The following is a 143,888-nucleotide window of genomic DNA, read 5'->3' as shown; positions in this document are numbered from 1 at the left end:
CACTGCTGGCTCCTCTTCAGCTTCCTGGCAATCCAGACTCCCAGGTCCCTCTCTGTCTGGCTGCTCTCCAACCACTCTCTGCCCAGCCTGGAGCTCCCCATGGGGTTGTTGTGGCCAAAGTGCAGGACCCGGCACTTGGAATGTTGAACCTCATCCCCTTGGGATCATCCCAACTCTCCAGTCTGTCCAGGTCCCTCTGCAGAGCCCTCCTGCCTTCCAGCTGATCCACACTTCTCCCCAGCTTAGTGTCATCTGTGAATTTGCTGATGATGGACTCAATCCCCTCATCTAAATCATCAATGAAGATATTGAACAGCACTGGGCCCAACACTGATCCCTGGGGGACACCACAGCCGCCATTTTGATGCAGCCCCGTTCAGCACCACTCTCTGGGCCCGGCCCTCCAGCCAGTTCCTAACCCAGCACAGAGTGCCCCTGTCCAAGCTGGGGGCTGACAGCTTTCTCAGGAGGATGCTGTGGGAGATGGTGTCAAAGGCTTTGCTGAAGTCCAGGTAGACCACATCCACAGCCTTCCCCTCATCCACCAGTCAGGTCACCTGATCATAAAAGGAGATCAGGTTGGTCAGACAGGACCTGCCCTTCCTAAACCCATGCTGGCTGGGTCTGATCCCCTGTCCATCCTGCAGGTGCTGTGTGATTGCACTGAGAATGATCTGTTCCATAACCCTGCCAGGCACTGAGGTCAGGCTGATGGGCCTGGAGTTTCCTGGGTCCTCTTTCCGGCCCTTCTTGTGGATTGGCGTGACATTGGCCAACTTCCAGTCATCAGGGATGTCCCCAGTGAGCCAGGAATTCCTCTGCCTTTTCCATGGATCTTCTTATCTTTTTATCAAATATTCCAAGAGGATGATTCTCTGTCTTGGTCTCTGTCAGGATGTTTCCCTGTCTTGGTCACCATGGGCCATAAAAAAAAAAAAAAAAAAAAAAAAGGAAATACAAATTATTGTATTCAATCTGCCTTATTCAGAGAGTATTTTGTCTGGTTTTGACTGCTCCTTCCAGTTACCATCTAAATACAGGTAATTAAAGAAAGATGAGTGGAAAAACCATACTGATGGTGACAGGTTCTGCATGAACAATTGGGTTTTGAGGAGAAATATTGATTTCATCTACAGCTCTACTGGCCAGGGATGAGGGGGGTGTTTGCAACCACATGAAATTTAGTTAACAAGGTTGTTTTGCTAAGGATGAAATGCTTGCCAGAAATTTATCCAATAGATCCATAACAATTTTCTGGTCCACATCCCTCTAGTCACTCCTTATTACAGAGAGTGAAGGAACTGAAATGTTTGAGTTTTCAAGGCTATATAAATATAAAGATCCAGTGAGAAATGATTTAACCACGTGAATCTGAAGAGAGACAGAAAAATAATAATAGAAAGCAATAATGGAGATGTATGTAAGCTGAATAACACAAAGACTGAAAGAAATTTACTCAGTGAGGAACCCAAACTTGCATTATTTTGGTGTCTTACTCAGCTCTTGAATTCTGCAGTTCTGCTAAAATTTCACACTCTGCTTGGTTAAGGAAAGCCAGGGATAGCATGAAGAATATCCATCCTTCTTCTATTACTGTTCAGGTTCTTGCTGAAGTGGAGATAACAGCTTTTTTTCTCTGAATCCATGAGTCTGGGTAGTGAAGTGGTGTCATGAGAAAGGGCAAATTTCAAGTTAGGTTGGATTTATCTGTCTGAATCAGGAGATTGCTGATGATCCTTATGGCTATTGGCTCTTCTTACAGAATTTAGCTATCTGGTTTAGCAGTTTGATGACAAATTACAGCTGACAATCTGGTTGGCTTTTCCAAGTCACCAAAGGAAAACTGAATGCCACAATATCAGATTTTATTTTTTTTTTTAAATACATATGCTCATTCTGTTTACATTTACATGATGGGGAACTTTGCATCTTTTACTACAGCTTTGAAACATCAGTGTCCCATCAATTCTGTTCCAGAGCATCACAGATTTGGGATTATGAGAACTATGTATAAATATGGCCAAAAGTTGGTCTTTTGGGATGCCAGAGGAATAATGGCTGAGAAGAGTGAAATTTGGAGGAAAACATGATCCAGGGAGTACTGATGTGTATTCCATCAGAAAAAAGCCCACAAATTATCCAAGTATCCTCAGATATTTGGAAAGACAAAGGCTGAGGAGCTGTCTCTAAGATGTAAAACACTCTTGAAGTGCAAGTAGGAACATTGCAAAGAATCAGGAACCTTGTCATTTTTGTTGGGAAGCTGCAAGGCTTTAGTAAGTACTGGGGATGTTGCTGTTTGTACCTTCAAGCAAAGGCAGAAAAAATAACAGTGCTGTAGAATGCCAGATGGATCATCCAAATTCTGAGTATCCTCCAGGAAAAAAAAACACCTCTTTGTGTCCCAAGTAACCTCTGCATTTCTGATGGGGTGTCTTTGTCAAGCCAAGTTTGAGAGCAAGTTTTATCTCAAAGCAATAATGGTGAAAAGAAAAAAAAAAAGAGTAAATCAATAAATAATACTTTGACTGAGGAAAAAAACAAACAAAGCAACATATTTGGAACCCAAAAAATAAAAAAAAAAAAGCTGAGGTTTGAAGGAGATTCCAGGTATGTATCAGCCAGAGGGACAAAGGGAAGCAGATCTCCAGACAGCTTGTAGATGGATGTGTTTGCCAAAGAGAATTTAGTGCTGGGCAGAGAGCTGAAAGAACCCAGTAAAACTCACCAGGGAGCTACTGGTGCTGTGTTGGAGGAGTTTAAGAGGGGACAGCAGACATCAAAGGGCACACTGAGAGGGAGCTGGGGCCTTTTCAGGCCTCAGAGCTGAATGAAGTCATCAAATCCTAGAGTCATAGAATTGGCTGGGTTGGAAGGGACCTCAGAGATCATCAAGTCCAACCCTTGATCCACTCCCGCTGCAGTTCCCAGCCCATGGCACTCAGTGCCACATCCAGGCTCTTTGGAAAGATCTCCAGACACAGAGAATCCACTACTTCCCTGGGCAGCCCATTCCAATGCCTGATCACCCTCTCCAGAAAGAAATTCTTTCTCATCTCCAACCTAAACCTCCCCTGGCACAACTTGAGACCTTTTGTGCCCTCTTGTCTTGCTGAGAGTTGCCTGGGGAAAGAGCCCAACCCCCCCCTGGCTCCAACCTCCTTTCAGGGAGTTGGAGAGAGTGATGAGGTCTCCCCTGAGCCTCCTCTTCTCCAGCCTCAACACCCCCAGCTCCCTCAGCCCTTCCTCACAGCACTTGTGCTGGATCCCTTCACAGCCTCCTTGCTCTTCTCTGGACCTGCTCCAGCACCTCAATCTCCTTCCTGAACTTCCTGAGGGGCCCAGAACTGGACACAGGACTCAAGCTGTGGCCTCACCAGAGCTGAGCACAGGGGCAAAAGTCAAACTCAGATGGCTTCTTCATCCAATGCTAAGAGGACAGAGAGAAGCCAGGCTGGTGAAGGGACTCGAGCACAGACCCTATGAGGAGGAGTTCCCATGGGCTGGGAACTGCAGCGGGAGTGGATCAAGGGTTGGACTCGATGATCTCTGAGGTCCCTTCCAACCCAGCCAATTCTAGGATTCTATGATTCTAAGCCTTAAGCCTGTCAGCAAGAACAGAGCAATGGATAAACCTCTTTAATTTAGTTTATTTAATCAGATGGGGGGAAAAAAATGATCCACTAAAGCTCCCCTCCCCTGGAACTTTCACTCTCCCATCTGTCTGGGTTATTACTACAGACTTGTCTGAAGTCTGAGTGGTGTTAACAAAGCTTCCCTGCTCATCTGAACTACAGGAAGGTGCAGAAAGTCATGGAGTTAATTCACTGTTAAACACTGCCCAGATAATGGCAACAAAAGGTGGTGAGAAATCCAAGAGGATTCCCCACCAGCATTTCTTTCAAGGCTACAACTGCAGGCCATGGAATCTAAATAAAAGATAATTTTTTTGCTCTTGTCCCACCAGAAAATGAAATTATTGCTGCAAAGATGGGAGGGAGGGGGTGTAAATCACAAAGGTGAAGCACATCACATCTCTTTTCAGCTCTGATCTGCTATTTTCCTAAGCAGAGCTTGCCAGAAGAAAACAGAACTTCTCAAAGGACCATAAAAAAGGAAGATTTTGGGGATTATTTTTGGAAAATAGAACTTCTGAAAGGACCATTAAAAAAGGAAGATTTTGAGATATTTTTTTTTTTTGAAACAGAACTTCTCAAAGGACCATTAAAAAAAGGAGATTTGGGGATTTTTTTGGGGAAACAGAACTTCTGAAAGGACTGTTAAGAAAGGAAGATTTGGGATTTTTTTTTATGAAACAGAAATTCTCAAAGAACCCCTAAAAAGGAAGATTTTGGGGGAGATTTTTTTGGAAAACATAACTTCTCAAAGGACCCCTTAAAAAGGAAGATTGGGGGGAGGGGGTTTGGAAAATGGAACTTCTCAAAGGACAGTAAAAAAAGGAAGATTTTTGGGATTTTTTTTTTGGAAACAGAACTTCTGAAAGGACCCCTAAAAAAGGAAGATTTGGGGGGGATTTTTTTTGGAAAATGGAACTTCTCAAAGGACCATTAAAAAAAGAAGATTTGGGGATACTGTGTGCTCAAATGATGGGTAAAATCCACCAGTACTCTAGATCTTGGTTAATGCATGAGAAAGGCAGAAAGCAGCCACAAAGCATCACTCAGTGACAGTAATATAATAGTGTGCTCCCCCAGGACTGCTGCATGCAGAGGACTGAGTGGCCTGCATGGCTTTTTGGGATGCAATGCTGGGAAGGTTTTGTTTTGGGGTTTTTTTTGGTTTTTTTTTTTCAGACAAAGAAAATCTGGGAGCCCCAGAACTCATGCAAAGAAAATGCCATTATCAATATAACTTCCCAGTGTTTGGACAACCCTGGGAGCTTTCAGCAGGCTTCTTTCAGAGATTACAAGAATTCCCATGCCATCTGTTTGTCCCTAAAAGTGCAACAACTGATGCTATTATCAACCCTTCTCTGCCAAAAGGGATGAAATTGACTCCAGCCAGCTTCCCCCCCATGCAAGGATTGCTTTTTCCAGCCTGAACTGCATGCAAACCATTAAGCAGGAATTTGGAGATGGTTCCTGCAACGTGAAGCCACTCTGCTGGATCCAACAAGTTAGGGCTGGACAAGTGATGCCAAGGGGAATTTGGACATTTAGTGAAGGGCTGAATCATCATCATCACCCAAAACTGGCTTGAAGCTTACGAGTTCCAGATGTCTGGGGTCCATTCCTGCCAAATTGGTGAATGCTCATGCATTAGTAATGGGGTCACATGCACAAAGATTTGCAAGTTCCCTGCAGTATCAACCCAGGGCCTGATGGGGGAAAGGAGCAAGAGTTTTAAAGAGCACTGCAAGGAAAGAAGGAAAAATGAAAAAGAGATTAATGGTGTTATCTGAGACATCACCTTTGGAAAGTGTAGTGTCATACAAGAGCTGTGAAATAAATATTTGGCAGAAAATGTGCTTATTGAGGGTATGTTTACACTTACCAGTTCCCTACTTGTGTTCTGAGTCTTTTTTTGTGTGTTTTTACCAGTTCCCTACTTGTGTTCTGAGCCTTTTTTTTTTTTACCCATAAACTAGGTAACCAGATAAAGTGAGGATCATCATCCAAAACATCCTTAGTAGCACAGAACTACACCACTCAGAAAGTTATCCCACCCAAAGTCTGCAAGAAGCTCCCTAAGAATTCTGAGCAGAGGAACCATCAGCACAAGCCTGGACAAGGCACTCCCTTGGATCTCCTCGAGTGGCTTCTTTTGGGAGGGGATCCAGCTGCTAAAATTGGCCAAACTGACCTTAGGAAATGGGAAAAGAGACTTCAGAGGAAAGAATAAGGTAGGGCTGACAGAACAAAGTGGTCCTGATCCCCACTTCCATCCATTTTCTGCTGTGACTTTGAATAGTGAACTATATTTTTTTTTCTGAAGAAAATGTGCACTTAATACTTCAGAGAACTGAGATTCCAAAATGAATAGTAAGAAAAGTGCAATATCTCAGCGTGGTGGAGCATGAAAGTATTATCACCTTTTATTCTGTTTCAGCAGCTCTTCAGAGTTTAAAATCCCTCAGGCTTTGTTGAGAGAAGACCCCTCATTATTTTGATAAGGTACATTTCTTGGTCAGCTTCTAGAGATCATGACATGAGAGAGGATAGGAGTCCCATTGGGATCTTGGTGTGAGCATGTAAGTATAAAGATAGTGGATTTCCAGGGGTCCATGGTTTATAGCTCTGTAGTTTCATAGTCCCAGATTGCTTGCAGCCTAAGAATACAGGACTTTGAATGTTCTCAGAGAATCAGGCCTGAAGTAGCTGTGGGATTCAGGAGTTCTCATATACTTCTACATATTTGGCTTTTTTTTTTCCCTTTCCCCATCCTTCATAGAACTAATGACCCCCATTTTCTGGAGGAGGGAGGTGTCATGGACAGATTTTATCTTTCCCTGCAATATGCTGAGTCCCCATTCATGGAGATACTGTGTACATGTGGCACTTGGGGACATGGTTTAGTAGTGGACTTGGCAGTGTTAGAGTTGTGGTTGGACTCAATGATCTTAAAGGTCTTTTCCAACCAAATTGATTCTATGATTCTATGATCCTTGGGGGTACCACTGCTGCCTCCTGACATGAGGAATTCTGTAGCCATGCACTGAACCAGCCTGGGTGTCCTGGTTTGGGCCAGGATAAAGGTGGTTTTCTGTTTCTGTACTTTTGCTTTTAGCTAAGTCCCTTGTAAGTAGTTGCATTTGCTGAAATTAACAGCAAGTTTCTCATGCAGTGTGTGTGCTTTTAGGACTGATAACACTTGATGTTTATAGTTACTGCTAGAGACTGGTGTGCAGAGCCAAGGACACAGAGGCCCCACCTGAACCCTCCTTTAGGGAGGAACGGACAAGATAGATGCCAGAATTGACCAAACAGAGGATTCCATCCCATATACGTCACACTCAGTATAAATTTGAGGCATCACGTGGGCCCGAGCCAGATCTTTTCCTGCTTCCCTTCCTTCGCCCGGCATCCTGGAAGGATCCTGTCTGTTCATCTGCCTGTGGTCCTGATCCGTGCCAGCCCATATCTGTGTGTTCCTGCCTCCAGCTCCAACTGCTGCTGACCCCAGGATTCCAGCCTGGACTTTCCCAGGGCTGCCCTGCAGCCTCGGTGGTGACATGAGAGTTATTGGGGGAAAGGGGGGAGGAATGTGGTTTCCATTTTCCTGTATATTTGTATATATTTAGTAATTTTTCCCTATTTACCATTACTGTTTCATTAAAGTTGTGTAGTTTAGTTTCCAACCCATCAGTCTCTCTTCCTTATTCTCTCTCCTTTCTCTATCAAGGAGAGAGAGAGATTAATAGAGAGCGTCTGTTATTCGGTTTAATTGCCGGGCCAGTGTTAAACCATGACACTGGGGAAAAGGGGTCCAGCTACACCCCCTCCATCCCTTTCCCCCACACTGAAATAAGCTGAAAAGCCTATTTCCAGCTGGATCTGCCCCAATTCACCATTAGGCTGAGGGGTAAAAGGAAGAGAAGGGGGTGAGAACACACAGTGAGGACCAGGGGAAGTGGATCCACTGCTTACACCAACCCTGACAACTCCTGCAGGATCCCAGTCTGTGTCTGGCTCCAACCCTGGGATCTTCCAAAGAGTTTCCCATCTCAGCTTTTATATTCCTGCCACTGCAGCCTCAAGTTGGTCAAACCACTGCAAGGGAAGAGTTTCTTGGGAAAGAGAGTTTCTTTTTTTAAAAAAAAAACCCTCAACTCCATCCTTTCCTCAGGTGTGAAAAGGGCTGAAGGACTAAATAAATGAAGGCTCCTCCTGCTCATTTAGATCCCTCACCCCAAAATCTCTCAGTGCCCTTGAGATGTACAAGTTCCCCATTACCAAACCCCAGAACTCCAAACCAGAGGAGATCCTACTGGGAAACAGACTAAAAAAAAAGGAAAAAGCAGAATAAACTTGGAAAACCCAAATCAACCAATTAATCAAGCTTAATCAGGGACAGTTTCACCCTCGTGGCTGATTAATGAACCTCCAGCCTCCTCTCCCAAGCTCGGGGAGAGATATTCATCCCCCATTCCCCTCTTTTCCCCATGCCACACATGGGTTGTCCTTCAGGTCTGATGGTTTGCAAAAACCTCTGCAGGTCTCTCCCCTCCAGCAGCCTCCACACAGCCCTAAATCCCCTCCCTAAACCAGTGGTGTCACCATGGGAGAGCTTTAAAGCTTTAGGCCAGGATTTTAAAATAAATTTAAGGTTTTTTTATTATTATTATCAACCAGCCCCCATCCCCAGGATGCTTAGGTTTTTACATTGCTCTGAAAAACAACTTTAAACACTGATCTCCCCCCTTTTCATTTGGTTGATTTTTGGCTAAATTTATTGCTTTCCATGCAGTTGTTATTGAAGTGATTGGGCTTTTGATGAGAAAATATTTTAATCTTAACATGGTAAACATTTAATTAAAAAACTTACCATCATCTGCCATCTTTTATTTAGCACCTTGTCGTGTGTTTTAATATGGAAAAGCATAAAGAAACTTGTCTGGCTGAAATTCTTATTTTACTGAATCACTGAAATAAATCTGATAATTAACAATAATTTAATTACACAATAATCTCACTTTTTTTGTGTGAAAGTGATGGTCAGGCCCAAACTTGTACATTCAGCACCAAACCTCTGGCATCTCCCTGCTCATTTGTTTTGCCTGAATTCAAAGTATCTTTGAGACAAAGGTGTTTTTACCTGTGAAACCAACTCAGACCAGTGCAGGTGCTGGTGTTGCCCACCCTGAGATCATTTCCATCTGAGTCCAACCCATCACTGCTGCTGCTAGGGATGGTTTTGGTGCTGATCCTCATTTTACCTGATTACAAAGTTTGTGGGTAAAAAAAAAAAAACAAAAAAAAAACCCCATTAATACAAAGCACTCCTGGAGCTGGGAGAGTCAGACCCTCTCCCTCCTAGCTGAAAATAACACCAGAAACACCAAGAAATTCCTACCCAGAGGGGGGGAAAGCAGAGGTCTGTCTGGGTGGGAAGCAGGTAAGGCATCTCCCTCCTTTTCCCTGGCAGATCCTCCCCTGGACAGCCCCCCAAAAGCTTTTCTGGATGTGCCATATGTCTAATTGCTTGAAAGGTAATATTCAAAGGCCCCAGTGCTCCTCCTGAGGGGGCTGAGGGGCTGCAGCTGGCAGGGTGTTAAATCAGTGAACAGTTGGGGCCATTGCTCTGCTGCACCACTGCTGCTGCTCTGCCCGGGTTTGGCTCATTGAGCTCCCCTCTCAATGCAGAAAGCATCTCTTTTGTGCACCTCAAAGCATGCTCACAGCCCCTGAAAGAGAGAGACAGGCCCCAAACTACTGGGGCAGATCGGATGACAGGATTACTTGCTTGTTGTTCCTCTTTTCTTTCTTTTCCTCCTTTTTTTTTTTTTTTTTTTTAAGGACTTCTATTGGGCTACAGGAAGGAATTACGTGAAGGGGGAGGCTGTGTTACACAGTGACAGCTGGAAAACTGGGGATTGCAGGCTAGTAACAGAGCTGGGTTCCTTCTGTGCCTGCTGGAGACCTACCTAAGGCATCTTTTAATTAATTTGTGCACAGAGCCATCTCCAGAACTCAGGCAGCACAGAGCAAATCCTCATCCTGCTGAGGATAGGGGCTGCCTGCTCCCCCCAGGGACTGTGGCCAGGATGGTGGGGTGGGTTTTGTTGTTTGGTTTTGTTTTCACAAAATCCCTGCTTTGTAAACCTGAGAGCACAAGCAAATATTTCTCATTGTTTGCAGGATTCATCCAGGTTCAGGGAATACATTAAAACTGGGATGAAGCAGAACACTGGATGCCCAGCAGCCCAGCCACAGGTGAGATCAGGTTCTTGGCTGGTAAAAATCAGAATTTCTCTAATGGAATTAATGAATGCTGCCCAGCTGCACTTCTCTGACTAATTTTGATTGAATATCCACCTGGCAATTTATATCCACACCTCTACTTTTTGCAAGCATCAGCCAAGGCTGTGTGCACACACCTTGGAAGTCTCTAGATGTGCTTCCAATAAAACAAGCACAGGACCTGAGCCCTCAACTTAATATAAGGACAGTAACCATCACTCAGCATCACCTGGAACTGCAACATCACCCTGGGTTGTTACACACTCCTAAAAAATGCTGTGTCCTCCTAGAAAGGCTCAGGAATTACAAGTAAAGTGCATGCATATTCCTCATATCACCTTGGTAGTAGCATCATTAAGGGTTGGACTCTATGATCTCTGAGGTCCCTTCCAACCCAGCCAATTCTATGATTCTATGATCTTAAGAGTTCTGAAAGGCTTTAATTTACCACTCCCAACCCTTCAAATACCACCCAGTAAAGCCATCCTGTGATCCACCTTCTCAGCCAGATCTAGAAATCAGAGCAAGCATTCAATCTGAGTCCAAAACCTGCACAAAACATCCTGGCCTGTGCAAAAAACCCACAATATTTTCAGTGAGGAGCTGCAAACCCTGCTGGAGGCTGGGCAGATGGTGGCTGATGCTCCCAGTTTTCTTTCCTGTTCTTTTGACTGAGGGGAAAATCAAATTGTCCAATTTTCAAGTGTTAAATTCTGCATTGTTTTGATTCAGAACACACAGTAGTCCAGGCCTGTAAAAGCAGCAAAAAAAAAACAACCCCTCAGGCTTTCTGACATTCTTGGAGAAAGATTGGCCTCATTCTCACCTACCTACTGGCACCTTTTCACCATTCTGGCAACACAAGAGGATGCCAAAATGGATTTAAAACCAGCCTGGCACCAAACAAGTTGCTGCAAGAGAGGGGATAATAAACTTAAAGAGTTCTGGGGCTCCATTGTGCTCATTGTGATCCACTGCAGATAAATTCTTTTATCACAAGCAGAATAAAGGCAAGGGCAGAGCCTTGGCTTGCCACCCCATGGATGCCCAGCAGCCTAGGTCATACTTGCCATGGGATGAGCCCCAAATTGTGCTCATTTTACACATCCCTGGGGTGAACAAAACCATCTCCTTGTGCCAGGACCTCCTCAGAGGGCACCCTGTGCAGAAGTTGTAGGTTGTTGTTAACAGCCAGGATGAGGTCAGCATGGATCAGACCTTACCCAGCAGTAATTGGTGTGTAGGGTGAATAAGAAATAGCTTGTCCTCAGCTCTGGGGTTCTAATCTAACCTCCTAGAAAGGTGGCTCAGATATCTGCCAGGGTGGAGTTAAAAAATGGGAAGAGGATTTTTTTTTTTTTTTTGTGCAATTGATAGGAGAGGATTTTAGGAAGATGAAAAGTGAGGGGTTGACTGGCCAGGCTGCAGGTATGATTGACAGGAGACTGTGGTAGAAGACAGAAAGGAAAGAGAGGCTCAAATTTCACTTCTTGCTAGAGGAAAAGATACAGGACAAAAGATTTGGGGATGACAGGAGTGAGGCAAGGATGGATGGCAGGGAGGGGAGAGGAATGGAAGGATGCTGGGAGAATCCTTGGCCCCAAGGCTGGGGATGAGATCCTGGAAGTGCCATCCAGGGACCCAAGGGTCAGTGGGGAAATGACCAAGGAAAACCAACACAGAAAAGGAGAGGCTGAGACATTCCACAGCCTCAGAGTGCTGAGTGCTCCTGAGCATCCCCATTTTCTGCATCCTGAAAGCCAGGGCTGTGTTCAGTTTCACCAACACAGTTCATTGCTCTTTTCTTTTCCCATATAAGCTGGCAGGAGTTCCAGGACACAGTTTACTCACCCCACAGGTCTGGTAGGAAGGTCCTGTTGGCAGCAGGGCTGAGCTCCGGGTCTGTAAGGAAGGGCAAGATGGGGATCCCAGCAGGGCAGGGCTGGGTAAACTGGGCTGCTCATGCCAGCTCTCCCACTTTGCTTTTCCCTCTTTAAAATGGGAATAGCACCTGTCAGCCCCACAGGCTTGTCAAGGAGGATTGATTAACTTGGGTAGACATTTTTAAGAGAGGGGGAAAGCTCACCAGACAGAGCTGCAAACAAGGCTGTGTGGGGGCAAAGGGTTTTCTTATTGCTGCTAGGGCTGAAGGTTGCTTTCACTTCACCAGCTCAGGCCTGTGCTGTAAGGAAACAGTGACATTTGGGTTCAGTTATGTCTGAAAGGTTTGTGGCTGCCAGGCACAACCACAACTCACAGCATTTGCAGAACAAGTGGCTGACAACCAAGGGAAAAGTTGCCCATCTCTTGCTTGCTGCTTGGCTCCAAAATACCCTCCCCGTTGCCTCCAACACCTTCAGGGCTAGAAAAGCCCCACACCATCCACCCCCAAAAAACTTTCTCAGCCCCAGATGTGCTCCCCTAAACCTGGGCTCCCCCCTAAAACCCAGCCAAAGCTCCTCCTTAGCCCTCCCTGCAGCCTTTTGATGTTTGCCCTGAAACTTCTCAACCTGAGTTTTGACTCAAGGGGAAGGGGAAAAGGCAGGGATGGGAGCTGCCATTCCAGAGCACAGATAAAAGTGAAACCTGAGCAGAAAATGTTTGTGGTGCCACTGGCAATCAAGGGCTGGGTTGTCCCAGCAACGGGAACACTTCATCAGCTCAGCTAACAGATGGTCAGTGAGCAACAGGCAGCATATGTTCCAATAAGCACTGACATCAGCACAGATGGAGGGTGGGCAGGAGGCTGGCCCTGAAACATAACCTGACATTTCCTTCTCATTTGGTGCTGCATTGTTATAACTCACAGAGGAAGATTAGCAGGGAGAAGTGAATAGCATTAGGGGATCTGCTCAGGAACCCATTACTAACACTTCAGTGCAGTTTTTAGGGTTTTTACTTAACCAGAGTGCAACATTGTTAACAACGTTCAGGGGTAGAAAAAAGGGAGATGCAGTGGGGTTTAAGGGATGGTTTGGTTTTTTTTTTCGTGGCAGGCAGGTTTTTTTTTTTCCCCCAGAACACTAATTACCAGATTGCCACCTTCTAGGATTCTAGAGCTCCAGTTCCACTGATTTCTACAGTTTTTTCTTTTACTGCTTCCACGCTCCCCTTCAACAGAATGCACCCAAATACCCCACAGATTAAATAAAGCCCCACAAGATAATGTCACAAAGGGGGAAACTTTCCTCAGCCCACAAATTGTGACAAAAGGCAGAAAAACAGCCACAGAAGGACACACACAAAATAAAAATCAAGTATATCATCCCTGCTGGTGAGCATTCCATTAAAAACTGGGAATCAAAGGAGCCTGCAGTCCTTGGAAATCAACAACAGACTGATCTAGGATGTAAGGAATCAGTATGCAACCAGGTTACCTACGAGTTGTGTATTTATAGTCTGGCACTGAGGACAATGGGAAAGGCTGATGGATGGCTCCAAAATGCCTCTTTGTGACACACACAGCAAGATGTCAAGCAGACAGCTCTAAATGATGCAAGCATCCAGCTGTATCACAGGCAGATATTAAAGAAATGCAACACGTGCAGCAGCAACAACCTCCTGTCACCACGTGAGGTACCTCTGGAAGTCTTCTCCTCCTCCTCCAAGGCGTGGGAAAGCTCAGCAGACACCTCCCTCCAATGCTAATGGGCCTCGTGTCTTCATCCATCTCCTGTGGCAGCAGCAGAACAGAGCCTGCCATGAAACCAGTCTGCAGTCCTGGGGGACTGCCAAGCTGTTCTGGGGATGGCAAACTTTTGCATCTCTCTCCCATCTTGTGCCTTTCTTTGGAGAGAATTGAGTTTGATGGGAGATTTACAGTCTGGGCATCACCCCCCTACACCCCATTATTTATTTATTCACTCAGTTTCTTCCCTGAAGCTTTACCCAGACACCAGGCAGACCCACAGCTCATTCATGGAAGGGTCTTCTGCCCTTCCTCAAGCTGTAATTTCTCTGAGAGGTAATTATTATCAGTCCCCCTTTTAGGGAAGAGCAGCAAAAGGAGTCAGCTGCCCATGTTTCTGGTTTTGCACACCTGGGTGTCATGGAATCCTAGAACCATAGAATATTCAGGGTTGGAAGGGACCTTTAAGATCATCTACTTCCAACCCCTCTGCCATGGGCAGGGACACCTCCCAGTAGATCAGATTGCTCAGACCAGCCTTAAAAAATTCCAGGGATGAGGTCTCAGCAGTGCAGTTATTAGGGGGAATATTCCATCCTCTTAGTGGTTCCCCCCCCCCCCCCAATAGATCTTCACAGAGACTCCTAGAAGGCTCTGCTCCAGCAGGTGACACTGGTGGCACAAGACATTGGTCTGTCTTGGCCAAGGTCATGGGGTAATGAAGTGACAGGTCCAGGAATGGGCAGGGGAATTAATCAGGTTTCCTAACTCTGTCCCATATCCTACTGATTAGACAGAATCCTCTTACAGCAGCCCAAATTAGATACTCCTCAGCTCTGAAAACATGTGTTCAACAAGAACTCCCCACCAAAAGATGCATCCTGACCACCAGAGAGACACACACCAACAGTGGGGTGCCCCAAGCATGGGCTCTCCTTGTAAAAACCCCAGGAAAGCCACTGCAGAACACTTTTAACCTGAAAGGACTGAGTAGCTGCAATATTTTTCATTTGTGTCCAACACAAAGATGCCAGACTGCTGAGAGGTTTATGCTCTGGGCTGCTTTGTGCAGTCTGCAAGTCTGAGGTTGTGCTGTCAGCAGCTTCAGTCTCATGTGGGAGATGCTTTTCCAGTCCCAGGGCATCCCAGAATCATAAAATCTGCTGAGCTGGAAGGGAACCATCAGGATCATCAAGTCCAACTCCTGTCTCTGTGTAGGGCACCCCAAGAATTACACCATGTGCCTGAGAGCATCATCCAAATGCTCCTTGATGTTTCTGTCCTTTCCTCCAAGCAGAGCTTGTCCATCCTCAACTGTCTGGTGCAGCCTCACTGTCCCCATCACTCCAAAGGTAATTGGTTCTCTGGCAAACCTTCAGGGAGGTTGAAGCAGCCCAGATCCTCCATGATCAATGTTCTTCTCACATGGAAGCTGAAAATGGTCAAAGAAGACACAAAGTCAGAATGAAAAATTCAAAGCTGGTGTTTTAATGGTGGCAATTACAGAGCCAGCCAGTTGGGGACCTTTGGAATGACATGCAACAAATGGAGCCTGTCAGGATCCTGAAGGATTGGTCTGGTTTTGTTTGGTTTTTTTTTTTTTATAACATGCTTTTTATCAGAACAAATAAAAAATTGTCTTCTATGTCTATTTGCACTGCTTATGTTCCAAAATAGGAGGCAAGTAGGACACTGGGTGTAGTTACTGAACCAGCACTGAGCATGTCATTTCTCCCTGGGTGTTTGAGACTGGGTCTAGACAGAGTAAAACTTTATAAAGTTCTTTTTTTTACAAAAGACTTTTGTAAAACTGGTGGCCTAAGGCTGTTAACATTGCCCAGATCTTCAGAAGATTCCTGCCTCCAGGTACATCCATGGAAAAATCTGGCCAGGGGTACCTGAGCTCTCCCTTCAGTGCTTCCCTCTGCTCTGTGGAGCTGTATGGATAAGGGCTTGGACAGGTGGAGAACCTGAGCAAGAAACAGGAAGGAGATGACTTCCACCTTCACTCCCCAGCTTCCTGATCCTCAGGAAAAGCAGCACATTTGTGTTGATTGCAGTAAAGGTTCTTTCTCTGCCATTCACTGCCTTTGATCCACTGCAGCCACTATTCATCATATAAAGCACCCAGCTGCAAAAAGTTCATCTGTATTTGCTGATGACACTAAGCTGGGTGGGAGACAGACACATCAGATGGAGACCCATCTTCCAGAAGACCTGGAAAAGCTGGAAAAGTGGGCTAGCAAGAGCAGGATGGAGCTGGACAATGACAGGACAAAACCCTCTACCTGGGAAGACACAACTGAAGACCCCATCCCAAGCCAGGATCCCTGCAGCTGAGAAGAACCTCAGGGTCCTGGTGGACAATAAACTGAAGAGAAGTCCTCAGTGCACTGCAGCAGCAGCAAGAAAACCAAATTGGATTCAAGGCTGCAGTGGAGGAGGCAGAATTACTGGTGGAGATAGGAACATGGTCATCCCACTCTATTTAGAGCTCGTCAGGATGCACCTGGAGTACTGACTGTGTCTGGGTCTGGTCCCCATCATTCAAGATGCAGACAGACTGGAGAGGGTCCAAAGGAAGCCACAAAGATGATTAATGGGTTCAAGAAGCTGCTCTGTGAAGAGGGGTGAAGGATTTAAGTCTCTTCTCCCTGGAGAAAGATCAGAGGGGACCTCATCACAGCATTCCAGCCACAGTCAGGGGAGAGGCTGCCTCTTTACACAGGGCCACATGGAGGGGGCAGAGTGGTAGAAGTTGCACCAGGAAAGGTTTCACCTTGATAAAAGAAATAAAATCTTTCCAGTGAGAGCAATCATTCACTGGAACAACCTCCCCAGGGATGTGGCTGAGTCTTCATCACTGGAGATTTTCATGATGTGACTGGATGGGGTGCTAGATAACCTCATCTGGGCTCCCTTTCCCATGAAAGGTTGGGCCAGATGATCTTTGGAGATCTTTTCCAGCTTGGAAGAGTCCTGATTACAAAAGAAAAAAAAAAAAAAAAAAAAGAAAAAAAGCTTTTAGGAAGAGGGTCTAGGTTGATTTTCATAGAATCCTAGAATTGGCTGGGTTGGAAGGGACCTCAGAGATCATCAAGTCCAACCCTTGATCCACTCCCGCTGCAGTTCCCAGCCCATGGCACTCAGTGCCACATCCAGGCTCTTTGGAAAGATCTCCAGACACGGAGAATCCACTACTTCCCTGGGCAGCCCATTCCAATGCCTGATCACCCTCTCCAGAAAGAAATTCTTTCTCATCTCCAACCTAAACCTCCCCTGGCACAACTTGAGACCTTTTGTGCCCTCTTGTCTTGCTGAGAGTTGCCTGGGAAAAGAGCCCAACCCCCCCTGGCTCCAACCTCCTTTCAGGGAGTTGGAGAGAGTGATGAGGTCTCCCCTGAGCCTCCTCTTCTCCAGCCTCAACACCCCCAGCTCCCTCAGCCCTTCCTCACAGCACTTGTGCTGGATCCCTTCACAGCCTCCTTGCTCTTCTCTGGACCTGCTCCAGCACCTCAAGCTCCTTCCTGAACTTCCTGAGGGGCCCAGAACTGGACACAGGACTCAAGCTGTGGCTTCCCCAGAGCTGAGCACAGGGGCAGAATCCCTTCCCTGGACCTGCTGGCCACGCTCTTCCTGACACAGCCCAGGATGCCATTGGCCTTCTTTCCACCTGGGCACACTGCTGGCTCATGGTCACCTTCCTGTCAATCCAGACTCCCAGGTCCCTCTCTGTCTGGCTGCTCTCCAACCACTCTGTGCCCAGCCTGGAGCTCCCCATGGGGTTGTTGTGGCCAAAGTGCAGGACCCGGCACTTGGAATGTTGAACCTCATCCCGTTGGGATCATCCCAACTCTCCAGTCTGTCCAGGTCCCTCTGCAGAGCCCTCCTGCCTTCCAGCTGATCCACACTCCCCCCCAGCTTAGTGTCATCTGTGAATTTGCTGATGATGGACTCAATCCCCTCATCTAAATCATCAGTAAAGATATTGAACAGAACTGGGCCCAACACTGATCCCTGGGGGACAGCAGAGCACAGAGCAAACACTTTCAACCAAAGGGAAGGTCCTGTGTTCCCTCACCTGCTCTCAGCTACCACTTTCTGCCTCTGCTTTGAGCTGGCAGCAGCCTCTGAGAAGCCACAGCAGATGGATCAAGTAACTGATCAAAAACTAGGATGTATTTTTAGGTCCTTAAGCAGGTTAGCTTTCAGCCAAGCCAGCTCCCTGACTTGGTAAACAAGGCATGAGCAAAGCCAAGTCTGCTGAGAAGTCATTTCCACTGGAAATTTTTCAGGCCAGACAGCAGTAATATCAGTTTGACCTCAACTTCTGTGGACATGAAGCCACAGAGATGAGCAGGAATGAAGTGGTAGAACACTGGCTCTTGAATTTTAACCCTTGAAGTCCTAGCAAGACCTGTGGGGAATGTGCTGTTCCTGGAAATAAAACCTCTGATGGGGCAGAGAAACTAAACCAGAGCATTAAAAAAAATAAAAAATAAATCACTTCCTGCACATTTACCTTTGAGACACAAAGAAGAAAGGCAATAAAATCCTGAAGCCATGAGCCAGCAATGTGCCCTTGTGGCCAAGAAGGCCAATGGCATCCTGGGGTGCATTAGAAAGGGTGTGGTTAGTAGGTCAAGAGAGGTTCTCCTCCCCCTCTGTTCTGCATTGGTGAGGCCGCACCTGGAGTATTGTGTCCAGTTCTGGGCCCCTCAGTTCAAGAAGGACAGGGAAGTGCTTGAAAGAGTCCAGCGCAGAGCTACTAAGATGATGAAGGGAGTGGAACATCTCCCTTATGAGGAAAGGCTGAGGGAGCTGGGTCTCTTTAGTTTGGAGAAAAGGAGACTGAGGGGTGACCTCATCAATGTTTTCAAATATGTAAGGGGTGAGTGTCAGGGAGATGGAGTTAGGCTCTTCTCAGTGGTGACCAGTGATAGGACAAGGGGTAATGGGTGTAAATTGGAGCACAGGAGGTTCAAGTTGAATATTCGAGGGAATTTTTTTCCTGTAAGGGTGACAGAGCCCTGGAACAGGCTGCCCAGGGGGGTCGTGGAGTCTCCTTCACTGGAGACATTCAAAACCCGCCTGGACACGTTCCTATGCGAGGTGCTCTAGGTGGCCCTGCTCTGGCAGGGGGGGTTGGACTAGATGATCTTTCGAGGTCCCTTCTAACCCCTAGGATTCTATGATTCTATGATTCTATGAAGAATCCTCAGCAGGAGCAGGTCCTGGAGCTTAAGAAAAAGCACAGCAAAGGGTGTTGTAGCTTAGCTTCATGTCCCCAGCAATTGCAGAGCTTCAGGGGGACTTCTGAAGTGTCAGAACCAGAGAGCTCAGCAACATTTGCCCTGAGGAAGCACAAACAGAGTAGTTTAGAAGAAGCTCATACAATATTCGGGGGATATTTGTGCAGGAGTGGATGTTTTACAAGCAATTGCAGGTGCCTGATCTTCATGCTAGCAACCACTTCTTTTTTTTGTCTGTACTGTAGCCAGGACTTGTGAGCCTGAGAGAGATTGAATGCTTTGTAATGAAGGTATATTGTAACATTTCTCTCCAGGTGGCACTTTGTTAACAACAATTAGATCCTGATTGATCTTTGAAGGGCTAATTCTCATGTGGTTTGCAAGGGTCCTACAAGGAGCAAGTGTTGAGTGGGGGCACTTTAAAAGTATTAGTGAGGAGGAAAAAAAAAACAAAAAAAAAAAGAATAGTGCCATAAGAAATTTGCAATACAATGCCCAAGCCTCCTTTGCAACCCAGAGTAATTTGTTCTTATTCCTGTTATTATCCCCTCGGGCACTAATGGTCACTTTATTAATTAGTTGAAAATTGCATTCTAGGTCAAATGGCAGCTTTTTTCCCTCCCATTGTTGCAAATTGCTGGTGGTATGGCCCAGTAAATGGCAGTGTTACTGAAAAATGGGAAAGATCCTTTGCTTTTCAAGATAAAGCCCGTGGACCAGCTGCACTTTCCATGACATTTCTAAGCAGAGCATTTCCCCAGGCCTGCTTTTAAGCAGTTAGAAATTAAAGAGAACTCACTGTCATTGTTAAGATTTCTAATCATAGGCTGTTACTGTATTTGCTCTCACTCTCCTCACCCTCCCCCTACCCCTTCCCATTTTAATTCGAGCTCAGCCCTTTTTCTAAGGTGAATCTCTGTAGTTCTCTGCCTTTTTTTCTTTTCCAGGAGTGTGTTTAGGTGTCCAGTTTTTCTGCTGCAATATTCTAAGGTGCATCTCTGCAGCTCTCTGCCTTTTTTCCAGGACTGTGTTTAGGTGTCCAGTTTTCTGCTGCAATATTCTAAGGTATCTCTGCAGTTCTCTGCCTCGTTTTTTTTTTCAAGGACTGTGTTTAGGTGTCCAGTTTTCTGCTGCAATATTCTAAGGTATCTCTGCAGTTCTCTGCCTCATTTTTTTCCAGGACTGTGTTTAGGTGTCCAGTTTTTTTAGTGCAATATTCTAAGGTGCATCTCTGCAGTTCTCTGCCTCTTTTTTCTTTTCCAGGAGTGTGTTTAGGTGTCCAGTTTTTCTGCTGCAATATTCTAAGGTGCATCTCTGTAGTTCTCTGCCTTTTTTTCTTTTCCAGGGGTGTGTTTAGGTGTCCAGTTTTCTGCTGCAATATTCTAAGGTATCTCTGCAGTTCCCTGCCTCTTTTTTTCTTTTCCAGGGGTGTGTTTAGGTGTCCAGTTTTTCTGCTGCAATATTCTAAGGTGCATCTCTGCAGCTCTCTGCCTTTTTTCCAGGACTGTGTTTAGGTGTCCAGTTTTCTGCTGCAATATTCTAAGGTGAATCTCTGCAGCTCTTTGCCTCATTTTTTTTTCCAGGACTGTGTTTAGGTGTCCAGTTTTTCTGGTGCTATATTTTAAGGTGCATCTCTGCAGTTCTCTGCCTCATTTTTTTTTTCCAGGACTGTGTTTAGGTGTCCAGTTTTTCTGGTGCTATATTCTAAGGTGCATCTCTGCAGTTCTTTGCCTCTTTTTTTCTTTTCCAGGGGTGTGTTTAGGTGTCCAGTTTTCTGCTGCAATATTCTAAGGTATCTCTGCAGCTCTCTGCCTCTTTTTTTCTTTTCCAGGAGTGTGTTTAGGTGTCCAGTTTTCTGCTGCAATATTCTAAGGTGCATCTCTGCAGCTCTCTGCCTCGTTCTTTCTTCTTTCCAGGGGTGTGTTTAGGTGTCCAGTTTTTCTGGTGCTATATTTTAAGGTGCATCTCTGCAGTTCTGTGCCTCGTTTTTTTTTTTCCAGGACTGTGTTTAGGTGTCCAGTTTTTTTAGTGCAATATTCTAAGGTGCATCTCTGCAGTTCTCTGCCTCGTTTTTTTTTCCAGGAGTGTGTTTAGGTGTCCAGCTTTTGGTGCAATACTTCAGAGACAGCTGCTTTAGCAGAAGAGTTGAGGTACTTACAGTTTCTGAGAAATCAGGTCCTGTCTGGGACATCTGAAGTTAAGACCTGAACATTGCAAAAACCTCTTGAAAACATTTACAGGCTACTGAATGCAGAAACAGAGCAAAACCACAGCCTCAGAAAACAAAATGGGAAATTACAGATCTTGTGTAAGGTTTTTTTTTCATACAGCAAACTCCCACTGAGGACAATGGAAGTTGAGCCTTTAAACCAGAGGGATCAGCCCACCAGAAGTGAACATCAAAGCAGTCTATTTTCCATTAACTGCTTTCTGCAGCCTACTGTGCTGGATGCAATCTGTCATCCAAGTCTGTAGTCCAGCAGTCAGGAAAGCCACCAGAAGTCAGAAGGCCTGGGCTCATTTCCCAGCACAGTCAGCCTAACACAGCTAAAAGGGTGCAATTCATCTGCAGTTGGTTGCACAAGCCATCTAAAATAAAACACAGTCCTTAATTTCTACTTTTCAAGCAATTCTGGCCTCATATCCCCTTCATCTTCTTCTGTAAAGTTACCTTTAAACTCATTTATCTCCCTTTCTGGCCCAGTTTAAAACCAAAAGAAATCAGGGTGGGGGGGAAAAAAAAAGCAAATTAAACCCAACACATCCCTCTGGCCTTTTAGAGGATTAACTCAAGTCACAAGTGGAGTGAGGAAACTTTGTAGATGAGGGCAAAATCCTACAGAATCTCTCACAGAAACTTCCCATGTGCTACCCTGCCATCCCCAGAAGTACAACTGCTTTGGGGTTGAACCTATTTCCCCCTCAAAGGCTCATGCCCAGCACACAAAGGCAAACACATCTTATCCTCCAGCAGCCTGGACTTGTCCTCTAAAACCCTAAAAATACTGCAGGCAGGGATCAGCTGTAGCCTCTACAGAGCATTGCATGGGGTTGTTAACACCCCCTGAATCACTGGAGCACAAGCAAGAGAAAAAAATCCTTTTTTTCTTTTCCTTTTCCTCCCTCAGATCCTTATTTCTAACCCATCTAATTTACCAGTCTCATTACTTTGTGTTCTCTACAGACTGGTGGAGGGGAGTTATGAGAGGTTATGGGTTCTTGCTCAAGCAATAACACAGGACTGTAACCAAGTGCACACTGACAAATTCAGGATTTCTTTCCTGTTCCTAAAAGGTGTTAGGACAGACAAACTGCCTCTTGTTAACACTTAATATTTTCCTTTTTCTTTTTTTATCTTTTCCTCCCTCAGATCCTTATTTCTAACCCATCTTATTTACCAATCTCATTACTTTGTGTTGTCTACAGACTGATGGAGGGGAGTTATCAGAGGTTATGGGGTCTTGCTCAAGCAATAGCACAGGATTGTAACCAAGTGCACACTGACAAATTCAGGATTTCTTTCCTGTTCCCAAAAGGTGTTAGGACAGACAAACTGCCTCTTGTTAACACTTAATATTTTCCTTTTTCTTTTTTTATCTTTTCCTCCCTCAGATCCTTATTTCTAACCCATCTAATTTACCAGTCTCATTACTTTGGGTCCTCTACAGACTGATGGGGGGGAGTTATCAGAGGTTATGGGTTCTTGCTCAAGCAATAGCACAGGATTGTAACCAAGTGCACACTGACAAATTCAGGATTTCTTTCCTGTTCCTAAAAGGTGTTAGGACAGACAAACTGCCTCTTGTTAACACTTAATATTTTCCTTTTTCTTTTTTTTTTTTCCTTTTCCTCCCTCAGATCCTTATTTCTAACCCATCTAATTTACCAATCTCATTACTTTGGGTCCTCTACAGACTGATGGGGGGGAGTTATCAGAGGTTATGGGGGCTTGCTCAAGCAATAACACAGGACTGTAACCAAGAGCACACTGACAAATTCAGGATTTCTTTCCTGTTCCTAAAAGGTGTCAGGACAGACAAACTGCCTCTTGTTAACACTTAATATTTCCCCTTTGATGCTATTTTTAAAGTTGCTTCTCGCAGCACTTTTTGCTGCCAGGAATTAACACAGCAATCAGTAATGCAAAGAAGTAAAAGAATTCCCTTGTCAGAATAAAAAGAGGATAAATTAGAAAGTTATTTATTACTTCTGTTCAGTCACTCCAGGAAATAATTTGAAAGGTGGCCTTTATATAAAGCATAAAACCACAATCCCTCTCTACAGACTTGCCAGACAGTTGCAAAATGACACTAAAATATGCAGAGAGTCATTAAAAAAATAATACCAGTAATTGTATTGCAGCTATGATGGAAGTACATCATACCCTGAGTTCCTGAAGTGTTTTTTAAGCCTAAAACATGTGCACTAGTCACCTTCTTCATCTCCATGCTGCTGTGCATCACCTCTGGAGCTGCTCTCCCTCTTTTGTTTGGAAATGCAACATCACCAGTGGATTTTTTGGAATGTCTCCTCTTTGCTCCTTCGTGGAGTCTGCCCTCTGCACAGGGAAGGTGGAGTGGAACTGAAATAACACTGAAATGAACTGAAATAACTGAAATGAAGGCTTTGTTCAAGAGAGAAGCATTGCAATTTGCCCAAAGCTGCTTAAGGCTCTGAGTCAGCCTTATCACAGAATTTAAATGCTGTGATCTTTCATATGCATCTTGCCTAACAAGAGGCCTTGGCTTTATCACCAGCATGCCTCAAACCTGGATAAACTTTACTCAGATTGAAAACCCTCCAGCAGAAGGTGGATCAGGGCTAAAGGATGAGGTAGGTAATTAAACCAGAGGGCAAAAGATGATTATCAAAAGGAGGCACATTATACATTTACATTCTTGTAGATGAGGTGGTCACAAATGAAAACTGAAGGAAATCCAGAGCCTGCTGGGCCTCTGCTGGTAACAAACCAACCAAACTTTGATTAAAATACAGCTGGATCTGATAAAGCTGACTTCTGAATGCTGACCTGCACTTAAATTCTCCAAATGCCATAAATGACATGCAAGCTCCTCATCACTTTTCTACAAGTCACCACTGCTCAAAGGAGGACTTTGGAAATCACCTGCAGCACATTCAGAAATCACATCTGAGATCAGAGCAATTCTTCCTTTAATTCCCCTTTTAATAAGAGTCCCAGTGCCAGCTGTATGGCTGGCTACCTGATTTTTGAGACAGGGGCACCATTCTACTAAAAAGAATTCAGTCCTCAAGCTCTGTCAGAGGGCTCATATCCAGGAGTGGTTTCTGCACCTTGTACTTGTGTCCTCTGGCACAAAGCAAAGGGCATTACCTCTGAATTACTAACACATTTCATATCAAAATTCATGCCTAGATTAAGTAGATTACCACTGAATATCCCCCCTTTTATCTATGTGGTGACTGATGATAACAGAACATTGAGTAGGTGGCCTAATGGCTAACTGTGGGAGGAGAAGAACAACCTCAAAGATAGAAGCCAAAACAGTGTAATGTTGGATGAATCCCTTTTATCACCTCTCTGCCTTGATTCCCTGCAGAATGTTTGGATTTGCAGTAGTATCAGATTAACAAATCAAACTGTTCCTCTTTGTGGGACTGCTGAGCAGGGCTTGCAAATAAAATCAGTGAGGAGAGGAGAGGCTTCTGCTGATGCTTGTGGATGAAAATTCCAATATTAAATATGGACATCCAGTGCCACACTCCCTGTGGCTGAAATGCTGCAGTCAGAGTGGTTCTGTGCCACCAAATAAACCTCTGCTTCCCTAATTTGAGATGTACAGAGATATGAGAAACAAAACTTGAAATTACTGTAGCTGAAGTCCTGCCTGCACCTGATTTCTAGTGTTAAGGTTTTCACTTGTGCACTGACCCAATCCCTACTCAGGACTTGGTTTTGTTTCCTTACTGAGCAAACAACTATTCCAGACTGTAGGGTTGGGTTCTTTTTAATCAAATTAAAAAAAACAAACCAGCAACCAGATACATTTTCCCAGTTGGCAGAAGTAAAACCAAACACCAGTCCTTAATTTTGCAGTAAAATTACCACAGGTTGGTGAGAGAATGCCCTCCTAGCTGCCTCTTTGTTTTTTACAGACAACTCCACAGCTCCCCACGTGTTGTCTCAGCTACAGAGCCCTCAGAGAACTTCCTACTGCCAATTAAATAATCCAAAGACAATGTAGGATCACCTCAATGCCTGATGTCCTGCCTAGGGTTTCAAAAGCAGGAAAAAACAGAATTGGCTTGGAACCAGGTGGTCTCTAAAGTCCCTTCCACCCCAAACCATTCTATAAGTGTCCTGGTTTGGGCCAGGATAAAGGGGATTTTCTGTCTTGTACTTTTGCTTTTAGCTGAGTCTCTTTAAGTAGTTGCACTTGCTGAAATGAACAGCAAGTTTCTCAGTCAGTGTCTGCTGCTGGGACTGATCCCACTCGATGCCAGAGCCTGGTGTGCAGAGCCAAGGCCACTGCTCAGCTCTGAGAAACATTTTACCCTCCAGAAGGAATAAAGAGGTCCCACCTGCAGCCTCCTTTGGGGAGGAAGGGACAAGAGAGATGCCAGAATTGACCAGAGGATTCCATCCCATACACCTCATACTCAGGATAAATCTGAGGGATCACCAGAGCTTCCAGCCTCCTGCCCTTCCTGCCTTTCCTGTTTCCCTTCCTTCACCCAGCATCCTGGGAGGATTCCATCCCTTCCTCTGCCTGTGCTCCTGATCCATCCCAGCCCATATCTGTGTGTTCCTGCCTCCAGCTCCAACTGCTGCTGACCCCAGGATTCCAGCCTGGACTTTCCCAGGGCTGCCCTGCAGCCTCGGTGGTGACGTGAGAGTTATTGGGGGAAAGGAGGGAGGAATGTGGGATCCATTTTCCTGTATATTTGTATAGATTTAGTAATTTTTCCTATTTATCATTCCTGTTTCATTAAAGCTGTGTAGTTTAGTTTCCAGCCCATCAGTCTCTCTCCCTTATTCTCTCTCCTTTCTTTATCAAGGAGGAGAGAGAGATTAACAGAGAGCGTCTGGTACTCGGTTTAATTGCCAGGCCAGTGTTAAAACCTGACAATAAGGAAATAAGAATGTTTTTCTTGCATTTTTATTTTTCTTCCCAGAGATTTCTTCACTTCAAATCCATGTTTACTTTTCCTCTTGCCCTGTACCCATTCAAAGTAACCCTGTAGTCCACATATTCAGGAAATCCTATTAGCTTGGAATCTTTCAGGTGATATTCTTGTGGATGATTTCCTTCAACAGTCTGGTTTATGGTATTCAGCCCAATTTCAGCCAGGAAAGCAGCACCTCCATGTTTCAACTTCATGCTTCTGATTTCCCTCTATGATTCTCAGTGGAAAAAAAAAAAAAACCAACAAAAACTTTAGGCTTGGAAATAATAATAAGCAGCTTCTGCTTATGGTCTAACATTAGGAGAAAAAAAACCCCAAAACCTCACAGAGAGGCTGAGTTCTTCAGTAGGCAGGGTAATTATTACCAACAATATATAACATCCCACAACTAGCATAGCAAAACTCCCACTCTGGCTGTATTTAACTTTGGGTTTTGAGGCCACCAGAAATCTCATATCAAAGGCTGAAGGGGGAATTACCAACAAATACTGGTACACAGTTACATCACTGTCAAACACACTATTATTCATCATCAGATTCCTGAAACTAGAGAACTTTCCATAAAACTCAGACCACATTATTCCAAAAGGTTTGAGGGTTCTTCTGTGCTGGGGACTCCAGAGCTGGACACTCTACTCCAGGTGGGGTCTTACCAGAGGGGAACATTCACCTTTTTTTCACCTGCTGGTCACACTTTTTTTGATGCAGCCCAGGATCCAGTCAGTTTGTTGGGCTGTGAGGGCACACAGCCACCAGAAAGCCCTTTTCCTCAGGGATGTTCTTTAGGGATGTTCTCAACCCATTCTCCACCCAACTTGTATTTGGGATTTCTGTGACCCAGATGCAGGACCATTGAACCTTCCTGGGGTTGGTACAGGTCCCACCTCCCAAGCTCACCCTGGGTGCCATCACTTCCCTCCAGTCCTTTGCTCTCTCCCACCTGTGCTCTGTCCAGATCTCTTGGGATAATCTCCTCAGCATGGAGTGAAACAGTCTCACCAACACCTGCAAAAGATGTTACAGGGGTGTCAACAGGGAAAAATTTCATCCTGTGTGTGTCAAACAGCTGCCACTTCAAAAAACTGTGACATTCATTCATGTGTCATGGTTTGAGGCAGTAACCAGGGGACAGATGCTCTCTGCCATCCCCCACCACCCTCCCAGGGGAGGATGAAGCAGGGAGGAAGGGAGAGAGACTGAAAGGTTGGGAGAAAACACCAGGAGAGATTCCATGAAGTGGGAATCATGGAATCACTGAATGATTTGGGTTGGAAGGGACCTTTAAGATCATCCAGTTCCAACCCTCTGCATGTGCAGGGACACCTCCCACCTTGGAGCCCAGGTTGCTCCAAGCCCCATCCAGCCTGATCTTAAAAACTTCCAGGGATGGATGGGGCTTCCACCACCTCTCTGGGCAACCTGTGCCAGGGTCTCACCACCCTCATGGGGAAGAACTTCTTCCTCACATCCAACCCCAATCTCCCCTCCTCCAGCTGGAATCCATTCCCCCATGTCCTATCCCTACCTGACAGCCTCAAAAGTCCCTCCCCAGCTTTCCTGTAGCCCCTTCAGCCCCTGGAAGGCCACAATGAGGTCTCCTGGGAGCCTTCTCCTCTCCAGACTGAATAACCCCAACTCTCAGTCTCTCCTCATAGCAGAGGTGCTCCAGCCCTCTGATCATCCTCCTGCCCCTTCTCTGGACACTCTCCAGCACCTCCACCTCTTTCTTGGCACAAGGAATCCAGAACTGGATGCAGAACTCCAGGTGGGGTCTCAGGAGAGCAGAGCAGAGGGGGAGAATCCCTTCCCTCATCCTGCTGCCCATGTTGGGGTCCTCAGGAAGGAGGCAAAACTTCCCCAGCCCTGGGTTCCACTCTCTCCTGCTCTCCTCAACCTTTTTTGGGACGTTTGGGATGTGCAGCTGGCTGTGACAGACACACGAGGGGAGCTCTGAGCCCTCATCTTGTTGTGAGTGTGTGTGGGGTGATCTCCTCATGGAGAGCAGACTCCAGAAGGGACAGGGGTTTGCCCAGGAGCAGGGAAGGACAGAATTGGGTCCAGTTCTGCAGCCCCCAACATCAAGTGGGACACGGAGCTGTTGGAGTGAGTCCCAAGGAGGGCCCTGGAGATGATCAGAGGGCTGGAGCACCTTTCCTATGGAGAGAGCCTGAGAGAGTTGGGGTTGTTCAGCCTGGAAGAGGCTCTGGGAAGAACCTGCCAGGGGTTCCAGGAAAGCCAGGGAGGGACTTTTTACAAGGGCATGGAGTAATGGGACAAGGGGGAATGGCTTCCAACTACAAGAGGGTGGATTTAGGTTAGATGTTAGGAAGAAATTCTTCAGTGTCAGGGTGCTGAGCCCCTGGCCCAGGCTGCCCAAGGAAGCTGTGGCTGCCCCAGCCCTGGCAGGGTCTCAGCCCAGCTTGGATGGGGCTTGGAGCACCCTGGCCTGGGGGAGGTGTCCATGCAGAGGGGTTGGCAATGGAGGAGCTTTGAGGTTCCTTTCAACCCAACCCAGTCAAGGATTCTGTGATTCTGCCCCTCCTGCCAGCACTGCAGCCAATCCACACAACACACCTCGGGCATCCATCCCAGCTTCACCATGGGCACCTACACAGGGAATCTGAGCAAGTCCGTGGCCTCTGGCTGTCAGGAGTGCCAAGGTTGCTGCTGCCACAGAGATGGATGCAGGTGAGCCATCTGCATCATGGGGATCAATAAATAAAGCAATGGCTCTCTGGTGTCTAGGAAATAAAAGGACATAAAATATAGGCCAGCTTTTATAAAGGTCGTGTGTCTGCAATAAGGCTGTCTCCAGAGTGGCTGTGTGGCTGCTGGTAAGCCTTTAGGTTTGGAAAAGAAACAGATTCAAAGTTTTTCTGCCCCACTGCCAGATGAATTGGTGTAGATCAGGACATGGCAGATCTGCCCAGCAGTTCACAGGATTCATTTGCATTGACCACTGCCAGGGACTCTGAGCAAGTCCCGTCCTGTCCTGCCCGCTCCAGCCGGGACAGTCCTATCCCTACCCCACAAAGCCTCCAAAGTCCCTCCCCAGCTTTCTCGTAGCCCCCTCCAGCCCCTGGAAGGGGCCACAGGCAGGACGGGCAATGAGAAATGGCTCCAGAGCCCCAACCCAGGCGGGACCCGCTGCTCCTCACTCACTCCCTCAGCAGCTGCCGCCTTCCCCACCGCAACAGCCCCAGCCCAGGCTCGCAGTGCCGGTCTCCAAGAGCCCCAGAGCCCCCAGTCCGGCCCTACCTGTGGAGCAGCAGAAGGCGATGGCTGATGCGGGGCGTTCCGCTCCGCTGAGGAACCGCGCAGCAGCGGAGCCCTCGCACCCCCCCAGGCCCCGGCCCGGCAGCGCCATAGACACGGCAGCCGGCAGGGGGCGCTCTGGGGAGACCGCGGAGACCGCGCGCCAACGGGCAGGAGCGCGGGGATTGGCCCACCCGGGTCACGTGACACCTTCCTCGCCTTTCCTCCCCTTCCCGGGGGCGCCGAGGGCGCGAAGCAGCAGCAGCTTCATCATCATCGTCGTCGTCGTCATCATCATCATCATCATCATCAGCGTCCCCATCCTCATCATCCTCATCCTCCTCATCACCATCCTCATTATCATCATCATCATCATCATCATCACCATCATCTTCATCCTGCTCCTCCTCCTCCTCCTCCTCATCCTCATCCTCTTTCTCCTCCTCCTCATCACCATCTTCATCATCATCCTCATCATTATCCTATCACCATCCTCCTCTTCTTCCTCCTCATCCTCATCATTCTCACCATCCTCCTCTTCCTCAACCTCATCATCACCATCATCACCGTCCTCATCATCTTCCTTCTCATCATCACCATCGTCCTCATCATCCTCCCCCTCTTCCTCCTCATCCTGCTCCTGCTCCTCCTCCTCCTCCCCCCCAGGACCCCACACGTCCCACAAAAGGACCTGAACCCCTCTTCTGCAGCAGCAGAGCCTGGAGCTGTGCAGGGAAGGTGAAGAGAGGAATTTCATCCCTGACTCAGCCCCTTCCCTCTCAGGGGTTGTGCTCATAGAATCATAGAATCCTAGAACTGGCTGGGTTGGAAGGGAGCTCAGAGATCATCAAGTCCAACCCTTGATCCACTCCTGCTGCAGTTCCCAGCCCATGGCACTCAGTGCCACATCCAGGCTCTTTGGAAATATCTCCAGACACGGAGAATCCACTACTTCCCTGGGCAGCCCATTCCAATGCCTGATCACCCTCTCCAGAAAGAAATTCTTTCTCATCTCCAACCTAAACCTCCCCTGGCACAACTTGAGACCTTTTGTGCCCTCTTGTCTTGCTGAGAGTTGCCTGGGAAAAGAGCCCAACCCCCCCCTGGCTCCAACCTCCTTTCAGGGAGTTGGAGAGAGTGATGAGGTCTCCCCTGAGCCTCCTCTTCTCCAGCCTCAACACCCCCAGCTCCCTCAGCCCTTCCTCACAGCACTTGTGCTGGATCCCTTCACAGCCTCCTTGCTCTTCTCTGGACCTGCTCCAGCACCTCAATCTCCTTCCTGAACTTCCTGAGGGGCCCAGAACTGGACACAGGACTCAAGCTGTGGCCTCCCCAGAGCTGAGCACAGGGGCAGAATCCCTTCCCTGGACCTGCTGGCCATGCTGTTTTCCTCAAGGAGCTGCTCCTCAGGGGATCTTCAGGACATCATCATCCTCATCATCATCACCATCCTCATCCTCATCATCCTCCTCCTCCCCCACCAGCACACACCACATGTCAATTGTTTTCCCCTTCATTTAGAATTTCACCCAAATTCTAAGCAGCCACCTGCACCTGGAAGGGGATGTGGGGCTGGCTGCAACCTGAGGTGTTTCATAAATAACTCAGCATCCATGGAGGAGAATTCCAAGTGTTCCAGAAAAAAAGGACTCTGTTTGACTCAGAATAATGGGACATAAAAGCTGCAGCAGTTACAAAAACAAACAAAATCTTTATAAATTTCTGGAGTGTTCTGTCCAATCTCTTCTCATTCTCTTGGGACTGAGGTACCATGAGAGGAAACCATGACAGAAAATCTACATTTAAAAGTTGTGACATAGTTGCAAACACTTAAAAAATACTCATTTTGGTCCAAGACAGCACTTTCAGAATCACTGAACATAAAGGTTTAACAGAAGAGACATAAAAGCTTTGACAGCAGAACCAGATGAATTCATTCTGGTTTTGCTCCACCACCCTCCTTTTTCAGACATAATTTTTTCATGATCATTTTTCATCACTGAGTCAACAAAGATTCTGTGAAATGCTCCAAATAATGCTATCTGGATCCTAAATAATTATGTCACAACATCCCCTAATTTACTTCTCTAAGCTATAGGCTGGGATAAAAAGGGATACACAATAAAATGGAATTAAAAATGAGGCTGGATATATTTCTGATTAGAGCCTTCCCACCACCCATTCTTGATATATTGATGGAGTTTTCCTCATCTTCAGCATTTCCTAAAAAAATTCTCTTGCTCTCTTATCCATTTTCATCACTTCCCATGAGGAGCAGGGGTCACCTGGGTGACAAAAAAAAAGAAAAACCCTTGTGAGGGGCCAAATAAAGACACAAAAACAGCAACTTGAGGAACAAATCCAGAATTTTCAGCCCCTTGCAGGATGAGATTTCTTTGTGGTTTGGATTAAACCACCAGAATGATGAGTTGTGGGGTCAGGGATCTGAGTTAGGGAATCACAGAAAGGTTGGAAAAGGGAATTCCAAAGGTCCAACCACTCTGTTGTGAGCTGAGACATCTCCAGACAGATCCAACCTGACCTCAGATGTGTCCACATCAGTGTTGGGGACAGTTTTTTTTCCAATTAATGCAATTTTCACACTTCACTATTTAAATTGGGATTTCTGCCTGATGTCTTTTTTTGCCTGAAGACAGGAATTAAGTAGAGCACTTCTGATTTTTCTTTTTTTATTCTTTTTTTAACTGAATGGGCATGCAAAGGGGAGAAGCAAGCTGTTGTAATCCCTAAAATAGTTTCTTAAAAAATACAAGTAGTCACTTGAAGGCTTACCCTGTAGTAACTTGTGGTACCATTTTACCAATATATGATCCTATGTGCTCTTTTATTTTAATTTTTTTAGTAATATTCATATTAGCAGAGGATTTATTTAAAAAATACAAATAATAACTTGAAGGGTTATCCTGTGGTAACTTGTGGTACCAATTTACCAATATATGATCCTAGGGTGCTCTTAAAAATGCATATGCCCTTTTATTTTAATTTTTTTTAGTAATATTCATATTAGCAAATGATTTTCTTAAAAAATACAAGTAATCACTTGAAGGGTTACCCTGTGGTAACTTGTGGTACCGATTTACCAATGTATGATCTTATGTACTCTTTTATTTTAAATTTTTTTTTAGTAATATTAATTTTAGCAAACTATTTTCTTAAAAAATACAAGTAATCACTTGAAGGGTTATCCTGTGGTAACTTGTGGTACCAATTTACCAATATATGATCCTATGTACTCTTTTATTTTAAGTTTTTTAGTAATATTTATATTAGCAGATGACTTTCTTAAAAAATACAAATAATAACTTGAAGGGTTACCCTGTGATAACTTGTGGTACCAGTTTACCAATATATGATCCTATGGTGCTCTTTTATGTAGTGTAACGAGGCAACCAGGTGCCACTAATTGCCAGGGAGTGAGCATGAGCTTGTGTCAAGCCCACCTGTGCCTAATTAGGGTGGGACCCACTGCGCATGAGCAAGACCAGGGGGCCAATAAAAGGTGAGGCCTGAGACACAGGCTCAGCTTGGTCCTGAGCATGCTTTGCAGAGAGATCAGTCACTCTCAGAGCACTGTATTACCTTCATATTGCCACTAGCGCTCATCACCCTCAGGGTGAGGCTCTGGTGGCGCAGCTGGCTAAGCTGCAGTACTGCAATGCCGAGACTCCTCAGAGCCTCACCCTGAGGGTGATGAGCGCTAGTGGTGCAATGAAGGTAATACAGTGTTCCAAGAGTGACTGACCTCTCTGCTGGCTTGCTCAGGACTGAGCTGAGCCTGTGTCTCAGGCCTCACCTTTTATTGGCCCCCTGATCCTGCTCATGCGCAGTGGGGGCCCATCCTAATTAGGCACAGGTGGGCTTGACACAAGCTCATGCTCACTCCCTGGCAATTAGTGGCACCTGGTTGCCTTGTTACACTACACTTTTATTTTAATGTTTTTTAGTAATATTCATATTAGCAGAAGATTTATTTAAAAAATACAAGTAATCACTTGAAGGGTTACCTTGTAGTACCAATTTACTGTTGGTAGTACCAATATGATCTTATGTGCTCTTTTATTTTAAATTTTTTTAGTAATATTCATATTAGCAGATGATTTATTTAAAAAATACAAGTAATCACTTGAAGGGTTACCCTGTGATAACTCGTGGTACCAGTTTACCAATATATGATCCTATGGTGCTCTTTTATGTAGTGTAACGAGGCAACCAGGTGCCACTAATTGACAGGGAGTGAGCATGAGCTTGTGTCAAGCCCACCTGTGCCTAATTAGGGTCGACCCCCACTGCGCATGAGCAGGACCAGGGGGCCAATAAAAGGTGAGTCCTGAGACACAGGCTCAGCTTGGTCCTGAGCACGCTTCGCACAGAGATCAGTCACTCTCAGAGCACTGTATTACCTTCATATTGCCACTAGCGCTCATCACCCTCAGGGTGAGGCTCTGGTGGTGCAGCTGGCTAAGCCCCAGTACTGCAATGCCGAGACTCCTCAGAGCCTCACCCTGAGGGTGATGAGCGCTAGTGGTGCAATGAAGGTAATACAGTGCTCCAATAGTGACTGACCTCTCTGCTGGCTTGCTCAGGACTGAGCTGAGCCTGTGTCTCAGGCCTCACCTTTTATTGGCCCCCTGGTCCTGCTCATGCGCAGTGGGGGCCCATCCTAATTAGGCACAGGTGGGCTTGACACAAGCTCATGCTCACTCCCTGGCAACTAGTGGCACCTGGTTGCCTTGTTACACTACACTTTTATTTTAATTTTTTTTAGTAATATTCATATTAGCAGATGATTTATTTAAAAAATACAAGTAATCACTTGAAGGGTTATCCTGTGGTAACTTGTGGTACCAATTTACCAATATATGATCCTATGTACTCTTTTATTTTAATTTTTTTAGTAATATTTATATTAGCAGATGACTTTCTTAAAAAATACAAATAATAACTTGAAGGGTTATCCTGTGGTAACTTGTGGTACCAGTTTACCAATTTATGATTCTATGTGCTCTTTTATTTTATTTTTTTTAGTAATATGAGCAAATTATTTTCTTAAAAATACAAGTAATATCTTGAAAGGTAACTTGTGGTACCAGTTTACCAATATATTATCCTATGGTGCTCTTAAAAATGCATATGCTCTTTTAGGTTTTTTTTGTAATATTTATATTAGCAGATGATTTTCTTAAAAAATAAAGTAATAACTTGAAGGGTTACCTTGTGGTAACTTGTGGTACCAATTTACCAATATATTATCCTATGGTGCTCTTTTATTTTAATTTTTTTTAGTACTATTCATATTAGCAAATGATTTTCTTAAAAAAATCCAAGTAATCACTTGAAGAGTTACCCTGTGGTAACTTGTGGTACCAATTTATGATCCTAGGGTGCTGTTAAAAATGCACATGCTCTTTTATTTTAAATTTTTTTGTAATATTCATACTAGTAACATTATAAATTAATTTTCTAATTAAATCTATGCACTGAAATTGAGCTACAAAGTGAAATATATTATTTTAAAAGTGATAATTCTAAGATAGGTGTTTAAAATGAAATTATGGGCAGGAAAAATACTTTATTTTTCTAGGTATTACTTATTACAGAAGTAAAGCAAGACAAGGCTCAGATCCTTTCTCTCCTACAGAGGCAGAAAAGTTCCTTAGCTCCCAGTGAGTGGAGGTTTTGGGGTTTTATTTTGGCTCTGTCTTTTGCAGGAGGTTTTTTGTTTCACTGGCAGGGGATGTTTCACAGCAGTGATTTCAGTGTTAATCCCCAGGTGGGACACAGCCCAGAGGTCAGCAGGGATATTCCACACTAACCACGGTGAGCAAACTCCTGGCACCTGCACAGCTACCAGGAAAAGATGCACAAAGCTCTGGTGTTAAAACTCACAGCCAGGAATATCTCATGGAGCTGTAAAAACACCTCAGCTCCTCCAGTGACAAAGGGAGAAAACAATGTGGTGATACTGGGATGCTACTGGGCTTCAGCTGGGCTTCAGAGTTTTATTTTATTTTACTTTATTTTATTTTACTTTATTTTTTAAATTTTATTTATTTTATTTTACTTTATTTTTAAATTTATTTTATTTTTTATTTTATTTTTTATTTTTTATTTTATTTTTATTTTCAAAGTTTATTTTATGTTATTTATTTTACTTTTAACTTTAATTTATTTGATTTTATATTTTATTTTATATTTTACCTTATTTTATTTATTTTATATTTATTTGTTTTATTTTTTATTTTATATTTTTTATTTATTTTATTTTAAAATTTATTTTATTTTATATTTTACCTTATTTTATTTATTTGATATCTATTTCTTATTTTTTATTTATTTTATATTTTATTTTATTTTTTAGATTTTATTTTATTTATTTTAAATTTTAACTTATTTTATATTTTAACTTATTTTATTTTATATTTTAACTTATTTTATTTTATATTTTATCTTATTTGATTTTATTTTACATTTTACCTTATTTTATTTCATTTATTTTATATATATTTATTTATTTTATTCATTTATTTATTTTACTTTTTTAATTTTTATTTTATTTTATTTATTTTATTCCTGTTTTCATAATCCTGATCTCCCAGCAAGCTCACCCCTAACATGACAAGCAGCAATTCCCAGGCTGAATACCCTCAGCTCCACATGATTTCCTCTGCAGGTCCAATTACTCTGTAAAACCAGTAGGGAGAAGCTCTCAAAGAGCAAAATAAATCGACTGCCCCCATCCCACCCCCTCAGTTTTCTGCCAGCCCAGAAAAATGTCTTTACCAAGGAGGAAAATGGGATTTTCTCCTCCGGTCTGGATGTCCTGCTCTGTATTCTCTACCTGGAAGGAGCAGAAGAGAATATATTCAATATATTTAATTATCATTAAAGCAGGAAAACAAGAGCTTACTCAAGTCTGGAAAAAAAAATAAATTAAATTTATTTATATTTATTGAAAAAAGAGCTCAGCTGCCTGCTGCTGCCATGGGGTCACTACAGACACAAACCCAAACTGCCCCCAGGCCCAGAGCTGCTGTGCTGCTGATAAAGCTACTGGAAATAAAGGTGTAAATAAAATGTCCTGGTTTGGGCCAGGATAAAGGTGATTTTCTGTCTTGTACTTCTGCTTTCAGCTCAGTCTCTTGTCAGGAGCTGCACTTGCTGAAATGAACAGCAAGTTTCTCAGTCAGTGTCTGCTGCTGGGACTGATCCCACTCGATGCCAGAGCCTGGTGTGCAGAGCCAAGGCCACTGCTCAGCTCTGAGGAACATTTTACCCTCCAGAAGGAATAAAGAGGTCCCACCTGCAGCCTCCTTTGGGGAGGAAGGGACAAGAGAGATGCCAGAACTGACCAGAGGATTCCATCCCATATACCTCATACTCAGGATAAAGCTGAGGGATCACGAGGGCCAAGCCAGATTTCCTGATTTTCAGCTTCCAGCTCCTGCCTTTCCTGCTTCCCTTCCTTCACCTGTTCCCTATTTCCTTCAGCATCCTGGTGTAGTGAGATGAGGCAACCAGGTGCCACTGATTGCCAGGGAGTGGCATGAGCTTTGTTAAGCCCACCTGTGCCTGATTAAGTCAGGCCCTGACTGCATTTATTGGCCCCCTAATCCTGCTCATGCGCAATTAGGGCCTGACTTAATCAGGCCCAGGTGGGCTTAACACAGCTCATGCCACTCCCTGGCAATCAGTGGCACCTGGTTGCCTCATTTCACTACATCCTGGGAGGATTCCATCCCTTCCTCTGCCTGTGCTCCTGATCCATCCCAGCCCATATCTGTGTGTTCCTGCCTCCAGCTCCAACTCCTGCTGACCCCAGGATTCCAGCCTGGACTTTCCCAGGGCTGCCCTGCAGCCTCGGTGCTGACGTGAGAGTTATTGGGGGAAAAGGGGGAGGAATGTGGGATCCATTTTCCTGTATATTTGTATAGATTTAGTCATTTTTCCTATTTATCATTCCTGTTTCATTAAAGTTGTGTAGTTTAGTTTCCAACCCATCAGTCTCTCTCCATTATTCTCTCTCCTTTCTTTATCAGGAGGAGAGAGAGATTAATAGAGAGCAGCTGGTACTCGGTTTAATTGCCAGGCCAGTGTTAAACCATGACAAAAAATAAGATTTTTACCTCGTGGCTGAGGATTCCTCCACTGGAAATCCCTCCCTGGGTTAGGATAGGGAGGAACAAAAGAACTTCTGTGTGGCTGCTGCGACCTGGGATGAAATTCTCTTTGTGGTGTTCCTGAAAAACAGAATTTCCTGAGCAACTCTGACTTGATGGAAGAGGAAAAACAGAGAGCATGTTCTTCTGCAGGAAACCACATTTCTGAGGTTAATGCCAAAGTATTTATGTGAAATTATGATTTCTTCCAATGTTAAGTCAGCCTAATAAGCATGGCTCTTGCCCTCCTTTCCATCTCTGCAAATGATGATTACAAGCTGGTAATAAATGTACTGAGAAACCAGATTAAAATTTTATAACACAGATCTGGAGAGTGTAAGCATTAAAACTAAGGATACTCTGTTCAAACTGGGATCACAAATCCTAATTAAAATGGTTAAATACATCAAGCTATAGATGCTATTCTATATATATATATAATATATATAATATATCATATATATATAATATATATTTACTATATATATTTTATTTATATTGTTTATATAATTCTATATTCTATATAGAATATATATAAAATATATAAAAATATATATTATCTATTTTTTATGGAATATATAAAAAATATATAGAATATACAGAATATATATATTCTATAGAATATATAAAAATATCTATTATAGCTTATAGAATATTCTATAGAATATATATAAAAATATAATAGATACAGAATATATATATGATATATAGAATATATAGATATATATTCTATAGAATAGAATATATATTATATAGAATATAATTAGTTTAGAATAGAATATATATAGAAATATATAGAATATAGAATATATAAATAGAATACATAGAAAAATATAGTATAGAATATAGAATATATATAATATAGTCTATATATTAGAAGATATTAGAATATATAAAAAATATATAAAAAATAATATATATTCTATATAGAATATATATTTTATATATATTATATCTGTATATATATTTTATATATATATGTGTGTGTGTATATATATATATCTATATATCATTCTATCTGCTGTGATTTGCTCAAGAAATTTTGCAGGGGTGGTTTTTATCCTCACAGCTATTTTAATTGATCAGGTATTAAAAACAACACCAGCATCAACACTGAGATTCAGTGTGAATTATTTCAAAGCCTCAAAAGCCTCAGCACTGAGGCTGATCTGTGAAGGGTGCTGGGAACCTTTTAGATATTTTATTTTTTCCCCTGAGAGTCAGGCAGATCAGGTGGGGAAAACAAAATATCTTTACTTAGCTCAGCCACAAAGTTGGGGGGAAAAAAAAGTGTAAGGTCTCAGGCAAAAAACAAACCACCCTTCTCCAGGCTGTCCAAAAGCTTTCTGGTATTTTGAACCATATCAATATATATAATATATATTTATATAACAATATACTAATATATTAATTATATTAATTATTAATATAATTACATTAATGATATTAATATTATTTATTAATGTATAATATATCATATAGTATATATAATATAATATATAAATGTAATAATAAATACAATAATATATATAATATACTATATATAATATAGTATATAAAATATATTAATTATAATAAATAAATATTAAGTTTATTATAATTATAATTATATTATATAATATAGTTATATAATTATAAAATTATTATAATAAATGAATAAATAAATGTTTATTATAATAAGTAAATAATGTATAAATAATATATATTTAATATATAATAATATACATAATATATAAATAATATCTAATAATATATAAAATAATATAAATATATGAATACGTAATATATTATACATAATTATTATATATAATATATAGTATATATTATATAATAAATTATATAATATTTATATATATAATATATATATAATATATATATAATAATTATATATATATAATTATATATATTATATAATAAATTATAATATATACTATATATTATATATAGTTATTATATATAATACATATAATATATATTAGATAATATATTATCTATTTTATAGTATATTATTTTAATTATATGTTATATTTATTAATATATAAATAAAATATATAAATATATAATGTTTTAATATAATAGTATATAATTATATATATAATCTATAGTAATATATATTATATATATAATATAATATATATAAAATAAGGAGTTTTCTCTCTTTGATGCCTCACTCAGACCTTCCCCTAATGTTAAAGCATCTCACTTGGGGGAAAGGAACTAAAAAACTCTTGAGTGACCTAATTGCTCCTATAAAAATAAATTATTATATAAAAATAAATTATTATATAAAAATAAATTATTATATAAAAATAAATTTAGTCACCCAACAACCAGCAGTGATGTTCCTGTCAGTAAATGACATTTTATTTACTGCATAAATCTCCCTAACCACACAGCTAGATGGAATTATTATTTCATCCAAACTTGGGTAACCAAAAGCACATCAGTTCCTAAAACCAGGAAATATTTTCTTAGCTCTCCCCCTTTGGTTTTAGGAAGAAAAACCTTACAATTATTTAGTTTCATGGGTGTCTCTGGAAATGCTGCTGCTGTTGAAGGAAAACTGAGCTCATCAATAAATTGATTTTACAGAGAAAATGAACACAGAGCCAACCTGGGGTGGATCCATTCCTTCTTGGTCTGCTCTGGATTGTTCTTTTTTTTGCCAGGCAAGCCTTGGAAACGAAAGACTTCAGATTCTGGAAGGGAGTATACAAAGCCTCCTGCAGACAGGATTAAAAATCAGAAAATCAGGTTAAAAATCATTCAGTGTTCTGCTGCTTCCTTTTTTTTTTAAGGAAACAAAATTCCAGTATTTCATATTTAAAAGTGGATCCTTGGAGGGCTGAGCAGGGGTGCAGAGGAAGGTTTTTTTTCCCTTTTCTCAGTGTAATTTTTTTTTCCTCTCTGCTCCCACCTGTCAATCACTGCTTTCCCGTCCTGTTCCCTTCCTGACTGAACTGGATTTCCAGCACCAGCACCTCAGGCAGAGAGGATGAAAAAGCTCCAGATACAGACTGAGGGGCTCTTGGACCACTGAAAATCAAAGTTTCTTAATCTCACACGTTAGAAGCAAAAAACGCAACAATAAAACTTCATTTGACTGTGAAATGATAATTTATCCAACTCCTGACTGTTGAGTTATAGCCAGGCCTAAAGAGAAATGGGTGGAATTAAATCAAATATTTACCTTGTGGTGTTTAATAAACTTCTATTGCCTGCAGCCCGTCACCACTCCCGCTGCAGTTCCCAGCCCATGGCACTCAGTGCCACATCCAGGCTCTTTGGAAAGATCTCCAGACACGGAGAATCCACTACTTCCCTGGGCAGCCCATTCCAATGCCTGAGCACCCTCTCAGTAAAGAAATTCTTTCTCATCTCCAACCTAAACCTCCCCTGGCACAACTTGAGACCTTTTGTGCCCTCTTGTCTTGCTGAGAGTTGCCTGGGAAAAGAGCCCAACCCCCCCCTGGCTCCAACCTCCTTTCAGGGACTTGGAGAGAGTGATGAGGTCTCCCCTGAGCCTCCTCTTCTCCAGCCTCAACACCCCCAGCTCCCTCAGCCCTTCCTCACAGCACTTGTGCTGGATCCCTTCACAGCCTCCTTGCTCTTCTCTGGACCTGCTCCAGCACCTCAAGCTCCTTCCTGAACTTCCTGAGGGGCCCAGAACTGGACACAGGACTCAAGCTGTGGCCTCCCCAGAGCTGAGCACAGGGGCAGAATCACTTCCAGAAGGACAAGTTTGTTTTTCAAAGAATACAAAACAGCCTGAGAGCTTATGATTACTCACATTGCCTTCCAGAAGCTCTTCCAGAGAGCAACCTCGATGTGCCTGCTGGTATTTTTGTTGGAAGAGTTTTCCATCAAACACTTGCCAAGGCATCAGATCCTCCATTCTGAAGGGAAACCCACAGGCACTGTTGGCCATGAGCAAGGTTGTAAGGCCACGGATGAGGACAGCACCAAGGTGCACAGCTCTGGAGTCCACTTGTGCAAGCTGTGAAAATACAGAAACCCAGCAAAACCTGAGAAAAACAGGACTTAAAATCAGGAAATCAGTGTCTGCATGAAAGCAGCTGTAGAGCAGAACAAGTTAGAGAGGCCCCAAACTCTGCCACTGGTATCTGCTGCTGCTCAGTGGAATTCATCAAAGGATTCTGTAGTTTTACTCAATAAAGTGAAAGAAGTGAAGTTTGGTTTAAGAAATAAAGCATCTCACTCAAGTTTGGATGACAGAGCCATTCCAAATGGAAGTGGAAATACAAAATAATCAGCTGCTCTCTCTACTACTTCTTAAGCTTTAGCACTTCCCCCCAAAAAAGAGTCCAAACCATGAACTGGGAATATAAATGATGGATAGACTGATCAGCTGGCCCTCCAGAGTTTGATCAACCAGGAAATGTTACAGCACTTTGGGATCATTTAAATTATAAGGTCTGGAAGGATAAAGTCAACTCTGCCCAGGCTTTTATTTTAAACACCCTAAAATTTCCTCTGACTGTAGTCTGAAATTATTTCCTTTCAGCATGGATGCCTCCAGAGGTCATACTGGAAGGGTAGGACAACATCCAGGAAAAAAGGTAATTAAAACTTGAATTTCAGGTCCTGCTGTGGCAGAGCACAACAAACTATAAAAGCCTTGAATCCAATGTGGGATTTTCAGTCTTGTGTAAATATTACAAAGCTCCTCAGTGGGGAATGCCTCTTCCACAACCTGTACCAAAGCAGTTAAGTGAGAAAGTTTTGAGCTGAAGCTATTAGGGAAATGGACATGTGAAGCTACTACGAGAGTGGCAGATGCACACCCACCAGCTGAGTTAAACTTAGCCAAATTTATATCAATATTATTTATACAACCAATAGTGTAGAGCAGTATAAAACCAGGCTGAAATTCCCTGACATACAAATCAGTATTTTCTGTCACTGAATTATCAGGACTTCCCAAGAATGTCAAAAACATTCTTAAACAGCGTCACCAGCAGGTCCAGGGAGGTGATTCTTCCCCTGTACTCAGCGCTGGTTAGGCCACACCTCGAGTACTGTGTCCAGTTCTGGGCCCCTCAGTTTAAGAAGGATGTAGAGGTCCTGGAACAGGTCCAAAGGAGGGCAACCAGGCTGGTGAAGGGACTCGAGCACAGGCCCTATGAGGAGAGGCTGAGAGAGCTGGGGCTGTTCAGCCTGAAGAAGAGGAGGCTCAGGGGAGACCTCATTGCTGTCTACAACTCCCTGAAAGGAGGCTGTAGCGAGGTGGGAACTGGACTCTTTTCACAGACGACCTTCAACAAGACAAGAAGACACAGTCTTAAGTTGTGCCAGGGGAGGTTTAGGTTTGATATTAGAAAGAATTTCTTCACGGAGAGGGTGATCAGGCTATGGAATGGACTGCCCGGTGAGGTGGTAGATTCTCCGTCCCTGGAGACATTTAAAAAAAGACTGGATGTGGCACTCAGTGCCATGGTCTAGCAACTGCTCCGGTGGGTCAAGGGTTGGACTAGATGATCTCTGAGGTCCCTTCCAACCCGGCTAATTCTATGATTCTATGATTCTATGATTCTATGATGAAAAATGTAATTGTTGGAAAACAAACTTTCATGAAGAATGATGAAAACAAGAATTTCAGCTGCTGAAAAGAAGGAATGCTGTCACCTCCAGCAAGCAATTTCCCACCTTCTAATTTAACTAATACATTTACAACTTCTAATTTAACTATACATATTTAACAATATTTAACATATTTAACTACACAACCACTAATTCATCCTTTCTTATCATCTATTGACAAAGCTGCTTTTAGTGCCTGTTTTAATCCCATTCATAGCAAGGATGTAAAAGCAGCTGGAAGAGCAGATTCCTGACACCACATGTGGATGCTGGCTGCCTTCTGGGTCATAAATCTTCAACCTTTTAGATCTTTATTTTATTCTGAAAACCTGGAGCAGATACCTGAATAAATCCATCTTAGTTCAGTGATGTTCCTGACGTGCCAAACAAATGCAGCCATGTTTGCAAAACCAGAGGCTAAATGAGAAGTTGGAAATTTACTTTTGATGGTGATGTAGAAAATAGCAACATCTAGAAGAGGACTTTTGAGTGCTGTCTCAAGCTGGAGATGAGTTTGCTGCTGTCACTGATGCTGTCACTGCTGCCTAAGGGACAACGCTGCAGGCTGAGCCACCAAGGCCACCCTGGCTGTGCTCTTCTCAACTTGAGAAGATCAAAAGATAAAATAATGTTGCTGGTGACAGGCTGTGCAGACTTTACTGTCTAGGGATACCATTCCAGAACTTTCCTAAGGCACTAAAGTATGGGGTGAGGGGTGGATATCAAGTCAGGCTTGGGTTTTAAAGGAATCATGTTGGGAACACCAAGACAAGAACTATCAACAGTCATTATTTTAATAGAATAGGAAAGTTGTGTTTTTCATGTCTGGCAATGAAAACCAAAGCAAATGAAAGCACGGTGGGTCCATAAGGATTGTGAAGATGGCAAACCACAGGCTTGCTTTGCCATGGGAATGCTCACAACTTCTTGGTGCCTGCAATGCAAAGACGTCAGGATGTGAAGTGGAAAATTCCAAAAGAAAAGCACTCTTGCCTTCCAGGGCATTACACCCTAGAGATTATTCCTTATTGGAAACTGGGTCTGTCCTTGTGACTATTTTTATAAACTCAGGACTCCAGCTAATGATGGGAGAGACACCCCTGTGATCCTGCTGCTCCTACTACCAGCTAATGGAATTTGGGGGTGAGAGACGGGGAGAACGGCTCCTCCTGCACCCACTGCTGCTCCTCCCAGCAAACACCTCCTCCCCACACTCAGCCCTTGGGGTAAAAAAAAAAATTAAAAAATAATTCTTTTCCTATTTGCCAACCTTAACTGAAGGCTGAGAATAGAACTGGATGTTCACAGCCCTCTAGGATGATTTCTGCAGAGGTTGCTGATAGCGTGCTGGGGAGGTCTGAGCTGAACGGGGGGAAGTCGCCTCATAAAGAGTGAAGGATTAATATACCATGGATTTTTCTAACAACTTGAGGAATATCTTTGCTAGAAGAGCCATCATTAGACACTTAACCCCTTTTTCTACTGTAGGAACAGAGCTTTAGCCTGTGGGCCACAGGTGCTGTGTGAGGGAGGTGCCTGTGAGCATCCTCAGTGACCACAGAGTTTCCTCACAGGAGCAGGTTACAAACTTTCTGCACACCCTGCTCAAGAGCTTCTACTCACAGGAACATAACAAATGGATCCATATGGAATGCAAAATTCCAGTTCAAATTAGATCTCATTAACTAATAATAATAAAAAATACTTTAATGGTCTTTTAAGGAAATCCTATTAGCCCACCCAGCCTCTTTTTGTGTGGATTCACAGGTGATTTATTTTTTTTTATAGAGGCACCAACTTTATCCTATGCACTCTGAAAGATGCACAAGCTATTTTCTGGGACTTCCTAAAAAAAAATATCACATCTCCTTCACCATTCAATGGAGTTCAGAGGGTTCAAACTCTGTCAAAAGGATGAGGATGTTCTACATTTGAGATGTGAGGGCAAGTATCTGAACCAGATGGCAGCAGAACTGTGCCCACCAAAAGCCACCTCACATCCTAATCTCTAAAAACAAAGGAAAAAAGTAAAATTACAATAATAATTTGACAATTTGCTACTGGCTCTGCTTTGCAGTCATCTCAGTGCTCTAAATACTGCAGTTCTCTTATGAACCTGTCTTATCAACAAAGCTGTCTTAGTTCATAGAATCATAGAATCATAGAATAGGCTGGGTTGGAAGGGACCTCAGAGATCATCGAGTCCAACCCTTGATCAACTACCGCCACAGTCACTAGACCATGGCACTGAGTGCCATATCGAGTCGCTTTTTAAATGTCTCCAGGGACGAAGAGTCCACCACCTCCCCAGGCAGCCCGTTCCAATGTCTGATCACCCTTTCCGTGAAAAAATTCTTTCTAATAGCCAATCTGAACTTCCCCTGGCACAACTTAAGACCGTGTCCTCTTGTCTTACTGAGAGTTGCCTGGGAAAAGAGCCCAACCCCCCCCTGGCTCCAACCTCCTTTCAGGGAGTTGGAGAGAGTGATGAGGTCTCCCCTGAGCCTCCTCTTCTTCAGGCTGAACAGCCCCAGCTCCCTCAGCCTCTCCTCATAGGATCTGTGTTTGAGCCCCTTCACCAGCCTGGTTGCCCTCCTTTGGACCTGTTCGAGGACCTCAATCTCCTTCTTGAACTGAGGGGCCCAGAACTGAACACAGTACTCAAGGTGTGGCCTTACCAGGGCTGAGTATAGGGGCAGAATCACCTCCTTGGACCTGCTGGTGATGCTGTTTCTGATACATGCCAGGATGCCATTGGCCTTCTTGGCCACCTGGGCACACTGCTGGCTCATGGTCACCTTCCTGTCAATCCAGACTCCCAGGTCCCTCTCTGTCTGGCTGCTCTCCAACCACTCTGTGCCCAGCCTGGAGCTCCCCATGGGGTTGTTGTGGCCAAAGTGCAGGACCCGGCACTTGGAATGTTGAACCTCATCCCGTTGGGATCATCCCAACTCTCCAGTCTGTCCAGGTCCCTCTGCAGAGCCCTCCTGCCTTCCAGCTGATCAACACTTCTCCCCAGCTTGGTGTCATCAGCAAACTTGCTGATGATGGACTCAATCCCCTCATCTAAATCATCAATAAAGATATTGAACAGGACTGGGCCCAGCACTGATCCCTGGGGGACACCGCTGGTGACCGGCCGCCAACTGGAAGCAGCCCCATTCAGTACCACTCTCTGGGCCCGGCCCTCCAGCCTGTTATTATTATTATTATTATTATTATTTATTTATTTATTATTTATTATTGTCTTATTTATCATTATTATTATTATTATTGATATTATAATTATGAGGCTGTCTTACCAACAACAATCTGGCAACACACTTTTTCGATGGAAAAAGCCTGTATCAGTAATTTGTTATTAGTAATTGGTAATAATAGTAATTATTACCACCAAAATGATTAGTAATTGTTATTTAACAATTAGTTATTGTTATATGTAGTTATATTACTACAAATACTAATTGCAGTAAGAATTTTTTGCTTATTTATTGATTTCTTTCCTAATCTTTTGCCTTCTTCCTGTGGCTGAGCTGCACACAGCAGACATGGCTATGGCTAACATTTTGTTATATAAATCTAAAAATAACTAACTAAATAAATAAAAACCAGGCACTTTTCCCACCCTCAGAATACCTGCTTCAGTTATAGAAAGGAAAGCTCAAGGACAGCTCAGCATTTGCTGATGTCTGGTTAACTGAATCAACTGCAGATCAATAACTAAAAATCAAAGAAATTGGACCCAAGCAAGAAAAAAAATCTGATCAAAATCTGAGCACATTCCTCATCTAACTTTTTTTTCCAGACCCATTTGTACATTGTCAGGACCCAACTTCTCACATCACCTCCCCTCCAAACCCACCTGGATTTTAAATCACCAGCTATTTAACCACAGGCAATTAATGCCTGAGCAATAAACATGGCATTTAAGCAGCCTGCGAGAGGTGAAGCACATTTTGTGCCAAAAATAAAGCCATTAAAGCTGGTGACAACATCCCTGCAGTTCAACTCCCTGCCATGGCAAGCAGCACTAAAAAGAAAATAAAATTATTCCAACCAAAAGACAGGATCCTCTCTTCAATTCCACATCTTCCTGCCTTCAACCAGGAGGATAAAATCCCAGTGAGAGTTGGTGGGAGCTGCTAAAAATCCCACGTTCTGGGAGCTTTCTGCTCTGCTCCTGTAAGATTAGGGATCAGGATTCCCAAGATATGATGGTGCAGGAGCATGGATCCTGGCTATCAGTCAGCTTCAAGCAAAATTGGCTCCCAAAATTGCTTTGACCTGGCCAACTGAGGGGGGAGAGGGGCCCCAGGGTTTTGAAAACACGACTCAAGTTTATTCTGATTAAAGATTAGGGCTTTAATGAAGCTCTTCCTGCTAAAACAAGGGGGGGGGGGAGGCAAAGGCAAAAGGGATGGAGAAGAGAGCCCAGGAGGGTGGCAGCTGCAGCAGAAAGGAGCCAAACCAGTTTTCAAACACTTCTAAGGCTCTGGAGTAAATATTTAGCACTAAACATCCCAATTGTGGGGTGTTTCTATGTCTCCTGAAGTTTATTTACTGGGTTTTCTCAGGAGCTGGATGTGGAATGGTGTGGCTCAGGGTTATTTACATTAAACCAAAAAGTCCAGTGATGTCAACATAAAAAAAAGCCTTAAAACTGCTTTTACCTTGAAACACCTGACAAAAAATTCACACAGGAGTGGTACTGCTAACTACCCTGCAACCTGATAAAAATCTCCTTATTTCCAAAAAGATTGGAGTATTGTGTCCAGTTCTGGGCCCCTCAGTTCAAGAAGGACAGGGAAGTGCTTGAAAGAGTCCAGCGCAGAGCTACTAAGATGATGAAGGGAGTGGAACATCTCCCTTATGAGGAAAGGCTGAGGGAGCTGGGTCTCTTTAGTCTGGAGAAAAGGAGACTGAGGGGTGACCTCATCAATGTTCTCAAATATGTAAGGAGTGAGTGTCAGGGAGATGGAGTTAGGCTTTTCTCAGTGGTGACCAGTGATAGGACAAGGGGTAATGGGTGTAAATTGGAGCACAGGAGGTTCAAATTGAATATCCGGAGGAATTTTTTTCCTGTAAGGGTGACAGAGCCCTGGAACAGGCTGCCCAGGGGGGTCGTGGAGTCTCCTTCACTGGAGACATTCAAAACCCACCTGGACACGTTCCTATGCGAAGTGCTCTAGGTGGCCCTGCTCTGGCAGGGGGGGTTGGACTAGATGATCTTTCGAGGTCCCTTCCAACCCCAAGGATTCTATGATTCTATGAAAAGATTGCTTCTCATTCCTTGTTACATTTTCCAAAATATCAACCTTTATCAGAGCTCTTATCTAGCTACAACAACAGCAGAAATGGCATTTCTGTGATGGGAAATATCACTAGCTGAAAAGTTCACCCATTTCAGCTTGTTTGTACACAGAGTTGTAATGGAAAACACACCAGCACCTGCAAAAAAGAAGATTAAACCAACATAACTTTTCCTATTTCAGCCACAACTTCTTCATTCTGATCTAAATGATTACTGGGCTAATGACAGCTCATAACATATGTGGCATAAGATTCATTTAAATGTTGAATTATAGTTATCAGGCTAAACACCTGACTGTGGCCCAGCCACGTCCTTTCTATAAAAGTGAAAGGATTAATTAGGATTTATTTTTTTCCTGTATTAACTACATGCTCATGGGTTTGGTGACACTTATCTTTGAACCTCCTTACCTCTCCCTCATACAGATAATATTGCATTTACTTGGGAGGAAAATCTATTTTGTTTAGTACTATGAAAACTCTTAAGACCACATTTTTTTTTTTTTTTTTTTTTTTTCCTTTTTTCCCTTTTTTTTTTTTTTTTTTCCTTTTTTTTCCTTCTCTTTTTTTTTTTTTTTTTTTTTTCTTTAAGTTTAATTAAATGCTGTGGAATTGTGAGAAGATGAAATATTGGCATTTCCATCTGCCTTCCAACTCATAAAGTTTGTCCCTGATGGGGGAAAAAATCTACTCCAGGAATTTCTGGGCTCCTGTGTGTCACTGACATCTGAAATGCTTCAAGAATTACTTGAAATCTTTTCCCATGCCTGTAGGAATCTCTCCCTCTCACATGGATGCCCTGATAACGTGATGTCCCACTAAAACATCCTTCTTTTGGGCACTTCTGAGTGCCTTCCCCTCCTCACCAAACTTAAACATCAGCAACTTATTTCTCTCAGACTCCTACATCTCTGTCAGATGTGCCTGGAATTACCCAACAGATTCCCAAGTTATTAGGGGACATGGAAAAAAACATTAAAAACCATACAGGAGGTCACATCCCTCTCTTAATTCCAGTAACTTTCCACTTCAAAAATTAAACTTCTTGCTCTCTCACTTGGTATTTCTGTGTTTTTCTCCACGATGCTCAGCTCCTTCACCCACATCTTTAAAATCAGGGCTTTCATTTGCTCTTACCTGCAGCCTGACCACACTCCTGATCTAAACTCCTTGCTCCAGCCCTTCCCCTTTGCTTGGACAAAGTTTGAAGAGTAAAAATTAGGCCAGCAACACAACTGCTTGGCAGGATGTTCGTGGCTACCCTGGCTACCATGGTTTGTCCTCTCACAGCCCCAGAATATGTTGGCCAAGTTGGGTGGGGAGGTGGCCAAGTGCTGCTGGGCTACCTTGTGGAATATTTTTGGTTTTTTTTTTTTGCAATCTGCTGTGAAATGGTTGCCCTGGATTAAGACATCACTTGGACCACAAAGGAATTTTGATAGGTGGGAGTTTGCTGCTAAAAATGTCCAATCAGCCAAACTTCAAAAAATTGTTTGGTTGGGGTTTTTTTCCCAGTGTCAGAGGAGATGAAGATCTATTTAATTGTCCTGATGTATGACAAATCCTATTGGTTCTAAGATTCCATGAACACCGGCCCAGGCTGCCCAGGGGAGTCTCCTGGAAACATCCAAACTCCCCCTGGACATGTCCCTGTGTCCTCCGCCCTGGGTCACCCTGTTCTGGCAGGGGAGTTGGACTCAAGGATCATAGAATCCTAGAATCCTAGAATTGGCTGGGTTGGAAGGGACCTCAGAGATCATCAAGTCCAACCCTTGATCCACTCCCGCTGCAGTTCCCAGCCCATGGCACTCAGTGCCACATCCAGGCTCTTTGGAAAGATCTCCAGACACGGAGAATCCACTACTTCCCTGGGCAGCCCATTCCAATGCCTGATCATCCTCTCCAGAAAGAAAGTCTTTCTCATCTCCAACCTAAACCTCCCCTGGCACAACTTGAGACCTTTTGTGCCCTCTTGTCTTGCTGAGAGTTGCCTGGGAAAAGAGCCCAACCCCCCCCTGGCTCCAACCTCCTTTCAGGGAGTTGCAGAGAGTGATGAGGTCTCCCCTGAGCCTCCTCTTCTCCAGCCTCAACACCCCCAGCTCCCTCAGCCCTTCCTCACAGCACTTGTGCTGGATCCCTTCACAGCCTCCTTGCTCTTCTCTGGACCTGCTCCAGCACCTCAAGCTCCTTCCTGAGCTTCCTGAGGGGCCCAGAACTGGACACAGGACTCAAGCTGTGGCCTCCCCAGAGCTGAGCACAGGGGCAGAATCCCTTCCCTGGACCTGCTGGCCACGCTCTTCCTGAGCCAGCCCAGGATGCCATTGGCCTTGGCCACCTGGGCACACTGCTGGCTCATGGTCACCTTCCTGTCAATCCAGACTCCCAGGTCCCTCTCTGCCTGGCTGCTCTCCAACCACTCTGTGCCCAGCCTGGAGCTCCCCATGGGGTTGTTGTGGCCAAAGTGCAGGACCCAGCACTTGGAATGTTGAACCTCATCCCGTTGGGATCATCCCAACTCTCCAGTCTGTCCAGGTCCCTCTGCAGAGCCCTCCTGCCTTTTAGGGATCTTTTGAGGGATCCTTTGAGGTCCCTTCCAACCTCTAACATTTTGTGATTCTGTGGTTTTTCCCTATCTGGAGCTGTTTTGAGTCTCTATTCCTGATCTATTTCCCACTGAAACCAGCAGAAGGCTCAGCAAACCTCAGCAGAACTGCAGTAGGAAAAAATTCAGTGTGTCTGAAGCTTCCAAAAACACGATGAAAACTTTTACTAATGTAAATTCTGGTCTATAAGCTCTTCAAATAAAACCTACATTGAATCAAAATGGTTAAAATAAAGAATTCCAGGAGAACCAATACTGTTTGCCAGTGCGATATAGGTTTTGTAGTGGGTTTTGGGATTTTTTGGGGGGGTTTCAGGGTTTCTTTGTATTGCAAACAGCTGAACAATGAGATTGTTGATACTAAGGTTCACCTTTTGAAGGGATATGGTCCAAAGTAAACAGTTCTGGCTAAAGGAATTTTCCAGGTGTTAAATCCACAGGCTGAGGAAGAAGAGAATTTCTCTATTCCATGACCTTTCCCAGCTCCAAGAAAAACCAAACCATGAATCAAGGCCTGAGCTGATCTCCAAAATCACTGCCAGGAACTGATTTGTAGTTAAGCTCCTATTGGAGCATCAACTTCCAGAACACCAATTTCTTTTTAATGGAAAACTGCCAAACATGGCCTAAAAGCTGCTACTTTTTGGCACAAGAAGATCAACCCTAAGCTGCTGTTTAGATGAAGATGTGCTGGGTGCATAGAGCTGCTGTATAAAGATGTTTTTCTGAGCTCTTCAAGAACTGACCCCAAGGAAAGGTTTTAAAGGGAGTAACACTGCTCAGATGGAATCTTCCACATTTCTTTAGATCAGGACCATGTCAGAGCAAACTGGATCCAAACTGGGGACCAGTTTATGGGAGACTTGGCCATTTTTTAAAGGTGTGCTTAATATGGAGAAGAATTCTGTTTAAGGTGCAAAGAAAGCCAAATTTTGGGATCTCAGCACTTCTGGATCCAAACTGGGGATCAGTTTATGGGAGACTTGGCCAATTTGTGCTTAATATGGAGAAGAATTCTGTTTAAGGTGCAAAGAAAGCCAAACTTTGGGATCTCAGCACTTCACTCACTGCCATTCCTGCCTCAGGAAACAATTTTAAAACAAAAGGTAACTTGTTTTTGTCTCTGGCACGAGGTGCTGTGCCAAAATAAACTTCCTCCAGAACCACTGAAAAATATTGCCTCCCATTGCTGCCAGCCTGAAGTCTGCCCCTCTTGTATTGTACAAATACAACACAGAATTGTCCAATTTTGCTAAAAAAGTAGATAAGACTGAGAAGACTCAGTAATGGTTCTTCAAAAGGGTACTGGCATAGCTCTACTTTTATTAAAGTCAGTAGTAAAGCCCTCGAGAGCTTTAGTAGGAACTTCAGTCCCAGCACAGAAATATTGTCTGTAAAGATATATTTCTGCATCCTGGCCACAGAAAGTAAAGAGAAAACCATTGCCAAAGAGAAAATGGTCCCTAGGTGGGCATCAGCTGCCCTTGCTAAAATAAATCCATATATAAGTTGAGATTTGGCAAGGATCTGAATGTCTTTTCATTTCCATCAGTGGAATCCCCAGCAGCCCAGCTGAATCTGACACCTTTTCAGTTCCTGTGCTTCCTACAATGCTGGTGTGGCACTGGGCATGCTGATTAGATTCCTAAATCATTAACTAAATCCCCCATAAACCACAAATTTTGTTTGGAGGGAATACACAAGCACCTTTATACACCTGGTGTTCACTGTTGTGTTGCTTCCTCAGGTACAACTGTGATGGAAGTGCCCTAAAAAGTGCTGATGTCTTGAGGTGCAGTGATGGTAAAGGATGTTCTGATGTATGGGAAAGGATGTTCTGATGTATGGGAAAGGATGTTATGATGTGCATGTATCACTTTTAACACAGATCCATGTTTTATAAAAAGCTCCTTTAACCACATCTCTTTGGTCATTCAGTGAGCATCAAATGAAGTGACTCCAAAATAAAAGTGAAGGGGAGAAAAATATACCTGTGGCATCAGTATTAAGAAAATATTAAAAATCCAGATTTGCACAGAACCCTTGGCTAAAGAACTTTTATTATTGAGACTGCTGGTGCATGAGGTGGCCAAGAAGGCCAATGGCATCCTGGGCTGGCTCAGGAAGAGCGTGGCCAGCAGGTCCAGGGAAGGGATTCTGCCCCTGTGCTCAGCTCTGGGGAGGCCACAGCTTGAGTCCTGTGTCCAGTTCTGGGCCCCTCAGGAAATTCAGGAAGGAGCTTGAGGTGCTGGAGCAGGTCCAGAGAAGAGCAAGGAGGCTGTGAAGGGATCCAGCACAAGTGCTGTGAGGAAGGGCTGAGGGAGCTGGGGGTGTTGAGGCTGGAGAAGAGGAGGCTCAGGGGAGACCTCATCACTCTCTCCAACTCCCTGAAAGGAGGTTGGAGCCAGGGGGGGGTTGGGCTCTTTTCCCAGGCAACTCTCAGCAAGACAAGAGGGCACAAAAGGTCTCAAGTTGTGCCAGGGGAGGTTTAGGTTGGAGATGAGAAAGAATTTCTTTCTGGAGAGGGTGATCAGGCATTGGAATGGGCTGCCCAGGGAAGTAGTGGATTCTCCGTGTCTGGAGATCTTTCCAAAGAGCCTGGATGTGGCACTGAGTGCCATGGGCTGGGAACTGCAGCGGGAGTGGATCAAGGGTTGGACTTGATGATCTCTGAGGTCCCTTCCAACCCAGCCAGTTCTAGGATTCTATGAGTGTTACAAGTAAAAACTCAAATATGAGAAAGAACTGAAAAATTTGATCTGAGTCATAGAGGAAGGAACAGATAGAAAATGGAGACTATCTTGATAATACCAACCAAGTATACATTTGAAAAGAAAAAAACCCACAAAAATAAAATCAGAACAAATCAGTTCCTGGTTAGTTCTGCTGTTTGATACTTCAAGATGAATATTTCTACTTTAGTAATTTGAAAAAATCCCACAAAGCACTGTAACCACATGCCCAAAGGCTTGGTTTATATTCTTTCTCCATCCACCTAGAAAAGGCTGATTGGGACATTTCAGAAAACATTTTTTTTTTTTTGCCTCTCAAAGTTAGGCAGAGCCATCTGCATCCCTGGGGAAAAGCCTGGGCACCCCTGCTCAGGTGTGAGAGGGGCAGGTGACAAGCAGGGACACAAGTGCCACCACTTCCTGATGCCACATTGCTGTCCCTGCACATCACCTGCCCCATGGGGACACAGCTCAATAATGCAGAGCAATCCCCACCCATGCTAACATCACCTCCACCCCCTATGTACTGCTTGGGCTAATGTGTCCTAAGCTGTTTATCTCATGAGTTAATGTACACTGCAAGCTTGGGAGGAAAATGTCAGTTCCTACCAGAAATTATCATAAAATCCTGGAATAATTTAGGTGGGAAGGGACCTCTCAAGGTGATCCAGTCCAACCCCCTGCAGTAAGAACCCCCTCTCCATACCAAAGAGCAGAATTCACATCTTCACCTTGGATTTGGCTTTTCAGCAGAACAGAAAACTGGGTTCAGTGGTAACTGTGAACCCCAGGGTTAACATTTCATAGAATGCTAGAATAATTTGGGTTAGAAGGGACCATTTAAGGTCACCCAGTCCAATCCCCCTGTAGTAAGAACACCCTCTCCATACCAAAGAGCAGAATTCACATCTTCACCTTGGATTTAACTTTCCAACAGAACAGAAAACTGGGTTCAGTGGTAACTGTGAACCCCAGGGTTAACATTTCATAGAACCACAGAATAATTTGGGTTGGAAGGGACCTCTCAAGCTCACCCAGTCCAACCCCCTGCAGTCAGAACACCTTCACCCAGATCAGGGTGCTCAGCATCAAACCTCACCTTGAACATCTCCAGGGATGAGACCTCAACCACCTCCCTGGGCAACCTCTTCCTTTTTTCCACTGCTCTCATGGTAAAGAACTTCTTACCCACTAAGGTAAAGAACTTGTTTTCCACTACTTTGTGGTAAAGAAATTATCTTCCCACTCTTACTAAGTGATCTCTGACTTATCCAAAGCTGTCAGCTTGCTTAATATTACCACTCTTACAACCAATAACTACATTTCACCCTCTGAGCACAGATTAAAACTTAAAAGCAAATTTGTTATCTGAAATTCCAGAGTGTCTTTTTTGCCTTAAACATCATGAAGAATTCTTTATGCTATGTAAAGCCCCAAAGCATTTTATAGGTGAGACATTGCCCCCAGTTCCTTGCTGCTGAAACCTTGCTAATGAACAATGAATAATGGCAAGAAAGGGGGAAATTCACAGAAAATTCACAGAAAAACTTATACCTGGAGAAACTCATGATGGAGAAAAAGGCAAGATTGTCTGGCATAAAAAGGAATGTGATTCCTGTAGGTCAAATCTGTTGTGCAAAATCTTCCTTAGGATTTCCTCCACGAGCAGATTCCATCCCAGGAGCTGAATGGATTTTTCTCAGAAGGCAGAAGAGCTGATCTGCTCCTGCTGCATTTGTGCCAGTGACATGTTAATAAATACAGAGTTATGTGAATTCTGATTCCTGAGCTTATATAAAATGTAAAAAATGCTCAGGGAAGCAGATAATAATACTAATAAATATACCCAGTTTGGTAAAGAAGGAAATGGGGAAGAGCATCCCAGAAAAAAATCTCTCTTCTGGAAGCTGAGTATTATTATTTTTAAAATATATTTATTATTATTTTTAATATATTTATGAACCAACAGCAGTAAAGATAAAGGCAGTTGTCCATTGTCCTGGTTTGGGCCAGGATAAAGGTGATTTTCTGTTTTGTACTTTTACTTTTAGCTGAGTCTCTTGTAAGTAGTTGCACTGCTGAAATTAACAGCAAGTTTCTCAGACAGTGTGTGCTTCTAGGACTGATAACACTTGATGTTTATAGTTACTGCTAGAGATTGGTGTGCAGAGCCAAGGCCACTGCTCAGCTCTGAGGAAAACTTTTACCCTCCAGAAGGAAGAAAGAGGTCCCACCTGCAGCCTCCTTTGGGGAGGAACGGACAAGATAGATGCCAGAATTGACCAAACAGAGGATTCCATCCCATATACGTCACACTCAGTATAAATTTGAGGCATCACGAGGGCCAAGCCAGATCTTTTCCTGATTTCCTGCTTCCCTTCCTTCACCCGGCATCCTGGAAGGATCCTGTCTGTTCATCTGCCTGTGCTCCTGATCCATCCCAGCCCATATCTGTGTGTTCCTGCCTCCGGTTCCCGACTGCTGCCGACTCCAGGAGTCCAGCCTGGACTTTCCCAGGGCTGCCCTGCAGCCTCGGTGGTGACGTGAGAGTTATTGGGGGAAAGGAGGGAGGAATGTGGTATCCATTTTCCTGTATATTTGTATAGATTTAGTATTTTTTCCTATTTATCATTACTGTTTCATTAAAGTTGTGTAGTTTAGTTTCCAACCCATCAGTCTCTCTCCCTTATTCTCTCTCCTTTCTTTATCAAGGAGGAGAGAGAGATTAATAGAGAGTGTCTGGTACTCGGTTTAATTGCCGGGCCAGTGTTAAACCCTGACATCCATGCAACATGATCAAGAAAATTTTGAATTCTTCTGAACTTCAGAGCACGATTATGGAAAAAGCAACAGGTTTCAAAATGGGACTTCCAAAAAATACTGTGAAGTGACCAAGTTCAGCTCCTGAGATCCTACAGTATTCCCAAACAAATTCAAGGCTTCCCTCAGCATGGGGAAACCATACCCACCACTTCCAAGTCCTTGGAGAAAATAAATAGAAACTGAACCTCAGAGGCCAAAACACAGTTATTAAAAGAAAAGGAAAGTATGGAAGACCTAATACATTCAGCCTTAATATATTTAATATAAGCTGCTTCATTTGATGCTTCTTTCTCTTGATTATTCATGTAACTTTTTTTCAAATGTTGCCAACCCAAACTAGCTCAGCTTTTCTGTTTGGATTAATTCATTTAAGACCATCTGAGGAAATGAGAGGCAAGTTTTATTTCTGAGGATGAAGAGGTATTCATCCAACCTCAGCTTCCAGGCACATCCCATCCTCCTGATTTTTGTTCCAGATTAGCCCAGAACACTGAGCAAATCTGCAGATGAGGATTTGGGGCTGCCAAATCAGTAAAAGACACCAGGATTTTATTTTCTTTTTAACTGATCAGGATCAGTAAAAGACCCCGGTGACCCCCAGGCTTTCTCCCCTGCCAGTCACAACCTCTCCCATCATTTTAAAACCAGTTTTGACAGATGCAAATTTTGTAGGAATCTAAAGCCCTGATTAAGTAAAAAAAGCATTTGGGAATGCTCTCAAATTCCATTTCTTTGGGTAATACCCATGGATATCCCAGAAGCAGATCCCAAGGATGTAAGAGAGGTTTATCCATGGGATCTTTACAATATTCTTACTCATATTTTGTTTCCCTGAATCCAATGAGACTTGCAGCAAATATTTATGAGGAAACACACAATAAACATAAACTCCCTGGGGGAGGGAGGATTTTTAGAAAAAGAATTACATTCTGAAAAATACAGATAGCTCACAAAGCCTACTTGGAGTCTGCCTGAAAAGTATCACATCTAATGGTGCTGACAAATGTCACTTGGCTTGCCAAATAGAAGATTGAAATTCTGGAACGTTCAGAATCTGGGTATTATTTATGCTTTTCTGTCTGCCTGGCAAAGGAGGAAAAAAAAAAAGTGTTTAAAAATACAGAAAAGATCAGCAACACCCTACTGAAATTTCTGAGAGCCTGATCAAGATACCCACAGACTTTAAACCATGCTGCTTGTCTACATCCATGGGGCTAAATATCCCCCAGGAAATTATTCAGAGGAAAATGTGTTATTTGATATTGGCCTAATTGTATTACCAAGGGAATTCTGCTTCTCTGACACTGTGCAAGGGAAAATAGTTGAAGGTTCCCTGCAACTACAATTCTTGCTACAGCTACTTCTTGCCTGACAAACTAGTTAACTATTTTTAAAGTGACTATTTAAAATATATAATAAATTATTATATATTAATAGTATCTAATAGTAAATGTTTATAGAATATTAATATTATATATTTGCATATTAAATTATTAAAATTTACAATGAAGTGATACTTAAAAGGTATTTAGTGAGAGTTCATCTGCAATCAAATTGCCAAGACTCTCCTGAGCTTATCATCTAAAATCCCTGTGCTCATTTCATGTCATTAATCCTCCTTAAATAGCTGTAAACACTTGAAAAATGGAAGGACTACACTCCAGCTGACTTTCTCAGACTTCATACACAGCCAACCTGTTCCTTCTCCAGGTGCCACAAACGACTCCCAAGCAGATTTTCTGATATTTCATGGCAAAGCTGTAAAAACCCTGGAAATGCCCAGAATTCCAGCAGTGATGTGTGTGTTCCCATGCATCTGCTGCTAACTTTGAGGTCACTTTTCCTACCATCCAGTCCCCTTTCCCAAAGCTATGAACAGGACCCCAGTTTCATCCATTCCTCTCCAGGTGTATTTGCTTTTTAACCAGTTTTTCCCATCTCACCTTTGGCCACAACTTTTGGAAAAGGTTTGCTTCACAACTCCCATGAAAAGCTGTCAGCCCCCAGCTTGGACAGGGGCACTCTGTGCTGGGTTAGGAACTGGCTGGAGGGCCGGGCCCAGAGAGTGGTGCTGAACGGGGCTGCATCAAAATGGCGGCTGTGGTGTCCCCCAGGGATCAGTGTTGGGCCCAGTGCTGTTCAATATCTTTAGTGATGATTTAGATGAGGGGATTGAGTCCATCATCAGCAAATTCACAGATGACACTAAGCTGGGGGGGAGTGTGGATCAGCTGGAAGGCAGGAGGGCTCTGCAGAGGGACCTGGACAGACTGGAGAGTTGGGATGATCCCAACAGGATGAGGTTCAACATTCCAAGTGCCGGGTCCTGCACTTTGGCCACAACAACCCCATGGGGAGCTCCAGGCTGGGCACAGAGTGGTTGGAGAGCAGCCAGACAGAGAGGGACCTGGGAGTCTGCATTGACAGGAAGGTGACCATGAGCCAGCAGTGTGCCCAGGTGGCCAAGAAGGCCAATGGCATCCTGGGCTGGCTCAGGAACAGCGTGGCCAGCAGGTCCAGGGAAGGGATTCTGCCCCTGTGCTCAGCTCTGGGGAGGCCACAGCTTGAGTCCTGTGTCCAGTTCTGGGCCCCTCAGGAAGTTCAGGAAGGAGATTGAGGTGCTGGAGCAGGTCCAGAGAAGAGCAAGGAGGCTGTGAAGGGATCCAGCACAAGTGCTGTGAGGAAGGGCTGAGGGAGCTGGGGGTGTTGAGGCTGGAGAAGAGAAGGCTCAGGGGAGACCTCATCACTCTCTCCAACTCCCTGAAAGGAGGTTGGAGCCAGGGGGGGGTTGGGCTCTTTTCCCAGGCAACTCTCAGCAAGACAAGAGGGCACAAAAGGTCTCAAGTTGTGCCAGGGGAGGTTTAGGTTGGAGATTAGAAAGAATTTCTTTCTGGAGAGGGTGATCAGGCATTGGAATGGGCTGCCCAGGGAAGTAGTGGATTCTCCGTGTCTGGAGATCTTTCCAAAGAGCCTGGATGTGGCACTGAGTGCCATGGGCTGGGAACTGCAGCGGGAGTGGATCAAGGGTTGGACTTGATGATCTCTGAGGTCCCTTCCAACCCAGCCAATTCTAGGATTCTATGATATAGGTCACTATGGCCTGTCCTGCTTGGGCAGTGTTTTTATGCATTACAGGTGACAGATAATTTACTTGTAAAAAAAAAACCCAGCACAATATAAAAAACAAGACTGCAAACATGACTGCTGATGCCTCTTTTTCTCCAGAATGGCCTCCAAGTCAGACTGATGGCCCTCTGGGCTTCTTGCCAAACCCACACACCAGATGAAAATAGAAAGAATGGAAATAGGCAACCTGGGGTCCAAAACTTAATTCTGACCTTATGTATAAGCTCTACAGGAGGCTTGGGCAAAGCAGGGTTTTAATCTACCATATAAGGAGGGTGACAAAAAAAAAAAATTTGGGAGAAGAAACAACATATAAAATATCTCCTCTGTCATGTGCATATTTTGGTGTTTTGAAATCTTGAAAAATAATCAAATCTTCATGTATAAACATTTTGTTATTCTCAGAGACTATTTCATGTGCATTTCAGTTTTATGTCCCCAGCCTGCTTTCTTTCAGCATGAAATAAACTATATTTTTATGGCTTTACCCCCACTTTATTCAAACCATGGACATTTCTGTTTCATAATTTTGGGTGTTTATGGATCTCATTAACTATGAAATATGGAGACCATAGCAGAAAGCAGACTGGAAAGTGAAAGCTGAAAAGTTCTCTTCATCCTGCCAGAAGAACAGGCACTATTTACATTTGCCTATCACATTATTATTAAAACCCCTTGACAGTGTAACTCAGTTTTGTAAAGCCACTAAATAAACATAGCAGTTTAAGCTATTCTGAGCTGAAAGCTTGAAAATGAGATTTTTCAATCACAGTGCTCAGAAAGCTTGCTTTATTGACCATTATTTTCATTTATAGAAGATATTCTATTATACTCTCCTGTCCTTCCAAGAGAAAATTCACAGGACCTTCACAGCACACTTCAGAAGCACAAAGACAAGAAACAAACCATTTTTTACTCTTCCTGTGAGCAAAAGAAAGAATAACCTGTGAGTTTAACCTCATGTGAGTCTTCAAATTGATCCTGGAGCTACCACAAAATTACAGGTGGCTTATTTATGAAGAGAAAAAAAAAAAAAAGAATTTTTAATGGCAATTAATCCAACATAACATCCTCTCTTATCATAGAATCATAGAATTAGCCGGGTTGGAAGGGACCTCAGAGATCATCTAGTCCAACCCTTGACCCACTGGAGCAGTTGCTAGACCATGGCACTGAGTGCCACATCCAGTCTTTTTTTAAATGTCTCCAGGGACAGAGAATCTACCACCTCACCGGGCAGTCCATTTCATAGCCTGATCACCCTCTCCGTGAAGAAATTCTTTCTAATATCTAACCTAAACCTCCCCTGGCACAACTTAAGACTGTGTCCTCTTGTCTTGTTGAAGGTCGTCTGTGAAAAGAGTCCAGTTCCCACCTCGCTACAGCCTCCTTTCAGGGAGTTGTAGACAGCAATGAGGTCTCCCCTGAGCCTCCTCTTCTTCAGGCTGAACACCCTCAGCTCTCTCAGCCTCTCCTCATAGGGCCTGTGCTTGAGTCCCTTCACCAGCCTGGTTGCCCTCCTTTGGACCTGCTCCAGGACCTCGATATCCTTCCTGACTGGGGGGCCCAGAATTGGACACAGTACTCGAGGTGTGGCCTCACCAGGGCTGAGTATAGGGGCAGAATCCCTTCCCTGGACCTGCTGGCCACGCTCTTCCTGAGCCAGCCCAGGATGCCATTGGCCTTCTTGGCCACCTGGGCACACTGCTGGCTCATGGTCACCTTCCTGTCAATCCAGACTCCCAGGTCCCTCTCTGTCTGGCTGCTCTCCAACCACTCTGTGCCCAGCCTGGAGCTCCCCATGGGGTTGTTGTGGCCAAAGTGCAGGACCCGGCACTTGGCCGTGTTGAACCTCATCCCGTTGGAATTGGCCTCTTGCTATAGCTTGGCAAGTCAGAGATACATAACAAGCTAAGAAACAGCAATTATTTTCCACTGGGAGATCCAGGGCATCAAAACAGAGGAAGGGAGGTTAATTTGAAGGCCAAAAGAGGAAAGTTTTAAAATTTAACCTACCCACAACCTCAGAGGGCCCAAATCTTTCCTTCCTATTTTCTGCAGAGGGATTTATTCTGCCTCAAGCATCCACCAAAGGCACCAGGGGGGGGATTTCAATAGAGTAAGAAAAGGCAGGGCTGTACAAAACACCCCTGAGAGAACCATTTCTATTTTATTATATGAATCTTTTGTATTTTTTAGCACATGAAAGGCATTAGAGGGCAGTGAATGAAGTGCTGACACAGGCACCAGTGGGATGCAACTTGGAGGAGTACCTGGCAACAGCATCCCTAAGGCAGCCCCATGGTGTCCACAGTGACTCCAGGGTTCATGTTCCATGGATTTTGATGTCAAGAGTGGAAAAAGAGACAACATCTGACCTGTCATGGGCCTTGTGGGCAAGCTGCAAAAATTTGTGAACAACTCTGAATGAGCAGAATGGTTGCTGGACATGTTGGTGAGTTCCATGTGTTTGGATGCAACACTCAGGTTTCTCACCTCATAGAATCCCAGCACAATTGGATCACACAAAGAAACCTAATTCAAGCAGAATACACTTCCAAGCACCTTAGAAATTTATAAAATAGTACAGTTGGTGCATCTACAAACAAACTGTTTCAGTGCTCCCTGCCTATGCTTGGCTCCTTTTACTCTTTTCCTGAACTACTGCCACAACAGTAGGCAGTAGTTGATAAAATTTATATTTATTTTATATTACATATACTTATATTATTTATATTTATTTATATTTATTTATATTTTTTATATTTATATTTAATTTACTTGATAAAATAATGATCCTCTCAATGGTAAGTCCAACACTTCATGTGTGGATTCAAGCTTGGAAAGGAAAGAAAACAGATATGCAAAGACTATATAATTTTTTTTTAAAAGAACTCCTGAAGAATCCCAGCAGGGAGTGATCCAAAAAGTCTCCATGAGAGTGGAGCACGTCAGGGAACAAGATATATTTTTTTTTGTTAGTTTTATGAGTTTATTCTCCCACAAACTTTACTTCATGTAGTGATTTTTAAACACTTTATATCCCCCAAATCCTCCTCAGGAAAAAGGAATGAAGCAATGTTACAAGACAGGATTCACCATTACAAATTCCCCATCAGCTTGGAAGTCCAGAAGCCAAAAGAAACCTGAGAATAATTCACTCACCCTAGGACTGCAACCACTAGAAAATATCCCTCCCACCTTTTTTTTTTTTTTTCCTTTAATATGATTAACAAATCCAAGTATTCACATGCACATTAAAAGCCCATTTACCATCACCCTCAGTTCCTAGAGCTGAAAAAACTTAATGCAGAAGAATATTCCTCAACAATATTCATTCCATGATCATTTTATATTACTCAGTAATTCCAGCCCATACCTGCAAACCTGCCAGCTGAGCAGCTGACTTCCCTTTGAGGCAGAGAATGAGTGCCACAAATGCATCCAAGTCCTCCAGAGAGAGACTGCTGACCTAAAACAGAGGAAAAAATTGTTACCTGGAGGCTCTGAAGAGGAACTCTGAAACTTGGCTCCTCTTGCTCAAGCACATTAACCTGAAATCAGTGACCTCCTGAAGTTAGGACCACCAATTAGTAAGATTTCATAGAATCATAGAATTAGCCGGGTTGGAAGGGACCTCAGAGATCATCTAGTCCAACCCTTGATCCACCGGAGCAGTTGCTAGACCATGGCACTGAGTGCCACATCCAGTCTTTTTTTAAATGTCTCCAGGGACAGAGAATCTACCACCTCACCGGGCAGTCCATTCCATAGCCTGATCACCCTCTCCGTGAAGAAATTCTTTCTAATATCCAACCTAAACCTCCCCTGGCACAACTTAAGACTGTGTCCTCTTGTCTTGTTGAAGGTCGTCTGTGAAAGGAGTCCAGTTCCCACCTCGCTACAGCCTCCTTTCAGGTAGTTGTAGACAGCAATGAGGTCTCCCCTGAGCCTCCTCTTCTTCAGGCTGAACACCCCCAGCTCTCTCAGCCTCTCCTCATAGGGTCTGTGCTCGAGTCCCTTCACCAGCCTGGTGGCTCTCCTTTAGACCTGCTCCAGCACCTCAATCTCTTTCCTGAACTTCCTGAGGGGCCCAGAACTGGACACAGGACTCAAGCTGTGGCCTCCCCAGAGCTGAGCACAGGGGCAGAATCCCTTCCCTGGACCTGCTGGCCACGCTCTTCCTGAGCCAGCCCAGGATGCCATTGGCCTTCTTGGCCACCTGGGCACACTGCTGGCTCATGGTCACCTTCCTGGCAATCCAGACTCCCAGGTCCCTCTCTGTCTGGCTGCTCTCCAACCACTCTGTGCCCAGCTCTCTAGTCTGTCCAGGTCCCTCTGCAGAGCCACAAATGTATTTTCTGGGAAAAACACTTAAAGGGAACAAATACTTCGAGTGAAGTGGATACCCAAGGTGTAGATTGTATTTATCAGGATTTCCATACAATTAACAAAACACCCACCCATCCTTTTTTCTCTTTTCTTGGAGTTTGTTAATAACAGCAAAGAGAAATTTCTCCTTTCTCTGGAGGCATCAGTTTGATATTTGTCCCCATTCACTCTTTTCCTTAAAGACAGATTTATTCTTTTTGGTTTCTTTCACGATTTCTGTTCTTAATTTGGGGAATATTTGAAAGGTGCTCTCACTGAGATTACTCTTCAGATCAACACTTCAGCTACAGAGTTAATATTTGGTTGCTGGAAAAATTTTCTCATTTTAAAAAAAAAAAAGTGTCTGAAGTTTTCATTAAATATTTGCCCATAAAGTTTGAGGAAGCCAAATGGCTTGGTCAGTGTGCTGGTTGCTGCAAAAACCCCTCAGTTTTAGGCTGGATTAAATAAGTAATGAACTTTTAAATTTCTCTCTAATACAAAGGACTGAGGTGTAAAGGAAAGAGAAGAATTAGGCCCCACTTCAGTTGTTTTCTCAGCAATAAACCAAATGGAAGCAGAATGGCCAAGCTCAAAGCCTGGCTGCCAACACCCTCAAACACCCTAAGAAAACAAATGGACAATCTCAGAGACCTAAGCAAAGTTGAAAAAACAACTCAGCAATGAAAAATGTCTCAACCCAAATCAATTCCCTAGTCTGGGTTCCCAGGTGTAACCCAGAGGGCAGAAAAAGAACAAAAAAAAGGGGATGGGTGCTGAGGAAATGGCACTGCCATGAAAGCTTCCACCAAACTGAGCCCTTTGCATGATCCCTGCTGTAATTCTTACTGAAAACAGGAGCTGGGAAACCTCTTTTCATGTCTGGTCATTGGATAATAAATCCTAAAAACCCTAGCAAGCATTTTTTTCCACCTTTTATAATTATGCTGTGATAAAGGCTCCATAAATCCATGTTTCTGCAGGTGTTCTACCTTTTCCTCCTCTTCTTCATCCCACTAAAGAAATCTGTCTCAAATAATTAAGTAATTATGCTATGGAAAGGTGTAAGGATAGCACAATCAATAAATGAAAGAGGGAAAATAGGTAAATAAATGAAATGGTGATCTCCTAGCCAAATATGAAAAATGCTTCAAGTATGTTTAAAGCTTGAACTGAAAGTGCAGGGCATGAAATGATGTTTAATGAGCTTCATCTTCAAACAATGTTCCATTTGCCACCTGCTATCCAAAAATTAAAGAAAAAAAAAGCATGGATCTTTTCTATAATTCCCACGTGTACTTCCTCAATGCATCACCTGAGTGGAACAAACAGGTATGAAGGAAAAAGAAAGGAAAAGAGAAGGAGAACTTGTTTTCATGTATCACATGGCAGTGTATAAACCTGTTACTGAGGGAAGTGAAGTCTGGAAAAGCCAAACAAAAGAGGAAAAGCAGCTCACAGCAAGTAAAAGTCCAACAGAGCTTTTCAGATTAAAGCAATTCTCATTTTCTCATCCTCAGAAAGGAAAATCTGCCTGTGAGCTCAGCATTCAAAAGGTGGCAAGTACAGGCAATATATTAAAATATTAAATACCTGCATTTAGAGGAATCTAAATAATGAAGCAATGCTGTATTTAATGTTCCTTTTTATTAAAATGTCTGCTGGCTGCCAAATGTTTGGAACAACAACAAAACTGCTACCTACTGATCACCTACTACTCAGAATTTAATGAGAGCCTCAGTTCTGGCTTGAAACTCAGTAGATTGAGAAGATGCTGTGAAAAAGTAGTGACTAAATATTGATATTGTCTGTTTGCACTGCCTGCACAGGCACCTTTGCCTTTTTCCAAAAGGAAACACAAAAAGAGCAGCTTTAAATTTGCAAACAGGTCCCAAAAAGTGGAGGAGACCCCTCAGTTTATAAACCCAAGAGCCATTTTCCTAATATTGGGAGAGTTCTGACTGACTCCTAAAATCCAAAGTGTTTCTTGAGCAGAACATGTCAAATGCAATAATTAAAAATACTGCAACACAGTGCTATTATCTTTGATCAACTATCAACTTTGATTAACTCTTCCTAGAGCCAGCTCTAGCTGGCTTGCTAGAGCACAAGCCAGCAAGAAGCAATTTATTGGTCAATCAACACTGCTCAGGGCTGAGAGCTGAATAAAAAAAACCTGTCCCAGTTACCTGGGTCATAAGATAAGCCAGCAAGCAGCAGAATCCTGCAGCAGGTGCTTCCAGAGCTTGGAGCTCTTCCATCCCATCCTGAAGATGAAAACATGCCAGGAATGTCCTGTATCGTTGCTTTTCCACATCAGGTCCTTTGGCAAACCACAGGGTTTTCAAATCAGGTGTTCCACCTAAAGGAGAAATCCATGATTTTAGGTTGGCAGCAAGAAGAGAGAACTTGCCTGCTTCATCACACTCTGAAATAATTGATCTGCTCTTGGCACTGGGTAGGGCCACAGAGCTGAAAATAAAATGTATTTGGCAATACTTAGCATTGGAGAAAATAGAACCAAAAAAAAAACCAACCCCAAACAAACAAAAAATAAGACCTGTATTTGAAACAAATTGTATTGAGTGGACTGAATTTGGTCGTCACAATAACAACTTTGAGACATCAGGCTTTCCTTCTTTGCAAGAAAAAACGTTTGCTCACAAGCCTGTCCTTTCCCTTGGGGATCCACAGCACTAAATGAGGGCAGCTTCATCCAAACAGAGGGATTCAGGAGAAAACAACCAGATCTGTTTCTTCTCTCCCCTAAGACTCACCAGGAGTCCCTGAAAGATCCTCACATTGGATCATATGTATTATATATATATATATATATATATATATATATATCTCATATATTATAATCATACAATTTTCAGGGCTGGAATGGAACTTTAAGATCATCCAGTTCCAACCACCTGCATGGGCAGGGACACCTCCCACAGCCCAGGTTGCTCCAAGCTCCATCCAGCCTGACCTTAAAAACTTCCAGGGATGGATGGGGCTTCCACCACCTCTCTGGGCAACCTGTGCCAGGGTCTCACCACCCTCATGGGGAAGAACTTCTTCCTCACATCCAACCTCAATCTCCCCTCCTCCATTCCCCCCTGTCCTACCTCTACCCAAGATGCTACAAATCCCTCCCCAGCTTTCTTGTAGCACCTTTAAGGTACTGAAGGCCACAAAAAGGTCTCCTTGGAGTCTCCTCTTCTCCAGACTGGTTTAATGCTCAAACTGGTCACCTTGCCACATATCTGCTCCACAAAATGCTGGTCTGACTCCTCTGCAGCAGGTTCCAGTTTGGAAAGAATCAAATCAATGCTATGTGATGCTCTGCACTCCCCCAGGCTACTGTAGGAACCCCTGCTGCAAACACATACAAAATACTGCCATGAGTTACTCCAAATGGATCTTTCCAGACTTTCTATAACACCATTCATCCTGGGCTCTAAATCCTTAATATTTACCCCATCTTCCAGCTGGTGATGGGTGTGAACTTTGCCCAGAATTGCTCCTCACTTAAACTGCACTTAGTCCATCCCCAAAATAAACAGCACTGCAGGTGAAATAACAGGACAGCTGCTTCTGCCTGAGAATCCCAAGTAAAGACAGGATCCTCCCATAAAATCCTGCTGCTTCTGTACTTAGAGGTGTGAATTTTAAATGTGAACTCATTAAGCTACATTTGGTAACACTTTTCTTTTTTCTTTTTTTTATTTTGTGGCCTGCAGCAGCTGTAGTCCAGTTAGGAACACTTGGTGATAATAAATGGTTAAAGTGACAAGGTGCTGAAATCTGCACAGACAGTGTTTACTTAGCCAAGGAAACCCATTAACCAAATGGTACTAATTCTTTGGAGAGGGGGAAACTGGAACTCTTTTCTTTCTTCATCTCTCTGATGGATGTTTCACTTACTATTTTTAAGACTAACTCTCCCATCAAAAGTTTGAACCATGTAAAGAGCTCCCGTGGTACAATCTCTAAGTTTCAAAGCTTATTCTGTAGGGAAATAAATATATTAATAAATAAAAACCAAACAAACATCATTTTTTTGCATGCAGGTTAGTGATAACACCAGTTCTAGCAGTGAGCAGACCAGTACAGACAGCACAGTAAGGTTTGGATTACTGGTTTTGACACTGGTAATTGCTGCCTCAGGGAAAAAATAAAATAAAAATAACAGCAGAGCCTGAAGTTTGAGGAAGAAAAGCAAATATAGCATGCATAAAACCAAACCCAAGCCAAATCTTCCTACCAAGGCTCTGCAGCTTTAATGGATGAGCCAATTTTTACATTGGGTAAACTCAAATAGTTTTGATGATTTCTGCTTTCCAGAAGATTACCCATCAGCTGCATGTGAAGAGCTGGTTATCAGTTAAATATCAGCTAAAGGAAAGTATTATTTCCATCTCTTTGGGGTATTTTTTTTTAATAAATTGCATCCAAGGGTACACCTAATAATAGAAATCTTTCTTTCTTCTGAGTAAAGCCACCAACTACATCAATAATCAAGATTCCATAGCTATATTGAGAGAGCTCAGCAAAAAATTCAAGACATCTCTTCCATAAACAGCTTCTTATACTTTCAGAAACAACATCCACTTGTGCCTGGGAAAAAGAGGTACTGATGTATTAGGAGTTATTTATTCAGGGATAGAAAACCTTGATGCTGTCTCCTCGTGGATCACACCAACCTAAAGCATTATTTCTCTGAAACAAGCTCTTCTACAAGCAGTTAAATTCCATGGAATACCCAGGAGCAAGCCATTACCTTAACCCTTAAATGAAAGTAAAACAAAGAAACAAATAAACTGAAATTTAAGGACTCTCCCATCCTGTGTACAGTCAACAACAGACCTAAGACTCCCCAAACTCTTGTCTGCTCCAGTTACATCCTGACTACATACTTTAAAGCAGCTAGAAAACAGTGCTGAAAAAAAAGGAATTTCCTTGGGTAGTGTGGAGAAATATTGTACTTTCTGAACACATCTAATTAGATGGCAAGGGCAAGGATGGGCAAGGGATCAGACCCAGCCAGCACGGGTTTAGGAAGGGCAGGTCCTGCCTGACCAACCTGAGCTCCTTTTATGATCGGGTGACCCGACTGGTGGATGAGGGGAAGGCGGTGGATGTGGTTTACCTGGACTTCAGCAAAGCCTTTGACACCGTCTCCCACAGCATCCTCCTGAAAAAGCTGTCAGCCCCCAGCTTGGACAGGGGCACTCTGTGCTGGGTTAGGAACTGGCTGGAGGGCCGGGCCCAGAGAGTGGTGCTGAACGGGGCTGCATCAAAATGGCGGCTGTGGTGTCCCCCAGGGATCAGTGTTGGGCCCAGTGCTGTTCAATATCTTTAGTGATGATTTAGATGAAGGGATTGAGTCCATCATCAGCACATTCACAGATGACACTAAGCTGGGGGGAGTGTGGATCAGCTGGAAGGCAGGAGGGCTCTGCAGAGGGACCTGGACAGACTGGAGAGTTGGGATGATCCCAATGGGATGAGGTTCAACATTCCAAGTGCCGGGTCCTGCACTTTGGCCACAACAACCCCATGGGGAGCTCCAGGCTGGGCACAGAGTGGTTGGAGAGCAGCCAGACAGAGAGGGACCTGGGAGTCTGGATTGACAGGAAGGTGACCATGAGCCAGCAGTGTGCCCAGGTGGCCAAGAAGGCCAATGGCATCCTGGCCTGTATCAGAAACAGCGTCACCAGCAGGTCCAGGGAGGTGATTCTTCCCCTGTACTCAGCGCTGGTTAGGCCACACCTCGAGTACTGTGTCCAGTTCTGGGCCCCTCAGTTTAAGAAGGATGTAGAGGTCCTGGAACAGGTCCAAAGGAGGGCAACCAGGCTGGTGAAGGGACTCGAGCACAGACCCTATGAGGAGAGGCTGAGAGAGCTGGGGCTGTTCAGCCTGAAGAAGAGGAGGCTCAGGGGAGACCTCATTGCTGTCTACAACTACCTGAAAGGAGGCTGTAGCGAGGTGGGAACTGGACTCTTTTCACAGACGACCTTCAACAAGACAAGAGGACACAGTCTTAAGTTGTGCCAGGGGAGGTTTAGGTTAGATATTAGAAAGAATTTCTTCACGGAGAGGGTGATCAGGCTATGGAATGGACTGCCCGGTGAGGTGGTAGATTCTCCGTCCCTGCAGACATTTAAAAAAAGACTGGATGTGGCACTCAGTGCCATGGTCTAGCAACTGCTCCGGTGGGTCAAGGGTTGGACTAGATGATCTCTGAGGTCCCTTCCAACCCGGCTAATTCTATGATTCTATGATTTATTAAATTAATAGAAAAAGCCCCAAAAGTGTGTGATAAAAGGGAAAATAACAAAAGATGCTTAGATTTAACAACTTCACTGCAAAGATTAGTCAGGAGAGAATTAGCTGTCCCAGTGTGGTCATAGGAACCACAAGTCCCTGGGAAACACAGAGAAAAACCCAAATGCTGCATAAATTTCATATACTTATGGTTATTCTCAAGGTGGGCAGAAGTGGGTGACAACCAACACCCAATAAACTTTAATCCTTGAGAACTCCAAGAAGAGCATAAAAACTCCTACATGGATGTCAAGAGGTCCTGCTCACCTAAACACAAAAAATGAGCAACCAATAAGTTAGAAAAAAAAGCCCTGACTGGATTATTTTTTTTCCTTTTCACTCACACATTTAAAGATGTTGGCAAACAGAAAGTGCCACGATACAGAAGAGCACTTCAAGGGGATGCAGAAATATTTATTTCTTTGATTTCTTATATTCCAATAACTGATTTATGAAGATGCAATGCATGCAGTAGTGGAGGGATGGATGGATGGATGGATGAATCCCACAATAACTCAAGGCTTGGTCCTCACATTCATATAAATTTAAAACACATCATCACTGTACCCAGAGAACCAAACAAATAATCTTCTAATATATAATCTGTTTATGGGAAATAATGACTATTGATGTTTCATTTTATGACATCAATTACAGGGCTTTAACACTTCATCATTTTCCATACTCATGCAATAAAAAGTTTAGAAAAATGTCCTTGCTAGGAGCACTCAACATGAACTTGTCAACGACTGTGGCCAATTTTAAAGATGCCATAAATCCAAATGCCAATTAAATCTGACCATTAAAGAAACATTCCAGAGACAGCATTTGGAACACAAGAATATTCAGGACATATTCCTGCAAGATGCAATGATTAAAATACTGAAAGTACATCCAAGCCCCTGTGGCATGAAGCTACAATATCTTCCACATTTTCAGAAAGAAAATGAAAAGCAGAATCCATACATTTCCAGTAAAGACTTTAAAACTTCCTCTGTTCCACATAAACTGCACACACAGCAAGTTGAGCTGCTGTGCTCACAAGATGAGGATGTTACATAGAATTTTCTTGGATCACAGATCTTCTGATGAAATGAATTGCTCAGAAACATTTTTTTTAATCACATTGTGATCACATCATTCAAGTGAAATGAAACATTCCAGAAGGGAGAAAAAGACAGAATGCAAGCAAGCAGAGATGATCATTCAGAAGACTCTCTCAAGAAAAAAAAATATATATCATTCACACTCTATTTTCAATATAATTTAGGCTATCATCTTAACAGCCTTTAGAAACCAATATTATTTTTTAAATAAAAGCTAACATTCTATCTAACAAGCTTTTCAGCTGCAAGGCAGTTCTGCTGTTTTACCCACACAAAACACCAGTGGAATTCTACTTTTTTGAGATCAATGTAAAACTGAAAATATTTTGAGTTGTGTGAATTGCAGGTCAAAGTTCTTCACAAATATTTGGAGTTTCTAATCCAAATCAAATTCAATTAGAGTCAGGATTTCCCATACAGTCTCAGTATATTTCCAAAGGAGTCATGATGAGCTGGTAATTTTTTCCAAAAAAGAAAAAAAGTGAAGAATCATCCCAAATGAATTGCACCTGTGATATTTCAAACAGTTTCTAGTAAGGTTTTTTCCCTTCTTGAGTAACTGCATCTTGACTGACAGCTCTGAGCTCATAACTTCCTATAACAACTCCTTTAAATTTAGCTCGAAATCCCACCCCTGTCTGAAAAATGTGATGCAGTGCTGAGAACCTTATTTGGTGAATTAGAAAGCCAGGCTGTGGAAAAGAAAAGATGCACGAGCCAATGTGAGGCATACAAATATGGACTGCAAAAATTTTAGAAAAATATTTGTTCGCTGAAGGAATGACAACAGAGCACTAAAAATAAACACTAGAAGCCCTCTCCTCCCCTTTTTTTTTTTAATAGTTTGCTTCAACAGTCTTCATTACTGAGTTTGTAAAGGTTATGGCTGGGATGATGCTGTCTGTACAAACTCCTATGTGGTTGCTATAAACAAACAAACCTCCCCTATGATTTTAAATCCTGTTTATTGTCAATATGGATGTGGGTTCTATATGCAGAGCAGTGGAACCAGAATCCATGAAATTAAGTGGATTTCTCTTCAGAAAAGGAGGAAGACTTTCTTTCTGGAGAGGGTGATCAGGCATTGGAATGGGCTGCCCAGGGAAGTAGTGGATTCTCCGTGTCTGGAGATCTTTCCAAAGAGCCTGGATGTGGCACTGAGTGCCATGGGCTGGGAACTGCAGCGGGAGTGGATCAAGGGTTGGACTTGATGAGCTCTGAGGTCCCTTCCAACCCAGCCAATTCTATGATTCTATGATTCTATATCCCTGTGGAAAATTTATTACTGAGTTTGTAAAGGTTGTGGCTGGGATGATGCTGTTTGTACAAACTCCTCTGTGGTTGCTCTAAACAAACAACCCCGCCCTATGATTTTAAATCCTATTTATTGTCAATATGGATGTGGGTTCTATGGGCAACATGTCTGCAGAGCAGTGGAACCAGAATCCATGAAATTAAGTGGATTCCTCTTCAGAAAAGGAGGAAGGCACAGTACTACCTGGCAGGGAATATTTCAGAACATAAAGTGCAGTCTGTTTGCCATGCCAGCTACAAAGGTTTGTTCCTATTTCTTTGGTTTATGAATGCCATGGTCCCTGACCACTCTGTGCTGAAATAAAACAACTGTACAGGACAGCTCATTGAATTTTTACCCTGCATCTTCATATCCCTGTGGAAAATTTCCCAGCAATTTCATCAAGTCAATTAGATAATCATTCTTTTAATCTTGTACCAGGGCTACTGGACACTGGAACTACCAGGGATCAAATGAAGCCTTGTTTGTACTTTGTATAACTCCTTTCTTTCCAAACAATTCCTTTCAAAAGGGTTTTGGAAAAAGCTGCTACCTAAAGAGCAACTGTTTCCCTACATCCTTGAAGACTCTCATTAAATAGATGTGTTCTAATATGGAGATAAATATAACATTTGGGGATATCCCAGAAGAAAATTATTTATTAAATAATAATACATCCTTGAAGACCCTACATCCTTGAAGACTCTCATTAAGTAGATGTGTTTCTAATATGGAGATAAATATAACATTTGGGGATATCCCAGAAGAAAATTTCCTGTGGCTCTAGAAAGTGAAAAACGAGTAGTTCTAAAGCAACCACAAACAAAAGAAAAACCAAACAGAGATTTATGGATTTCAGCCTCTTTTGAATCTGCATTTAGAGCAGAACAAGAACTGCTACAGAAAAGGCTCTGGGTATTGAGGGAAGAAGTGCTGGCACTTACTCTCAAAAAGTTGGGTAGGTGATAATTTTCCTTTGCAAGTTATCAATATTGATTTCATATGAAAGATCAAAAAAAATTCTGAGCTTCTGACCCACATTTTAGTAGATATGAGACAGAGGGCTGTGAGAGTAAAGATAGAAAGGTTCTGACCACAAAAACAAACGAACAATTAGAACCATTTTCCCTCCAAAATAACAAACTCAATACATCCCTCTTTACTTCCATTCCTAAACTTGTGCTGCATGATCCATTTGAGTGAGAAAAATAGAAGATACTGATGCTTACAAGAGCAGAAGCAGCTTCATAGAAACAGCTTAAATAACTTGTTTATTGAAAGCTGTACTCTCTTTTTGGGGTGTCACAGGTGATCTAAATATGACCTTTTTTTATATTCTCTACTAGTCACATTAACACAGTCTCTCAGACAGCTTAAGACCACTTATCCTGACCTCAGAGCAGTATTTAGAGTCTTGAAGAAACTGTTTGCATTTTTAGGATGGATGTTTGAATTAGCACTGAGTTTAAGACATGGCCATAGCATGCAGCTCAAAGCTGAATTCTCTGATAATCATCCAGGGTAATTAAAAGCAATTAGAGGCATGCAGCATTTCTACTTTAGCTCCTTGTTCTCCACAGTCACTTTGGATTCCCTAGCAAACAGCTGCTGATGAATTTCTGCCCTTTCTGAATTTCTGATGATGAATTTCTGCCCTTTGATTTTAGTGATGTTGTTATTTCACTTGAGATTTAAACACATTTTTATTCTACCTGGAAGAGGAGGCTGTACAGGTTGTATTAGGTCTGGCTGCTGGAGAGTATTTCCAAAGTAGACAAACCACTCTTTTACCAAAGGGCAGGCTCCCCCTAAAAAAAAAAATAAAAAAAAATCAGAATTGGATCAGTAAATCAAATGCAACCATTGACAGTAGTGCAAAAGCTGGAAGAAGTGGCCCTCAGGCTCCTAAAGCAATCAAAAGCATTTTGTAATGATTTATTTGCTCAGCTTCTTTGAAAACAAACCAAGAAGAGTTAGGTCTGGGATCTTTATGAGCAGAACATCACCAGAACAAATGAAGAGTTTGAATTATGCACTATAAACACAAGTTTGGAGCTGGGAACTGCAGCCAAAATATGAATACAAGAGTCTGTGGAAAGCATTTTAAAAGAGCTTTCAGCCAATTTTAGGCCTTCCCATTCCAAGGAAATTGAAGAAGCTGTGGAGGCATCTGGCATAGCTTAAGGACCTCCATGAGCTACCTGAGGCTCTCAGGGCTGGCAAATCCTTAATTTGATTTTCCTCCCACCTTGCCCTGACATTTCCTGTGTCAGGCTTTTAGACACAAGCTTTCTAAGGAGGTCTTGATAGCTCTTTGAAAGCTGACAGCAATGGAGTCATCCCACCCTCAGATGCAGAGCTTTTCCAGCCCATTGTTCCAGACCTTTTCTCTAGGATAAAGGGATTGTTGAGGCACAATAGCTCGAGTGGTTTCCTACCCCTTAACCTCAACTCTGCCCTGCCCCCTGGGAAAGAGCTGGGTGCCTCTTCACTGGAAAACTTCACTCCTTGAGTTGTGCATCTAAATACTGGATGCTTTTTGGGGTAAAAAAAACACCAACCCAACAAACAAAATAACAAAAACCTCAGAAACAACTCAAGCATCCTCTTTGAAATGCACTCTGTCCTTTTTCCTATAGTCAGCTCATCATCATTCCAATGCAAGTCTTCATTAAAAAAAAACAAAAAAAACCAAAACAAAATCATTATTGATGTTATAAATGGTACTTCTGCATTCTGTACCAGATTTTGGTGCCAGGCTGTAGCAAACAGTATGAAGCAGACAGATTCAGCCAGTCTTGGGTAGTTAGTATAGTGTTTTCAAGTCTTTTCCAGGAAAATCTCAAAGCTTTTTTTTCCCTTCCCTCATCCCTTTCCTGATTCACAGAATTGCATCTCTAATTCCTCCCTGCTCTTAAAAATCCCTGCCTTTTATCACCAGCTCCAACCTCCCTGCACAGCTCTTTTTGATGCCACATGATGAATCCTAATAAAAAACTTCCCCTAACTTAAAAGGGACCAAACAAATCTCTCCACCACTCCCCTTCCCTCCACCACTCCAAAAAGTTGGGTTACATTTATTTCCTGATCTCTAAGAGCAAATTACTGGAGGCATCAATGAAGGAGCAGTGGGGATATGGTGGAGAAATCCCTCAGATGGAGTTTTGGTGTCAGGGATAAGAGAGGGGAGGAAAGAACACACACAAAAAAATCTCTTTTACAGCCCTGCTTCTTCTTCTTCCTCCCTTCCTGCAGCACAAAACCCCAGTAAGGGTGAGGGACTGAAGAAAAAAATTGCTGGACTGGAAGGGACATCATTACACCTGCCTGGCCATGCTTCACTGTTCCAAAACTGATGTCATTAAGAATAAAATGAAAAATCGGAAAAAAACCCCCTCACCTTAAACTGCACATTCCAGAAGCTAAATAGTCTCACAGCTTAATTATAAATCATTGACTACAATCTGATGAGAAAATCCCTCTCATTTAATATCCCAAAGACACTTTCAGAATCCTTACGATGTTTTAATAGTCTGTTTTAAGATTTAGTATGGAAATTACACTTTAGTCCATCTATCCAGCTCACTCAGCCTCCCAAACTTTACCCTGGCTCCTTAGGGAAAGAAGCTTAATATAGTCCAGACATCTGTCCTTTAATTAATTCATGGATGCACTGCTGTTTATCAGCTAAATCTGACAGAGCAGATGAAATTGCAAATGTATGAAATTCCTCAACAATTCTGTGAAACTGGTGGCTCAGCTGACAGAGGGCTCCTATTTGGGCAGAAACTGAGAAGAAAGGCAGGAAAGCCAAAGTTACCTGATGGATCTGAATGCACTGGGTGGCAAATCAGTTCAGGGCTGGCTGTGGAAGAGCTAGAGCTGAAGAAAAAGCAGATTGGGTTTGGGGAGAGCAGAAAGGAATGGGGAACATACTTCAGAGCAGCATCTTTTGCAGGAGGGAGATGTCAGGGCCATGGGGAGAAGTTAAACCCATGCTAGGAAGGATCATGGATCATTTATCAGTTCCATCACTCACAAACCAACTTATTAAAATGCCTCTTGATTCCAAAGAGTAGTGAAATATTTTTACATCACCCACTGAGCTCAAGCACTGTAAAAAAACAAAAAAAACCAGCCAAAGAAGTGGATAGTTTTGTTTTTTTAATCTCTGGGAGTGTTGGTAGAGGATGGAGAACCACAGGAGCTGAGTGTCTTTCACAGTTATACTCCATGAGTAACAAGATGTGGGACTGCTCACCTAAGTAGCCAAAAAATACAGCTGAAAGCAAGGTCTTGCAGACTGACAGCATGTGAACATAACAAGAAAAAAACAGAGATGTGATTACTAAATGTCAATCCCCCCTCCATAGGAATATCTCTGGAAAAAAAAACAATAATTCTGCAATCTGTTTTTTCCTTTCCCCCCCCCAAAAAATGCACACACAGAAGATCCCACCCCAAAAACCAGCAGTTCCTTTGCTTAACCAAAATCTGACCCAGCTGTGGAAGCACTGCTCAGGCAAGCTGAGGGAAATCTCAGAGTTTTTGTGCAAAACACAAGAGTCCAAACACTGTTACGTGTGCTCCTCTACACCTCCAGCAACACCAGTGCTCACTGGTGATGAAGTGCCAAAAATACTGCTAAGGGACTGGTTCTGACAGTGTCAAAGCAAGGGTCAGTCTGGTCTGCTAATGTTAGAACTGGGAGTGATGCCAGGACTTCCAGGAGCTGGCCAGGAAATCAGGCTACATTACAAACCCTCCTAATTGGCAAGAGCCACCCAGGTGCAGGTATTTCCATGGACTGAGCTCCTGCCCCAACCTGCTGGCTTTGTTCTGAACTCTCCACACACAAAAAAAGACTTTGGCAGGCCTAGCAAGGTGCATTATTTCCTGTTAGTTTCTTCCCCCTCTTGGATTTCTCCAGGAGCACTCTTTTTCTAAGGATTCCACCACCTGCAACATCAGACCTAACAACCCAAACCAGCTCCATTAATGATGCTTTTAAAGCAGAAATGAAACAAATGCCATGTCACCAGAATGCCCATCAGCTCCCTGTGGATTTCTGGAGGGTTAGAAATAAGGCTGTGATTCTAGCAGCATTCCCAGGAGCACACAGGTACACGTATGCTTCCCATTTTTCAGCAGCTGACTGTGATTCCCTAAATCCCACTCCCTGCCATCCCCTGGGGCTGTTTCACCAGGGTTGGTTGTGGCTCCACAAAGAGTCAGAGAGGGAACAGACCCAGGTTACTCACCTGCCTGCATGAAAGGGAAGGGAGAGGGAAAAAGAGGGGCTATTTTCTGGTTCTGCATCAGGGCCACCTGGCAGCTGCACCAACAGCAGCATCAGGGGTTGCACAGAGGGATGAAATGAGTGGCTGGGCAAGATAAAGACTAAAACTGGCACTGACAGCAAAATAAATGTTTATCCCACTGTGATTTGAGGTGATTTCAAAGGATATGACAACGAGGAGCTCCTAAGAATTCCTGAGTCTCTTGGGCACCCTTGGAAATCTCAACCTCCCCATTCAAAACTAAGGAGTTTCTTGTTTCAGGGTAAGGAGTTTACAGGATTTTTAACCTGTTGTTACTGAAACTATAACCCTTGCTTTTACTAAACATTTTTGCTTGCTATCCCTAGTTAACAGTAAATAAGAAAACTTGTAAACTGCAAAGAAGTCACTTTCCAACACAGGAATCTTGTAACTGAGGGGTCCTAAGGAATGAAAAATGAGGATCAGTAAAGCACACAAACCCCCTACAAACTGGAGCACTGTGTGGGGTTGGGTCCCTACAAATGACCTCCATCAGAAGTGTTTCCCAAGGGCAGCAGACTCCACAGGGACTCATTTAATTGACTTCTTCCAATAAGGTCCTGTTTTAATGCTAATCCAGAGTAATTCTACATTACACTACAACCTCCATACAGTACAGCTTACACCTTCCTCCTACTCTCCCCCTTGTCAAATTACAAAAAAAAACTTGGCCTCATCTGGAGGAAACTGGCAAAAATCTATTTATTTTGTGAAGAACAGAACTTTCTTGTAGGACTGGCAGCAAATCCATACAAAATAATGCTGACATATAATTAGGAATTCCCATATGGATTCTACCTGGACCTTTGACACCGTCTCCCACAGCATCCTCCTGAAAAAGCTGTCAGCCCCCAGCTTGGACAGGGGCACTCTGTGCTGGGTTAGGAACTGGCTGGAGGGCCGGGCCCAGAGAGTGGTGCTGAACGGGGCTGCATCAAAATGGCGGCTGTGGTGTCCCCCAGGGATCAGTGTTGGGCCCAGTGCTGTTCAATATCTTTAGTGATGATTTAGATGAGGGGATTGAGTCCATCATCAGCAAATTCACAGATGACACTAAGCTGGGGGGAGTGTGGATCAGCTGGAAGGCAGGAGGGCTCTGCAGAGGGACCTGGACAGACTGGAGAGTTGGGATGATCCCAACGGGATGAGGTTCAACATTCCAAGTGCCGGGTCCTGCACTTTGGCCACAACAACCCCATGGGGAGCTCCAGGCTGGGCACAGAGTGGTTGGAGAGCAGCCAGACAGAGAGGGACCTGGGAGTCTGGATTGACAGGAAGGTGACCATGAGCCAGCAGTGTGCCCAGGTGGCCAAGAAGGCCAATGGCATCCTGGGCTGGCTCAGGAACAGCGTGGCCAGCAGGTCCATGGAAGGGATTCTGCCCCTGTGCTCAGCTCTGGTGAGGCCACACCTCGAGTACTGTGTCCAGTTCTGGGCCCCCCAGTTCAGGAAGGAGATTGAGGTGCTGGAGCAGGTCCAAAGGAGGGCAACCAGGCTGGTGAAGGGACTCGAGCACAGACCCTATGAGGAGAGGCTGAGGGAGCTGGGGCTGTTCAGCCTGAAGAAGAGGAGGCTCAGGGGAGACCTCATCGCTGTCTACAACTACCTGAAAGGAGGGTGTAACCGGGTGGACGTTGGTCTCTTTTGCCAGACGACTTTCAACAAGACAAGAGGGCAGGGTCTTAAGTTGTGCCAGGGGAAATTTAGGTTAGATATTAGAAAGAATTTCTTTCTGGAGAGGGTGATCAGGCATTGGAATGGGCTGCCCAGGGAAGTAGTGGATTCTCCGTGTCTGGAGATCTTTCCAAAGAGCCTGGATGTGGCACTGAGTGCCATGGGCTGGGAACTGCAGCGGGAGTGGATCAAGGGTTGGACTTGGTGATCTCTGAGGTCCCTTCCAACCCAGCCAATTCTAGGATTCTATGATTCTGATTCATGATCCACACTCCTGACTTGGAAGGAGCTGGAACAAAATACCAACCCATGAACTACTAGGAAGCAACAGAGTTGAGAAGTTAGAGGTAGATACATGGAGTAAAAATGAAGCTTTAACAGGGGTGCTCTCATAGAGATGCTCTACCTAAATGTCTGGAAGGGTTAAAGATTGAGGATGCATCATAATTTACTTTAGAAAACAGAAATTTGGAAATATGGAAATCTATGAAATTTGAAGTATGATCTGGGAACAAATGTTACATATCTGTGGTTATATTCTAAAATCACTTTCTTAAAAGAAGATCTCTTCAGTGTCCAAATTTCATTTGCAACAAGGTTCTAAATTCATATTTCTGTATTTCAGTTCTAATCTTCTTCATCTGAGCACTACAAACACTGCAGCACAAATGCAAATCCACCTCACAGCAACAACTGTTAATGAGAAGTTTTGGTCTGGGTGTTTCTGAAAACTTGAATGAATATCCTGCTGCTCAGAGGAATAAACAAAACCTCGCCAAGTTATAATTGCCTACAAAATTTAGAGGCAAGAGGCTGAAAAATGACAGCTACACACAATGACTGCTGAGATTTCTGTTACTCCCTCTAAATGACTATGTAAACTCTGACTCAGTTTTTCCTATTTTTTTTTCCCAATCATGGCACAACTTCAACCTCTAGTTGCTGCAGGAAGTCAGGTATTTAACTAACTTTTGTGCCTTTCTAAGCACACAGTTTGAATATTAAGTTTGAAGGCCTTGCACTTTCATCAATAAAATGTAAAGTGATTACCAAGGAGAAATCAATATATGAAAAAGAATAGAAAAAACAAATTTAATTTTTAACTCACAGCCTGAAAGACACTGTAGCTAAAGATAACATTTCACTACTGGGAATCTTAAGAACATAAAATTTCTCCAAGAATTCTCTGTCTTAAAGCAAAAGAATGGAATCACAGGTATATATATTCACACCTGCTACACAATCTCTTTATAGCTCTGGATAAAGAAATTGTATTTTGTTGCATTTTAATGAAAGAACTAATAATCACAGGTGTAACTACTTGCATTTGTGTTACTCCTAGCTACTCTTCTTAAAACTGCAGACTTAAAATCCAGAGAAGGGAAAACTCTAACAGTGCATTGCTGTTTTGTAGCACTGTATTACAATTCCCTCATTCAACAGCAGCCACACTTAGCCAGCAATGTTAGGTTCCATACCCTCACAAACCTTTAAAATGTCATTTTAAAATGTCTGAATGTCATTTATTTGCCCAGCCTTTCAGCCATTAACAACTTTTGCCATTTCCTGCTTAACAGGGAAAAAAAAATTCATTTTTTCAAATCTCTTTAGATATTAACATCTCTTTAAACATAAAAATCTCTTTTAAAACTGAACAGAGAAACTCCAATTTCATCATCATATCTTCTCTTGATTTCTCAAGGAGGACACTTCAGCTGCCCACAGTTTGGACCTGAAACCCCATGCTGCTGAAGCCACTGGGAAAACTAATTCAAGATGTCCTATTTCAAGACTGAAAATATACTTGAATAATGGTAGAAGCAGTTTAATCCTTACCTTCTCCAGTTCCCAACAAGACAGAATAAATATGCTGACGAGCAGGACGATAGATAAGTGCCTGTCCAGGGATTTCTGTATCAGAATCATCTTCCAAAGAGTTGCTGCACTCAAGCTCTCCATTACTCAGGATATTGAAGATTGTGTAGTTTTCAGACTGGATATGCTGCTCTTTAGCTAACTGTTTGGTCAAAGAAGGGAGAAGGCATTATTTCCAGAATGAAGAAGGATCAGGAAGTAACAAATGTGCTTTCTCAGTGGAAATGGAGAGAATGGGCTGTATGGAAAAAAGTGTTTTTTCAAACAACCCCAGTAAAGTAGATTTGCAGACACCTTGTGGACAGGGATCCCCAGGAAATCCATCACTGCCTTTCCCAGCCCCTCTTGGAATTCTGAGGGGGGTTTAATGACGTTTTTTTAAGTAGTAATTATTCTTGAAAGGAATTTTGAATTCAGGCTTAGAAAAATTCTCTCTCCTCCTTTAGTCACCTGAAAACACACCTCCCCTCTTGAAATACTGACTGAAATCATGCTAAAACCCAAACTTTTAATTTTATTGCATGCTGAACTACAGAAGACAGCTCCATGTCTCCCCTGACCCCACTCTGTGTAGTGCACTTTGTGGTGACAATCAGAATGTCACCACAGTTCTGCTTTGCAGCAGCTCCTCCCCAAGAAGAGAAAACCAAATCCACTCCAGTGAGGAAAAACAGGTCTGCTGCTGCTGAAAAGCAGAATTAAATTATCATCCAGGCTGAATCATAGAATCATAGAATCCTAGAACTGGCTGGGTTGGAAGGGACCTCAGAGATCATCAAGTCCAACCCTTGATCCACTCCCGCTGCAGTTCCCAGCCCATGGCACTCAGTGCCACATCCAGGCTCTTTGGAAAGATCTCCAGACACGGAGAATCCACTACTTCCCTGGGCAGCCCATTCCAATGCCTGATCACCCTCTCCAGAAAGAAATTCTTTCTCATCTCCAACCTAAACCTCCCCTGGCACAACTTGAGACCTTTTGTGCCCTCTTGTCTTGCTGAGAGTTGCCTGGGAAAAGAGCCCAACCCCCCCTGGCTCCAACCTCCTTTCAGGGAGTTGGAGAGAGTGATGAGGTCTCCCCTGAGCCTCCTCTTCTCCAGCCTCAACACCCCCAGCTCCCTCAGCCCTTCCTCACAGCACTTGTGCTGGATCCCTTCACAGCCTCCTTGCTCTTCTCTGGACCTGCTCCAGCACCTCAATCTCCTGCCTGAACTTCCTGAGGGGCCCAGAACTGGACACAGGACTCAAGCTGTGGCCTCCCCAGAGCTGAGCACAGGGGCAGAATCCCTTCCCTGGACCTGCTGGCCACGCTGTTCCTGAAGCAACAAAGCTGCTGGGAGGCAGCAGAAAATTCCAAGCAGTACCACTTGTAGCCTGGACAAAGTCTGCTTCACAGCCTCAGGGTTGTGTTCAATGATTTCTGTCCTTGGCACTAAGAAATTCTGCTGGATGGACCCATGTGGCATGGAGAGCAGGCACTGAAGTGCCCCAGCTCTGCATTCCCTACATGTGCCACACCATCTGTATTATTTGGGTCGTGCCATCCCTGGAACTACCTCAGCATCTTTCCCTGGGGATTACCAGACCCCTGGCCAGAGCCAAATTCCTCATTTCTGCAGAAGAGGAGCACCTGCAAACCTGGCAATTCTACAGGTCAAAGCTGAAGTCACTCATTGGGTCATTACTGACCAAATCTAATCCTAGGGAAATGTTATTTTTTCAGAGGAAATTCCCACATGAGTACAAAATCAGTAATAGGCTTCTGTGTACAATGTTAAGCAACAGAGCATTTTTAAAATAAAAGTCAAGGAATGGTTACACTGGAAGAAATAATTCAGTGTTCCTAATATTCATCAACAAGGTAATCACCTGAATCTACTTTTGTATAAAAGAGAAACAAAGAGTGAAGTATTTCTGAGCTGAACAAAGCCTTGAACTATGTCATACAAACCACTGACATAGAGGTCATCTGGAAATACCAGTTTCTTGCAATTTGCCAAAAAATCTACACATCTTTTTGTGCTGAGAAAAAAAACCCAAACAAGTTCATAGAATCCTAGAACTGGCTGGGTTGGAAGGGACCTCAGAGATCATCAAGTCCAAGCCTTGATCCACTCCCGCTGCAGTTCCCAGCCCATGGCACTCAGTGCCACATCCAGGCTCTTTGGAAAGATCTCCAGACACGGAGAATCCACTACTTCCCTGGGCAGCCCATTCCAATGCCTGATCACCCTCTCCAGAAAGAAATTCTTCCTCATCTCCAACCTAAACCTCCCCTGGCACAACTTGAGACCCTTTGTGCCCTCTTGTCTTGCTGAGAGTTGCCTGGGGAAAGAGATCGACTCCCCCCTGGCTACACCCTCCTTGATGCTCTTTCCAGGTCGCTTCCAACCCCTAACTTCTTAGGATTCTGTGACTTCAAAATATACTTCTTTATATTGAAAAATATTTCTGATTTATACAGGCAGGAAATTCTGCTCTTGCTTTTTGAGAGAAACAGCAAGGTGAGGCTGTCCCCAAGCTTGGAACTGAGCTCTGAGTGTCACTTCAGTGCAGTTCTTATTAAATGCAAGGTAAGCAGAAGTAAATATAGGTTTATAAATAGCAGGGGAAGCACACACATTACTCATGCAAATGTTTAAACACCTGCAACAAAAACAAAAGACAAATTAACCTGTCTGCAACTTGGACTGCAATTTCCTTGACCCAAGGACTGGCTTCAAGTAGGATTTATGCAGCCAGAGTGAGGCATTTTTCAATGAAGTTTTTACACATTATTAATTTATGACAGAAATAGCTCAGCATGATACTAAAAAACTAAATTTGACTTTCAAATCAAAGATCAAGGCAAGAAATAAAGGCCATTTGTCATAAAGACTGCATGGTACACTCTCTTAAGGAGTGAGGATATTACCACTGCTGTCCTGGCCTTAATCCAACCTAGATAATTACATTCTGGCTTCATTTTCCCTTCCACTTCAAGTATAAACAGTATTTTTCAACACTTTATTAGGATGTGGGGCTGTTGGTTTTAAAAGTATCATCTTCTATTTCACTATTATGGTCAAAAGTGAAATGCTGTATCAATGTGTGGTTAATAAAACCCCCAAATGTTCAGCTGAAATGAGCCTTGCATAGGTTACAATGCAGTTTATAATATTGTAGGGTCTTCTTAGAAAAGTAAAATGTAAACTGCAGGATTAGCTGGGAGTAATGGAAGGAAATGGAAAAACAGTTTTTAAGAAAATGCTCAAGATACACGAGACAGACAAAAAATAAAAACTATTTAAAGTCTACAGATACCTAACAAAATAAGGAGTAACAGGTGGCTAACACAGGGTATAAAATACACTCCCTTGTCCAGTAATTTTTATCCAGGTAATTACCTTGTCCAGGTAATTTTTAAAGTAAATCTCAAGATGTTCTCTTAAATTGCAATGAATTTATAGGTTTGTACTCTAGACTTACTACTACTTCTTAAACCCTGATGCAGGGCAGCTCAGCTCTCTACCAGGTTACTCCAGCTGATAAATCCAGTCCCAGTCTGCCTGTATTGTCCTTACCACATGTGGGAAGCCATAGGTGCCATCTGTGAGTTCAGCCCTGCCCTTTAAGGTTTTACAAGCCACTGGAAGTGCTTTGGGTTCATTTAGGGACAATTAATATGAAGGGTAATTAATCTGGCCCCAAAATCAGAAAATACAGATTTATAGGAAGTTTCCTCATCTCCTCCACAAGGGCTACTTCATCTTCTGCATTAACAGCTCAGCTCCCTTGGGCACCTTGTCTGCATGTGCCAAGCAGACCCCTAACCAGCTGTAGAAACTTTGGGTTTTTCCAAGCAAAAAGCAAGTTCTGACACCTTGCAATAGATAGGAAGTATCTCTACAGACCTAGCTAAAAGCCTACACAGGAGCTACTCCCTGCTATTTGACCTGCCTGAGCTTCCAAAAGAGAGGAACCACTTTTAATTACGTGTGCTAGACCTGCCTGAGCTTTGAAAAGAGAGGAAACCACTTTTAATTAAGTGTGCTTGATCTGCCTTCACCTTGATGCACCTAACAGCCCTAACACTGCTGAAATTAACTGACAAAAGATTCTGCTCAAGGAAATTTAAATCAACAAAAAAATAAAGACTATTTAAAGTCTACAGATAGCTAATAAATAAGGAGTAACAGGTGGCTAACACAGGGTATAAAATACACTACCATGTCCAGTAATTTTTGTCCAGGTAATTACCTTGTTTGTACTCGTTGCCAACTTGCACTGAGTACTCATGACAATACAGTGACCACTCAGCTTTAAAAAAAACAAGGTACCTGAAAGATTTCCTTATCTTGACACAGGGCTGTTTGTTGCTGAAGGGAGAACATTTGGCAGTTTGTTAAGTTGGGAGGAATCCAGGGAGAGTGCTGGCCTGGCAAAAGATAGGACTCCACTCCTCTGTGAAGCAAGGTCTTGTCTGAGCCCAAGGGTAGCATCTCTTCCAAGTGTTTCAGGCTGGTGGATAAGCATGGCATTTTTGAGATGTAATTTGCTACAGCCAGAAGTATGTTTGTTCTCCTGTTGTAGCTGTTATTCCTGCGAGGACTGGTGGCCAAACATTTCTGCCAAAAGCCTTCCAACAAGCTTTCAGGAACAACATCGTTGCCAAGCAAGCAAGCAAAGAGAGGGAGGTCTGTCAAGCTGAGACCCAACACGTGGCAAAGATCTTCTCTGGAGTACATAACAGTGACCAAGCTGTCCAAATTGAGCTTCTCAATGGAAAAGTAAGGGCAGGTATTATAGATGAGGTAGTCACTATCTTGCCCGAGGATCCCTATGCAGTGATGCTGCAACCCGTACGCAGCCACCTCAAAGTCTGCCTCTTGCAACGTGCACACAGTTTTTTGCCCAAGAGACTTCAGGGCAAAACGTGTGAAAGTAGGCAAAGCTGAAGGAATAGTGAACATTTCTCTGCCTGGTTGTTTCCTGTGAGTCTTGAGAAACTGAAATATTCTGGCTATTTCCTTGTTGTTCTGGAACCTCCGCTTGATCCACTCGTCTCTCTTTTTCTCCTCCACCACTCCATCAAAATAAAACACCAACTGGATCCCAGCTGCCAGAAAAACTTGAATAAAATTCTCCAAATTGGCCAGGTACTCCCGCCACTGGCCACCACAGACCCAGGATTCTGGTGTGTACCAGTATCTAACACAGCTCATGGCATCTACTACGATAACAGGTGGGAAATCAGGATGATCCATCCGATGTTTTTCTGCCATCTCTCTCAGATCTACAGTTCTGCAGGCATGGGGGCAAACTCTTGCCACAAAGCCCTGCAAACCTTTAATGCCCATGGCTGATGGCTTGAAACTCACAGCAGTCTGAAAGAAGAAAAAAGAAAAAAGAAAAAAAATTCTAAAACGCTGTCCTGAGCATAATGAAATTCTACAGTAAATAATAAAAAAAGAAAAAAAAACCTCTAAAATGCCATGCTGAGGAGCATAATAGAATTCTACAGTAAATAATAATAATTTAAAAAACATATTGAAAACAGAATAGTTATTTTTCTGCTTGAACCAGTTTTCTTCCCCCAAAACTGGATGTAAGTGCCTACTAACTCTGCCTCCCATTTCTGATTTTGTAGCAGTGAAAACTGTAAATATCAACAGGTTTCCTCAGATATGACTTCAAAACATTCAGATTAATAGTGAAAAATACAGGAAAGTGAGGACTGCTAGAAAAACAAGCATAGCCAAAATTAAAGGCTTGTCTGTCTAGTGGTCAGGGTGAACCAAAATCCAGAGAACAGAAATGCCCTTCTCCAAGTGGGATAAAATTATCCAGGGGAGGATAAAAGGGACAAAAGGGAGACTTGAAGGTTGGAAATGAAACCTGGAACAGGCTTACTGAAACAGGAGGGAAAGTAACGTGTGGGATGAGGAACAAACATATGTAACACTTGGTTGTGATGCTCAAGCATCCAAAGGTCCCTTGCTGCTGGGCTGACTTGGGAAAAGGTTCCACGGCTGTGGAAAACTGTAAATATTAACAGGTTTCCTCAGATATGACTTCAAAACATTCAGATTAATAGTGAAAAATACAGAAAAGTGAGGACTGCTAGAAAAACAAGCATAGCCCAAATTAAGGCTTGTCTGTCTAGTGGTCAGGGTGAACCAAAATCCAGAGAACAGAAATGCTCTTACTCCCCTCCTCCAACTGGGATAAAATTATCCAGGAGAGGATAAAAGGGACAAAAGGGAGACTTGAAAGTTGGAAATGAAACTTGGAACAGGCTTACTGAAACAGGAGGGAAAGTAACGTGTGGGATGAGGAACAAACATATGTAACACTTGGTTGTCCCTTGCTGCTGGGCTGACAAGGGAAAAGGTTCCACGGCTCTTCCCAGCACCTGATGGATTCAGATCCTTCAGAACACGTGATGACAAAATAGAAATGTCTTTCCAAGACCATGGAACTCAGGGAAGCAGCAAGGAAGAAAAGAATTGAACAGGAGGCCATGGTTGAGGTGATCTTTTTTACAGTATGGCAAAAAATGGAGGGGAATCCTGACCCCTCCCTGTTCTGTCCCTTGGATCCCACATGATACTGAGCACCCTTTCTCCAGGTCCTCATATTCACACCCTGAAATTACCCTGTGCTCCTAAAACCATAGCAATGCTCTATAGCATCTCAGCTGAAGGTGTACACCACAGGAATCAGTGCTTTGATTTTCACACTAAAAGGATTCGAGCATCTTTTCATCGAAAAAAATTACTGAATAACTTTGGAAATCAGCCTTGTACCTTTTTTTTGGTGAGAATGGCTCAGCCACCATAGAATCCTAGAATCATAGAACTGGCTGGGTTGGAAGGGACCTCAGAGATCATCAAGTCCAACCCTTGATCCACTCCCGCTGCAGTTCCCAGCCCATGGCACTCAGTGCCACATCCAGGCTCTTTGGAAAGATCTCCAGACACGGAGAATCCACTACTTCCCTGGGCAGCCCATTCCAATGCCTGAGCACCCTCTCCAGAAAGAAATTCTTTCTCATCTCCAACCTAAACCTCCCCTGGCACAACTTGAGACCTTTTGTGCCCTCTTGTCTTGCTGAGAGTTGCCTGGGAAAAGAGCCCAACCCCCCCCTGGCTCCAACCTCCTTTCAGGGAGTTGGAGAGAGTGATGAGGTCTCCCCTGAGCCTCCTCTTCTCCAGCCTCAACACCCCCAGCTCCCTCAGCCCTTCCTCACAGCACTTGTGCTGGATCCCTTCACAGCCTCCTTGCTCTTCTCTGGACCTGCTCCAGCACCTCAATCTCCTTCCTGAACTTCCTGAGGGGCCCAGAACTGGACACAGGACTCAAGCTGTGGCCTAGTTTACAGAGAGCAGTCCACTGATACAACGCCAGCTGCACTACCTCTACTTCTGATGTGCCTTTGGTAGTAGCAAATTTCTGTTTTTTCAAATTTCTGCAGCAATTCAGCCCAGTTTGCCACCCTGGCCATGGTTTGAAGGCATAATTTTCAAGACCTGTTTGAAGAATTAGAGGTTTACCAATGTTTTGGGCATTAATTGTGAAGTGTAGATATTAAATGGGATTTCTAACACGCACAGCAGGTTAGAAACAATCAATTTTAAAAGCCACACGTGCTAGAAAATAACTAAAAATGGAGTAAGCTTATTTTCAGTTTATTTTCAGTTTACACTATACCAAAAGATTGAAGAAATCTCCAAATTCTGTGGCAGAACTTCCCAGCCTGCCAAATGAACCAATTCACACATTCCTTAGTGAGAACTGAGATAAAACTATTGATGACCTGAATGTTTATTTCTAGAAATCTCAATGCAAAGAAGTTTGGCACAGCTTCTATCTTAGGTGTGCTTTTTTCCAGCACCAGTTTCCTCTGCCACCACGTAATATTTTCTGGTAAAGGACCTTCCAATGAAAAATGGAGGAAAGCAGCTTCTTTATTCCCAGAAAATCTGATTTAGTTATAATTTACTCTGTCCTTAGTGGCCATGAGCCTAGAGCAACAAGTGCAGTAAACAACTTACCAGCTACACCATAATGTTATGGAAAGAAACAGTTTCCCACCTTCTCACACTTTTATTTAAAGCATTCCTCTTGCCTAACAATTGAAGCAAGTCTGTGATACAGAAACAATAAAATTTCCATTATATATTATTGGTTTAATAATAGCAAGTTCACACCCAAGCTCAAAGGCCACTAGGAGTGTTTTAATGCAATTATCAAACACATTCACCACAGCAGGATGGAAAATAAGGAGTTTATATCCTGCCAACCCTCCTGTTTCACTCCTAAAGAGCAGCAGCCAAGGGACCCACTCTCTGTTCCATCACAGTAGCAGAGGAAAATCTCCTGACTTGGGCAGCACTCCCATCAGGGGCAGCTCAATAAAGGTGGCAAAATTAGGACTAAAATGTCTTAAGTTGCCATACAAAGTTTCCCAAGGATGGAAAACAGCCCCATTCTGTGTGCAGTTTAAGGCTGGATGCTTATTTCTAGTATTACTTGTGAGAAACTGAGACCCCAAGTTATCACAGCTGCACTACCAAGTGTGTGAAACCACTGAGGAGGGGGAAACGTCTCCACAAACTTAAATAATAATAATAATAAAAATGTTTCTCCCCTGTTTTATACGAACACAAAACTCCTGAGAGGACTGCTGCTCCAGCTGATGATGCCACCACACTTCATCCTGTCAGCAAGCAACTCCCAGGAGACAGATTTACTGCATGCCCAGCATTGCAAAGGGTTGGGATGTTCACAAGAAGTACTCCGGGTTCCACCAGAGCCCTCCAGCTGCACAGAAACCAGGGATGAGGAGGAAGGGGAAGGGAATGGAGAGGATGGGAAGGGGAAGGGAGGGCAGGGGGGAAAAAAAACAGCAGGGGGAAAACGGGCAAGGGGAGGATGGGGAAGAGTGGGCAGGGGAAAGATGGGTGGGGGGGAAAATGGGCAGGGGGTAAAACGGCTGGGGGGAAAAACGGGCAGGGGGGAAAAAACAGGCAGGGGGAAAAAACGGGTGGGGGAGAAAACGAGTGGGGAGGAAAAACGGGTAGGGGAAAAACAGGCAGGGGAAGAATGGGTGGGGGGAAACGGATGGGGAGAAAAACGGGTGGGGAGAAAACAGGCGGGGGGAAAGACAGGCAGGGGAAAAACGGGCGGGGGGGAAAAACGGGCAGGGGGAAAGACGGGCAGGGGGAAAGACGGGCAGGAGGGAAACTGGGCGGGGGGGAAAAATGGGTGGGGGAGAAAACCAGGCGGGGGGAAAGATGGGGGGGGGGAAAGGGGCAGGGGAAAAAAGGGCAGGGGGAAGAATGGGTAAGAGTGGGCAGGGGAAAGACAAGCAGAGAGAGGCCAGTCAGGGGAAAAACAGGCCAGGCAGGGGAAAAACGGGCAGGGGGGAAAAACGGGCAAGGGGGAGGAAAACGAGCAGGAGGGGGGGGGGGAACGGCCAGAGGGAGGATGGGGAAGAGCAGCCGGGGTGAAAAACAGTCATGAAGAAAAACAGTCAAGGCGGGCAGGGGGAAAAACGGGCAGACGGAGGATGGGCAGGGGAAAAACAGGCAAAGGGGCAGGGCCGCTGCGGGCGGACCGGGCCTGTCCCGGGTGAGATGTGGGTGCCACCGCCTCCATCCCGGAAGGTCCGGGCCCTTCCTCCCTTAGGAGGCCACGCAGAGCCCAGGCCAGACTGCCAGCGGGTCCCGGGGCTACAGGCGCTCTCCCCCCCCGCCATGCCCACCCCCTTTGCCCCCGCACAGCTCCGCGCTGCCCGCCCCTCCTCCCGGTACCCTGGCACTGACCCGGCCGGCGGTTCCGCTTCCCGGGGAGGCGGAGCTACGCAGGCGCGGAGCGGAATGGGCCGGCCGGGCCTGAGGGGACGGGGATGGTGATGGTGATGGTGTGGTGTCGGTGTCTGCCCCTCGGGTGGCACCGTCCCTGCTGGGGACAGGCGGCTGGCAGCGGAATGACAGCGGTGGGAAGGGAAGAGATGGAGGGGGGGGGGTGGTGATGCGCGGCTGTCCCCGCCCGCAGCTTCATGTCCCTCGGCTTTGTGTCCCCGGCTACAATGGGGCCCGAGGGGCTATTGTGCTCCCGAACAAACCCCGATGGGGCGTGGGGAAGATGAAAGCATCGCGCACCGAAGTTGATTGAACACAACTACACACACACACACACACATCCCCGAGGGGTACACGGGAGATTTATGTGGCCCCGGAGCGAGGTGGCCCCGGCTTGGGGACACAAAGCGGCCCAATGCTCTGGGACCCGGCCCGGTGCTCTGGGACCCGACCCGGTGCTCTGGGACCTGACCCGGTGCTTTGGAACCTGACCCGGTGTTTTGGAACCTGACCCGGTGCTTTGGGACGCGATCCGGTGCTTTGGAGCCCAACCCGGTGCTTTGGAGCCCAACCCGGTGCTTTGGGACCCCACCCGGTGCTTTAGAACCTGACCCAATGGTCTGGGACCTGCCCCAGTGCTTTGGAACCGGGCCCGGTACTCTGGGACCCAGTCCGATGCTTTGGGACCTGACCCAGTGCTCTGGGACTCGGCCCGGTGCTTTGGGACCCGACCCAGTGCTCTAGGATCCGGCCCGGTGCTTTGGGACCCGACCCGCTGCCTTGGGACCCAATCCAGTGCTTTGGGACTCAATCCGGTGCTTTAGTACCCAGCCCGGTGCTTTGGGACCTGACCCAATGCCTCGGGACCCGACCCACTGCTTTGGGACCTGGTCCAGTGCTTTTGAACCTCAACCAGTGTTTTGTGACCCGACCCAGTGCTCTGGGACCCGACCAAGTGCTTTGGTCCCCGACCCTTGTCCTTCGGGACGAGCCCCAGTGTTCTGGGACCCGGCTCGGTGCTTTGGGACCTGACCCGGTGCTTTGGGACCCGTTCCTCAGCAAGAAGGAGGGAGATTTTTCTTTGTTGTGTGCTCAGCAGTGAGAGGGAAGCCCCGATTCTCCGGGGAGGGGGGACGGGGGGCACCCCAGGGCAGAGCCTGGGATGCAGGAGGTCCGGGAGCACGACCCAGTTGCACCCCGTGGGCAACAGGTGGGGACCTGAATAACTCTACATCTTTCCAGGGGGTAGAGGGGGAGCCGATGGGAGGATTAGAATCAGATGTTATTGCTGGTGAAAAATTAAACAGAGCGGTGCTCTAGGGAGCACAGATTAATATATTTGGTGACTCGGCGTGCACAAAGCCTGGCCATTGTGGCCGTGTCTGAATGCCTGTGAATAGGATGGAGCATATGTGGCCTGTCACCGCAGGTGCCCACATCTGTTCGTCTCCGGGCAGATGCTCTCAGAAAAAGGGAGAGCATTTCCAAAAGCTCAGACCCGCCCCGTCCATACCCATCCTCTTTCTCATAATCACTTTCTGCAGAGGAGTTTCTGCTCCTTTTTTTCTCCTCCCCCGCTCCCTTCTCTGCACATCCATGTGGACATTAAAAATAATAAAAATATGAGAACTGAAGTAGTTCAGAAAGCCCGGGAAGATCAAACTGCTTCATCCTCCACCCTCCTACCCCCACCCTTCCGAAGCTTATTAGCAGGTTTTGCACTGCAGCCAGCGCATGGTGCTCAAGATGTGGACGTGGTGTGAAGGGGGGGAACAGAAAAAAACTTCACGCATGAAAGGCAGCAGAGTGCGGTGGCACGCTGGGCATCACCGGGGGAGAGCACTCCGTGCAGTAGGGTTTTGCAGCTACTATTTAGAGTTTTGGCTCAAGCTGACAATTAATAAACCCGGGGAAAAGGGAAGAGGGGGTTTCCCTGTGAGAACAAGTGAACACAGCAATAACCCTACTGAAATGGGTAGCAGAAGGGAATATTTCCAGCCATCCAGAGCAATCTCACAGCCGGAATGTAAAACATCTTTCTGAGAAGTGTCTTGTCATTTTTTTTATTCCATGTACATGGTCTGAGCCCAATTGCTCACCCTCCCTGCTCTGTGACATCCCTGCCAAGACAAGCCAGGCCTCAGCCCTGCAAACGGGGACACCAGGCTTGTCTGACGGGGTGCTGGGGTGCAGAGAGAGTCTCAGGATCAGGGGCTATTTCGGGTTGGGAGGGGCTTCGGAAGGTCGTTTAGTACAAACACCATCCGTAGTCCCCGGCGTGCCGAAGATTGCGAGTGTCCTTGGAGCTAAAAGAGGACAAAGAGGCCCCTTGTGGGGAGGGGGCAGTGGGAGCACGCGAATCGCTGTGTCCCCAAGCGGAGAACGTGGGGGGCAGCCGGACCCTCCCGGTCCGGAGCACCCATGGGAAGCTTCGGAGGAAGATGCTGTCCCAAACCGGGGGGAGCCCGAGGGCTCAGGGGAGAGCAAGGAGGGGGAAACCTCCTTCCTTGGAGCCTCTGCTGTCTCCTCGTCCCCGGAGAGGTCCCCCGGCTCTGCAGGGGTATGCAGCCCTTCACCCTTCCCACTTTGGGAGCAACGGCACACGAGTGACCAATTTTATCTCTCGTAGTTTCCCACAAGCAAAATCCCGTCGGAAACAAGCCAGGGAACAAACCCAAACAAACAAGTAACTCAGGGGAACGGGGCAGGGCCGGGGGGGGTGTGGGGAAAAGGGGGAAGTGGGGGGGGACGTCTCGCTTTCTCCTCATGTGCAATCAGTAAAACACATATAGGGGCCACTTCGGGATTTGCCCAGGGAAGGGTTGGGGAGCAGCTGGCTGCGGTAATCTCCTCGGGAGACAAAGGAATGCCCCGTCGGTCCCGGGATCACAGGTAAACACACAACCATTGTCATGAAAATGAGGGGCTAGGATAGGGCCGGAGCAGATGATTTGCGATTTGAAAAAGGGGAATGGAAGGGGGAGGGAAGGCCCAGAGCTGCTTATCTATCATCTGGCCTCACTGTGTGCCAGCTGAGCCACGCGACTGCCCTTTCTTATTCTAATCAGCACATGCCTTTGCAACTTTGGGCTAACCTACACGCTAAACTTCTTAATCCCCCTCCCCGCACACTGCAAGGGCGGCAGAGAGCCCCTCCGCCACCTCAGCACCTCCGTGCCCCCCGCCCACCCTCCTCGACTCAGCTTTGGGTGCCCGGCAGCGGAGCCCTGGGCAGCGCCAGGACCCTGCTTATACCGCCCTGCCCTCCTCCTCCTCCTCCTCCCATCCTTTCCCATCCCATCCCTTCTCAACCCGTCCCATCCTAAACCAGTTCATCCCTTCCCATCCCATCCCGTCCCGGGGGTACAGGTGAAGGGGCCTTGCGGGGAGGGCTGCGGCGGAGGGGCAGCCCTGCACACATACCTCCGTAGGGACTATAGACCTAATTAAAATATTATGCACACTCGGCTACACATAGCTCTACACGTACTCGTCCCTCCGTCGAGGCTCCGTTCGCCATATGCCCGGAGTCCTCCGTCCCGGGAAAAAACAGGGTTGTGAGCCAGCGATGGCAGAGCGCCTCCCTAATTAATAGTCGTCGTGTTCCCCCCTCCCTCCCCTCTCCCCCCCCCCCTTCCCTTTTTGAAGTGACTTTTCCCATAATCTGGCTCGCTGAGAAATAAAACCCGCGGCTGGTAGGGAGGGAGCTCACGGCCGCGCTGCTGCACGGTGGGACCGTAAATCCCGAGGGGGCCGGGGTTGCGGGGAGGGTATCAATTAGGGGCAGGGAGAGCACAATGCCCCACCAGCCCCAGAGAGCCGCTGGCAGGCGGGACCGGGTCCGCCACGTCCCGGCCGTGCGGGGTCACCGAGTCCCGACGGGGTCCCGGGCACTGCGCCCGCCCCCCATGGGGTGAGGTGACGGGGGGGGGGGGTCCCGCCGCCGGTTCACCCCGAGGGGGCGGGCAGGGTGCCGGTCAGCCCCGGGCTCTGGTTGCCGGCAGCGGGGTCCGGCGGTGCGCGGTTAACACCGCGGAGGCGGCCCGGGGGGCGGCGGGCGAGCGCGGTGCGGAGACACGCGGTTGGGAGCGAAAAAGCGCCATTTGGTTGGGAGCAGATGGCTGGCTGGGGGGCTGATCGCGTCTAAAGGCGTGTCATCCCCCTTCAGCGAGAATCCCTAAGGGCTCCCCTTGTCTTCGAAATCAATGAAAATTAAAGTGCAGAGAATGGATGAATAGTTAGACCTCGAGTCCCTCCTTTGTTCGCCTCAGCTACTGGTGGGCAGGAGTTAAACTACAACAGCCTCCTATAGAAACACTTAAGTTAAACAGTCTCCCCGTTAGCCCAGCATCTGAAAGAGAGAGGGAGAGGGGGGAAAGAAGCAGAAAAAGGAGCTTTCTGCTTGATTTCCCCAATACAGAATCGCGTGGCATAAATTAAGCCGGAGAAGAATGAGCGCCGTGGGCAGGATCCTGCCGGCTCTCACGGCGCCTTTCAGTCACGCTCAGCAGCGGTAATCGAGAAATCTGTGCCACGTCAATTTAACAAATACCCGGTACCGAAGGGGGGTTGTTAAGGATTTGGGGGCAAGGTTTTTTTTTTTTTCAGGTCTTTTTTTTTTTTTTTTTTCTTCTTCCCCTTCCCCTCCCTCCCTATCGCTAGGTTAAAGCCCTCGCGCGTGTAACTTTTTATTTCCAGTTTTATAAGCAAGGGGATGCTAATGGACCAACTTTCTATCTCCCGTAGATTAAAAGATCCGCGGTGATATGTCACTTCTCGCCTCCACCCAAGGGCTCCCCCCAAATTTCTAGACACATCTCCCCCCGCCCCACTCACTTAGTAAACCCGATACGAAGAGATTATTCCCCCCCCCCCCCCTCCTCTTCTTTTTTTCCCGGGGATAACGCCGCAGCGAAGTTTGCGAAGCAGCAGCAAGCCACTTGAAAAGATGTTAACGCTAGGTGGCAAAAGTAATGTATGGTTAAACCCAGAGCTGCTTCCCCCACCCCCTCAGACCCCATCCCGCCTCAGGGACCGGGCACGGTGCGGGGCGGGGGGGGGGGATGCCCGTCCCTGGGGACCCAGCGCCCTCTCCGCACCCTCCTGGGCCGCCCTCCCTGCACGGTCCCTGTGGGATCTCTGCTCCCCTCTCCGCCCAGATACAACTCCGGGGTAAAATAATTAAAAAAAAAAAAAAAAAAATTAATAATAATAAAATCACTCCAAACATTCCTGTACATTTAAAGTTTCGCTTAAGCGTCGGGGGGGGAGGAAAGGCAAAGAGTACCTGGAGTACTCCATGCCTCGATTTACCGGAATTAGATGTAAAGGACACACAAGTCCAGTTGTAAAAGTTCGGATGCTGGTTTAAGCACCGAAGGTACCTGCTTGGGCTTGGGGTAAGTGCCACAACCCCCCAGTAAACGAACGTGGGCAGCTACAGTCCTGAAACAGTCCAGAAGAGCTGAGCTGAATGAACTCATTAGTGATTTTCTTTTAATTGCTATTACCGAAAGCTTTTACTTGGAGAAGTCTTTAAGATTTTTTTTTTCCCCCTAGCGCATTGTAAGATAATTTGTGATCAAGACATCTGCTTCAATGAAAGTCACATTTTGCCATGCAAATGCACGTTTCAACCCAATAAAGTCGCCATAATAAGGCTTTTAGCACGGCATACCTACAGTGAGGTTATTGTAGCCAAATCCACTCTTTTCGCACACAAGCTTAATCTGTGCTGAAATGATCTGTTACAATTAAAATGACATTTACAGAGACAGTTACACCTTGCATCCTAATGAATCCGCCCGCGCCTGCCGAAGGTGTTTAAACAGAGGGCCCAAACAAAGTGGAAAACCCCGCTTGGAGTGGCATGCCAGCCAGAGTCACCCTCCAACTTTTAGCCCCCGCATCCATCATTAGGAAACTGCTCAAAAGGGAATCGTTTCTATCCCTCTTTCAACACACCACTAAACTCATTTCCACGTTTTAGAGCCCAAAACAAAAGTTCTAGCGTCTGATGGGTGGCTTAAAAAAAAAAAAATAAGGTAATGATTGGTTTAAAGTTGGGTTGTTTTGTTTGGTTTCTTTTTTTTGGTGTATCTTTTTCTGTGTTGTGGTGTTTGGTGATTTTTTTTTTTTATTATTTTTTTTTAAGGAGGGGGGAAGTGCTGGAAGGGATTTCTTAAAATAATGTGCGGACATTGTTGTAGAGGCAGTAGCGTGCGCCGAGGGGAGCTCTTTCTCTCCCTCGCATTGTGCAGGGAGCAGGTGCTGTCTACATTACCATACAGCTGAGAGCACAAAGAGCTAACTGATTCAGCCCTCACACAATAACAAACGGCCTTAATGACAGCCACGCGAACGACACACACCAAACTCACTTTTTACTAAGCTGAAGGAGGAAAAAAAAAAAAAAAAAGAGAGAGAGAGAGAGGGAGAGGTTGCTGGTGATGATGATAATAATCATAGAGGGGTGCGGGACCCGGGAGGAGCTGGTGGCTCTCTGAGGCAGAGGGACAGAGGTGGTGGCGGGGACGGGACCCGCGGAGCCCCGCAGACGCAGCCCCTCTCTCCGCGGGTCACCTCCGCGCCGGACCCCCCCTTCCCCGGGTACCCCCCGTCCTTCCGCCGGCGGGCTGAGGGCTATGAGCGGAGCCAAGGGACGAGGGAGCCCCGGTGGGGTGTGCGGGAATTCATACCCTTCCCCCCCTACCCCCACCTCCCCAATTACCCCCGTTCTGCCGGGGGAAACTCGGTGGGAATTTCAAGGGATCAGATTGCCCTTGTTGTGGCTCGCTGGCTCCCACCTCCCTCGTCCCTTTAAAGCCGAAGATGCCCCCCTTGGAAACGGTCAGGATCCCGGAGCTACTTTTTTGGGGGGGGGGCACACGGTGGTTGCTTTTGCACGTTTCAGGAGGTAATAATCACAACCCGCCGTTCCCCAGGGTTGTTTTCTCGTCGGAGCGTGTTGCGCTGCCTGTCTCCGGTGCAGAGGGGGTGTTACCCTCTCCTCGGAGCAGAAGGGGGATTCTTGCGGTTACCAAATTTGCAGGAATGTAAATGAGCACGTTTTGTGAGCGCGGAGGGGAGGAGGGGGAGGAGGGTTGCACATTTTACAGCTCACTGACCATTTGGCGATCCATTGAGAGGAGGGTTTGGAAAAGTGGCTCCTTTGTGACAGCTCTAGCCAGATTGGGGGGCTGCTCATTTGCATCTCATTAGGCATGCAGGCGGCCGGCGGGATATAAGGGAGGCAGGCGCCCAAGGAGAGGCAGATCCTTAGCGCTTCACCCTCGGAGAGAGCCGCGGAGCCGCGGCGCAGAGCGGAGCCGAGCGGGGCAGAGCAGAGCAGGCACCCCCCTCCCCCGGAGGAGCACACCCGGACACGCTCAGCGCGCCGCTGTTGAGACACAAGCTTATTTTTGTTGGCTGGGATTCCTCTAAAAACAAAAGTAAGCCGGCAACCAGGAAAGCAAGCTTCTCTTCTTCTGAAAAAAAAAAAAAGGAAAAGGAAAAAAAAGGGGATCAAGGCTCCGACGTGACCTGCTGCCCGCTGCCGTTTGACACCCGCCAGCCCCGACGTGCGCAGGGCGAGCGCAGCCGCGCAGAGCCGCGCAAAGCCGCTCCCGCATCTCACCGCACCGGGAATTACCGCCGCTGCCGCCCCGGCCGCCGCTGCCGCTGCAGGGATTGCCAGATCGCCGGTTTTTAACCTTCCTTGGGAAGCCTTTTCTCTGCCTCCGTTGGGAATTAAGTTGCTTTTATTTTAATTTTTTTTTTTTAATTTTTGTTTTTTATTTCTGGAGAAGGGGAGGAGCACCGTGGATTGGGAGAGGAAAAAGAGTTTAGCTGATTAATCTTAACCCTTTTTTTTTTTTTTTCTTTTGCCATCCGAAAGAGCTGTCAGTATCTGACAGGCTACACATAGAGGTACCGACAGAGGGGAAAAAAAAAAAGTCAGAGACACTCCTGAAAGAAGGAGATCGTGACACTAACTCTTCCAGCTCTGCTGGGGCGAGCGGCTTTCGCCGCTTGTGATTATTATATTTTCGGTTTTGTTTTTCTTTTTTTTTTTCCTTTTTTTTTTCCCCCCTCCTTCCTCCGAGAGACACTTTCCCCTTTCCCGCTGACGACAAGACAAGGGGCAGGAAAGAGAGGGCACCCGAGCTGCCCCTCCAAAATGGGAGGTCGGTTCCTGCTGACGGTCGCCCTCCTCTCAGTGCTGCTGAGCCGCTGCCAGGTAAGTACCCGCGGGTCTGAGGGACAGAAATCCCTGAGGTCCTCCCTGCCCTCAGGGGTCCTGCGGGGGGGCCGGGGACTTGTTGCTGCCTGTTGCAGCCGAGAGAAGCGGGGGGAGGAAGGGGGAAGTTCGGGGAGTGTCGATCCGGTTGGTGCCCGGGGGTCGCGTTGCTCGACGGCTCTGACGGCGTCTGCCCCCGCCCCTCAGGTCGGCTGCTCCGGGGTCTTCGAGCTGAAACTACAGGAGTTTGTCAATAAGAAGGGGGTGCTCAGCAACCGCAATTGCTGCCGCGGGGGCGGCCCCGGAGGCGGGGGACTACAGCAATGCGACTGCAAGACCTTCTTCCGAGTCTGCCTCAAGCACTACCAGGCCAGCGTCTCCCCCGAGCCGCCCTGCACCTACGGCAGCGCCATCACCCCTGTCCTCGGGGCCAACTCCTTCAGCGTCCCCGACGGCGCGGGTGGTGCCGACCCCGCCTTCAGCAACCCCATCCGCTTCCCCTTCGGCTTCACCTGGCCCGTAAGTGGGGTTAGGGGGGCGGCGCGGAGCGGGAAGGGGGGCGGCACACATCCCATCCCATCCCATCCCATCCCATCCCATCCCATCCCATCCCATCCCATCCCATCCCATCCCGACCCGTCCAATCCCATTCCAACCAGCACACCCGGGTCACCCCAGCTAAACAAGTGCCTTACCATGGTGTCACTGACCCCCCCCGGGCGTGTCTAGAGGGACTGATAACTCCGGAGGGCTGGGGGTAAAACCTTCTGGCCCTGCCCTCTCTCACACTCTCCCGGTGCATTCTCTCTGCTCCTTCTCTCCTCAGGGCACCTTCTCGCTCATCATTGAGGCTCTGCATACAGATTCTCCTGACGACCTCACCACAGGTAACTAAAAACTGCAACTCTTCCCCTGAACAACCCCCACTTATCCCCCCCTCTCTGCAGTACAGTGCATCCCTCTCATCCCACCCTTCCTTCTCTTTGGGAGTCCACGGGAAGAGAGGCCAACCTGTTGGCGCCCACCTCCATCATCCTACCTCTGTGTTTCCCTCCACCCCCAGGGGGCTTCCTCATCATTCCTCTCCTCTCTCTGCTTCCCCCCAGAAAACCCCGAGCGCCTCATCAGCCGCCTGGCCACCCAGAGGCACTTGGCTGTGGGGGAAGAGTGGTCCCAGGACCTGCACAGCAGCGGCCGCACGGACCTCAAGTATTCCTATCGCTTCGTCTGTGATGAGCACTACTATGGAGAAGGCTGTTCCGTCTTCTGCCGCCCCCGGGACGATGCCTTTGGCCACTTCACTTGTGGAGAACGTGGAGAGAAAGTTTGCAACCCAGGCTGGAAAGGGCAGTACTGCACTGAGCGTGAGTGTCCTCCTTCTTCTTTCCCCCTGTGATGGTTGTAGGGGCGTCCCCTGAGCTCTTGGGGTCAGGGGGAGGGGGTTTCTCTGACATCCATGGGAGAGGGGGGACCGAGCTGCAGTGGGTACTGTGGAGAGGGTTTGCTTGTTCAAAGGGATGGGAGATACTCAGCATTGCATGGAATCACGGAATGTTTAGGTTGGAAGAGACCTCCAAGATGATCCAGTCCAACCTGTATTATTATTATTATCATTGCCACAGATAGGGAATGCAAACAGCCCCCGAAGCTAACAAAGTGTCAGTGCCAGCATTACACACTTGCTCATTTCCTGTAGACATCAAATCTGATAACAAAGTGTTCCGTGGTTGCTTGAGGATTTATTAAAACGTTTCAGGACTGCTTTTTATACCTGTTTGACCCTTGAACCATGGCACATGGGGTGATACATGGCTTCAGGAGGGAATGATGCTTCAGGAACATCCATGTGGCAGGCCTGGTGGTGGGCTTGTTCTGCTCTGATGTCTTTGCCACCTTGCTTTGAGGAAAGTATTGAGAGTTCTAAGATACTCTCTGTGGCCCCTAGGCCATAACTTTCTGATCTGAGGCACTCATAAACTGCCACTGAGAGAGGTATTTGTACCTGGAGCCAGAAGATCATTCAGATTCTTTTCCCTCTCTCTTCTGTGCCATTGCCATGATCAGTGCTACAGTGGGGGATGTAAATTTTAAAGTTTGCCTGAGCTTGAAGTTGTTGAGGAATGTGGTGTGTTGATACAGCAGGAAAAGCCATGGAACTAAGCAGCCCACAGAGAGGACACTCAGGGATGGCAGGGACCTGCAGCTTTGCTCCTGATCACCCCCCTCTGTAGCTACACCCTGGTGTACACCCAAACAGCCTGGTGTACACCCAAACAACTTGGTGTACACCCAAACAGCCTGGTGTACACCCAAACACACACACACAGAGCTCCTGCTGTGCCATGTGGTGGCATTCCCTGGTTTGGTGTCTGCAGGGATCTGAAGTTCCCTGGCAGATGATGTACTGGGCCAGTGCTCCACTCCAGTCATCAAAGGGCCAGACAGGCAGGGAGAAAAGAGTTCCAGGCTGTCAAGCAGCCTCTTGGTTTTCTTCTTGTTGGGTTTTCTGTTCCCCTTAAAGCCCACCTACCCTCTGGTCTCAGCCAAGCTGCTCTGAAATGAGCCCTGAGTGCTTCTTCTCACTGTCAGTAGTGCTGGGATGCTTTTAGCAGTTCAGGGCAGAGTGTTGCACCATAAACAACACAGGCACAGGGACTCCCATTTCCTCTGATAGCGTTTGAAATAGGAACTCCAGCCTTTCCCAGGATCAGAAGTGCCTAGCCCAGTTGTGTCAAGGGATGGGGGAAAAAGGAAGCATTTTGATAATGAGCACTTTTTGAGGCTGTCAGCACTTTGGGATGCCTGTGCATTGCTGCCCTGCCCTTAGGAAGGCACTGCCCATCTTTCTTGACTTGTTACGGATGCTCTTTGGGTTGCTTTCCCTTTTTTTCCCCCAAAACCAGCTTCTAACAGTGCTGAAAACCTACCAGGCAGGGGAAACGTGTTTATGTGTGCATGCAAAAACAATGTTTTGCTGTTAGCAAGGGGAGCTGCCAGTCAGAGATTGCTTCCCCCAAGCTCCATTCTTTCCAACTTGGAGGCGATCTGATTATCAGCGCCGATTCTTTCTTTCTTTTTTCTTTTTTTCTTTTTTCCTTCCCCCCTCCTTCCCCTCGCATGCCATTGTCTCGGGCTGGCTTTGTTGAATTAAAACTTTGCAGTGCCTGCTTAATGAGTTCCATAACCAGGCAAAGTAATGAGCAGAAGTCCCTTTTTATTTATTTTTTTTTTTTCTTCCCCCCCTTCTTCCCTCATCCTCCCTCCCGCTGGCCCCGCTTACCTCTTTTTTTTTTTTTATTTTTATTTTATTTTTTTTACCAAGGCTGCACCCAATCACCCACCCCTTTTCGGAGAGGGGAGGAGGAGGCGAGGGGGGAAGGAGGAAGAACTTTAGACTTATTTATTTGAATAAGAAAAAAAAAAAAGGAGAAAAAAAAGTTTTTTTTTTTTTTTTTACGGCGAAATCACGCGCGTGCCATAGATTAGCTGGAGGCTGGGATAGGCTGCTGGGCTGCCAGCCCCAGGCCCCATTGGCTCTGGGGTTGGGGTATTGTTGCAGTGGGGCAGCTGCTGGGAGAGAATAGACAATAGAGCAGCTGTCTTGCACTGGCACCCTGCACACCAGCTGTCCACTCTTATCTGCACACACACTTTCGGGGGATATTAAGAGGTGGAGCTGTGTGCATAGAATTGGAAAAAAGGACTTCTGACCCTCACTGGGAAGGGAAGGGGAAAAGAGGAGGGGGGAGGTTTGGGGAGGGTTGAGGGGTTGTGGGGAAGGGAGCAATTGTTAGCCCTCTTTTGTCTGTGTGCAACTGTATTAAGAAGAATGCTCATCCCTGGTGATAAGTAAAGTGCCCAGTTACCAGGGGGAGATCAATACTCCTGCAGACCTCAGAGATTAACTCAGCTGAGCTGAACTGCCCCCACCTAGTAAAAAAGGGGCTCACTCCCCACCTGCAAGGTGCTTTGTTTGTTTTTTTTTTTTTTTACTAGTTAAAGGGAAGTGTTTTTCAGCCCCAGTGCTGAATGTCTCTCCCTTTTTTTGGTCTGTTTACAGCAATCTGTTTGCCCGGATGTGATGAGCAACACGGCTTTTGTGACAAACCTGGGGAATGCAAGTAAGTTTTCTGCTGCTTTCTTTGTCTTTAGCATTGATGCTCTGGTGTTAAGTAAGGCACTGGGCATCTGAAGGGTGGGTTTAAAAGCCTTTCTTCATATTAGGTGGTAATTTGATCAATCCAGCTGATGCCAGATCAAAGTATTAATCTACAAGTCAAACATCAGGGCCATTAATATTAACTTAATGAGTTTACAGGGCTGTGTGTAAGGTTTAGCTGTTTGTTATTAGAGTAAACAAATTAACTACCTGGAACCACTGCTCTATCTAAGGAAGGGGAAGAAATAGCTGGGACAGATGAAAGCTGATGCTACGCTTGGACTCGGTGACTCTCTCACATGAAGGATCACTGAGGGCTTTTAGGAAACTTGATCCCTGGCATCAGTGTGTTTTGCAGAGTTTGTGGTAGGGTTTCCAACTGTAAGAAGTCTAAATCTGACGTGACTTTGTTGTTGTTGGTTTTTTTTTTTTTTTTTTTGTTTTTTTTTTTTTTTTTTGTTTTTTTTTTCAGGTGCAGAGTGGGTTGGCAGGGCCGATATTGTGATGAGTGCATCCGATACCCAGGCTGCCTTCATGGTACCTGTCAGCAGCCATGGCAGTGCAACTGCCAGGAAGGTTGGGGTGGCCTTTTCTGCAACCAGGGTAAGTTCTCACTCCATGCCTGAGTGTCTGTTTCAAAACGAAGAAAGCAAGCAGCTATTTCCAGCTCCCTCACCCTAGCAAGCCTTGCGAAGCAGCAAGTGTCTTGACAACTCTCTTCTTTTTTTTTATTTTTTTTTATTTTTATTTTAAAAATATTTGTACAGACCTGAACTACTGCACCCACCACAAGCCCTGCAAGAATGGTGCCACATGCACCAACACTGGCCAGGGGAGCTACACTTGTTCCTGCCGACCCGGGTACACAGGCTCCAACTGTGAGATTGAAATCAACGAATGTGATGCCAACCCTTGCAAGAATGGTGGAAGCTGCACTGTAAGTTTGAGTTCCTTGTGCCACCTGAAACCCCCAGGGGAGGAATTGATAACAGGTTTACTGATTTTCCAACCTCCTTTTTTTTGGATTGCAAAGCAACTTCAGGTAAATATTTTGACCGTTTCTTGTTTCTTTCCTAAAGGATCTGGAGAACAGCTACTCCTGTACCTGTCCCCCGGGCTTTTATGGGAAAAACTGTGAGCTGAGTGCCATGACTTGTGCTGATGGGCCTTGCTTCAATGGTGGGAGATGCACTGACAACCCTGATGGGGGCTACAGCTGCCGCTGCCCCCTGGGCTATTCCGGGTTCAACTGCGAGAAGAAAATCGATTATTGCAGCTCCAGCCCTTGTGCAAATGGTAAGAGCAAAGGTGCTACTGGGATCTTCCAAAAGGAGACCATGCAGTCACTTTGGCTTCTGGTCTGGAGTCCATAACAAGGCCCCAGGGACCACTCCTGGTCTGTGTCATGGCAGTGGTTGACTTTTTGGAGGAATTGTACCTCAAAGGTAATGATGTGGTTTGGGCTACTGCTGCAGGTCCTGTTTTCTCAAGGGGTGACTGTGGCCAGGTCACTTCCTGCATAAAAATATGGGGGATTATGCTTGTAAATGTTTTGCAAAGACATGCAAAATGCCATAAAAGTGCTAAATATTATTGCTTGCAATCTGGTAATCTTCCTGTTTTGATCAATCTCCTGAAGACTTTCTTTACTGCAGTCCTCCTGATTCATTGCCACTCAAACTCTGTAACATGAGAGCGTGGTGTTCATTTGATCTGGACTGGCTTTGTTGTCCAAGCTGAGTGAAATGTGAAAAAGGGAATAGGATGGAGGATGCAAAGTCGACCTGATTATCTCCCTTAAAAAAAAACAAACAACAACCCAACGATCTGTATGGCAGATCAGATGGGGCAAAGTTTGAAGTAACCTCTCAAAAAGAAAGCTCTTCTCAGATGCCCCTTGTGATGCTCACCCTGAGAAGAGCAGGGGGGAGGCTGTTGGTCCCAAGACCCCAAAGTTAACCCCCATCTTTGATGATGTCTTGCAGGAGCCCAATGTGTCGACCTGGGGAACTCCTACATCTGCCAGTGCCAGGCCGGCTTCACCGGGAGACACTGCGACGACAACGTGGACGACTGTGCCTCCTTCCCCTGTGTCAATGGAGGGACCTGCCAGGATGGGGTCAATGACTACTCCTGCACCTGTCCCCCAGGATACAACGGGAAGAACTGCAGCACCCCGGTCAGCAGATGCGAGCACAACCCCTGCCACAACGGGGCCACCTGCCACGAGAGGAACAACCGCTACGTCTGCGAGTGTGCCCGGGGCTATGGGGGGCTCAACTGCCAGTTCCTGCTCCCCGAGCCCCCCCAGGGACCTCTCATCGTGGACTTCACTGAGAAGTACACGGATGGGCAGAATTCCCAGTTCCCCTGGATCGCTGTCTGTGCCGGGATCATCCTGGTCCTCATGCTGCTCCTGGGCTGCGCCGCTGTCGTCGTCTGCGTCCGGCTCCGGGTGCAGAAGAGGCACCCCCAGCCCGACGCCTGCAGGAGTGAGACTGAGACCATGAACAACCTGGCCAACTGCCAGCGTGAGAAGGACATTTCCATAAGTGTCATTGGGGCCACCCAGATTAAAAACACCAACAAGAAAGTGGACTTTCACAGCGATAACTCGGATAAAAACGGCTACAAGGCCAGGTACCCATCTGTGGATTACAATTTGGTGCACGAACTCAAGAACGAGGACTCTGTCAAAGAGGAGCATGGCAAATGTGAAGCCAAATGTGAAACGTACGATTCAGAGGCAGAAGAGAAAAGTGCAGGACAACTCAAGAGGTATCTCTCACATCTGAGCCTTGGGGGGCAGCTTGGCTCTGGATGGGGGTGTTGCATGTCTCGTGGGTGGTGTTAAGCACCAGCCATCTGACCTCTGTTGTCTCTCTTTGCCTTCAATAGTGATACTTCTGAAAGAAAACGACCTGATTCAGTATATTCCACTTCAAAGGACACGAAGTACCAGTCGGTGTATGTCATATCAGAAGAGAAAGATGAGTGCATCATAGCAACTGAGGTTAGTACAGTGCCTGGCAGGGGGATCAGCAGAGGAAAGTCCTGGTGGGTGATCCAGGCACACATCAGAGCAGATAAACTCCTTTCCATGGTGCCACAGGGGTTTGGACCTGTTGAAATCCACCCAGCTCGTGCTTGTCAGGCTGTGGGTGTTGAAAAGACAAGCTCAGTGCTGTGGATATTATGGGTGTGATGGTTTTTGAAAGGGTGCAATGAGAGGATGGTTGTGGCCTCCTCATCTTCCCCTTAGGGTGCTGCTTCTCACCTGGTTCTGACCCTCTACATCCCACCAGATCTCTTCTTGCTTCCCCTGAACCTTTCCTGGTGTTTTCTCTCCCCAGGTGTAAACCAGAGGTGATGTGGCAAGGTGGTTGTTGAGAAGAATTCCAGAGGAGAGGTGCCCCAATGAATGCTGCTGAAAGAGGGATGGGAGATAGATTCCTTCACTGACTGCTGCTGAGAAACTAAATTCAGGCTTGAGCTGGTTCTCTACTGAAGTTAGCAAAGTGACTGCAAAATAAAGAAACCAGATGGACACCAGGCAAGGGTCTGTGTTCAAGGATTTACTGTTGCACTGCCTTTTATGAATTTTATCATTGCACTATGGTCAGTTGCTTTTCTATATATATTTAAATGAATGGACTTAATTACGACATAAGAAGCATGCACTGCCTGAAGTGTATATTTTGGATTCTTATGAGCCAGTCTTTTCTTGAATTAGAGACACAAACACTGCCTTTATTGTCTTTTTTGATACTAAAATGTGTTTTTACTAGGTGAGAAAAAGTGTGTTATTTTTTTGAATCTGTAAAAATATTTTCATGATAATTGTAAAGCTTGAGTATTTTGTGATGTTCATTTTTTTTATAATTTAAATTTTTTGGTAAATATGTACAAAGGCACTTCAGGTCTATGTGACTATATTTTTTTGTATATAAATGTATTTATGGAATATTGTGCAAATGTTATTTGAGGTTTTTTTTTTTTTTTTTTACCGTTTTGTTAAGGAAGAAATTCATTTTTAAAATATTTTTCCAAAATAAATATTATTAATGATAACCAGAGCAACACATTTATTCCATCACTGATGATGAGCTGACTGAACCTTGCAACCAACATCCAACAGGAGTCTTGTGGATTCCTGGATTGGGGGGGGGGGTAGGACCCAAACCTATCACAAAGACTGGGGAACAACTTCTGTGTGGACCAAACCTTCCCCCTTTCCCCTCCCAACCCTCTGAACTGTTGACCCCACAATTGTGCTCACTTTTAGCCCAAAAGCAAAAGTCTGCCAAAACCCTGAGTAATGTTTGCTCAGTCATCTTGGGCTGTGTATGTATAAACACATTGGGCATCCCTTCCCAGGGGAGAGCAATCCAAGTGTGCTCCATCCCACCCCATCCCACCCCATCCCATCCCATCCCATCCCATCCCATCCCATCCCATCCCATCCCATCCCATCCCATCCTCATCCTGACTCAGCTTTTCCTCTCTCACAACCTCCAACACTTGCCTGAAGAAATTTTGGGATACCCAGGACATTCTGGTGAACATTCCCCAGCTCAGGGGCTTTGCTGTGCATCCATGTCCCTCAGTGACACCTGGGGAGGGTGGCACTTCCCTCCCTGGGACAGGGTGACACTGACTTGGCTGGTGGCCACAGCTCTCCTGGCTGGGATACCTGTCTGAACTATCAGTTGAGTATTTGGTTTCCACCCTGTCCCTGATGCCTGTTGCCTTCCTATTGGGGCAGGGTGTGACCCCGTCCCCTGGCTTGGCCCCAAAAGCTCAGGCAATTTTCTCAATTAGCTCTCGTTCAAGTTGTGCTGCAGGTTAATTAGCACAGGCCACTCTAACCCAGGCAAAGTGTTCTTCCACTTCAGGGAAATCTAGGAAATAATTTCCTTCTCTTTCCATTGAAGCTGAACTCCAACCAGCATGGGCCACCCACCAGAGTTTTGGGAAGGTGATGAAGATCTTCTGTTCCCACTCATCTCAGGGGGAAAGGATGCTGCCCTGAACATAAAGAGTGGGATAGCAGATATAAAGTCAAGCTGGTGGTCTATATCTGTAAAACCTGTTTATGGTCCCTGTGTTTAATGTCCATAAGTAAATGAACCACTGGAACTTTGGTGTGAGGTCAATGGAAAACCCACAGTGACCGTGGGAGATTTTCTGCCTGTGAGACCTTCTTGCTATTCCAGACTTTAGACAACTCACTGTTGGTGAAACAATTCAACAGGCTCATCCTTTAGGCTGAAGTCTTTAGGAGGCCAAGAAGGTCCAGGCCATCCTGGGCTGGCTCAGGAACAGCGTGGCCAGCAGGTCCAGGGAAGGGATTCTGCCCCTGTGCTCAGCTCTGGGGAGGCCACAGCTTGAGTCCTGTGTCCAGTTCTGGGCCCCTCAGGAAGTTCAGGAAGGAGCTTGAGGTGCTGGAGCAGGTCCAGAGAAGAGCAAGGAGGCTGTGAAGGGATCCAGCACAAGTGCTGTGAGGAAGGGCTGAGGGAGCTGGGGGTGTTGAGGCTGGAGAAGAGGAGGCCCAGGGGAGACCTCATCACTCTCTCCAACTCCCTGAAAGGAGGTTGGAGCCAGGGGGGGGTTGGGCTCTTTTCCCAGGCAACTCTCAGCAAGACAAGAGGGCACAAAAGGTCTCAAGTTGTGCCAGGGGAGGTTTAGGTTGGAGATGAGAAAGAATTTCTTTCTGGAGAGGGTGATCAGGCATTGGAATGGGCTGCCCAGGGAAGTAGTGGATTCTCCGTGTCTGGAGAGATTTCCAAAGAGCCTGGATGTGGCACTGAGTGCCATGGGCTGGGAACTGCAGCGGGAGTGGATCAAGGGTTGGAGTTGGTGATCCCAGAGATCCTTTCCAACCCAAATGATTCTGGGATTCTTTTCAGGGAAAGGTTTCATGAGGAGGGTGATGTGGGGCATTAAAAACCAGCTCGTCAGTGACAGTCTGAGTGGCATCTTCAGTCTGAGGACAGGACATCACATCATGACAACCACAAGCAGTCAGTGTATCACACTAAGTGAGGCATGGCTGTATGAACAGCAGAAGCTGCTCAGAACAACATAACCTCACAGCCTGGACAAGCAGGTGAGCCTTGGTAGGTTTTATTGCTATCCCCATTGCTGATTTGCTCTTCAACCTTTGGCCAAATCACTTTATTTCTCTCTGTTTCTCCTTCTTCTGAAGATTTTTGGAGCTGGCTTGTCTCATGATGTACTGCACTTTGTCCAGTTGGTGACATGGTCAAAGCTGGGACCCCTCAGTGTTTTTTCTGTAGAACCAGCAGTAATGAACAGAACATCACTGAGTGTCAGGTTTTCAGTGCTGCTTTAACATGGCTTCAGGTGAAGGAAAAGCACACAGCTCCTTGCTTTTGTGAGCACAGCATCTGCATCCCTGCATTCATCTGCATGAACATCTTCAGAAAGCTCAATTTGCCCATTTTACCCAAAGTGCTGAGCTCGGTGAGCAAGTAAAACATAGAGTGGGCAAAGAGATGGGGATGGTCTTGTCATTTGCTGAAGCACCTTGTAAAAAGCTGGCTGCACAGGGAGACCCAACATCTTCTCCCATGTCTGTCTTGAGCAGGGTTTGGGCTCCTGCCACCTGCAGAATTCATTTTTTGTGCAGGGTTATGAAGTTCTCTGCACATCTACAGGGGCTCTGGGTGACCAAAGAAGGCTGAGGTGCACTTGAGGCCTCACCTGTAGTATCTGGGGGAAAAAAAAGTAAAATAAATGTTGGCCTGGGTTGGCAGAAGTGTTTTCTTGAGACATGGGCCGCAAAGGAGCTTTGGCCCTGCCTCAGGACAGGAGCTCTGCTGCCAAAAAGTGTCAGGAACCTCCCTGTCAACGTCACCCCAAAGCCTCCTTGTGCTAAAATGAGAGGAGAGGCTGCCTGGGGAGGTCTTTTAGCCAGGACAGCTGAGAATTCAGGGCTTGATCCAAAGCCTGTTGAGATCAGTGGAAAAGCTCCAAGGAGCTGGAGGGCCTCAGGCACCCCCTGACACAGCACATCCCTGGGGAAGTGACATGGCCTGACACAGCCCCTGTCCCCATGGCCAAGGGATGCAGAAGCCCAAGCTGGGTCTGTTCCCAGGGTGACTTTTCCCCATGGGGCCACCTCAAACGTTGTGCCAGGCCCTTGGGAGCCTGGGGTCCATCCTCTGGCCACTGCCATCCCTTCATGTCCCCACCTCACCCTGCAACACCTCCTCCCCTTTGCCCTGCACCAGCTTCATCCAGGGAGGATTCATCCAGGGCACTGCTACAGGGAGGTTGTGGAGTCTCCTTCCCTGAGGTCACTCAAATCCCACCTGGATGTGTTCCTGTGGGACCTGCTATGGGTGACCCTGCTCTGGCAGGGCTGGATGATCTTTCAAGGTCCTTTCCAACCCCTCACTTTCCATGATTCCATGATCTCCTTCCATGCCAGGTCTCAGCAGGGTGGCTGGGAAGGGCATCCATCCCTCTGCCTGCCAGGCTGTTCCTCTGCCAGACAGCATCTGCAGGCTTGGAGAGGAGATGCCAGGGACTTGGAGGCACCAAAAGAGCAGAAGAAGTGAGGTGTGGGGAGGTGTTATCTGCCCTGTTTGTGGAAGGGGACTTTTTTCATGGCTTTTGACAACTTTTGACAGCATTCCTTAGGTTTAATTGCAAGACACGTGTTTATAAATTGCCTTAAACTGGGTTTTTTTGGTTTTTTTAATTTTTTTTTTTTTTTTACACAGCAGGGAAGGACAGTTTGGGTGTCAGGAAACTTGGGTGCTATTCCTGGCTCCACCACAGACCTGCTGTGTAACCTTGGGAGAGGAAGGATGCTCTTGTGGTCAAGGGATTCAGGAGGGCCCCCTTCTATTTCCAGTGCTCCCTCCAGACTTCCTGTCCAACCTTGGACCTGTCTCACTTAATCTTGACAGGACCTGAGGAAAATGGGGGCCTCTTAGTTGTGCTGAGAGGGAGAAGGTCATTTGTGAGAGGATACCCTGGTGGTGGGGAAGGTTAAAATACAAGCAAGGCTGTTTCCTATCTCTGCACATCAGGTTGCTTGGCTGGGAGGTGGGGGGCTGATTTTCCAAAGTGTTTTCAGGTGTCTGCATGTAATCCAGACCCCAGACACAAGTGGAAACCCCATCATCTCAGTGCCAAACCCTGAGGATGCCATTCCCAGGGGCCCCAGCACCAGCAGCCTCTTAGAATCATAGAATCCTAGAATTGGCTGGGTTGGAAGGGACCTCAGAGATCATCAAGTCCAACCCTTGATCCACTCCCGCTGCAGTTCCCAGCCCATGGCACTCAGTGCCACATCCAGGCTCTTTGGAAAGATCTCCAGACACGGAGAATCCACTACTTCCCTGGGCAGCCCATTCCAATGCCTGAGCACCCTCTCCAGAAAGAAATTCTTTCTCATCTCCAACCTAAACCTCCCCTGGCACAACTTGAGACCTTTTGTGCCCTCTTGTCTTGCTGAGAGTTGCCTGGGAAAAGAGCCCAACCCCCCCCTGGCTCCAACCTCCTTTCAGGGAGTTGTAGAGAGTGATGAGGTCTCCCCTGAGCCTCCTCTTCTCCAGCCTCAACACCCCCAGCTCCCTCAGCCTCTCCTCATAGGGTCTGTGCTTGAGTCCCTTCACCAGCCTGGTTGCCCTCCTTTGGACCTGCTCCAGGATCTCGATATCCTTCCTGAACTGAGGGGCCCAGAACTGGACACAGGACTCGAGGTGTGGCCTCATCAGAGCTGAGTGGTCAGCTCAAGCTCAGCTCAGCTTCAAGCTGTGCAGCCAGCTCTCTGCTGTACCAGGCTCCCTTCCATTTTGCAGGTGGATTTCCAGGTTAAATTCATTTAAATTAAATTAAATTCAAGTTAAATTCATTTTGGGACTATGAGGAATAAGGAGGAAAGCTGCAGGAATGATGCAGGTGGGAGTTCTCCACTGAGAGGCCCTAGGGAACCTCCCAGCCTTACACCCAAAGCCATCAATTCCACAGAAAATGACCTGAGAGCTACTTTCAGGGCAAATCCCAAACTGAGAAGAAATCTCTCATGATGCCTGACATCACCTTGGGTCACTTCTCCATTCCCTTCCATCCTTGGGAGCCCCTTTTTTCACCTGGCTGTTCATAGAATCCTAGAATTGGCTGGGTTGGAAGGGACCTCAGAGATCATCAAGTCCAACCCTTGATCCACTCCCGCTGCAGTTCCCAGCCCATGGCACTCAGTGCCACATCCAGGCTCTTTGGAAATATCTCCAGACACGGAGTATCCACTACTTCCTGGGGCTTTCTGCCTGCATCTCCACAATGTAAGCCAGAGAAATCAAAACCCCTGGCTGGAAAAGATTCCCAGAAGGCAGGTTTTCAGATGAAACATGGAGATGAAAATGTGATGGCTGATCCTGCTTGTTGCAGTGAGGCAGAGGGGGTGACAGAACCAGTGCCATGTGGGCAAGACAGGGAGGTGAGGGAGCTGGGGCTGGAGGTCACAGCATCCTCATGACAAGTTGGCTTTTTTCCTTAGGAAGAAACATCCCTTGGCTTTTATTTTTTTTTCCTCCTCCTGCTGTGACTTTATATATGATCAGAATGTTTTTTTTCATGGTAAAATACTGTTACCAGCTGACTGTGGATGCAGCTACATTGGAAGAAGGGTTATATCCATCAGTGCAGACACCTTCCTATGTTATTTATCTAAACTGTAAAAGCAACCTTCTAACACTGTGTTCTCCAGAGCATGGCTGTGTGGCTGTAAAGATTTAGGTGTTATTTAAAAAAATACCTGGCTGTTCAGGCAAGGTTCAAGCCCTTCTGGCTGTGTTACTGCCTGCATCTCCATGGGGGGCTTTCCCAGGGTGCTGAAGGCTGAGCAGGAGGAAGGATCAGGATGGGGGGGGTTCTGTATTTTGTTTTGTAACATGGAACTGGAATTCTGTGAGTTTCTGTGGGTAAGGAAAGAGCAGAGAGATAACAGAGCAGGGAGGACACGTGCTGCAGATCCATCTCTGCCCCCAGCTCCCACCAGGATATTCATGAGGGATGCAGGTGATGGTAATTTCTAATCAGAATTTTTAATTGGTGGAAAATTAGGCTTTTCCACAGCACTTCCAAGTCAGTGTTTTTACAAAGGAGATTTTCAGTGCAGAGACTGCTTTTCAGCTGTGGTAAACTGCAATAAGCCCTTGAAAAACTCTTCTGAGTTTTGCTTTCTTTGTACAGGAAAACAGCAAGGTGAGAAGTAAGAGGTTCCCAGCAAACAGCAAAGCAGCTGAAAACTTCCTTTCTTTTTTTTCTCCTTTCCCTAAATACAATTGATCTGGGAATTTGATCTCATTAAAAAGTTGTCTATTTTACTTTTGATTTTGCTTTGGATTGGGAACATCCTTAAAGAGAAGTTCTCCCCCTTTATCCCATTTTCTGGCCCTAAGCAGCATTTTAGTAGCCTGGGGCAGACTGTATTTAACACCAAAACTGCAGGATTTGGCTGTGTGCCTTTTGAGGGTAACCTGTAGGGGGAAAAAGTGGTAACCCCAAGAGGAACTGATTACATGAGGCACAAAACATGATGAGATGTGAACTCCTGGCATAAAAGGCTGATACTTTACCATTAATACAAATAAATTAAGCCTCTTCAGAATGTTTTCAACAGGCAGAGAGTCAAAACAGCTCATCCACATTAAAAATAAAAACTGTTTGGGGGAGAATCAGGCCTCCAACACTTGGATTCAAGCTCCTCACCCAACATCATTTGGATTTAACTTGTGTGCTTCCCTTCTCCAGGCTTTAAGGGATTTCCCTTTATGGGTGTATCACAAAGACCACCTGTCTGACACATGTAAGCCCCCTGCCCCAGCCTGCTTTTACCTTGGTTTGAATCAAAGGACCTGTGGAATTCTCCTTGGTGATGGTTTGGCACAGCTGCTGCTGTGGGAGCCTTTGAAAAAGTCAGATGCTCTGCTCAGAGCCAGAGGGATTGTTCCCACTGCTTGGAAAACCTTGTGGTAAACACTAACATATTAACTTAAAGTAATATGCAACATAAAAGAAGGGAGAATGTGGTTCTTAGAGACATGGTTTAGTGATAGGCTTGGCAAGAGCCTAAGGTGGAATGACTTTGTATTGAGCTTGTCATGGATTGTTTCTTAATTTCCTTTCCTTTCCTTTCCTTTCCTTTCCTTTCCTTTCCTTTCCTTTCCTTTCCTTTCCTTTCCTTTCCTTTCCTTTCCTTTCCTTTCCTTTCCTTTCCTTTCCTTTCCTTTCCTTTTTCCTTTCCTTTTTCCTCTCTCCTTTCCTTTCTCCTTTCCTTTTCCCTTTCCTTTCCCCTTTCCTTTTTCCTTTCTCCTTTCCTTTCTCCTTTCCTTTTCCCTTTCCTTTTTCCTTTCTCCTTTCCTTTTCCCTTTCCTTTCCCCTTTCCTTTCCTTTCCTTTCCTTTCCTTTCCTTTCCTTCTCTTTCTCTTTCCTATTTCCTTCTCTTTCTCTTTCCTTCTCTTTCTTTTCTCTCTTTCTTCTCTCTTTCTTTTCTCCTTCTTTCTCTCTTTCTTCTCTCTTTTCTCTCTCTCTTTCTGTCTATATCAGTTTAAAGAAAGGACCACTGATGTTCAGTTCTCCTGAATGACTCCAGGAAGTGTTATCTGGGCTGGCAGTTGTGAGCACACAAACTCAGCAACCTATCTGCCTTATCTAATTACCAGACTATAAAGTTCTGCTGACATTTCCTTTTGATAAACACAATTCACTGCTTGCTTTTTCTATCTGTATGACAGAAACAATGCTCCCCAGCATCCAACCCTCTGCATGCTTTTTACCAGAAGAACATTATAAACCCCAAAGACCAGCAGAGATGTTGCCACAGCTTCAGCAATCCTACATGAAAACAGTGGCTTTCAAATGAAAAACATTATCTAATGGTGGGAGGAAACCACTACAAATGTTTAAACCACTCAGTGTTTAAACTGTGAATAAGCATGAAACAGATTTGACATATTTATTAAGCAAAAAGAGAGCTGGAAGAAGTAAAAGAAAGCAGAGAGCAGCATCTTACAGGTATGACTGCATTTCCTCCCTGTGTTTCACTGTGTGCACAACTACAGAACCATCAAATCACACAACAATTTAGGTTGGGAAAGACCCTGAAGTACTTCAAATCCAACCAGAAACCTGACACTGCCAAGCCCATCACTAAATCATGTCCCTGAGAACCACATTCTCACTTCTTTTATGTTGTAGGTTATTTTAAATCAATATATCAGTGTCTACCCCAAGATTTTCAAGCCAGGATTGCCAGAGCTAGCTGGGCTTTCAGAGGGTTTGGGATGATGCTGGACAGCAGGACCTCCCCAAACCAGGGTTGGCTGGGATGTTGGATATAAAGGAAAGGTTCCTGTACACAGTGCTTGTCTCTGCTCTCCTCTGGGTCCTTCTGCTCTGCAAGAAGAGCTTTGGATGCCTCTGGATGAAGGGAAAGGAGCAAAAGGCATCCATGGGATGTTGTAGCAAGAGGCAGGGAATTGTTTTGCCTGGAATCCTGCTCCTCTGGACAGTGGTAGGGAGCTGGGAAAAGAAGGGGCTGAGAGGGGGGGAGATGGGAAACTACTTGCAGGCTCTCTGGGGGACTTGGATGTGAGCAGGGAAATGGAGAAGGGTTCCCAGTGAAAGCCAAAACTGTCAGAGAAATCTTACTCCACCTGCACTACTAAAATCCCAGTGTTTAAACCGAGTTCCCATTTCTCCCAGTGAGGATTTGGCACAGGGGAGCCGTGGCAGCTGTGAATTATTTGCCACCTGTATGTACCCTGCAGTCCCTCTGTGTCCCTTCCCCTGTGACAATTAACCAGGGCAGAGCAAAGATCAGAGGCTGCACAAGCAGGCAGCAAAAGATGTGGGATGTTCAGGGCTTTTTAAACCCCCATTTAGAAGAAAAAAAGACCCCACCAGTCAGAAAGCAAAGCTGTGATACCACCCTGGGGTAAGCACATTGCACATCAAATGGAGTTACCACATTCTGGGGATGTTCCAAAGAGCACTTTGCTACCAGATAGGAAAGATACCCATTTCTGTCAGAAATGCTAAAGGAAGTGTTAATGACTGGAATAAATAACAGGTGCTGGGAGCAGCTGTTACTGATTAATGACTTGTCTTTTTTTTTTTTTTTTTTTTTTCTTTTAAATAGATTTTCTGTTGAGGGAATCAGAAGTTTTCAGTGCTGCTCCATTGTCAGACATTTGAGGAATGTCTTTTTCCTTTTTCTAATAAAGTGCTCCCTCATTATTTCTAAGGCAAACCAGATTCAAGAATCAAGCTAAATTAATATTTGAGTTTCAGGCCATCAGCACTTGAGGAAAACCCAAACTAGAATGCTTCCCAACTGCATAAATGATGTTCTGCCCATTTCTGTCTCATGTTATCTCACGTTTTTTGTTTTTTTTTTTTTCCTTTTCATCTCCCTCTTGCTGCTTACCTGAGGTATCTGGAGAGGCTGGTTCCAGTCCCGTGTATGTTTTGCCCTGAAGTTGTCTTTATGTAAGCAGAAGAGGGATGATAGGATTGCATGTTCCAAGGAGGGCTGGCACTGCTGCCATTTTTCAATGATGAAGTAATTTAAAAGTCATTGAGGACAGTTCAGTGAAAACATCTGCTGTGTGCCTCGGGGCCATCAGAGAAGCAAACAAAATAGTGTGATGGAAAACAATATGGAAAATGCAGTAATAATCAGAAGTATTTTTATTTAATTATTTACTTTGTCCATGCATCAAGAAACCACTTCAGAAACAATGGCAAGGACCAGAGTATCTCATTTTTCAGCACAAAAAATGAAGGCAGAGGCACTGCTATTCTACCCCTTTGAAGTCAGTGGCAATGCTGGTACTGAGTCAGATGGAGCTGGGATTTCTTCTGGAAATCTAGGTCACCCAAGACCACCTTTCCAGTAGTTCTGGGCTCCATCTCCATGCACCCTATGATGGACAGAAAGCCCCAGTCACTGCCCACCTCCACGTTTTCAACCAGGTGGGCTCAAACCTGAAGGCTCTGCAGAGATTGGCAGTGGAGGTGCTGAGGCACATGGAGAGGTTTCCATGGCATGAGAAAATTCTGGGATTTTCTTCCTAAAGGGTGGCTCAAACTGAAACATGCTGCTACAGGGAGCAGCAAATTGGTTTCTCCTACTTGCTTGCTGGAAAAGGCCCAAAGAAGAGGACTTGTAACTACAACATGGAGCTCATCAGTGGAATTCAGTGAGTAATTAATTTGGAGGTCATTTCAAGAGCTTAGCATGCTTTAGGAAAGCCTTGGTGTTCATATCAACAGTGAGGATCTCAGCTACATGAGAGATGATAAATAACAGAATATGCTGAAGTAAAACATTACCAGACCTGGGACTTAGCATGGGTTATGTCTCCTTCCAAGGCCAGTTGCTGTTCTTACTATTAATTAAAAATCTTTCCCTCTTTCTTCTAAAGTGGTTATTTCAAACCATCAAACCAAAGACAAGAAGCAGTATTAAACACACCCCCTGCTCCTTTCTGTTTCAGAGACACTTTAAGTGAAGAGTTGAGATTTGCTTCCCTGCTCTCTCTGAGTTCAGAAACCCCGAGCTGTCTCCGTCTGCTCTTGGTGTTTCATTGATTTGAAGATAATATTAAAAAGAATTCTATCATGCTCTGACTTCTGTGTAGTGAGCTCCTCAGTTCTCTTAGCTCCTGGAAGGGGAAGAAGCTGATTTTGCAAAGCAGCCACAACTGGGGAAGACCCCCCCCATATTCAGTAGAACCCCAGTTACCTCTGGTAGTTTTGAGCAGAAAAGCAAAACCCAAATCTGATGGGAAGAGGAGGTGGTTATGGTCAGGCAGAAGGTAATTTTCCTCACTGTCATGGGTGACAGAGGCCAAAAGCTTCTGGTTTATCAGAAATCAGTCCCTGGTCTGCAATGGGCAGAGCCAAGGCTGTGGTCCCAAGCAGCAGTCTCAGTATTTCTCATCTCTTATCATGTCCAAGCCTTTCTTTTTCAGCTGACATGACCAAAACAACAAGCATCTCTACACTTAGATTTGGTTGTTCTGAACAAGCCACTGCAGAGCAGTTCCAAGAAAAAACATCCTGGGTTTCAAGCAGTTTCTGAGAATATGAACTCCCAATTCCTTTGCATGCTAATCATGACCATCCCTGACTGGTTTAAAGCTCCTGAAGAATTATTCCCTCTGCCCAAAGAAATCCATTCCAGAGTTTTCAGCATCCCTCTCTGACAACCAGGATTTCAAATCCCTTTATCTGGAGACAAGCAGAAAGAGTGTGCTTGTGGTGAATAATTTGAGCTGATATTCTTGCCAGCTGTTAAGGGACACATGCAAAAAAAAAAAAAAAAAAAAAAGAAAAAAAAAAAAGAAGAAAAAAAAAAAGAAAAAAAAAAAAAAGAAAAGTCAGTGACATCTGGTCAGCACTGATATTTCCTAACAGGAGTATTTGTTTCAGGGTGGGGAATGGGTGGTGGGGGTGAAGGGAAACACCATCCCCATGCACCCCTTTGCCCCCTTTTGAAAAGTGAAAGTGATAACATTGACCACAGCAACTGGAACAGAAACTGCAACTTCCATCCCGGGGAAGCAGGGACATTACACGAGCCCGTATTACACAATGGTTGAGCAGTTGCTTTCACATGCTAAGCTTTCAACTTTAACTTTTTTTTTTCCCTTTAAGCTACACAATGGATTTTTTTGCTGAGTTGGAAAATATCAGGAGACAGGCAGAAAGCTTTCCTTTTGTTTCTTCATCCTGCCAAGCACCTCATCAGAAAGATTTTTTCCCTTCTGTTCTGTTTTTGCTTTCCCAACTTCCTTTCCCCTTTTCACCCTCCCCCACTTTGTTTTTCTCTCTCTTTTTTTTTTTTTTTTTCCCCAAATAAATGACTAATTAACAGCACAACTTCTTTCCACCAGATAATAAAACCACCTCCTTTGACTTCATGAAGGTGGTAACACAGCATCCTGGTTTCTTCTTGGGAAATACCTTCTAGGTACTTTGTTTCAAGCCATGGTTTTCCTGGGCTTCTCCTGGTTTTCCAAGTTGACTTCAGTTCAAGAGTAACTCAGCTCTCTCCTTCTCTTTTTTTGGGCCTTTTCACGGAAGTGGACCCAGCTCAAGTCAGTAGATAATAGAAATCCCAGAATGGAAACGCATTAAAAAAAAAAAAAAAAGTTGTTTCCTGGGGTCAACAAAGGACAGGAAAAGAGCCAACAATTACTTAAATAAACAGTATTCAGAGAAACACACAAAAAAACCCACCCCAAAACATGCCTGTACAAACTGAGTTGGGAAGCAATGGTTTAAAGCAACCCAGTGCTCATTCTCTTGAAGTTCAATACTGTTAGGAAAAAAACCCCTTCAGTTCAGGAAGGAGATTGAGGTGCTGGAGCAGGTCCAGAGAAGAGCAAGGAGGCTGTGAAGGGATCCAGCACAAGTGCTGTGAGGAAGGGCTGAGGGAGCTGGGGGTGTTGAGGCTGGAGAAGAGGAGGCTCAGGGGAGACCTCATCACTCTCTCCAACTCCCTGAAAGGAGGTTGGAGCCAGGGGGGGGTTGGGCTCTTTTCCCGGGCAACTCTCAGCAAGACAAGAGGGCACAAAAGGTCTCAAGTTGTGCCAGGGGAGGTTTAGGTTGGAGATGAGAAAGAATTTCTTTCTGGAGAGGGTGATCAGGCATTGGAATGGGCTGCCCAGGGAAGTAGTGGATTCTCCGTGTCTGGAGATCTTTCCAAAGAGCCTGGATGTGGCACTGAGTGCCATGGGCTGGGAACTGCAGCGGGAGTGGATCAAGGGTTGGACTTGATGATCTCTGAGGTCCCTTCCAACCCAGCCAGTTCTAGGATTCTATGAAAAAAAAAAATCAAAACTAAAAAAATCTGGAGGACTCTTACTCTCAGCAAAAGCATCTTAGTTAATGGCTAGCTGAAAATTAATGATTTTTTGCTGCACTTCAAACCAGCAGCTCCTCCTGACTTCTTCCAAAAGAATCCCTACACCTCAGCCACCATGGGGATTGGTAATAGAATAGGACTAAAATAATTGTGAGGTTTGTACCATAGAGGAAACATAGCAGGAAAGAAAGAAAGAAAGAAAGAAAGAAAGAAAGAAGAAAGAAAGAAAGAAAGAAAGAAAGAAAGAAAGAAAGAAAGAAAGAAAGAAAGAAAGAAAGAAAGAAAGAAAGAAAGAAAGAAAGAAAAAGAAAGAAGAAAGAAAGAAAGAAAGAAAGAAGAAAGAAAGAAAGAAAGAAAGAAAGAAAGAAAGAAAGAAAGAAAGAAAGAAAGAAGAAAGAAAGAAAGAAAGAAAGAACAGAGCTGAACGATGTCTTTAGGCTGCAAGAAAAGATGCAACACAGGGCGTTCAGTGTTTGCTGACTAATGGTTCCCACTTGCTGGCAACATGGCAAAAATCAACCCTACGAGCAATCACTTGAGGCATTTTGGGGGCTTCTCAGAGAAACCATTGGGCAACTTCAGGGTGAACTTCCTCTCCTGGGAGAAAAGGTTTTGCTTTCACATCCAGAATGCCCAAGGAAGAACCCAGGCTCTACCATAAGCAGATGATCTGTGAATCCAAAATGTGGAAAGCCATTCCCTCTCCAGCACTGGCTCAGCTGGCAGAAGAAGTTTTTCCTCTGAGGGTTTCCTGGCTGGGAAAATGTGATGTTGTCCTGCAGACATCAGTCTGAAGGCAAGAGATGGGACAAATGTGTGATAACAGAACTGGTCCCTCTGTCCCTGTGCAAGGAAGGACATCTGAGGACATATTATTTCTTTCCTTCATTCCTTTAGGTTGTGCCTCCTACATCTCCCTCTGTGCTTTGGTGTTAGACCTGGTCGGTGAGATGCTCTGAGAAAATCCACCTGATAGGTTGGAGATGAGAAAGAATTTCTTTCTGGAGAGGGTGATCAGGCATTGGAATGGGCTTCCCAGGGAAGTAGTGGATTCTCCATATCTGGAGATATTTCCAAAGAGCCTGGATGTGGCACTGAGTGCCATGGGCTGGGAACTGCAGCGGGAGTGGATCAAGGGTTGGACTTGATGATCTCTGAGGTCCCTTCCAACCCAGCCAGTTCTGTGATTCTATGATATGACAAACCTTGAGTCCCCGTTAAAGGAAGGAGCCTGAACTCTCCTGAACAGCTACTTCCAGAAAGATAAAACCCATCAGAATCCCTATCAGGATCAGCTGAGCCACTCAATTCTATCTAATCCTCTTCTTCCTAATTGTAATCTCTTCTTGGAAACCTGAGTTCAGCTGGGTAAGACATTTAAGGTCAAGTGAGAGGAGTTATACTTGTGCTTCCAGTTTTGCTACAAAGCCACTTTTTACCTTGTGAAGCCTCATGGGTGAACTTGTTGCAGAAGAGCAGTAAAAACCCCACGTCCTTAGCATGTAAGTCTGCAAAACAAGATTTCACTGCTTTGTTCTGGCTGCCTGTGCTCTAGTAGGAAAACCCAATGCACCCTGAATCAATCCCTAAAGGTCCAACAAAAAGCTCCCCTTGACCCACGTGTTTGGAATGACCACTTTTGTGTAACATTTATTTATTAAAAACATAAAATAAAGAAATAAAGCAATAAAACCAGTGGGAATAGTTATTAGGGAGAGAGAAAAAAAATATATCTGTATTTATCTACAGTGAAATCTCTGTCTCCAGACATGCACACACACAGAGTCCCCATCACCATAACCTTTTTCCTTCTGCTGACTCCTCAGAGATATTTTTTTGGTTATTCAGTGTTTGTTATTCAAGACTCCCCTGTCTTGAATTTATTTGGGGAGAAGGTTGCTCTCACAGTTAGGAAAGGGATCTGGCACTCCTGGATCAAAGGTCTCACACTGCCCAGAAACCAGGACAAGATTTTGGATGAGCTGCTTTGCTCCAACATCCCTGTCTCCAAAAAGGGAATTTCCACACTTGTACTCGTGGAGTTGTTGTGGATGCATCCCCTCAACAGTGGCACATTAGTTATTGCCTCCAAAACAAAGCAGAAATAACAATGGGATCAATTCTATCAGGAATTAACTCAGGAAGACCCCAGGGCTCCAGGTATAGCCTCATCAGATGCTTGGGAAGAGCAGCATTGGATAAGGAGGGGAGAATAAGTGAGTGGCAGTGAAAGCCCTTTGGATTATGAGTCTTTGAGTACTTTTTATTGAAATGGTTGGTCCTGTGTGATTGAATTTCAGTGTTATTGTCACTAGAGCAGTGGTTTTTATGGAGTGTCACAAGTCAACTCGACGTGAGAGCTGAGTGAGCAGAAGACCTGGAGGACAAGAAACATTTCTGCAGGTTCTATCATCAGTAGTGATGAAAAGGAATAGAGTCACATCAGGGAAGTTGCTCAGAACTTAATTTAACTTTATGAGGATCATCCTGGAAGGTGTGCTAACAACTAACCAAACACTAAGCTTATTTCCAGGACTCATTCCACTCCAGCACCCTGAGCTGCAAGTGAAGGATCAGGTACCCACACCCACTAAAGACATAGGGTGGGAGTGAAATGCCCACCCTGTAGGTTTCTTCCTCAGCCTCTTCCACGATCTTATTCAAGAGCTAAACAGGACTGAGGCACCAAGAAATGAATCCAGAAACCCAGTTCCCCATTGCTGGGCAGGAACATCCTTCAGCTTCTTGGCTTTGAATCTCCAAGTTCCTTCACATTCCCCCTGTTGCCATAAGAGCTTTGCCATCCTAACTCTTGCCTCCAGCCAAGCTCATTGAACTCTCTAAACTCCTATGCTCTGCCTGAGCACCCTGATGGAGCTGAGGTCTTGGTGTGTTTGGATCATGCTTAATGCACCCCAAAAACGTGGAGGTCCTTACAAAGGATGTAGTGAAGCAGATGGCGACTTCCCTCATGTGAGGGCAGAAAGATGGGCAAAAAAAAAAACCCCAAAAGTGAGTGTGGAAGAAATGTGTGGTTTGCAGTCACAGTTGTTTGCTGATCAAGTGGTAGGAGCAAAAGAGATGGGAATGATCCTGTCATCTGGGGAGTTAGGAGGATTTCTAGGGGAGGGAGGTTGAAGCTGATGGCAGTCATGGAAGCAGTGCCTTGCTCCCAGTCTCTGATGGTTAAGCTGATAGAAAAATCAAGGTTAAAGAGAGAGAAAACAAACCCTACTTTGATGAAAATAAAGCCTGGCCTATCCAAAACAGATGCAGAAAGAAACTCAAGATGATTTTGGTGAAGTTCAGGTGGCAGCTTCTGAAGAATGAGAATGTGCTGAAAATGAGCCTGCTGGGAACAGTTTGCCAGTAATCTGTGATGATGCTGTTGCTGTGGAAGCTCAGGAAAGAAGAAAGAGTTTTGCATGAGGAGCAAATTAGTCCTGACCTTGCAGAACCTCCCAAGCAACTGAGGATTAACACTTCCAGAGGCTATTTTGGGTCACAGAGGGTCTGCAACTGCGAGGTATTTCCCATTTTTCTCTTCCTCTTTCCCTCTTGATGCTTTTCCGCTCCCCAAGCCATGGCAGCGAGCTCAGCATCAGCAGGTGAGATCAAAGCCCCCAGGCAGGGGCAGCCCCACACTGTGCTCCCTGGTCACCCCTTTTTTTATTAGGTAAAGCCCCAGGACTTCTGCAAACCCATGGTACATCCCCAGTGCTGGGACACTCAAACAAAACAAAACAAAACAAAAATGTTTGTGAGGAAAGAAGAGAGTGTTTTACAGGAGGTGCCTGGGGTCAGGGCACGTGTGTGCCTGGGCTGGGTGGCAGTGGGCAGTGTGTGCACTTACAATTAGTTGAATTTCACTGTGTTGGAGATGGGAGCTGACAGAAAACCTCCCTGCAGCCAACCTCATGCTGAGAGCCAGGGCGGAAAAGGATTTTCACTGAAAGGCTTTGAAGGCTTTAAATATGGAGGCAGGGAATTCATGCACTGTTTACCTTTGCCTCTGCCTTTCATTTTGGTTTTAATGAACTAGGTGGTCTCATGTAATTCCCAATTACTGCAAAACTCCAACCCCCTAAATCCCAGAGTTTGCGAGCTATAAATATTCCCTGGGGCTCACCCGAATCCTGAGGAGGTGGCACTGGTGCAGGATTTAGACAGAAACAGCTCAAACCAGGTATATCCTCACTGATTTATCTATTGCAGGGGCATAGCAGCTTCTGAACAAGCCTGTGCTGGTGGCTTCACTGGGGTTATGAATGAAATGGACCCAGAGGTCTGAGCCACTGTGGAAATTTCTCTGTTTCCAACTGAAACAGCATTTTTCCATTTGCAGCCTATTTATTCCAGAGCTGAATTAATCTCTGAACAGACCAAATGACTCAGAGACCTCACAGGTACAATTCACCCCTGGATGATGTTTCTACCTGCCCCTGAATATTTTGTTCTGGTTTGTATTCTGAGAGATGAGGACTCTCATATAACATGTTTATATTTTACTTTACCAACTGATGCTCCAGGACTCCTCTCCCATCTGTGAATCCCACAGCAAACTGGAGATGTGCTCACCCACCAAGCTCTGCCCTTTCTCTTCCTTGCCCGTGGCAGGACATTCACCCCAGCTCTTTATTCATGGCAGCAAAATTCCCCTTGCACCTTCCCCACTGGCAAACCTCTGTGTTAAGTGAGCTTAACTTGGATTAAACAGAGGAAAAATCCTTGGGAGCTCATGACTCCAACCAAAGCCCAGCTCAGTTGTCACAACATCCATCTCTCATCTCTGGTCCTCTAAACGTTTGCTCTTCATCTTCCTCCCCAAGGACTGACTCAGGCTGAGGTGGGACCAGTGCCTTCTAGATAGATCATTCCCTCCTCTTACAGCCTCCCAAATAACTTCAGATAGCAGGAAAGCAACAACTCCTTTTTAGATTTTGGAGGTAGACTGATTATTCCCACTCTTCAGACAAGGGAATTCAGTGTGCAGAGAGAGCTTTGCACACAGTGTTCATCACTGTCCAGCTGCTAAAACTTTTCAGGCACTTCCTTTACAGTAAAATGGGGCATCACCAATGAAAACTGAAAATGAAAACTGAAAAAGAAAACTGAGAAATTCTTCCTTCCATGCAGACACACCACTTGCTTCTCTCCAGCTCTAGAGAAACGTAGCAGAGGACACGAGCTGGGGAGGACCAGGACCAACCTTCCACGGTGATTTCCTCTAATCATGGTTTATCTGATGATGGAAAGGGAAAGGTGGGAGCTCAGAAGGGCACCAAATGAGAAATCATTGTGTCTTTTTCTTGCCTCTGCTTCCAGAAATGAGGTGGTGCTTTCCCTAGTGCCCAGGGTACCAGTGGTGCCTGATGTGGCTGCTGAAAAGCACATTTGTTTACATGTGAAAGAGAAGCATGTGTGGCAAAGACTTAGTTTCATAAAGTCAGACTTGCAAAACTTCCTCCTAATCTTCTCAGCCTTCTTTTGGTCCTTCTCCCCATCCCATGCACAGCTGCAATAGAACACGGTGTTGGAAGCAGCTCATTCCCTCGTTAGGAAATCCACTTGCACCATGTGTCCTTCCACCTAGAGAGCCTGGCACCCTCCTACATCTGTGTGTATCCCTAAAAGGGGAAAGAAATACTCACAAAATGGATTTCCTGCTTTGCAAGGCTTTGTTTCACAGCTTTGCCAGCAGTTCTGACCCCCTTCACTGCTTTCCCTCCTGTCTGCAGTGGCAGGCACAGATTTACCTGGTAGAAAACATCACCTGGGCAGATTTTGGAGAACCTGTTGGTGTCCCAGTCAATCAGAGCATCCTGGCATCTCTGATGTCCCATGGCAAAATCACTGTTCCCAGGAGGTGTTTGAGAGAGAGACACAAGGTGACTTTGGCTTAAAGTGTAATTGAAAGTCCTCTTCATAATATCCTCTTCATAAAACATTATCTCCTCACAAGAGGGGGGTATCAGCTGCTCAGGGAAACACTGATAAAATTAATGATTAAAACTCTCCTCTCCAGGGCATCAGTTTTTATTAACCTCTTGAAGCTGATTTTTTTTATTTCTGCCTTTATTATTTTAACATCTTAGACTCAGCTCCCTTTGCCAGGTTCCTCCTCACACAAGCTGGTTTCATGAAACCATGAAATTCTCTGACAATTTGATGCAGGTCCTTTGGACATGGGGCAGCCCAGATGTCATTCTATCCAAACAAGTGGAAGTTGGACTTAGACCTCCTTGTTTTGCAGGTGGAATGATGGCACCATAGATCCTCAGGGCTTGGTGGCCTGATGGGTCCTTTCAGAGTCCTGAGCTTCAGACCCCCTCCCATGGGGCCACCACCAAACAATTGCACCCACTGCCAGCCTGGGGCTTTACAACCCCACATCCCCCCCAGCAAATCTGTGTTCACAAGAGGGTTTTTTTTGCCAGGTTCCCTTTGCCAGGTTCCTCCTCACACAAGCTGGTTTCATGAAACCCTGAAATTCTCTGACAACTTGATGCAGGTCCTTTGGACATGGGTGAGCCCAGATGTCATTCTATCCCCACAAGTGGAAGTTGGACTCAGACCTCCTTGTTTTGCAGGTGGAATGATGGCACCATAGATCCTCAATCCCTGGACTTGGTGGCCTGATGGGTTCTTTCAGAGTCCTGAGCTTCAGATCCCCTCCCATGGGGCCACCACCAAACAATTGCATCCACTGCCAGCCTGGGGCTTTACAACCCCACATCCCCCCCAGCAAGTCTGTGTTCACAAGAGAGTTTTTTTTTGCCAGGTTCCCTTTGCCAGGTTCCTCCTCACACAAGCTGGTTTCATGAAACCCTGAAATTCTCTGACAACTCGATGCAGGTCCTTTGGACATGGGGCAGCCCAGAGTCATTCCATCCCCACAAGTGGAAGTTGGACTCAGACCTCCTTGTCTTGCAGGTGGAATGATGGCACCGTGGAGCCTCAATCCCTGGACTTGGTGGCCTGATGGGTTCTTTCAGAGTCCTGAACTTCAGATCCCCTCCCATGGGGCCACCACCAAACAATTGCATCCACTGCCAGCCTGGGGCTTTACAACCCCACATCCCCCCCAGCAAATCTGTGTTCACAAGAGGGTTTTACCACTTCAGAGGACTCCCCTTTGCCCCCAAGGCTTTTGTTGGTTCAAAGAGCAGATGTGGTGCAGTGCCAGATCCCCCCTGTGTCCCCCAGCACTCACCTGGAGGGAGCAGCTGAACAAGAGGAGGTGGTTCAGCCCTACTGCTTTTTCCATTCTTCAGCCTTTTAGCTGAGCTGGCCTCAAAAAAAAAAAAAGTACCAATTACTGCCACTTGTAGCAATGGCCTTGATGATGGGGAGAGCTGTCAGCTGGGAAGTGGACTGACACAACCAGTTCATTTCACATAGGTCAGCAAACAGCCATCAGATTAAAATGATTTTTGTTCACTATCGACCTGGGCTCGATTGGAACCAGTGACCCGGAGATGAAAGGCTCAGAAAAAAGGTTTTTTTTTTTTTATTTTATGTATGGTCACACATCACTTCTGTCTCCACCTCGCTCATTTTCTTGTCCGAAACTCTTTCTTTCCTTTCCCTTTTTATTTTCTTTCTCTTTTCTCCACCCTAAAAATTATAAATCCATCTTCTCCTCTTTTAATTGCAATGCACCATATGGGGATCTGTTGAGGTTTTGTTAAGGCTTCAGTAATCTATTAGTCATTCCCTCCTTTGTGTTACAAAAGATCTACCCTTCAAGGGGCAAGTATTGATCTCAGCATTTCTGCAGCCTCTTTGGGCTTTGGAGGGCACTTTGTGAAGTAAAGCAAAGCCTGGTTGGAAACCAACAATATAGGAAAATAGCATTAATGATACCAGGAATGATCTTATAGAGATTTCAAGGTGCAAACTACACTAGGAAAAGTTAAATGAATGGAGGAAGAGATAGACTGGTAGCCCAGATCTGCTTCTTTTGGGGAATAAAGTCATGTTCTCTTGGGTCTGAAATATCTCCATCCATTCTTAAAACAATAACAACTCTCTAAATCACACCCTTCTCCTTTTTTTTTTTTCCCCTTAGACTCTTCCTACAACACATAAATGAAGCTTCTAATCCTTTTTTCAGGGTTTTGTTAGAAAAAAGGACACAGAGTTGGAAATAAATACACTCAACAAGTTTTTTTAGTGCTAAAAATATTGGTCTAGACCTTCTCCATGTGCTCTTTGTTTAAGAGAGCTTCCCTCTCATCTCTGCTTGTGTTTCAGTCCCCTGTAATAACAGGGGGCCCCAAATTCTCCTGAATTAGGATCTTTGTTCCTTATGAATTTCACAAGGTGCTCCACCTAAAAGAAATCTTTGCTTCTTTCTGACACATGAATAGACCAAACAAACACCACTGAAATGGGACAGGAGGAAAATTTTAGAGCTTCTAAAAACAATACCAATAAATGTGTGGGATTCTGTAATGGGTTCTCCTTCCCATGATCATGATATTAACACCCATTTTTTTTAAGGATGGGAAAAAAAATCTACATAAAAGTGCTACACTCCTTCTTCTCCTATATGAATAGTGTAAATATGGTAGCCCACTACTTAAATCAATGTAATTTTCAGGCATTCAGAACAAGGCATTTTCCTAGGACCAAATTCCCCTGTAAAATTCATTATCTGTGATAAAGCATTCATTTTGATTAAACCTGTAATCCTTCCCCTAAAACACTGCTTATTATCATCCTTGCTACAGTTGAGCAGCATCATCATCATCCTCACCACTGTCATTACCATATGAATCACTAATAATAACTGATTTTGTTGGGATAATTGCTTCTTTGTCATCTCTGCTGTTGCACTCCCAGCACATGGGTGATGGTTGAAGACCAGGAATGGGCAGTGGTTAATTCCTCCAGATGCTTGCATTTAACCCACAGCAGTCTGCAGGCATCAGCCCTTCCTCTGAACCTTTTGCCAGTGACAAGCTGGAGCTGCCTAGCACTGGTCTTTGGAAGGGGGAATTCTTGCTCTTTTTTGGGAGTCAGCCCTCTTCATTCAGGTGGTAATACTGAAAACCATGAAAAAATAATCCTAGAAGGACCTTTCCAAGTCAGCAAACTGTGCTAAGGGAGGATCAGCTCTACCTATGTGATATATCACAGACTCATGGACTGGTTTGGGTTGGAAGGGAAATTCAAGATCATTTAGTTCCAAAAACCCTGCATGGGCAGGGACACCTCCCACTAGACCAGGATGCTCCAAGCCCCATCCAACCTGGCCTTGAATAATTCCAGGGATGGGGCAGCCACAACCTCCCTGGACAGCCTGTGACAGTGTTCTACCATGGCCACACTGAAGGATTTCTTCTTGATGTCTCATGTGACCCCAGCATCTTTCCTGCTGACGGAGGAACCTTCCTATCAGTTTCTTAAACATGTACAATAAAAATCATAGATCATAGAATCATAGAATCCTAGAATTGGCTGGGTTGGAAGGGACCTCAGAGATCATCAAGTCCAACCCTTGATCCACTCCCGCTGCAGTTCCCAGCCCATGGCACTCAGTGCCACATCCAGGCTCTTTGGAAAGATCTCCAGACACGGAGAATCCACTACTTCCCTGGGCAGCCCATTCCAATGCCTGATCACCCTCTCCAGAAAGAAATTCTTTCTCATCTCCAACCTAAACCTCCCCTGGCACAACTTGAGACCTTTTGTGCCTTCTTGTCTTGCTGAGAGTTGCCTGGGAAAAGAGCCCAACCCCCCCCTGGCTCCAACCTCCTTTCAGGGAGTTGGAGAGAGTGATGAGGTCTCCCCTGAGCCTCCTCTTCTCCAGCCTCAACAGCCCCAGCTCCCTCAGCCCTTCCTCACAGCACTTGTGCTGGATCCCTTCACAGCCTCCTTGCTCTTCTCTGGACCTGCTCCAGCACCTCAATCTCCTTCCTGAACTTCCTGAGGGGCCCAGAACTGGACACAGGACTCAAGCTGTGGCCTCCCCAGAGCTGAGCACAGGGGCAGAATCCCTTCCCTGGACCTGCTGGCCATGCTGTTTCTGAGCCAGCCCAGGATGCCATTGGCCTTCTTGGCCACCTGGGCACACTGCTGGTCTCCCCTGAGCCTCCTCTTCTCCAGCCTGAACACCCCCAGCTCCCTCAGCCTCTCCTCATAGGGTCTGTGCTTGAGTCCTTCCACCAGCCCAGTTGCCTCCTTTGGACCTGCACATCTGCAACATCTGCACTGTTGCTTCAACACTGATACTCAAATTTGCACAGGGAATGGTGAGTGATGTACAAAACTGCCATACACTGACAGTACCTGCTCTAAGCCAATACATGTTTATAGCATGAAAGTTATAATATTACATGTATTTATTAAATGAGAGGTAATTTTTATGTTTATACAAACCAAATTAATATAGCAATAACATAATTCATTAAAAGCATGCAGCAACTGCAGCCTGGCACAGTCCTGGCATGGGGCTGGCACCTCTGGCTTTACCAGTTGTTTTTCTCTGGAAAAAAGCTGTTTTGTCCTTGAAAAACTGCTAAGCTACATCATCTTGCCTCTTTCCCTGGAGAATTCACTGCCAGCATTAGAAGGGAGTGAGCCCTGTGTTTGTCTCACTGTCCTGCTAGAAACAGAATGGTTTCTGATCCATTGCCCAGCAATATTTTTTGCTCCTGTGCACACAGAGAATAAATTACTGTAGGGTGGGCTCACTGAGTGATACTCTGCTACTTTTGTCAGGTAGCTGGATCCAAGGAAGCTCCAAAGCAGAAGCTGTGGCTAAAGGGATGCTGAGAGCCTTTGCTAAGAAGTCCAGCTGAGGGATGAAGGAGAAACCATCTTGGGTCCACGCAGCACTGATGCAGCTTCGTGGTTGTTAGAACAAAGTTTTCTTGCTTTGGGCTGGGGTGGAAAGAGTTTGTGCTTGCCTGGAGTGTGGGCAGAGTGAGCTCTTGTCAGCCTACAAAGCTTTTTGCAGCCAAACCCTAAGACAGTGAGGCAGAGTCTAGGTATTTCTTTAATATGTTCTGATTCATTTGAAAAACTCTGTCCCCTGGAGCTTTTCTGAACTAATGTCTAACCAGTTGGTTCCCAGCCTGTGGGCAGTACACCAGCAGGCATCCAAGGAGCTGTTTTAGGGAACAATCTTCCCTTTGGAGTGTATTCAGCTAAAAGGTGAATGTTTAAGTCACCTTGTGACTGTCAGAAATGTGAGTGGTTGCCACCAGTCTCTGATCCAGCAAGCCTGATGACTCCCACACTGAGAAAACCTCCAGACTCTGTATCACTCCTTCTCCAACCAGTAGCTGGTTTGCAAGACCACAAAATCTGGTATTGTTCAACAATAAAGTCCTGGTGCCTAAATAGAATGGTTCAAAAAATAGCATTTCTGTAATGCTACAGAAATATGAACAACAACAAGAGCAGAGGCAGTGCACAACACAGCTAATGATAGAGGACTTAAAGCTTGGGAAAGTGTTTATTGCTAGATGTTGTGCAATTCCCTGCAAACATTACACATATCAACAAAGTCTCTTTATTATTGTGTTTAGTTCCTTTGCTGGCTTATTTTTAGGCACATCTTCTGCCTGCAAGCTATTTCTGGGTAAACCAGGGATTGCATGGTATGTGGACCAAAGCAAATTGGGGGAGTGCTGGTAAATGGAAATGGGAGTTTTGCTCAGCTTGCCTGACTCATGGGAAAGGAAGTTCATTGTTTCTGGATGCAGAATTAGCATATAAAACGAGTCAATAATAATATTAATAATAACAACAACATTAACCTTTGCTCTTTCCTCAGTGATCTGCAAGAAGAGTTGGCTTCAACCCTTTGTATAATGCTCTGTTGGGTGACAGTCACTGGCTATCACAGGCATCACTGCTGGACAATATGGTGACTCTTCTTAAAATCCAATAGTTTCCCCTCCAAGGGCATCAGTTTTCTTTGAAATTTGGCATTGAGTTCCCTTGCAGCATCTTGGCTCCTATATTGCCTTATTTTTCTTTTTTTGGCATCGTTTCCCTGAAGCTCAGACTCAGGGATTTGGCAGCACAGCCCAACATGTTTCTCCTCTCACTTGTCTCCTACTGCTCCCCACCAGCTAAACTGGAACAAGGAATAATGAGGGGGGGGAAAAGGGGCCTATGGCAGGACTGAGAGGCTTGGTGCTGTGCAGAGGTGATGTGGGGATGTACAGAGATGATGTAGAGGGAAAGATTCAACTTGTCAGCAGATATTGAAATCTTGCTTAAACACCTCATGGCTACATGAGTGAAAATGAGAAATATTTATTCTGTTTTTTTGTTCTTTTTGAGTTCTTACTTGAGTGTAGGAGAGGATATTTCCCCAAGGAACACTCTTCAGTGCAGAGTAAGAATTTCTCCTACCTAGCAGGTGTCTCAAAGTGCCTGGATCTCTCTGTTTAAGAACCAGCTGATACCACATGCTCTGCAATGCTCATTTCACACAGAATTACCCAGGGATCCCAAGCTTACCTCCAGATTTACTTAGGGGTGAGAAGAAGGAGTGGCAGAACCCTGAAGGAGTTGCAGACCCTGCCTCCCACACAACTTTTGCATTCAGGTGTTCCCTAAGTCCATCAGCTCAGGCAGAGCAGAGCTTCTGGGCACCTCTTGGACCATTTCTACATCAAACTGAGCCACACAAATCCATCTTGCTGCCTGGGATTTCTTGTATTTCTCTTTGGCATCTCCCCTGCATGTTCTTGTCAATGTAACACAGTGATGGGAAGGCAGTAGCTTTGGACTGGGGCTGCTGGTGTGTATCTCCTGTCCTCTTGGAAAGAGAACTGCTTTGCACAGCCCAACAAAGAGTTTGTGATTTCTTAGATTTCCTCTAGGAAGTCTGTCACAGTGATATCCTAAAAATGCAGGGTTTTTTTCCTATTTTCCACTGGGTAGGAGTGGTATTTGAGTGTATCTGTGCATTTGTCATAAACAGGAAAAACAAAGCATTGGCAGAATATGGAAAGCAGCAGTCAGAAGTAAGAAAGTGTAATAAAAAAGATAAAATCAATAACACAGGATATAGTAAGGGGTGAAGTGCATAAAATTGATACAGGAAAGTTAAAGTTGGGTAAATTGCTACCTGGAGCTGCTGAAGACAATGAATAGGAATTTTTAAACTACAGTAGGAACAAAAGAAATCCTAAAGATAAATATTAGCAGATGGAGACTACAAAGGAGGATACCCTGGAGGTGGAAAATTAATATTTCACAGCTATTTTTTTTTCTTTTCTTGGTGTAATTCTATTTTATGAAGATCATAGAAGCTTCTTTTATACACTCAGTTGCAAGAAGGGCAGTAAGGCAACTTCTTTTAGTGCTAAACATTTCTAAACCATCAGGGCTAAGTAATTTACTCAGCAAATTGGCCTCTCCATTTGCCTCCTTACTCAGGGTAAGTAGAGTGACCCAAGTAACAGTGGCCCAATTACCTGAGGGGTAATAATGCTTACTCTGATACAGATTTTAATCAATAAAGAATTAGTAGATGGAAATTTCTTTGGATTAATGACACTAAAGAATGCTGATCTTGTCAAAGAACTGCCAGCTTCTTGAATGAGATTCCAAGCTCAGCTTTTAAAGATAATTACAGAGCTGTGATAAATTGCATACAGCATTCATGCTATGGGATACTAATTAATACTAAAAGGTCTTTAAAGTATCACTGGATCATGTGATAAATATATTAATAGTTAGATACTGGCCTGTATTGGAGACAAGTTGTCCCTGGGTAATTTTCTTTCAGTGTGATTGTTCCAAGTGTGCTTGACAGCAACCAGAAGCAATCTTCATCCTGTTCACTTGGAGCAAACCAGAAAAAACCTTTCTAAATATATATTTTGATAAAAAGATTAGTAGAATGACTGAGGACACAGCAGTCCTATGGAGCCATATGATCACCTGTCAGACAAACACAATGTGTTTGGAGCTGCAAAATGGCAAAGAAGAAGGTGGGAGACTCCTTGAGAAAGATTCAGGATGTTTTTTTTTCTCCATTAGAGCCAAACTGGGCAAAACTGAGCATTGAAGCCCACTCAAATAAGAAAGTAGGCACATGTTTTTGAAGAGTGAAGGTCATGGAGATAGTGGCACATCCCATATTTTTAATATTTTTTTTTTAATGTGTCATTAGGACAGGATGGGTGATCTGTTTTAATCAAGTACAGGTAATTAGGCTCAAGATGGGAATAACTGGGTGAAATATGATGGCATATGGCATGCAGGAACTCAGAGCAGATGATCTGACAATCCCTGTGGTCTTTGGTTCTGTGAAGTTATGAAATCTGTCTGATCAGATTTAGTGCTAGGCAAGTGCTGGCCTCCAAATCCAGGCTTGCCCAGGAAAAACTTTAATTTCTTTGGAGGATCAGCCTACCATTACTGCAGGCTTCACAAGTGGATCCTGGAGGTTCATTGGACTCGTTGAAGCCATGGACCATGAAACTGGAGAGGTTCACAGTCCCAGCCAGCTGGAATGGGTCTGGGAAAGCTGGGGAAGGTGGTGGGCAGCAGGAGATGTTTGAAAATTAAATGGGAAAAGAATCTCTGACTGATCTTGGCTGAGGATGAGGCAGAACCAAGGTACTGGTATATCCTCTTACTTATACAGGAACAGATGAAATCCAGAGGAAGTGATCCAGGGTTTAATATAAACTTTATATGCACGCAACCTCTCTGACATGTCAGACACATTTGGCTTTTCAACATTCAGCCTGTCCCAAACTCACAGGCTGCAATGTCACCTCTGCTGTTTTCTCTGAAAGTCACACTTTTTGACTACTAAAAAACTGGGGGAATTAATATAAAAAAAAATAAAAATAAAGCATTTAGAGCTGCAGGAACTACCAAGCCCAGCTTGACACATGGGCACCTCTGCTGCCAACAGGACTGTCCCCTTCCACCTGAATGATGCTCCAGCACTTGGTGTGGTGTTGAGTCCCAAACTCACAGGCTGCAATGTCACCTCTGCTGTTTTCTGTGAAAGTCACACTTTTTGACTACTAAAAAACTGGGGGAATTAATATTAAAATAAAAAAATAAATAAAGCATTTAGAGCTGCAGGAACTACCAAGCCCAGCTTGACACATGGGCACCTCTTTTGGAAACAAGACTATCCCCTTCCACCTGAATGATGCTCCAGCACTTGGTGTGGTGTTGAGTCCCAAACTCACGGGCTGCAATGTCATCTCTGCTGTTTTCTGTGAAAGTCACACTTTTTGACTACTAAAAAACTGGGGGAATTAATATAAACAAAACAAACAAAAAAAAAGCATTTAGAGCTGCAGGAACTACCAAGCCCAGCTTGACACATGGGCACCTCTTTTGGAAACAGGACTATCCCCTTCCACCTGAATGATGCTCCAGCACTTGTTGGGGTGTTGAGTCCCAAACTCACAGGCTGCAATGTCATCTCTGCTGTTTTCTCTGAAAGTCACACTTTTTGACTACTAAAAACTTGAGGGGATTAATATAAAAAAAATAATAAAGCATTTAGAGCTCAGGGTGGCACAAACCACCAAGCCCAGCTTGACACATGGGCACCTCTGCTGGCAACAGGACTATCCCCTTCCACCTGAATGATGCTCCAGCACTTGGTGTGGTGCTGAGTCAAGCTGCCCTCTCCAGGACTTTTATTTTTCATCCCATGAATGCATTAAAAACTAATCTAAGCCATCTCTTTTAGCAGGCACTCTGTGTCTGTGCAGAAAAATAAAGAATGAGTTAAAGACACTACACTGAATTTCCTTTTTTTGTGGTCAGCATATCTTACACACATTATTTCCAGGCTGGAGACCCTTATAGATTTGTATTTATTAATGATTGTAGTGTATGTAGGGGCTAGTTATTTTTGTGTACAGTTTTTTGTTGGTTTTTTTTTTTTTTTCCTGTTCTGTTCTTGGTGCTGCAAACACTTCTGCCTGGAGAAAAAAAAAAAAAAGCCTTAAAACGGGGGAGAAAAATAGATCAATTGGCCTGTTCAGCAAAGAAGGAATAGATTTTACTCTAATCTGTACCATTAGCATAACAAGAGAAATGCTGGAGCAGTTGTTAATAACAGCAAAGAGGTTGTTTAAGTCAAGCATGTGTTTCAGCTCCACGGGCTGATTAATCTTGTCACCATTTTTTTTTTTTTTTTTTTGTTCAGAAAACTTTTCACTGAAGGCAGAGGGGAAAGGAGGGGGGAGGGAAAAAAAAAAAGGAAAAAAAAAAAAAAAGAGGCAGCAGAATAACCACGTCCCCGCCTTCAAACCTGTCCCTGTGTCTACCCTTACTTCTGCCTGGATTAGTCGACATAAAGCTGTTTTCTACAGCCAGGGCCCTCAATGGCAAGTTAAATTCAGACAGATTGTGAGGAGTGGAGAACATGGGCCTGAGAAAAGGGACCCGGCTCCCACCCTGACCCCGCTTTGTTCCCCCGCCATGGTCACCTGCCACCCCGCACAAAGGCCCCGACGGCCGCCGCCGCCATGACCCGCCCCGGCCCCATTGGCTGCCGCCCCGCTGTTGCCGGGGAAGGGAAGGCCGAGAAAGGCCAGAGGAGGCTGGAGGAGGACAAGAAGGATGGGGAAATGGGAGCTAAGTGATGGAGCCCACCCAGCCAGCGGGCACTGGCCATGAGGGAGGTGGTCGAAGCCATCGATGGGCACCGGGCGGGCGCTGGTGGCTGCTTGGCCGAGACACTGAGGGCTGCTGCCCCATTGCCCTGTTGGGTGGTTTCCTCCTTCTTTCCCCATCAAAGCACAGGTTTCTTCTGCCTCTGCTTTTTATTTTAGTCTCTTGCTGGGCATGGGGGAGCTGTTTCTGCCTGGCTACATGAAAAACAAAGAGTGGGAGAGCAAGGGTGGCCTCCATGCTGCTCGGGTCTGCTGTCAGAACCCTGTATGCTGCACGGGGTTTGCAAATGGATCTACTGACAAGCAGAGTGTTTCAGGCTCAAAGAGACCTCCAAGCTCATCCAGTCCAACCTGTGACCAACACCATCATCCAACTCCTAACCCATGTCCCTCAGGACCGGGTCCAAATGCCTTTTAAATGCCTCTAGGGATGGTGACTCCACCTCTGTCCTGGTCCAGTCCAATGCCTGACAACCCTCTCAGTGACAAAATATTTCCTAACATCCAGCCTAAACCTCCCCTGGTGCAGCTTCCATCCATTTCCTCTGCTCCTGTGGCAATAACACTGAAGGGAGGAGAAGAGACAACAGATCTTCACCTAAATAGCCTGCTCACCCATAATCAAGGAACTTTTGTCTGTACTTGTCCCTGCTGCTGGAGCTTCCTCTGTGTGATATTTCCTGATTCAGGAAAATATAGATGCTTGTCTGTAAACGTGCCAGTGCAGCTTTTCACTCAGGGGAACTGTTGGTAGGCCTGAGGTGAGTTCTGGTCCTGTTCTGGTGAGGCTTGGGCCCCATGTTGGTGCAGCCACCATCTTCACAGGAGCCACCCAGTGCCTCCAGCAAGACCACGAGCAGAGAGGAGTCAAAACAAAGAGCAACAGAGTTCTTGTGAGTGGCCTGAACTAAGAAGAAACATCCAGGGAAGCTGATTGAAGCAATGTTATGCTGTTAGTGTGCAAACTTCTGTGCTTTTGTGCCTCCCTACATCACAGCTGGGTGTGCAGTATTTTACTGAAGATCTCAAGAAGGTCGTAGGGCCCTTCATAGTACATCTCACTTGGTTCACCTCATTACAGGAAATAATAAACACACAGCTTCTCCTGTAAAAAAAGCTGTCAGTAAAGGCTACTGGGTCCTAATGGAAATGGCAATGGATATGGTGCTGCCTGAGGGAACTACAGGATCAGAAGCTGGGGGAGGTTTGCAGCAGTTGAGCTTCCACAGCCAACCTCGGGTGAAATCTCTAGCTTGAAACCTGTGACCCAGAGCACTTGAATATTCTGATCCAGCTCAGTGACTGTGTCAGGACCCATGTTATCTGGCTGCTAGGATAATTTTATGGTTTTCCATCTATGGATATGAACTGTTTGATAGAAGTGGGTCACACACAGCTCGTACCTGTGGATTCCTTCACATGAACAGACTCTTCCTCTTCCTCTGTTTTAAATGAAACAATGAATTTCTCCAGACAAATCTGCCTGTGCAGAGTTTGCAGCTGTGATGGACACCAGATGCTGTAAGTACAGAGGTCCAGCTCTAGGTTCCTGTCTTAGTGGTAGAATAGCTGCAAGGGAGTCACCAAACACAGGTGCCCCTCTGTTACCTGTTGCCCCTGGAAAAGGGTTTCTGGGTGCAGAGAGGAAACCTGTCTTGCATTCTGTGCAATTTTCAATTCAGTGCAGTTCTGTGCAATTCAGTGTAATTTTAATGGTCTTCATCAACAGCAGTTTGGCAGATCTGTTACCTAATACCATACCTTACAGGGGAAACAGTAACCAAATGTCATGTTTTTCTTGCAAATGGTGCCCAGTATGTGCTTTGTCACCATTGCATTGCCTGAGAGTTCCTCTGGACAGGGCAGCAGGAGAAATGAGAATTTTTTTTGGGGGGCTTAGTTTTAAACCCCTTTCTCACAAGTTTCTCTGTTGTTTTCCCTCCCTTCAATATTTTTGTCTGCTTTTAGATGGATTTAAAAGCTCAGCTCACTACCATTAGTGCTTCCAGAGCCAACCACTTTGCTTTCTGTACTACAAAATTGTGAGAGTACATCTGAGGGGATTTAGGTATGATTCCAGACACAATAAGCAGCCCCAAATTAATGAAAGGTTAAAAAGGAGAAAAAAAAGGGGAAAAAGATGAACAAATGCATTTGGGGAGATAAAACACCACTCCTGTCCGGTGTATTGTAGGGAGAGGCATTTACAGTTCTTAGGCAGGTATAGAAATTGCCATAAATACAGCTGCAAGTGATATCTATATGATTTAAAAGTCCTTAATCTTACAGATGATCTGGGGGGGATAGGTGGGAGGGGTGCTTACACATGAGAGATGCAAAGACTTTTTTAATTGCATCAGTTTCTTTATGTGAAGATTTACGGGCGCAGAATCCCCTTGAAAATCCCACTTGTCCTTTAGGTGAGTTTTGGTGGCAAGGCCCATCCTGGCAATAGCTTCAGAGAGCTGTAAAGATGGTTTTCCTAGTAACATCTGTTGCACTTTCTTTCTCCTTGCCCCATAGTGGGCTATTCTGAGCTGACACCAAGGATATTGTGGGGAGTTAAAAGTGGCTCTCTGGAGACGGGACCGTTCTGTGCTTCCAGCCTCTGACTCCAGAAGTTCCCAGGAGAAGTGCTTGCCACACCAAGTGTTTGACAGAAGGACAAGGCAAAATGACAGCTTGGGACGCCTCTGTCCATCAGAAGTCTCAGCCTGTGTCCCACAAGCAGAGGGTATTTAAGGATCAGACACATAAATAATAGCATTCACGCACATTTGGTTACAATGCTTAATAGCCGTATCAGGAATCAGGAGAAAAAAACAATGCATCCTTTATAGGATTTTCAAAAGAAATTAAAACTGCTACTTAGGGCATTTTCTGCTTTTTTGGTTGGTTTGTTTGTTTTTAAACCTCAACTTTACCTAACACTAAAAGGTCATTACTTTAACAGCAAAAAAACCTCCCAACAACAACAAAAGATCTGTTTCGCTTTCCCATCCCTTGCAAGCCCTGCAGGTTTTCCTTCCAAAAGCAGCCCAGCCTGTTTCTTCTTTTTTTATTTTAATAGTTTGATGCTTAGGAAAAGGCTTAACTGCAGAACTCCATCACACAATATCTTAGATCACAGATAGGCTGCAAGGCAAGGTTTTGCAGCAGCGTGGTAATAACTCCCACTGCATCGTGGGAACAGGCTGTGGCAGACAATGATGGAATTGACAATGGTGCATACAAAGGCCACCTTTGGGAGAAACCATATCTCACAGCATGCTGGGAAAAGTGAGAAATAGTAGCAGATGCTGTCAGGACTATAAGCAACAGATGCCTCCTGGCCAGCGTTCAGCCAGTACAACCAGATCACACCATTCATAAGCAGGGAACATTTTTTTTTTTTTCCCCCCCTCCCTCTCTTTGTAGGAGGGAGGTAGCAAATACAAATATTGCAGAGGAATTAAAAACAGCAGATGGTGGCAGCAGGATTTGATGAGATCAGGGTCAGGTATGGGTATACATTTGGTAGTGGCATTAATCATCCTTTCCCTTTGGGAACTGAAAGTTCAGGCCACTAACACAGCATTAAATTGACCACCTTCAGGTTATGTTTTACTTACCCAGTCACCCTCAATACCCCCCTTGTCATCCTCCCCCCACTTCAACAGCATGGCTGCAGAGCACTCCCATGCAAGGCTCTGGTAGATTTAAGAGAGTTTAAAAGAACATATGTTCAATATTTGGTTAATTCATTTTGTGCTTAAATCATTAATAAGCCAGCCAATCCTGAACAGGAAATGTTAAAAGCCTCCTATTAAACCCACTGCATTCTCTCTCGTGCCAAGCTGGTTGTTTTCACCTACAAATTCCCTCTTGATGATTGGCTTGGATATATTTGGTCAGCTTTCATCTTCCATCGATTGCTCCAGACATTTAGCTCCTAACTCCTGTCCTCAGAGCTCCAAAGGAATGGAGGAGGTAAATAACACAGCTCCTTTGGAAAAACAAAGTTGGAAGTGTCAATAAATGAGCTTTCTTGCATGGGTGGCTGGGTGCATTGGGTTCAGTACAGTCAGCTCATGGAAGGATTGTAAATGAACAGCTCATTTCAGATTCCTTTTCAGAGGATTGTTTCAGATTTTTTCGTTTTGAGAGTGGTTTGAACTTGTTACAGGGCTCTTTGTGAGGACTTGACAAACCTCTGAGATGATTTTTCAAAAAGTAAATTAATTTTCTCCCAGTCATTCCAGGTCTGTTGAGTAAACAGGATGGTGATGAAGAGGGTAATCATTCTTCTGCTGGGCTTTTGGGTTTATTTGGCAATTAGGACAACACAGCCCAGTAATTACATGATCTGTGTTCTAGCATTGTGGTGCTGGTTTCCTTACCTTAAGCAGCTGAGATTTTTTTCCATTCCTCAGTTTTCTCTGTTGTGAAATAGAGATTTTCATTCTACCTACATCAAAGGAGTACTGTGGGTGCCTAAACAAATTATTCCTCATTTGCCCAGTGAGTTTGTGGAGTCTGAAAAACATGCCCAGTAGGCAGGTTGTGTCAGATGCCAGAGCCTGACAGTTGGGTGGTTGTAACCTGAAACTTTGGCACACAAAATGTGTAGCTCCTGAAATTCAAGGTGCAGGAGAGGTGAGGGCTGACTTCATTTGGTTGAATTTCTTTTTAGAAACTCTCCTCCTAGGCTTGGGCAGAGTGTTCTGGGAAAACACCCAACGTTGTCCCAGTACTCTCTGGTTTTCCAGGCCAGTGAGATCTTTCTGGCTGCCCCAAAACACTGATTGCAGAGGTGACAGGGGATCAGGCAGCCAGTTATAGGTCAAATCAGGCCCTCCAATCAAACCACTAGATTTAATTTTACACAATTTGCTAGATATTTGCTCTACATCCTCATTAGAGGTTTTTCTTTTAATTCTTCCTCTAAAGTTCATCCTAATTATCAGCGAGTTAGGATTTGGAGCATATTGTATCCATATGCTGGGGATAAACTGGAGATTAGGGAGGCATTATTCAATTTATTAATCTGTCTGTTGCATAAATACGCTGGGATGAGCCAGAATGAAGAAGATATTCTGTGGGCAGCAGGGGAAGAAAACATTTCCAGTCTCCTCTGAGTAAGTTTTCCTTCTCCCAGGTTGCCATCTTCAGCATCATCAGATTTATTTGCCTCAGGGGCTGTGGCTTGAGCTTTCTCCTGCTAAAGGCAGGGGATTTATCTCTGCTGAAATGTGAAGAAAACTCTTTTCATTGTTCTGTGTCCTCTTCTGTTATAATAATTTCATAAATAGGGGGAAATTTGTGTGCTCAACAGGAGTGTGCACTGGAGGTAGAGAGTAAATCTGATTTTCTTTTGCACACAGAGTACATGGGAAAGGAATTCAGCTAAAAGGCAGCAGGTGTAAAGTGAACAGAAGGGCAGGAGTCTTTATGCTGCTTCACAGAGCTTTGAGCCAGAGGGGACAAGCAGAGAATGTAGTTTGACCTCCTGTTTGACAGAAATGAGGATATTTTTCCCAGTTGTCTCTCCCCAAAGCCTGACAGAACCCATGCAGAAAGCATAGCTTCTGCTTGGCTGATGCACGTGTGATTATGGGATGAACCTCACAGGTTTGGGAATCTGCTAAAGAAAAAGCATTAGACATCTGCATGGATAAAAGTATTACCCACCTGAATGCTCTGTAATCTCTGTTTATGAATTATAAGGCTCTACATTAACATTCAAGGTATCTCTGGGTACAAAACTGAAGGATTTCTGAGGCTTTTGAAGGCTTGGGCATTGGCCACTGGGTTTATGATACCAACAAAGTTATGACAGAGCAATATTTATTCTGTTACTGCTGTGGTATCCTGCTTGCCTGAGAAAGGATGGCAGAACTCTGCTGGATCTTGTTGCCAGGAAGTGTCTATATTAAAATCTGGGCAAAAACTTGATCCAGAACAACATAATCAGGGAATGCTTTTACACCATAGCTATGGCTCTTCTGACTGAAAGAAGTCAAACAATTGTGTTGGCCCTGACTTCTTTCAAGTTCTGTAATGCACATGATTTTGTTGAAAGAAAGTCCCAGATTGAAAGTGAATTTTTGTGCACTCCAAACCACACCTTTCTTTTCCAGAGAAACTGGAACTAACCTAACAAACAAACTGAACCTAACTCTGAACCAGGTGCTTCAAAGCCCTGTAAATAGGGATTTGAATGCTGATGATTTGGAATCCATCTTTAGTTATGGAGAAAGATATCCAGAGACTGTCCCTAAATCTGAGCAATCCTCAACTTTGAGGCACTGAAACCTTGCAGACAAGGTCATAGATTTGTTGATAGCAATAAAATGAGACACTTAAACATGTTGACTAAGTGATCCCATTCCATGTCACCCTTTGACACTCCATGGGAGATGGTGTGCATTAAATTCATGCTACCTGACCCTTCAAAGTTGTGTTCTGAGGACTGGCAGCAAAGAAATCTCCCAGCAGAGGTGGCAGAGCCATGGCCAAGCAACAGATTCTTCTCTCAAGTAACAAGCTCTTCTCTCAATGAGCAACACA

General features: G+C 45.0%; 2 protein-coding genes across 2 annotated transcripts; one reads left to right on the top strand and one right to left on the bottom strand.

Annotated features, from left to right (window-relative positions):
* Window positions 1-30,918: 30,918 nt before the first annotated feature.
* Window positions 30,919-91,438, bottom strand: FAM120B (family with sequence similarity 120B). The gene is made up of 11 exons (XM_030447627.1): window positions 91,360-91,438; window positions 85,870-86,916; window positions 81,513-81,693; window positions 74,395-74,490; window positions 66,154-66,326; window positions 62,973-63,065; window positions 41,190-41,396; window positions 40,014-40,122; window positions 37,367-37,480; window positions 36,024-36,081; window positions 30,919-31,507 (listed from the first exon to the last, which is right to left on the bottom strand). The coding sequence occupies exons 2-11, from the start codon at window positions 86,887-86,889 to the stop codon at window positions 31,504-31,506; spliced, it is 2,055 nt and encodes a 684-aa protein (XP_030303487.1). The 5' UTR covers window positions 86,890-86,916; window positions 91,360-91,438; the 3' UTR covers window positions 30,919-31,503.
* Window positions 91,439-99,518: 8,080 nt separating this feature from the next.
* On the top strand, window positions 99,519-107,213 carry DLL1 (delta like canonical Notch ligand 1). Its single transcript, XM_030447649.1, has 11 exons — window positions 99,519-99,637; window positions 99,845-100,156; window positions 100,464-100,524; window positions 100,744-101,001; window positions 103,698-103,758; window positions 104,269-104,399; window positions 104,564-104,733; window positions 104,876-105,092; window positions 105,782-106,574; window positions 106,695-106,809; window positions 107,150-107,213. The coding sequence occupies exons 1-11, from the start codon at window positions 99,578-99,580 to the stop codon at window positions 107,153-107,155; spliced, it is 2,184 nt and encodes a 727-aa protein (XP_030303509.1). The 5' UTR covers window positions 99,519-99,577; the 3' UTR covers window positions 107,156-107,213.
* Window positions 107,214-143,888: the final 36,675 nt, after the last annotated feature.

This window comes from Calypte anna, chromosome 3 (assembly GCF_003957555.1).
Source record: "Calypte anna isolate BGI_N300 chromosome 3, bCalAnn1_v1.p, whole genome shotgun sequence".
Taxonomy (NCBI): Eukaryota; Metazoa; Chordata; class Aves; order Apodiformes; family Trochilidae; genus Calypte; species Calypte anna.
This window is presented reverse-complemented; position numbering and strand designations above follow the sequence as displayed.

What these genes read in the sequence shown, in the direction of transcription:
- FAM120B (XM_030447627.1), bottom strand. Translation starts at nt 86,889, where the DNA reads ATGGGCATTAAAGGTTTGCAGGGCTTTGTGGCAAGAGTTTGCCCCCAT. An exon ending in CTTGTTGGGAACTGGAGAAG is followed by an intron (nt 74,491 to 81,512) that starts GTAAGGATTAAA and finishes TTTTTTTTTTAG; the next exon opens with GGGGAGCCTGCCCTTTGGTA. An exon ending in TGTACAGCCTCCTCTTCCAG is followed by an intron (nt 66,327 to 74,394) that starts GTAGAATAAAAA and finishes TTTCTCCTTTAG; the next exon opens with GTGGAACACCTGATTTGAAA.
- DLL1 (XM_030447649.1), top strand. Translation starts at nt 99,578, where the DNA reads ATGGGAGGTCGGTTCCTGCTGACGGTCGCCCTCCTCTCAGTGCTGCTG. An exon ending in TGGCCTTTTCTGCAACCAGG is followed by an intron (nt 104,400 to 104,563) that starts GTAAGTTCTCAC and finishes ATATTTGTACAG; the next exon opens with ACCTGAACTACTGCACCCAC. An exon ending in AGTGCAGGACAACTCAAGAG is followed by an intron (nt 106,575 to 106,694) that starts GTATCTCTCACA and finishes TGCCTTCAATAG; the next exon opens with TGATACTTCTGAAAGAAAAC.